This window comes from Gopherus flavomarginatus, chromosome 3 (genome assembly GCF_025201925.1).
Source record: "Gopherus flavomarginatus isolate rGopFla2 chromosome 3, rGopFla2.mat.asm, whole genome shotgun sequence".
Lineage (NCBI taxonomy): Eukaryota > Metazoa > Chordata > Testudines > Testudinidae > Gopherus > Gopherus flavomarginatus.
In genome coordinates this window covers 287,366,767-287,502,975 of record NC_066619.1, presented here as the reverse complement: position 1 = coordinate 287,502,975, position 136,209 = coordinate 287,366,767, and the positions used below count along the sequence as shown (strand labels likewise).

At 59.6% G+C, this 136,209-nt stretch overlaps 5 protein-coding genes across 29 annotated transcripts in view; 3 read left to right on the top strand and 2 right to left on the bottom strand.

Moving 5' to 3' along the window:
* The window catches only part of RTKN (rhotekin), a 41,329-nt gene extending 26,062 nt beyond the window's left edge, over nt 1-15,267 (top strand). For 3 of the 7 annotated variants that reach the window (XM_050944910.1, XM_050944913.1, XM_050944915.1), the window contains 11 exons: nt 2,895-3,094; nt 3,215-3,276; nt 5,613-5,666; nt 5,754-5,871; nt 6,743-6,967; nt 7,043-7,137; nt 7,309-7,415; nt 9,779-9,910; nt 12,859-13,021; nt 13,469-13,573; nt 14,618-15,267. In XM_050944910.1, coding sequence (XP_050800867.1) covers nt 2,895-3,094; nt 3,215-3,276; nt 5,613-5,666; nt 5,754-5,871; nt 6,743-6,967; nt 7,043-7,137; nt 7,309-7,415; nt 9,779-9,910; nt 12,859-13,021; nt 13,469-13,573; nt 14,618-15,024 — 1,668 coding nt within the window. In that variant the 3' untranslated portion in view covers nt 15,025-15,267. Of the gene's footprint in view, nt 1-2,894; nt 3,095-3,214; nt 3,277-5,612; nt 5,667-5,753; nt 5,872-6,742; nt 6,968-7,042; nt 7,138-7,308; nt 7,416-9,778; nt 9,911-12,858; nt 13,022-13,468; nt 13,574-13,900; nt 14,014-14,617 lie in introns of those variants that run through there. The other 4 variants (XM_050944911.1, XM_050944914.1, XM_050944916.1 and 1 more) reach the window with 3 other exon arrangements.
* Nucleotides 15,268-16,576: 1,309 nt separating this feature from the next.
* On the bottom strand, nt 16,577-34,369 carry LOC127047043 (basic proline-rich protein-like). 12 transcript variants are annotated; one of them, XM_050944883.1, is made up of 16 exons: nt 34,193-34,366; nt 27,277-27,329; nt 26,137-26,249; nt 24,354-24,428; nt 23,142-23,279; nt 22,754-22,831; nt 22,021-22,172; nt 21,800-21,854; nt 21,400-21,474; nt 20,544-20,664; nt 19,724-20,288; nt 19,553-19,600; nt 19,355-19,402; nt 18,630-19,303; nt 18,098-18,255; nt 16,577-16,936 (listed from the first exon to the last, which is right to left on the bottom strand). In XM_050944883.1, the coding sequence occupies exons 1-16, from the start codon at nt 34,276-34,278 to the stop codon at nt 16,856-16,858; spliced, it is 2,520 nt and encodes an 839-aa protein (XP_050800840.1). In that variant the 5' UTR covers nt 34,279-34,366; the 3' UTR covers nt 16,577-16,855. The 12 variants fall into 12 exon arrangements, with proteins under 12 accessions (XP_050800840.1, XP_050800842.1, XP_050800841.1 ...); XM_050944885.1 differs by having other exon boundaries at nt 19,379-19,402; XM_050944884.1 differs by having other exon boundaries at nt 19,577-19,600.
* Nucleotides 34,370-71,460: 37,091 nt separating this feature from the next.
* On the top strand, nt 71,461-84,399 carry LOC127047048 (rho-related BTB domain-containing protein 2-like). 3 transcript variants are annotated; one of them, XM_050944904.1, is made up of 9 exons: nt 71,462-72,155; nt 72,378-72,481; nt 76,089-76,274; nt 76,717-77,681; nt 78,935-79,053; nt 79,985-80,135; nt 80,575-80,658; nt 81,207-81,312; nt 82,978-84,399. In XM_050944904.1, exons 1-9 carry the CDS (start codon nt 71,964-71,966, stop codon nt 83,204-83,206), a joined length of 2,136 nt encoding a protein of 711 aa, XP_050800861.1. In that variant the 5' UTR covers nt 71,462-71,963; the 3' UTR covers nt 83,207-84,399. The 3 variants fall into 3 exon arrangements, with proteins under 3 accessions (XP_050800863.1, XP_050800861.1, XP_050800862.1); XM_050944905.1 differs by having other exon boundaries at nt 71,463-72,155; nt 80,570-80,658; XM_050944906.1 differs by lacking the exons at nt 81,207-81,312; nt 82,978-84,399 and adding an exon at nt 80,946-81,031 and having other exon boundaries at nt 71,461-72,155.
* A 5,341-nt stretch (nt 84,400-89,740) lies between these two features.
* C3H2orf81 (chromosome 3 C2orf81 homolog) lies at nt 89,741-134,557 on the top strand. 5 transcript variants are annotated; one of them, XM_050944918.1, is made up of 6 exons: nt 89,741-90,523; nt 105,833-106,060; nt 107,413-107,625; nt 108,715-109,742; nt 128,902-128,931; nt 133,946-134,557. In XM_050944918.1, exons 1-6 carry the CDS (start codon nt 90,485-90,487, stop codon nt 134,058-134,060), a joined length of 1,653 nt encoding a protein of 550 aa, XP_050800875.1. In that variant the 5' UTR covers nt 89,741-90,484; the 3' UTR covers nt 134,061-134,557. The 5 variants fall into 5 exon arrangements, 3 of the variants coding, with proteins under 3 accessions (XP_050800875.1, XP_050800877.1, XP_050800876.1); XM_050944920.1 differs by lacking the exon at nt 107,413-107,625; XM_050944919.1 differs by lacking the exons at nt 128,902-128,931; nt 133,946-134,557 and having other exon boundaries at nt 108,715-110,198.
* On the bottom strand, nt 92,123-101,898 carry WDR54 (WD repeat domain 54). Of its 2 annotated transcripts, none has more exons than XM_050944935.1 (9): nt 101,633-101,898; nt 99,727-99,789; nt 98,593-98,659; nt 98,073-98,129; nt 97,485-97,612; nt 94,898-94,998; nt 94,513-94,675; nt 94,011-94,085; nt 92,123-92,878 (listed from the first exon to the last, which is right to left on the bottom strand). In XM_050944935.1, the coding sequence occupies exons 1-9, from the start codon at nt 101,855-101,857 to the stop codon at nt 92,747-92,749; spliced, it is 1,011 nt and encodes a 336-aa protein (XP_050800892.1). In that variant the 5' UTR covers nt 101,858-101,898; the 3' UTR covers nt 92,123-92,746. The 2 variants fall into 2 exon arrangements, with proteins under 2 accessions (XP_050800892.1, XP_050800893.1); XM_050944936.1 differs by having other exon boundaries at nt 97,500-97,612.
* Nucleotides 134,558-136,209: the final 1,652 nt, after the last annotated feature.

Here is a 136,209-nt window from a genome sequence, read left to right as displayed (position 1 = left end):
GTAGACACTTACCAGCGCTTTTCTTGACCTCCGTGGAATAAGCAGGTATCCCAGCATACCTGAGGAAGCCTCTGGTAATCAAGCTGGTCTCCTTCCCTGGTTTGCTCTCGTGTTCCCCGAACCCCGAGCAAGCAGGTCTCCTTCCCTGCGGTCTGCACGGTGGTTCGGGGAACGCGAGAGCAAACCGCGGCGAAGCTGGTCTCCTTCCCCGGTTTGCTCTCGCGTTCCCCGAACCCCCGTGCAAGCAGGTCTCCTTCCCTGCGGTTTGCAGGGGAGTTCGGGGAACGCGAGAGCAAACCGCGGTGAAGCTGGTTTCCTTCCCCGGTTTGCTCTCGCGTTCCCCGAACCCCCGAGCAAGCAGGTCTTCCCTGCGGTTTGCAGGGGGGTTCGGGGAACGCGAGAGAAAACCGCGGGGAAGCTGGTCTCCTTCCCCGGTTTGCTCTCGCGTTCCCCGAACCCCCGTGCAAGCAGGTCTCCTTCCCTGCGGTTTGCAGGGGGGTTCGGGGAACGCGAGAGCAAACCGCGGTGAAGCTGGTCTCCTTCCCCGGTTTGCTCTCGCGTTCCCCGAACCCCCGAGCAAGCAGGTCTTCCCTGCGGTTTGCAGGGGGGTGCGGGGAACGCGAGAGCAAACTGCGGCGAAGCTGGTCTCCTTCCCCGGTTTGCTCTCATGTTCCCCGAACCCCTCTTGAAGCCGCCCAACAGCGCTGCAGTGTGGCCACATCTAACACCACTTGCAGCGCTGGTTGCTGTAAGTGTGGCCACTCTGCAGCGCTGGCCCTATACAGCTGTACTAATACAGCTGTAACAACCAGCGCTGCAAAATTGTAGATGTAGACATACCCTCAGTGATTTCAGCTGCAGTGGCCTTTTAACAGAACAAAAGACTCTATGGAGCCTAATCAGCTCTGTCTTTAAACAGTGGAGAGGGGCAGGTCAAATAGTACTTGGGACTCAGGCAGACCATCAAGCAAAACACCTGGCCCCACCCTCTCTCAATGCCCTCAGTCAGCACGAGCTAAGTACAGGTCTGCTGCCCTTTACTCATACAATAAAAATAACAACATTTAATTCCCCCGCAGATGAATGTAAATACAATCTGGTCCTGAAGCCTTTCCCCCCAGTTCCCGCTCATCACGAGCTGCCAGGGAGAGCTCATTGAGACTTTGCTTACAAATGATCATTCAAAATTATTAGGTTGGCCAACATCACTGAAATGAATGCACTGACATTGTCATAAAAACCAGCTGTTTAAGGAAGCTAGTCTATGTTCAGACTTTTCAAATCGATGATACTTTTTCAGATACACGTATTTTATGATACACTTTATATGCTTTTAACGTGTGTATTAATGTTTCAATTTCAATTCAAATTTCCAAACAATCACTATATTGGCAACACTGCATGTAACTAGTTCACAGAACTGGGATTGGGGAAATTCGGGGAGGGGGGCGGTGTAGGGAAGTCCCTGGTTTCTATGCCGCCGTCATGCTGAGAGGGGGCCCAGGCCCACCCTCTGCTCCGGGTTTGGCCCAGGCAGCCCGGGCTCAGCAGCCAAGGCGGCTCCTGGGGCTGCTTCCTGAAGCCGCTTCCCACCTCCCAACCCTTGTGCTGGTTCCCAGGAGCCTGTGGCTTCCCCCTGGGACCTGCAGCTCCGTCCTTGGATGCTGGGCCCTGCCCTTTCTCTAGGGCTGCCTTCCCTGGGATCTCCCTGCCTCTGCTCCAGTGAGAGTTTAGCTGGTACCTGGCCAGCCAGCCTGGGAGAAGGGGTGGATTCCTTCCTGATCCCAGGGCCCTGGAGCCTGGGTGTGGATTCCCCCTCGCTCTGACATGGCTGCAGCTCCAGACCCTCTGTGCCCTCCCCACACCTGCCCCTGTGACTGAGGTGCCCCAGGCTGGCTACTTGGGTGGCCAGGGACCTGTTGTGTGCCCAGGTGGCCTGGGGCTGGGCCTGTCGCTCAGCTCCTCATGGGGCAGCAGGGCCAGGGGGCCCTGTACTGCTGTCTCTGTGTGGGCAGGGTCTGTGCTCTCCTGAATCCCCCAAGGCACCCCATTGTGCCAGCCATGCCCCTGTCTCCGTGCACAGCCCCTCCCTGAGCTGCTCTGCCATGGGGCACCTCTGGCTGACGTCCCACCCCAAGCCTCCTGCACACCCCACAGCAGAGCCTGGGCTCTGTCCTGGTCCATCGACGGGGTGACCCATACCCCTTGAGGCTTGCAGCTCCCCAACCCCCAGGGCTGGGTGTCCCAGCCCTTCCCATGGGGGACACCACCCCAGCTGGGGGGTTCTGGGATTCAGCCCCAAGCACCCCCAGAATCCTCCCTATCCTTTGTGGGGCTGGCCCCCCAGGTGCTATATGGGCCAGCTCTGCGTGTTTACCCCCCTTAATGCTTCTCCCCAACCCCTTCCTCTCCCCATGGTGCCCACAGTTGCCCTACCCCGCCCTTGCCCACTCATGCCCCAACCCCCAGTGCCTACAGCCCCACTGCCCCTGCCCCCAGTGCCCACTGACCCCATTAGCCTTGGCCCTGCCTCTGGTGCCCAGAGCCCCACTGGCCCCACCCCCAGTACCCCCAGGTTCCCTGGCCCCACCCCACCTTTCCTGGTGCCCACGGCCCCATTGGCCCTGCCCCCTGGTGCCTCCAGCCCCGTTGTCTCATCCTTGTGTGCCCAGCCCCACTGACCCTGCCCCATCTCCCCCAGTGCCTATGGCCCCACTCCCCATACCTCCAGCCCCACTGACCCCGCCCCACCTCCCCCGCTGCCCATAGCCCCACTGGCCCCGCCCCCAGTGCCTCCAGCCCCACTGACCCCTCCCCATCTCCCCTGCTGCCCATAGCCCCACTGGCCCTGCCCCCAGTGCCCTCAGCCCCACTGACCCCTCCCGTCTCCCCAGGACACGGACATCCAGAAGAAGATTGACCATGAGCTCCGGATGCGCGAAGGTGCCTGCAAGCTGCTGGCAGCCTGTACACAGCGGGAGCAGGCGCTGGAGGCAACCAAGAGCCTCCTGGTCTGCAACAGCCGCATCATGGCCTACATGGCCGAGCTGCAGCGCATGAAGGAGGCGCAGGTGGCGCAGAGGACGGCCCGGCGGTGAGGACGCCGTGACCGGGCACAGGGACCTGGGGACGGAGGCTGGGGGAAGCTGGGATGCGGGAGTAGGGCAGACGTGCGGCACTGGATGTTGGTCACAGCTCTGTGCTTCCTCTGCAGCCCCTCGGACGCTGGCCCCATGGACGATCGCTTGCCCTGCAGGGGAAAGGTCTGCGTGTCAGGTACGGGGAGTGGGTGTGTGCCGGGGGCGGGGGCAGCAGGTCTGCAAGGAGAAGAGACCAAACTTCCTCAGAGTGATTAGTGCCAGAGGTGGGGAGGTGCCGGCTCCCGGAGCTCCGCTGGGGGCCCCGAGCTGGGACGTCTGCTGGGGACAACCGGGCCTGTGGGACTCTGCAGCTCAAGGCTACGGCTGAGCTCGGGGTGAGGGTGTCCTGGTCCAATCTCGCCACGGCCCAGCGGCCGCTCTCTGCCTGCCCCACGGCATGTCCCAGCCCTGCAGACCGGCGCCCACTCTCTGCCTGCCCCACGGCATGTTCCACCCCTGCAGACCGGCGCCCGCTCTCTGCCTGCCCCACGGCTGCATCCCACCCCTGCAGACCGGCGCCCGCTCTCTGCCTGCCCCACGGCTGCATCCCACCCCTGCAGACCGGCGCCCGCTCTCTGCCTTCCCACGGCGTGTCCCAGCCCTGCAGACCAGCACCCGCTCTCTGCCTGCCCCACGGTGTGTCCCAGCCCTGCAGACCGGCGCCCGCTCTCTGCCTGCCCCACGGCATGTTCCACCCCTGCAGACCGGCGCCCGCTCTCTGCCTGCCCCACGGCATGTCCCAGCCCTGCAGACCGGCGCCCGCTCTCTGCCTGCCCCACGGCTGCATCCCACCCCTGCAGACCGGCGCCCGCTCTCTGCCTTCCCACGGCGTGTCCCAGCCCTGCAGACCAGCACCTGCTCTCTGCCTGCCCCACGGCGTGTCCCAGCCCTGCAGACCGGCGCCCGCTCTCTGCCTGCCCCACGGCGTGTCCCAGCCCTGCAGACCGGCGCCCGCTCTCTGCCTGCCCCAGCCTGGCCCTGCAGACCGGCGCCCGCTCTCTGCCTGCCCCACGGCGTGTCCCAGCCCTGCAGACCGGCGCCCGCCCTCTGCCTGCCCCACGGCGTGTCCCAGCCCTGCAGACCGGCGCCCGCTCTCTGCCTGCCCCACGGCGTGTCCCAGCCCTGCAGACCGGCGCCCGCTCTCTGCCTGCCCCACGGCGTGTCCCAGCCCTGCAGACCAGCGCCCGCTCTCTGCCTGCCCCACGGCGTGTCCCAGCCCTGCAGATCGGCATTCGCTCTCTGCCTGCCTCATGGTGTGTCCCAGCCCTGCAGACCGGCGCCCGCTCTCTGCCTGCCCCACAGCTGCATCCCAGCCCTGCAGACCGGCGCCCGCTCTCTGCCTGCCCATGGCGTGTCCCAGCCCTGCAGACCGGTGCCCGCTCTCTGCCTGCCCCACGGCCGCATCCCAGCCCTGCAGACCGGCACCCGCTCTCTGCCTGCCCCACGACGTGTCCCAGCCCTGCAGACCAGCGCCCGCTTTCTGCCTGCCCATAGAGTGTCCCAGCCCTGCAGACCAGCGCCCGCTTTCTGCCTGCCCACGGTGTGTCCCAGCCCTGCAGACCGGCGCCCGCTCTCTGCCTGCCCCACAGCCGCATCCCAACCCTGCAGACCGGCACCCGCTCTCTGCCTGGCCCACGGCTGCATCCCACCCCTGAAGACCGGCACCCGCTCTCTGCCTGCCCATAGTGTGTCCCAGCCCTGCAGACCAGCACCCGCTCTCTGCCTGCCCCATGGCCGCATCCCACCCCTGAAGACTGGCACCCGCTCTCTGCCTGCCCATAGTGTGTCCCAGCCCTGCAGACCGGCACCCGCTCTCTGCCTGCCCCACGGCCGCATCCCACCCCTGAAGACCGGCACTCGCTCTCTGCCTGCCCCACTGCCATGTCCCGGCCCTGCAGACCGGCGCTCGATCTCTGCCTGCCCATAGTGTGTCCCAGCCCTGCAGACCGGCGCCCGCTCTCTGCCTGCCCATGGTGTGTCCCAACCCTTCAGACCGGCGCTCGCTCTCTGCCTGCCCATAGTGTGTCCCAGCCCTGCAGACCAGCACCCGCTCTCTGCCTGCCCCACAGCCACATCCCAGCCCTGCAGACCAGCACTCGCTCTCTGCCTGCCCATGGTGTGTCCCAACCCTGCAGACCGGCGCCCTGTCCTCATCAGTTCAAGCCCAGCTGCGAGAGCCGGGCAGGGTGACTTCTGAGTGGGCAGCATCTCGGGGGGGCGTTTAGGGTGCTCCTGGCTTTGGTCTGGAGAGCAGCAGAGGATGGAAAGAGGAGGAAGCTGCTGGGAGTGAGGGGCGGGGGGAGCTGCCCTCAGCTCAGCCTGGGGGCTGGGGGTCACTCAGAGACCCAGCAAATCTGTATTGTTATTCAGATCTGCCCTGTGCCCAGCAGCACCCACCCCATGCGTACTCGGTGCCTCTTTCCCCCATTGGTTGCCACCCCCAGCTGTCTGGCATCTCTCCTCCCTCCCCAGATCTCCGGATCCCCTTGATGTGGAAGGATACGGAGTATTTCAAAAACAAGGGAGGTGAGTGTGAGGGATGGGGCTGGGCCCTGCGGGCCCCCTGCAGGGGTTGGGGTTCTCTCTGACGCTGGCGTGTTCCCTCCTGCCCAGACCTGCATCGCTGTGCCGTGTTCTGCCTGCTGCAGCTCGGTGTGGAGATCTATGACACCGAGATGGTGCTGGTGGACCGGACGCTCACTGACATCTGCTTCGAGAACGGGGTCCTCTTGTGAGTAACCGGCCCCAGGGCTTCCCTGTGCAGCAGCTACCCCTCCCCAGGGGGGCGTGTTCCCAGAGACCCCCACAGCCAGCACCCCTCCCTGCACCTTACAGCACCCCTGCTGGGAGAGGTCGGGGTAGCCGGGAGCCTGTCCCCACAGCCAGCGATCCTGCCCCACTCCCCACAGCGCCCCCTGCTGGGAGAGGTGGGACTGGGGTAGCCAGGAGCTCCCCCCACAGCCAGGGCTCCTGCCCCACTCCCCACAGCGCCCTCTGCTGGGAGAGGTGGGACTGGGGTAGCCAGGAGCTCCCCTCACAGCCAGGGCTCCTGCCCCACTCCCCACAGCGCCCCCTGCTGGGAGAGGTGGGACTGGGGTAGCCAGGAGCTCCCCCCACAGCCAGGGCTCCTGCCCCACTCCCCACAGCGCCCTCTGCTGGGAGAGGTGGGACTGGGGTAGCCAGGAGCTCCCCTCACAGCCAGGGCTCCTGCCCCACTCCCCACAGCGCCCCCTGCTGGGAGAGGTGGGACTGGGGTAGCCGGGAGCTCCCCCCACAGCCAGGGCTCCTGCCCCACTCCCCACAGCGCCCCCTGCTGGGAGAGGTGGGACTGGGGTAGCCAGGAGCTCCCCCCACAGCCAGGGCTCCTGCCCTGCTCCCCACAGCGCCCCCTGCTGGGAGGGGTGGGACTGGGGTAGCCGGGAGCCCGTCCCCGCAGCCAGCGCTCCTGCCCTACTCCCCACAGCGCCCCCTGCTGGGAGAGGTGGGACTGGAGTAAGCGGGAGCCCCCCACCCAGGGATCGTGCCCCTGCTAGCAGAGGCCAGGGTGGCCTGGCCTGGCGCTCCCCGCGGTAGCCGGGCTCTGATTGCTCTGTCCCCGGCAGCACGGAGGCAGGCCCAGACTTCGAGCTGAAGGTGGAGCTGTACAGCGCTGGGCTGGAGGAGGACTCTGCGCTCGGTAACACCCCAAAGAAGCTGGCCAGCAAACTGAGCAGCTCGCTGGGACGTTCCTCCGGGAAGCGGCTGCGCGCGGCGTTGGACGGGGCCCCAGGGAGCCCCGTGAGTAATGGGGGGAGCAGCCCCCTCCTGCTGCCGGCCCCCAGCGTGGCGTGAGTACCCGTCACCCTTTCATTGCCATGCACCCCGAGGCCCGCTGGACCCTAACCCCCTCTCCCCCCTTTCAGGGGCCCCAAGTACCACCTGCTAGCCCATACCGTGCTCTCACTGGCCGAGGTTCAGGACAGCTTCCGCACCCATGACTTGGCCATCACCAGCAATGGTAAGGGTGCAGGGAAGGGGGGTGCAGGGATGGCGGGTGGGGGAGCAGGGAGGCAGGGCATGGGGTTGGCAGTACTGGTGATACCTGCAGGGAGTTCTGTTGGCCGCTTGGCCCCTCGCTGCACCCCACAGACCCCCGCGTAACCCCGCTGATGCCCCGTCTCCCCCGCAGAGGAGAGATCCTTCTGGCTGCCCCTCTATGGCAGCATGTGCTGCCGCCTGGCTGCCCAGCCCAACTGCATGGCCCAGCAGATGATGTGTGGCTTCTTGAAATTGCAGGTAAGTTTGGATCCCAGCTTGGAGAGGCTGTGCTGGGGAGGGCATTGGACACGGGGCCCCTCTCCGCTAGGGGGTGCCAGGCCTGATCCGGCTCCTGGACGGGGACGGGCTGGCTGGGGGGAGGGGAATGGGACACGGGGCCCCTCTCCGCTAGGGGGTGCCAGGCCTGATCCGGCTCCTGGACGGGGACGGGCTGGCTGGGGGGAGGGCATTGGACACGGGGCCCCTCTCCGCTAGAGGGTGCCAGGCCTGATCCGGCTCCTGGACGGGGACGGGCTGGCTGGGGGGAGGGGAGTGGGACACGGGGCCCCTCTCCGCTAGGGGGTGCCAGGCCTGATCCAGCTCCTGGACGGGGACGGGCTGGCTGGGGGGAGGGCACTGGACACGGGGCCCCTCTCCGCTAGGAGGTGCCAGGCCTGATCCGGCTCCTGGACGGGGACGGGCTGGCTCGGGGGAGGGGAATGGGACACGGGGCCCCTCTCCGCTAGGGGGTGCCAGGCCTGATCTGGCTCCTGGACGGGGACGGGCTGGCTCAGGGGAGGGGAATGGGACACGGGGCCCCTCTCCGCTAGGGGGTGCCAGGCCTGATCTGGCTTCTGGACGGGGACGGGCTGGCTCGGGGGAGGGCACTGGACACGGGGCCCCTCTCCGCTAGGGGGTGCCAGGCCTGATCCAGCTCCTGGACGGGGACGGGCTGGCTGGGGCGAGGGGAATGGGACATGGGGCCCCTCTCCGCTAGGAGGTGCCAGGCCTGATCCGGCTCCTGGACGGGGACGGGCTGGCTGGGGGGAGGGCATTGGACACGGGGCCCCTCTCCGCTAGAGGGTGCCAGGCCTGATCTGGCTCCTGGACGGGGATGGGCTGGCTGGGGGGAGGGCACTGGACACGGGGCCCCTCTCCGCTAGGGGGTGCCAGGCCTGATCCGGCTCCTGGACGGGGATGGGCTGGCTGGGGGGAGGGCATTGGACACGGGGCCCCTCTCCGCGAGGGGGTGCCAGGCCTGATCCGGCTCCTGGACGGGGACGGGCTGGCTGGGGGGAGGGCACTGGACACGGGGCCCCTCTCCGCTAGGGGGTGCCAGGCCTGATCCGGCTCCTGGACGGGGATGGGCTGGCTGGGGGGAGGGCACTGGACACGGGGCCCCTCTCCGCTAGGGGGTGCCAGGCCTGATCCGGCTCCTGGACGGGGACGGGCTGGCTGGGGCGAGGGGAATGGGACATGGGGCCCCTCTCCGCTAGGGGGTGCCAGGCCTGATCCGGCTCCTGGACGGGGACGGGCTGGCTCGGGGGAGGGGAATGGGACACGGGGCCCCTCCCTTCTGAGTTCCCCATTCCAGCTTCATGTTCCTTAGGGCCCTGGTGGAGTTTCCCATCACGTGCCTCTTTACACCCACCCAGGCTGTCTGTTTCTCCCACCGTCCAGCCAGCCCGGTGTCCCTGGCTGGGCACTCAGCCTGGGGCAGGCAGGGGCTCACGCTGGATCGGCTCGTGCCTTGGAAGCTCTACAATTCTGGGGTGACCAGAGGTCATTCCCAGCCCTGGGTGACTGAGGCCATGTCTACATCTACAATTTTGCAGCGCTGGTTGTTACAGCTGTATTAGTACAGCTGTATAGGGCCAGCGCTGCAGAGTGGCCACACTTACAGCAACCAGCGCTGCAAGTGGTGTTAGATGTGGCCACACTGCAGCGCTGTTGGGCGGCTTCAAGGGGGGTTCGGGGAACGCGAGAGCAAACCGGGGAAGGAGACCAGCTTCGCCGCGGTTTGCTCTCGCGTTCCCCGAACCCCCCTGCAAACCGCAGGGAAGGAGACCTGCTTGCTCGGGGTTCGGGGAACGCGAGAGCAAACCGGGGAAGGAGACCAGCTTGATTACCAGAGGCTTCCTCAGGTATGCTGGGATACCTGCTTATTCCACGGAGGTCAAGAAAAGCGCTGGTAAGTGACTATACTTGATTACCAGCACTGGATCACCAGCGCTGGATCCTCTACACCCGAGACAAAACGGGAGTACGGCCAGCGCTGCAAACAGGGAGTTGCAGCGCTGGTGATGCCCTGCAGATGTGTACACCTCCTAAGTTGCAGCGCTGTAACCCCCTCACCAGCGCTGCAACTTTGTGATGTAGACAAGCCCTGAGTTTGCCAGGTCTCAGCGCAGTCTCTAGTGTGAGGGTCTCCACGTCCCAGAGACCCTAGGCCACGTGGGCAGCGACGGTGCGGGGGGCCAGCCCAGTGTGAAGCAGGCTGGGAGTCATCAGGCGGGGCCCTGCCAACCGGGGATGGACGTGGGATGGGAATGAGCCCATTTTCCCCCTTGCGGGCACGTTCCCTACCCTGCAGTAACCCAGGCCTGGCCTGTCGGCTGCAGCAGCAGGTGGGCGAGCAGCAGAGCTGGGTGCGGCTGTTCTGCGTGCTGCGGGGCTCCAACCTCCTCTGCTACCGCCGGCCCCAAGACACCGAGGCCCTGGTGGAGCCGGCACTCACCATCGCCATCAACAAGGTGAGTGGAGGGGGCAGGGGCAGCAGGGCCACTGGGCACAGCGGGTGGATCGGGGCAGGGTGGGTCCCTGCAGCCCCTCCTCAACCTCCCACCGCATCCCTGGTCCCAGCCTCTTGTCTGCGGAGGCTCGCGCCCTCGCTGAGGGGCTGGGTACAGTGCAGCCCCTCGAGGTCCCAGCGCACAGCCTGGGCCTGGCGCCCTGCAACTGGGGGCCTCTGCCCTGGGCTGCTTCTTGGACGGCTAGGGTTGGATTCCCTGCAGGGCTGGGCTCAGCGAGGGAGCTCTCGGGGCTGGGGAGGGGGGAAAGCTGGTTGCTGGGCTCCGGGCTGCGGGTCTTTGCAGGGGGAAGTGTCAGGGCTGGGGCTGGGGGGTCTCTGCGGGGGGGAGGTGTCAGGCCTGGGCTGGGGGGGGGAAAGCTGGGGGCTGGGCTGGGGGGGTCTCTCTGGGGGGGAGGTGTGAGGGCTGGGGCTTGGCTGTGTCGGGGGTGGGAAGAGTGATGGGCTCCAGGCTCGGGGGGGAGTCTGTGTGGGGGGGGGTGTCGGGCCTGGGGCTGGGCTGTGTCGGGGGGGGGGAAGCTGGGGCCTGGGCTGGGGGGGTTTGTGCAGAGGGAGATGTCGGGCCTGGGGCTGGGCTGTGTCGGGGGGGAAGCTGGGGGCTGGGCTGGGGGGGTTTGTGCAGAGGGAGATGTCGGGCCTGGGGCTGGGCTGTGTCGGGGGGGAAGCTGGGGGCTGGGCTGGGGGGGTTTGTGCAGAGGGAGATGTCGGGCCTGGGGCTGGGCTGTGTCGGGGGGGAAGCTGGGGGCTGGGCTGGGGGGGTTTGTGCAGAGGGAGATGGGCCTGGGGCTGGGCTGTGTCGGGGGTGGGAAGCTGGGGGCTGGGCTGGGGGGTCTCTGTGGGGGGAGGTGTCGGGCCGGGGGCTGGGCTGTGTTGGGGGGAAGCTGGGGGCTGGGCTGGGGGGTCTCTGCGGGGGGAGGTGTCGGGCTGGAGGCTGGGCTGTGTTGGGGGGAGCTGGGGGCTGGGCTGGGGGGTCTCTGCGGGGGAGGTGTCGGGTCTGGGGCTGGGCTGTGTTGGGGGGGAGCTGGGGGCTGGGCTGGGGGGTCTCTGTGGGGGAGGTGTCGGGCCGGGGGCTGGGCTGTGTTGCGGGGGAGCTGGGGGCTGGGCTGGGGGGTCTCTGCGGGGGAGGTGTCGGGTCTGGGGCTGGGCTGTGTTGGGAGGGAGGCCGGGGGCTGGGCTGGGGGGTCTCTGTGGGGGGAGGTGTCAGGCTGGGGGCTGGGCTGTGTTGGGGGGAAGCTGGGGGCTGGGGGGTCTCTGTGGGGGGAGGTGTCGGGCCGGGGGCTGGGCTGTGTTGGGGGGAAGCTGGGGGCTGGGCTGGGGGGTCTCTGCGGGGGGAGATGTCGGGCTGGAGGCTGGGCTGTGTTGGGGGGAAGCTGGGGGCTGGGCTGGGGGGTCTCTGTCGGGGGAGGTGTCGGGCTGGAGGCTGGGCTGTGTTGGGGGGAAGCTGGGGGCTGGGCTGGGGGTCTGCGGGGGAGGTGTCGGGCTGGGGGCTGGGCTGTGTTGGGGGGAAGCTGGAGGCTGGGCTGGGGGGTCTCTGTGGGGGAGGTGTCGGGCTGGGGGCTGGGCTGTGTTGGAGGGAAGCTGGGGGCTGGGCTGGGGGTCTGCGGGGGAGGTGTCGGGCTGGGGGCTGGGCTGTGTTGGGGGGAAGCTGGGGGCTGGGCTGGGGGTCTGCGGGGGAGGTGTCGGGCTGGAGGCTGGGCTGTGTTGGGGGGAAGCTGGGGGCTGGGCTGGGGGGTCTCTGCGGGGGAGGTGTCGGGCCGGGGGCTGGGCTGTGTTGGGGGGAAGCTGGGGGCTGGGCTGGGGGGTCTCTGCGGGGGAGGTGTCGGGCCGGGGGCTGGGCTGTGTTGGGGGAAACTGGGGGCTGGGCTGGGGGGTCTCTGCGGGGGGAGATGTCGGGCTGGATGCTGGGCTGTGTTGGGGGGAAGCTGGGGGCTGGGCTGGGGGGTCTCTGTGGGGGAGATGTCGGGCTGGATGCTGGGCTGTGTTGGGAGGGAGGCCGGGGGCTGGGCTGGGGGGTCTCTGCGGGGGGAGGTGTCGGGCTGGAGGCTGGGCTGTGTTAGGGGGAAGCTGGGGGCTGGGCTGGGGGGTCTCTGCGGGGGAGGTGTCGGGCCGGGGGCTGGGCTGTGTTGGGGGGAAGCTGGGGGCTGGGCTGGGGGGTCTCTGCGGGGGAGGTGTCGGGCCGGGGGCTGGGCTGTGTTGTGGGGAAGCTGGGGGCTGGGCTGGGGGGTTTCTGTGGGGGAGGTGTTGGGCTGGAGGCTGGGCTGTGTTGGGGGGGGAGCTGGGGGCTGGGCTGGGGGGTTTCTGTGGGGGAGGTGTCGGGCCGGGGGCTGGGCTGTGTTGGGGGGAAGCTGGGGGCTGGGCTGGGGGTCTGCGGGGGAGGTGTCGGGCTGGGGGCTGGGCTGTGTTGGGGGGGAGCTGGGGGCTGGGCTGGGGGGGTCTCTGCGGGGGAGGTGTCGGGCTGGAGGCTGGGCTGTGTTGGGGGGAAGCTGGGGGCTGGGCTGGGGGGTCTCTGTCGGGGGAGGTGTCGGGCTGGAGGCTGGGCTGTGTTGGGGGGAAGCTGGGGGCTGGGCTGGGGGTCTGCGGGGGAGGTGTCGGGCTGGGGGCTGGGCTGTGTTGGGGGGAAGCTGGAGGCTGGGCTGGGGGGTCTCTGTGGGGGAGGTGTCGGGCTGGGGGCTGGGCTGTGTTGGAGGGAAGCTGGGGGCTGGGCTGGGGGTCTGCGGGGGAGGTGTCGGGCTGGGGGCTGGGCTGTGTTGGGGGGAAGCTGGGGGCTGGGCTGGGGGTCTGCGGGGGAGGTGTCGGGCTGGGGGCTGGGCTGTGTTGGGGGGGAAGCTGGGGGCTGGGCTGTTTTGGGGGGGGGGAGCTGGACTCCGGGCTCAGGGGTCTCTGCTGTGGCAGGAGACGCGGATCCGGGCCACGGAGGACGCCAGGAACAAGCCGCAGAGCATGTCGGTGACTAACCGCTATGGGGGGGAGGAGGTGACGCACACGCTGCTGGCGGAGAGCCGGGCCGACACGCAGCGCTGGATGGAGGCCTTCTGGCAGCACTTCTACGACTTGAGTGAGTGAGTGGGGCCGAGCTGGAGCCCGGGGGGGGTACAGCCTGAGGCCGGGCGGGGGCACCCTGGGCCAGACCCGGGAGCCAGTGGGAGCCCAGGCCCACTGGGGGGCAGAGCCAGACCGACACAGCAGAGCAGCGAGTGGGGCTGGAGCTGTGCTCTGAGCTCAAACAGCTGATGCTGTGCGGTGCGGTCAGGCCATGCCATAGCCGGGGCGGGCAGCTGTGCCAGTCGGAGTGCCCTGGTGCAGGCCCCCAGCGTCTCTGTGGGAAAAGGGCAGAGGGCGAATGAGACACCAAGTGCAGCTGGTGTCAATACACAAAGCAGCCACTTGGGGGCAGTGCAAGTCCATCCTTCCCGGCTGGCATTTCCAGGGCACAGCCTCCCCCCTCCCCCAACCCGGCTGCTTGGGGGGCTGTGGAGTGACCCTGCCCCTCCCCTGCCTGCAGGCCAGTGGAAGCAGTGCTGCGATGAGCTCATGAAGATCGAGGTGCCGTCCCCACGCAAGCCCCCAGCCCTGCTGGCCAAGCAGGGCTCCCTGTACCATGAGATGGGTAAGGGGGAAGGGGCTTCCTGGGGTCCCTGTCCTGGGGATGGGCAGGGAGGGCCCAGCGTTGGGGGGCAGGCTGTCTCTGACATGGGGCCTGGGCACAGGGTCTGTGCACTGTCTGTCTGTCCTGGCTTCCTGTCTGCAGGGCCCTTGCCCACTCTCTGCTAACCTAGCTGCTGGGGGGGTGACCCTCCACTCGCTGCCCCTGTCTGACTCACACCCCTGGGTGTATGTTTCTGTAACCACTCCCCTTTCTCTCCCCTCCTGGCGCTGCCCTCCCTTCCCTTCTTCTGCCTCTTCCCCCCCCCCCCGGGCTGCCCCCGGGCACCAGCTCTCCCTGGCCCTGCGGTGCCGCCCGCGGCCTGCGAGGGGCTCCTGCTCCAGGATAACGCTGTCTCCGCTGAGATTCGGGCGCTTCTCTCCTCCTATTACAGTGACAGGTGACGTACGGGGTGGGGGGCGCATGGAGCTGGCCTGGCACAGGCAGGCCCAGGCTCCAGCAGGGCCCTTGCTCCAAGTGGCGTTTGTCTGCAGTGCCCCCTCCACAAACCCAGGACCAAACTGGCCCCCACGTGCCTGTTGCCTCAGGGACACCCCATCTCCCCCTGGGGCAGTGACCAGACAGGGTCGTGTAGGGAGCAGGGCAGGAGTGCTGTCGGAGGGCAGGGCTTCTGGGCTACTGCAGCCCTAGCATCTCCCAGCAGGGGGCGCTGTGGGGGGGGAGGGGAGGAGTGGGCAGGAGCCCTGGCTGTAGGGGGAGCACCCAGCTACTGCAGCCCCAGCATCTCCCAGCAGGGGGTGCTCTGGGGGGTGGAGTGGGGCAGGAGCACTGGCTAGGGGGGAACTCCTGGCTACCCCAGCCCCAGCAGGGGGTGCTGTGGGGGGGGGGGGGGAGAACAGGGCAGGAGCACTGGCTGGGCAGGGGGGGGAGCTCTCCACTACTCCAGCCCAGGTCTCTCGCAGCAGGGGGTGCTGCAGGGAGTGGGGCAGGTGTGAGCTGGTGGTTCTGGGAGACGTTTATCCTGACCCCCACCTCCTTGCTCCATAGCTATTGAGCCTGTGGATGACATTGAGGCTGTGACGGACATCCTGGCGCGGCGGGTGACGGCCCTGGAGCTGCGGCCGGACCTTGGCTGCCCCCCATGGCTGTCTCTCTTTGAGGGGCCCCTGCTCAGCGCGTCCCACGCCAGCATCACTTCTGAGACGGCCAGCGCCAGCCCCTCTCGCTCACGCCCGCCGTGGGGCCGGCCCCGCACGCTCTCCCTGGACGCCAGGCTCAGCACGCTGAAGGGGCGTGCTGGGAAGGGCCCCGCCATCGCCCTGCGCCCGCTGGCTGGCCCCCCCCACTCCAGCTCCTCCAGCAGCGGCAGCACCACCCCCGAGTCAGAGCGCCAGGGCCGCTGCCCCACTCGCCCCACCCTGGATCCTCGCAGCTGTCTGCAGTCCCAGGTCTGAGCAGCAGGGGGGGCCCGGAGGCGGCACCTGCACCCTGACCAGGACTGGAGGTGATGGGGAAGATGCCCTGGGCAGGGGCCCCCTCATGGCCCAGCCAGCCCCATGGACCCCTGCTCAGGCAGCAGCCTTGGCTGAGCCGCGGTGTCAGTTCTCCATCCTGAGCAGCAGCACCTCCCCACCCTGTCCTCCCGCTGAGCCCCCACCCCTGGGGACGTCGCTCTCGCAGGGCCAAGGGACCCCACCAGGGCCATCCCTTGTGAGCTGCCTGGCATCTGCTGGGAAGGGCTGTTAGGAACAACCGTCCCTGCCCCCAGCCTAGGGCACAGGGTCTGCTTGCTCCCCCGGCTGCACTGAACCCTGAGCCAAGGGCCTGCCCCACAGGTGCTGAACTCATCCCTCCCCCGGGAGCTGCCCCTGGCCCCAGACAGACACAGCACAGGGAGCGGGGCAGCCTGTGGGCTCTTGGGCCCGTGGTGTGGGGCGAGCGGCTGAGCTGTCCTCAGCCAGGCTTCAGAGCAAAGGCTGAACCCAGGGGGGCTTCGGGACGAAAAACTGGAATTATTTTGGCACAGGTGACACTGAAGGGGAGGGGGATGGGCCTGGGGATCCCCTTATTTCAGCTCTAACGGCTTCTCCTTGCTAACCAGCCCCTGGGCCTGGAATTGGCTCCATGCCCCTGCCCATGCAGCTGCAGCCCCCCCAAAACAGCCCAGCTCCCCTGCAGACGTGTGCACAGCCCCTCCCCCATGGGGCTGGCTGGCTGGCTGGGGGAGGGAACTGAGGCTGCAGCCGCCTCATTAATATGCATTAAAATGTATTTAATGTTCCCAGTCTCTGATTTGGGGCAGGGGGGTGGAGTCGGGGGGGACTGGCCCTGCTGGGGTGACCAGATGTCCCTGGTTTTACAGGGACAGTCCCGCTACTTGGGGCTTTGTGTTCTGTGGGCTCCTCTTCCCCCCCACACCCCATCCCTGGTGGGGGCAGCTTGCTCTCTGGGCCCAGCTGGCCTCACCCCCCCCTGTGAGCTGGGGCCCTGCAGGCAGCTGTGATGTCACAAGCAGCCAGTAGCCCATGGGACCCGGAGCCACTGGGAGCCCCCCACCCCCAGCCCAACCTGCCCTCCCTGGGTCCGGCTAGCTGGGGGAGGGAGGCAGCTCAGCCCCCCTCCACGAGGGAGCCCTACCCCCTCCCCCCCAAGCAGCTCAGGGGGGTTGGGCCACTCTCTGCTGTTGGGGTGGGGCGCCCCCTGCTCAGCACCCCATAGCCTCCAGCCAACCCCCCCCTTTCCTGTGAGGCCAACCTGGGTACTGGGCCCCACGTGCCTTACCCCCGGCCCACATCCCCATCCCTGGTGAGAATGGACACGGGGGGGCTGCTTTGCCCACAGCTGGGGGCGCAGGGGCGAGTGGCATCCCCAGCAGGAGGGCTGGGCTGGGCCATGCCCCCCCGTGACTTGCTGAGGAGCCAGGCTGGCTCAGTGGCCTTGGGCCCCATGGTGAGGATGAGTCCAGGTCCCATGGGCCACGTGAGGGGCAGAGAAGCCAGACCCACGGCCAGTTCCCACAGCTCCTTTATTTGGCCGTGGAGGCCACGGCCCAGGTTGCAGGGTAACATGGTGGGTCGGGGGCTCACCCAGCGAGCAGAGACCAAGGTGCTGGGGGTTCAGAGCGCAGGCACCCCCAGAGTGGGGGGAGCGGGGAATTGCTGGTTCTTAGAAGGGCCCCGGGGGGGGTGCAATCCGAGTAGCCCCCCGGCGCGTCGCAGTCATAAAGCCGAGCCCACGTGGGCTCTGTGGGTAGGACGAGTGCGGGGGTCCGGCAGCCCCTGCTATCTACGCAGTGCGGGGGGAGGGGCCCTCAACGGTCTCCCTCCCCTCCAGCGCTGCCTTGCAGAGAGACCCAGGCTGTGTCCCCTGCGGAGAGAGAGGCAGCTCAGCCACAGGTGCCACTGCTGGGGAGTCACCCCGGCCCAGCCCTCCCTCCCTCCCCCCCCTGCTGCAGGGCATCCTGGCCAGGCCGCCCCATCCCCGCTCCCTGGGGCAGTCCCGAAGTGGGGGGGGCAGAGGGGGAGGCCAGAGCCACAGTACCTGCTGGGGGATCCCACGCCACTTGCAGCTGGAGCTTGGCACCGCCGCTCAGGGCACCCTGCAGGAAGAGAGGGGCACTGAGGGCGGGGGCAGGGCGCTCCCACTGGCCCCCCATGGGGCAGATACTCTGGCCTCCAGGGCCTGTGCAGCCTGGCACAGCTGTCGGGGTGGGGGGCTGCAATGGGGGCACCTGCCCATGGGAGCCTGCCGAGGGAGCCTGAGCTGATGCCACATGGGACCTGCTCCTGACATGGGCCTCAATTGCAGCCAGTTCGCCCCTAGAGGGAAAGGCCCCATTCTCCCCCCCCCCCCCAATCCAGCCAGCCCTCTGGCAGATTGGAGCCAGCGCCCCCTAGAAGGGAAAGGCCCCATTCTCTCCCCCTCCCCCAATCCAGCCAGCCCCCTGCCCTGGGGCAGATTGGAGCCAGCGCCCCCTAGAGGGGAAAGGCCCCATTCTCTCCCCACCCCCCTAACCAGCCAGCCCCCTGCCCTGGTGCAGAGTGGAGCCAGCGCCCCCTAGAGGGGAAAGGCCCCGTTACCCACCCCCCTAACCAGCCAGCCCTGGGGCAGATTGGAGCCAGCGCCCCCTAGAAGGGAAAGGCCCCATTCTCTCCCCCTCCCCCAATCCAGCCAGCCCTCTGGCAGATTGGAGCCAGCGCCCCCTAGAAGGGAAAGGCCCCATTCTCTCCCCCTCCCCCAATCCAGCCAGCCCCCTGCCCTGGGGCAGATTGGAGCCAGCGCCCCCTAGAGGGGAAAGGCCCCATTCTCTCCCCACCCCCCTAACCAGCCAGCCCCCTGCCCTGGGGCAGTTTGGAGCCAGCGCCCCCTAGAGGGGAAAGGCCCCGTTCTCGCCCCCCCCCCAGATCCAGCCAGCCCCCAGCCCTGGGGCAGAGTGTAGTTGGTGTCTCCTGGGGGGGGAAAAGGCCCCATGTCCTGACCTTGCCAGCCCCTGACATTAAACTTCCTTATAGGTTTTGGCTCCATTACCTTCTCTCCTGGCTCCAGCTCCTGCTCCCTGAGCTCTGGCCACCTCCCGGCCTCCTGCCCTGCTATGCCGTTGTGTCCTGACTCCGGGAGGAGCTCAGCCAGGCTGGCCTCTGGCGCCAGGCAGGGCCCGTGGGAGGGCTCCGGCGCTGCCTCCCCACCTACAGGGAGACGGATGAGGGCTGAGCGCCTGGCACTCACTCTGCCATCCTGGCTGGTGGCAATTCAGGAATCCCGCCGCCTCCCCCCAGAGCAGAACGCCCCTGAGGGACAGCCCAGCCAAGCAGCCTTGCGTGGCCCTCTCCCTGGGGGGGGGTTTGCTGTGGGGGGCCATGCTAGATGGGGGAGACAGACCCACCAAGGGGTGTCCTGCTGGGGGTTGTGCCAAGAGGGGGGACAGACCTGCCGGGAGGTTTCCTGCTGGAAGTTGTGCTGGGGGGTGGGGGCAGACCCGCCGGCCCAGGTGACCCCAGTGCTGGCTCAGCCCAGCAGTTCCCTGTGTGTGCAACGGCACCATTCTGCCCCGAACACCCACCTGCCATGGGGTCCTTGCCAGGCATGGGGGCTGCAGCCGTGGAGGGGCCAGGATGCCAGGGCCACGGGGGCACGGACTGAGGCAGAGGTTCCAGGGAGCAGGACTCTGCGCTGGAGAGAACTGGGCAGCCTTGAGCAGGCTCCCCTCCAGCCAATGATGGATTAGTGGGGTCAGCGAGGGGCCCAGTTGGCACATCTGGGAGACTGCCATGGGGCCCCTCAGTGGGCATCAGCTCTGCCAGCAGGGAGCCCTCAGTGGGGCCCTGGGGTGATATGGGAGCCAAGCAAGGGGCATCCTCCTCCATGGGCAGAAACATAGCTGGGGGCTGGCTCAGAGACACTGGGGAAGGGGGGGTGGCAGAGGGTAGAGAATGAAGAAGTGGAGACCCAGCTCTGGGAGGGGTTGGGGGGCTGGCAGGGGGTGGAGACCCAGCTCTGGGAGGGGTGGCAGTGTGTGGAGGGCTGACAGGGGGTGGAGACCCAGCTCTGGGAAGAGTTGGGGGGCTGGCAGAGGGTGGAGACCCGGCTCTGGGACAGGTAGCAGGGGGTGAGGGGCTGGCAGGGGGTGGAGACCCGGCTCTGGGAGGGGTAGCAGGGGGTGAGGGGCTGGCAGGGGGTGGAGACCCGGCTCTGGGAGGGGTAGCAGGGGGTGGGGGGCTGGCAGGGGGTGGAGACCTGGCTCTGGGCGGGGTAGCAGGGGGTGGGGGGCTGGCAGGGGGTGGAGACCTGGCTCTGGCAGGGGGTGGAGACGCGGCTCTGGGAGAGGATGGAGATCTGGCTCTGGCAAGGGGGGCAGGAGGTGGAGACCCGGCTCTGGGAGGGAGTGGGGGGCTGGCAGGGGCTGGAGACCTGGCTCTGGGAGGGGTAGCAGGGGGTGGGGGGCTGGCAGGGGGTGGAGACCTGGCTCTGGCCAGGGGTGGAGACGCAGCTCTGGGAGAGGATGGAGACCCGGCTCTGGGAGAGGATGGAGATCTGGCTCTGGCAAGGGGGGCAGGAGGTGGAGACCCGGCTCTGGGAGGGCGTGGGGGGCTGGCAGGGGCTGGAGACCTGGCTCTGGCCGGGGGTGGAGACGCAGCTCTGGGAGAGGATGGAGACCCGGCTCTGGGAGAGGATGGAGATCTGGCTCTGGCATGGGGGACAGGGGGTGGAGACCCAGGTTCAGCCAGGCTGATGGGAGGCAGAGTCATGGTTCCATCTGGGCTGATGTGGAACGAATCTTTGGTCCTGGGCTGAATAGCTGGGAGTAGGGGCCCTGTCCTGCGTGGGCTGGTGAGGGGCAGGGGTTGGGCCCCATGCAGGCTGGTGGGGGGCAGGAGCCCTGTCCCATGCAGGCTGGTGGGGGGCAGGAGCCCTGTCCCATGCAGGCTGGTGGGGGGCAGGGGTTGGGCCCTGGGCAGGCTGGTCGGGGACAGGGGCCCTGTCCCGCGTGGGCTGGTGGGGGGCAGTGGTTGGGCCCCCGGCGGGCTGGTTGGGGACACGGGTGTGGGTCTGCGTGGACTGGCAGGAGGAGCAGCCGTGCTGGAGCTGGATTCAGTGGGGCGAGGGCTGGAGGGGGCCGGGAGGAAGTCACCCGGTGAAGTGGGGGGCTCTGGCCGGCGGAAGATGTAGGCAGACTCCGTCAGGCTGCGCTGGTAGCGCAGGTAGGGCCTGTGGGGTGCTCCTGGGGGGAAAGCACAGAGGAGACTGTCAGTACCTGCTTCCACTGCCCCTCCTGCACCATCACCCACCACTGCCATGCAGCCACCTCTGGGTGCAACACGGCAGCTGCTTAACCCATAGGCCCCTAAGAGCTCCCTCATGCCCCCAGCAAATGGCAGACTCGGTTTGCAGGCGGCAGCACCGAGGGCTCCCAGCCAGGCAGCATTTCGGGACAGGAAATGAAGCCGAATCCCACGCCGGGGGCTGATACACTCACCTGGCCTGACACCCAGGGGCGAGAGGGGCGACTGGGCACCCGAAGTGGAGCTGGAGTGTTCCCGCTGCCTGAAGAAGTCCCGGGGATTCTGTGAGCGCTGGGAGACCAGCGTGGCCGCCTCCTGCAATGCACAGAGAGTGAGGGGGGCCCCGAGGGGCCGGGCAGGGGGCTCTGCATCCCAGCCTGAGGGGGGAGGATGTTAGTGTCGGCCTGGCCCAGCAGGGGGCACCCTGGCCGGGTAGGGGGGCAGGAGGCTAGGACGGGCCTGGCCCAGCAGGGGGTGTCCTGGCCGGGTGGGGGGGCAGGAGGCTAGGATGGGCCCGGGCCAGCAGGGGGCGTCCTGGCGGGGTGGGGGGCAGGAGGCTAGGATGGGCCCGGCCCAGCAGGGGGTGCCCTGGCCGGGTAGGGGGTCAGGAGGCTAGGATGGGCCCGGCCCAGCAGGGGGCACCCTGGCCGGGTAGGGGGTCAGGAGGCTAGGATGGGCCTGGCCCAGCAGGGGGCGCCCTGGCTGGGTGGGGGGGCAGGAGGCTAGATGGGCCCGGCCCAGCAGGGGCCGTCCTGGCCGGGTAGGGGGACAGGAGGCTAGGACGGGCCTGGCCCAGCAGGGGGTGTCCTGGTTGGTGGGGGCCACAAGGCTAGGATGGGCCCGGCCCAGCAGGGGGCATCCTGGTTGGGTGGGGGGGCAGGAGGCTAGGATGGGCCCGGCCCAGCAGGGGGCATCCTGGTTGGGTGGGGGGGCAGGAGGCTAGGATGGGCCTGGCCCAGCAGGGGGCACCCTGGCCGGGTTGGGGGGGGCAGGAGGCTAGGACGGGCCTGGCCCAGCAGGGGGTGCTCTCTCTAGGCTCCCACTACTTACCACGGCCTTCTCGATGGACTCGCTGCGCCGGAACCGGTCCCGCATGGCCTCCTCGTGCTCCCGCTGCTGCTGCTCCTGGGACGGGATAAAGCAGAGACCCTCAGAGAGCTGGGGCGCCAACTGTGGGGGCAGGTTGAGGGAGATGGGCCCCCATGTCCTCTGCCCGCTGCCTGCCTCGGTTCATGTTCCTTCCTGGGGCCGGATTCCCCTGCCCTGCCAGCTCCTGCGCCTCCGTACTCAGCCTGTGCCCACCCCGGCTCCGGCGCTGCCCCCAGCCCCTCTCAGTGTCTGCCTGGCAGCCCCGAGCCCTTCCCTGGAGGAGGCTCCCCCGCCGGCCCCAGCTCAGTGCTGGCTGCTGGCTCCCTGACGTAGGGGCAGGGTGGGCGCTGCTTCCACTCACCCATCGGGCTTTCTCCTTCCTCCGCTCCTCAGCCTCCAACCGTGCCTGCTCCTTCCTGCAGAGAGAGCCAGGGAGGCAGGACAGGGGCCCCGGGTCAGCCTAGGAGTGCGTGAGCCCTGGCTGGGCCCAGCTCGGCCCAGGTGCAGGGCTCCCAGGCAGGTCTGCGGATGGGGCAGGGGCGCCAGGCCTGGCAGCCCCGTGGGACAGGCTGGGGGACTCACCTCTGCTCCTCAATCAGCCTCTCTTTCTCCTTGAACTTGCGCTCTCGCTCAGCCGCCTCTCTCTTCTCCTCCTCCATGCGCTCGCGTTCCCAGCGCTTGCGCTCCTCCAGCAGCCGCCGGCGCTCCTCCTCCTTCCGCTGCTCCTCTTCCCTCTGGGTACAGCACAGGGCGCTGAGCTCCAGGGGACCCCAAACAGCCTCCAGCACCGGGGGCAGGGGCCGATCCCCGAAGCCAGGTGCAGAGCTCCCACCTGGCCTGGCCCCCCGCCCCCCCTCTGCATCTCCAACCAGCCCTGCTCCCAAAGCAGGGGCCCAAGGCGTCTCCCCAAGGGCAGTACTGCGGGGACACACCAGTGGGCCATGAAAAGCAAAGTTTGAGAACCACTGGACCACTCATTCAGCATTCCCGCCCCTCCTCATTAAACCTCCCCTAGCTGCTCCAGGGGCGCTGTGGGGAGCAGGGCAGGAGCCCTGGCTGTGTGGGGAGCTCTGGGCTAGTCCACCCCGGCCTCTCCAAGCAGGAGGCGCTGTGGGGAGCGGGGCAGGAGCCCTGGCTGTGTGGGGAGCTCCGGGCTAGTCCAGCCCCGGCCTCTCCAAGCAGGGGGCGCTGTGGGGAGTGGGGCAGGAGCCCTGGCTGTGGGGGCAGTTCCCGGCTACACAGGCGTGGGGCAGGGCCTGGCATAGGGCTCACGCCCCTGAGCAGGGGGTCTCTTGGGACTGCGCTGTCTGCTCACCTCGGCCTGTGCCCAGAACGAATCCCGTTTGGTCCTGCGGATCTCCAGGGCGGGGTTCGTTTTCCTGTAGTTGGTGCCCTGCGGGGAGAGGCAGAAATGGGTCCAAGGAGGGCTCAGAGCAGCACCCTCCCTGGGACATCTCCATCCCTGTGCTGGGTCACGGCAGCTCAGTGAGGGGGGAGGGTCCCAGGGCCCTGCAGGTGGCGTCACCCCCCCCTTGCCCCAGCCGGGCTCCTGTCTGCGCCCGGTGCAGCACATGCCAGCCTGGCCCATCTGCAGGGAAACCCCAACAGCCACTCCCCTCACGCACCCCACAGCATCAGTCCGTCTGGCCCCAATCCCTGCACTTCCCCTACCCCCTGCCAGCCCCACCTGCCCCCCTGCTCACCACCAGTTCCTCTGAGCCGCTGGCTGGTGCTCGCCTGGAGGTGCTGCCCCCGGCTGGCGCGAGCCGGGACAGCACACGGTGCAGCCCCTCCTGCGTCACCTCATCGGGGCGGCGGGCGCCCAGCACCAGGCTGGCCTCCTGCACAGGGGAGGGGAGGACAGCGTCAGCCTCTGCTCACCCCAGGCCTGGGACACGGGGAGAGCCCCCACACAGCACACAGCCTGGGAAGGGGGGATCTCCAGGGCGGGGTACCCAGCACACAGCCTGGGAAGGGGGGAGCCAGCTCTCCCGGCGCAGGCCCTGGATGCAGCCTGCTCCATGCCCAGCTCCGGCCTGGGCCCCGCCATGGAGCAGGACGCTGGCTGGCTGGTTTGCATCCTGGCTCTGGCAGATTCCTGCCCAGCCCCGGCTCCACTCCCGGTTATTGATAGGTTCTTGGGCTCCAGATGGTTGAGCCGTTTCCCCTGGGCTAGGCCATGCAGGGAGCTGGGTGCCCAGGCTGGGGGAGGACGGGACAGACAGGGCCACTCACCGGGGCCTGCTCCTGGCCTTGGGGGGAGGGAAGCACCTGTGCACCGAGCTAAGGCTCCAGCACTGGGAACAGGACAGACCCAAACAAGAGATGGGCCGCGGAGGGGTTGGAGAGGGGCCCCAGCTGCCCCCCCACCCCCTTCCTGCCTGGGGAAAGCCAGTGCAAGCCCCCCAGCTCCAGGGCCAGGAGAACCGCAGCCGAGGCTGGGAACGGCAGAGCCTGAGTTGGCAGCACCAGGAATGTGCTGACCAAAGCGTCCAAAGGCCAGGGGCTGCCCAGGGCAGGGGTCTGAGCTGGCGGGGGGGGGGTGGGAGCTGGGGGAGGGACAGGGAGTGAGTCTGAGAGAAATGAAGCCAAACACCAGGGACGTGGCAGGGGCTGGGGGCGGGGGGGGGCCAGTGAGACAGCCAAGCCCTGGAGCTGCTGGACACACCACACCCCCACAGTGCCCCCTACTGGGAGAGGCCAGAGCTGGAGTGTCCAGGAGCCCCCTCCCCACAGCCAGTGCCCCCTACTGGGAGAGGCCGGAGCTGGAGTGGCCAGCAGCCCCCCCCCCAGCCAGCGCTCCTGCCTCGCCCCCACAGCGCCCCCTTTGCGACAGTCTCTGGGACCCCTCTCTCTCATGGACCTGTCTGAGTGCCCAGCGTTCCCTGGGGTGCCCCCACCGGGCAGGAGCTCACCTTGAAGAAGGCCTTGATGGCAGGCAGATGCCCCGCACAGGTCTGTCTGTGGGACTCCGGCACCTGCTCCCCCACCTGGGCACCAAGCAGACATCAGCTCAGCCGGGCAGCCAGTGCCAGCGCAGGGCCCCACACCGAGCCAGCTCACTCCACCCCCTGCGCCTCCGCGGCTGGCTGCCGTGTGCTCCCCCTGCAGCCCCTGGAGAAGGGCCCCCCCAGGAGAGACCCGGCTCCCCCTCCTCCCTGTGGGTACAGAATGTGACTGAGCTTGGCAGGCCGTCCCTGCATTCGGCGCCAGGGCTGGGGCTCCCTCAGAGTCCACTCCCCTGTGGGGCATTGGCTGTTCCCTTCCTCAGTGTCCCTCCATTCCCCTAAGTTGACCAAGTGCCCACTTCCCCCGTCCCCCCGATCTCCCTCAGACACCCGACAGACCCGCACACCCCCTTAATCTAGCCCCCAGCTGACCCCTGCAGTGTGCAGTTGTCTTCGGGAATGCTGCCCGGAGATGGAGAGCGCAGGGTCTGTCTGGACCAAGAGGGACACGCCCTGCTCCGGATGGCGGGGCCCTGCTGCCCAGAACCACAGACCCCGGGACGGTATCGATTCGCTGAGGGGCTGCCCCAGGCAGCAGATCTGCCACCTGCTCTGCTCAGACAGCCTCAGGGCTGGGTGAGGGGGACCTGGCAGCTGGCCCCAATGATCCAGAGCTCTTGGAACCAGGGAGTCAGGTGTCGGGGGCAAGAAAGCACCCCGATGTGCTGAGAGGCCAAAGCTGGAGTGGGTGGGAGCGTCCCCCACAGCCAGGGCTCCTGCCCCGCTCCCCACAATGGCCCCTGCTGGGAGAGGCCAGGGCTGGAGCAGTGGAAGTGGGGCTGCTCAGTGCCTGTCGCCCCAGCCCCCCCCAGCTGGCCCTCCAGGGGGGCTGCGGCTGTGTGTGCAGAATGGAGACGGCCTGCACTCTGGGCGGGGGCTATGTCTGGAACTCAAGTGCAGCCTGTGCCAGGGCACGTGGGGCACACGCAGCTCCCTGCGTCTGGGGCAGCACACGCGGGAGGTGGGGCTGCACACACCCATAGACCTGCAGCGGGGGTACGCAGCCCACACAACCCCACCACCACCCTGTCAGATGCCAAGGAGCTGGGAGAGACAAGGAGCCACTTAAGGCCCCATACGTGGCCCCCCTGCCGCCCCCGAACCTCTCCTGCTACCCGCCCATCCACTGAGTCCCCCCACCCTGCGCCCCCCTCGCCCCGCCCCAGTGAGCGGGAACGAGAAGCAGTTGTGTCTGCTGGATCCTGCCAGCGAGTGAGTCAGCGGGTGGGGAGGACCCGCGGCCCTTGGTGAGGAGCCTGGGACTGGGCCGCAGCAGCCATCTGAGATCCCCAGACAGACACCAGCCCCCCAAGCAACCCCCCAAGCAGGGACCCAGCCCCCCAACTGGCTCCAGAACCCTCAACCAGGGACCCAGCCCCGCAAACAGGGATCCTGCTCCCCAACCAACCCCCCCAACCAGGGACCCAGCCCCCAACCAGCCCCAGATTCCCCAACCAGGGACCCAGTCCTATAGCCGGCCCCAGCCCCCCCAACCAGGGACCGAGTCCCCCAAGCAGCCCCAGCCCCCCCAACCAGCAACCCAGAAAAATTCAGATGGGTGCTCATTGCTGCAGGCATTAAGGGCACTATAAGCACCCCCAGTAAGTCTGGCCCCCGGCAGAGGGCAAAGGGACCCCCTCCCCAGCTGGGGCTGGGACCCGCCATGCCCCCCACCGCCCACGACTCTCACCCAGTTGATGAGGATGATGCGGGGCTGCCCGGAGCTGGGGTCCTGGACACGGCAGAGGCCGTACATGACGCTGCTACTGGAGAACTTCCCGGACAGTTCGTCTACCCCGCCGGCTGCAATAAGACCGGAGGGAGGTGGGGGTGTCAGCAGGGCCCAGCCCCCCACAGTGCTCCAGGGGGCACTGGGGCAGACCCCCACCGCTGGCTGCCCCCACTCCCTGTCTGGGGGAGGGGCATTGGGGCAGCTTCCCTATGCATCCTTATTACACCGCCCCCCCCCCCTCCCGGGGCAGCTCCCTTAGCTGGCTCCATGGAGAGAGGCCAGGGAGGTAGGAGAGATCAGGAAATGGCAGCTGGATTAGCTGCAGAGAAGTGCTGGGTGCGCTGAGCTGCAGGGAGCGGGTCATGGATCACTAGGGGGCGCTCTCCCCCCGGCAGGCAGGGCTGGCCCCAGGGGGGCACTAGGGGGCGCTGAGCTGCAGGGAGTGGGTCATGGATCACTAGGGGGCACTCTCCCCCCGGCAGGCAGGGCTGGCCCCAGGGGGGCACTAGGGGGCGCTGTGCCGCAGGGAGCGGGTCATGGATCAGCAGGGGGCGCTCTCCCCCAGCAGGCACGGCTGGCCCCAAGGGGGCACTAGGGGGCGCTGTGCTGCAGGGAGCAGGCAGGGGCAGCAGGGGGGCTCTCCCCTGGCAGTCAGGGCAGCCCCAGGGGGGCACTAGGGGGCGCTCTCCCCTGGCAGTCAGGGCTGGCCCCAGGGGGGCACTAGGCTGCAGGGAGCAGGGCAGGGGGCAGCAGGGGGGCTCTCCCTGGCAGTCGGTGCTGCACTAGGGGGTGCTGGGCCGCAGGGAGTGGGTGGGGGCTCTTCCCTGGCAGTCAGGACTGGCCCCACTTGGCCCCAGGGGGCGCTGGGCCGAGGTGAGCTGTGACAGCGAGGCCGAGTTCTGTGATTATTGACGAATCTCTCCTGTGTCTGAGTGCAGCCCTGTCAGGGCTCTCTAGCCCCTCGGCACTCTCAGCGGGACACCGGCCCATGCTGCCGGGGGGCGTTACAGAGCTGCCAGACTGCTCCCCAGCTGTGGAATCCTGCGGGGCAGTCAGCTAGGAGAGGGGCTGTGGATCCAGTGCCCAGGCACCTCTTACCTCCCGAGTCCAGGAGCTTCAGCTCATTGTGCTTGCCATATGCAAAGATGGCCCTGGAGTGGGGCAGAAGGGGAGGTCAGATGGGAGGGGTGGATATTGGGGCAACCAATATTCTCCTCCACCACCCCCAGCCCAGCAACCCCCTCCACAGGTACCAGCCCATTATACTGACAGTCCGAGCCCTGAGGTTGGAGCCAGAGTCTGGCAGGATAGACAGTCCAGACCTCCAGGGACAGTTACCCCAGGCCTGTGACAGGCTCCCTGTAGGGCAGATCTGCAGAAAAGGACCTAGGGGTTACAGTGGATGAGAAGCTGGATATGAGTCAGCAGTGTGCCCTGGCTGCCAAGAAGGCTAACGGCATTTGGGGCTGTATAAGTAGGGGCATTGCCAGCAGATCGAGGGACGTGATCATTCCCCTCTATTTGACATTGGTGAGGCCTCATCTGGAGTACTGTGTCCAGTTTTGGGCCCCACACTGCAAGAAGGATGTGGAAAAATTGGAAAGAGTCCAGTGGAGGGCAACAAAAATGATTAGGGGGTTGGAGCACATGATTTATGAGGAGAGGCTGAGGGAACTGGAGTTATTTAGTCTGCAGAAGAGAAGAGTGAGGGGGGATTTGATAGCAGCCTTCAACTACCTGAAGGGGGGTTCCAAAGAGGATGGAGCTTGGCTGTTCTCAGTGGTGGCAGATGACAGAACAAGGAGCAATGGTCTCAAGTTGCAGTGGGGATCTAGGTTGGATATTAGGAAACACTATTTCACTAGGAGGGTGGTGAAGCACTGGAATGGGTTCCCTAGGGAGGTGGTGGAATCTCCTTCCTCAGAGGTTTTTAAGGTCAGGCTTGACAATGCTCTGGCTGGGATGATTTAGTTGGGAATTGGTCCTGCCTTGAGCTGGGGGTTGGACTAGATACCTCCTGAGGTCCCTTCCAACCCTGATCTTCTATGATTCTATGATCCAAGGCCGCTCCTGTCATGCCCAAGGCCCTGGCTGTCAGCTGGTAACCCCACAGCACCCGCAGTCCAGCTCTGCCCTACAGGAGCTGCATGGGGCGCCTGCGTAACACAGCCGGAGATCTGACACAGCGGCACACGGCCAGCGCCCTGCACATCTTAGTGCAATACAGAGTCCAAAGGGGGCTCAGGCAGGGCAACATGCTCCCCTCCCATCTCCTGTCCAGGGTTCTGGGGCAGATCCATCTCCCTGCCATCCCCCTCCACCACAGCCCACCCTGCCTCGCTCCTCTGCATTCCCTCTCTGCATTCCCCGACCGCTGTAGCTGTCCTTTAGCCCAGCGGAGGCGGGGGGGGGGGTGCCTGCTGTCGGTTACCGGGCGTAGCTGCACTGCCAGAGGCAGATCCCGACGGCCAGCGCCAGCCCCTCCCCTGCACAGGCTGCTCCATCCCCAGCTGCTGGGGTCAAACTGCAAAGGTCTCCTGTCCCGCCCCGCCTCCGCCCCAGCTCCGTGCCCAGCACGCCCGGAGGAAGTGGCTTTCCTGCAGGAAGTCAGGCTGTTGAGACGCTGAGATAGGAAAGAGCTTGTGGGGTGGGGGGCCAGGACCCAGCCTGGGCCCAAACTGCTCCGGAGCCAGGGGCAGCAGGGTCCTCTCCTACCCTGGTGACTTGGGCTCCCTCATGGCACATGCCCCCTGCTCTGGGGCCAATGGGACAGGAGATCACCGGCCCCTGCCCCAAACACTTCACCTCCTAGTCCCCCAGCTCCAGCTGCTCTGCCCCTGGCCAGAGAGCCCCAGGTCACCTGCAGGCCCCGCCTCTCCTCCGGTCAGCCCCTCCCCCATCCCGGCCTCTCCTCCGGTCAGCCCCTCCCCCATCCCGGCCCCTCCTCCGGTCAGCCCCTCCCCCATCCCGGCCTCTCCTCCGGTCAGCCCCTCCCCCATCCCGGCCTCTCCTCCGGTCAGCCCCTCCCCCATCCCGGCCCCTCCTCCGGTCAGCCCCTCCCCCATCCCGGCCCCTCCTCCGGTCAGCCCCTCCCCCATCCCGGCCTCTCCTCCGGTCAGCCCCTCCCCCATCCCGGCCTCTCCTCCGGTCAGCCCCTCCCCCACCCCCCTCTCCTCCGGTCAGCCCCTCCCCCATCCCGGCCCCTCCTCCGGTCAGCCCCTCCCCCACCCCCCTCTCCTCCGGTCAGCCCCTCCCCCATCCCGGCCCCTCCTCCGGTCAGCCCCTCCCCCGTACCAGCCCCTCCTCCGGTCAGCCCCTCCCTCACCCCCCTCTCCTCCGGTCAGCCCCTCCCCCATCCCGGCCTCTCCTCCGGTCAGCCCCTCCCACTCCCACCTATCCTCCGGTCAGCCCCTCCCCCGTACGAGCCCCTCCCCCACCCCCTCTCCTCCGGTCAGCCCCTCCCCCATCCCGGCCTCTCCTCCGGTCAGCCCCTCCCCCACCCCCCTCTCCTCCGGTCAGCCCCTCCCACTCCCACCTATCCTCCGGTCAGCCCCTCCCCCGTACGAGCCCCTCCCCCACCCCCCTCTCCTCCGGTCAGCCCCTCCCCCATCCCGGCCTCTCCTCCGGTCAGCCCCTCCCCCACCCCCTCTCCTCCGGTCAGCCCCTCCCCCGTACCAGCCCCTCCCCCACCCCCCTCTCCTCTGGTCAGCCCCTCCCCCAGTCCCGGCCTCTCCTCCGGTCAGCCCCTCCCCCGTACCAGCCCCTCCCACTCCCACCTATCCTCCGGTCAGGCCCTCCCCCGTTTCCCGTCAGCCCCTCCCCCCTCCCAGCCCCTCCCCCTCCCCCCTGGTCAGCCCCTCCCCCCTCTCCTCTAGTCAGCCCCTCCCCCATCCTGGTCAGCCCCTCCCCTATCCCAACCTCTCCTCTGATTAGATGGTCAGCCCCTCCCTCATCCTGGCCTCTCCTCTGGTCAGCCCCTCGCCCGTCCGTCTGCCCCACGTACCCCAGCCCCTTCTCCAGCCAGCCCCTCTCCCCTCCCTCCGCCCCAGCCCCTTCCTGGCTCAGTGCGTGGGAGTGCAGCCAGCAGCATCCGCTCCAGGACAACAGGGCTACAGGATCCGCCACAATGGCAGGAGGACCTGTGGCAAGAGCACACACCCGCCCCCCGGGCCCCATGCCTGGCTCAGCGCAAAAGGGTGCACATGACCCATGAACAGCCCCCAGTGGGCAGCACTCCCATACTGATTCCCCACCCCATCTCCCTGCTGACAGCCAGGGATCCTGCCCTGCCCCCCCAGTGCCCCCTGCCGGGAGAGGCTGCTACTAGGGTAGCTGTGAGTGACCCCTCCCATACCCAGCACTCCTGCCCCACTCCCCCCAGCTGGGAGAGGCTGCAACTGGGGTAGCTGGGAGCGTCCCCCCTATACCCAGCACTCCTGCCCTGTCCCCACAGCACCCCCTGCTGGGAGAGAGCAGGCTGGAATAGCTGGGAGTGCCCCCTCATACCCAGCATTCCTGCCCCGTTCCCCCCAGCGCCCCCTGCTGGGAGAGAGCAGGCTGGAATAGCTGGGAGCGCCCCCTCATACCCAGCACTCCTACCCCGTTCCCCCCAGCGCCCCCTGCTGGGAGAGGCCGGGCTGGAATAGCTGGGAGCGCCCCCCCATACCCAGCATTCCTGCCCCGTTCCCCCCAGCGCCCCCTGCTGGGAGAGGCCGGGCTGGAATAGCTGGGAGCGCCCCCCCATACCCAGCATTCCTGCCCCGTTCCCCCCAGCGCCCCCTGCTGGGAGAGGCTGGGCTGGAGCAGCCAGGAGCTCCCCCCCAGCTCTCTGGCCCTGTTCCCTACAATGCTGCCATTCCAAGACCCGACATATTCAATTAATTTGCTCAGCTTCCGCTGCGGTGCATCTGAAGCGATCCTGAGGCCCAGCAAGGGGGGACTCGTGGGGGGAGTAACGTACAGAAGCTGCCCTAGAGGCCAGTCCCCCTGTGCTGGGACCCATCACGGCCCTTTCGGTGTCTCTTGGCCAAGCCAGCCAGACTGGGGCAGGAGCCTGGAGCCCGGCTGGGGAGCTAGAGCAGAGAGAAGCTGGCTTGAATCCCTCTCTCTAGGGAGGCTGTCTCCCCAAGCCTTCCCCAACCCGCCTGCGCTTCCCCCAGCTCCCTTTGTCTCTGCGCGGCTCCAATTACCCGTACATGTGACAACACGCTCCGCTCCAAGCACACACAGCTGCGGAGCTCTGGGAACACACGTGGCTCTGCATGTTCATCTGAACACAGGCAGGCCTGGCACGCCAGACCTACAGGGGTGGGATCCTGCTCTGGTGTAAATCTGGAGCTGCTCTGGCTTCCCACAGCACAGCTGGGCCACGCGCTGGGCATAGCTTTCACTGACACAGGCGCCTTGGTGCCTGGATGGGGCGCGGGATATGGGTGCCAGCCTCCGGGGGAGGGTGTTGTTGCACTGACAGTAAAAATGCCCTGGTGCCAGGGTGCAGGTGGTGTCCCGCAGACCTAGCAGCGTCCAGGCAAACAGGCCTGAGCAGGAGCTGCTCCTGCCCTCAGGCAGACACGCCAGCTTCCTGGGAGCTGGCCAGAGTCAGGGTGAGGGGCAGAGCGCTGGGGGGGGGGGGGCAGGGGCAGGGAAGATAAGGTGATGAGGGCTCAGACACTTCCCCCTCCCCCAGCCCAGGCTCCTGCCTGCCGCTTCCCCTTGCATTCCCACCTGGCTCGCACCCAGCGTCCCCACAGGGCAACGTCACCACTCAGTTGCGCCCAAAGAGAAACAGCCCAAGCCACAGAGCTGCATGTGGTTTCTGGAGGAAGCCCTGTTCCCGTCCCAGCACAGTGGGGAGGGAGGAGGGGCGCTGGGGACAGAGACTGGAGGGAGCCTGTCCTGCAGAGCCAAGCCTGGGCCCAGCGTCAAAGGGCAAACCTATGGGCTTGGGGGCTTTCCTGCTGCCTTGTGCCGGGGACAGAGAACCTGGCCTGCCAAGCATCCCATGAAGTGGGCTGGAGCCCACGAAAGCTCATGCTCAAATAAACGTGTTAGTCTCTAAGGTGCCACAAGTCCTCCCGTTCTTTCTGCGGCTACAGACTAACACGGCTGCTACCCTGAAACCTGGTGTGGGAGGGTGAGTTAATGGGGGGGCTTCCTTCCTGGAGAGCATGGGGGCGCCAGGACGGCTGCTTGCCCCTAACGTCTATTTCACTCCAATGCACTTGTTGGAGGCCAGGGCCTTAGCCCCAGAGCCGCCGGCTGCGAGGGAGCGAGATTGGGCACCATGCTCCAGGGCAGAAAACAGAGCATCACAACCCCCCCCCACGCTGGGTTGAACACCCCACACATGCCCCAGCTCCTCCTCCAGGCAAAGACCACATCTCCAAGGGGCGCGTCCCTGTGCCACTGCGGGCCCAGAGGGGGCACCCCAGGGCAGTGCGATGGCCCCAGAGTCCTGGCTCAATCCTCACCCAGAGAACTCGCTCAGTTCCCCTGAATCCCTCTGCTGGGACGCACCCACGGCCCCTGCCCTGTGGCGCTACTGTGCGCTGTGGGATCCTGCTGGGACAGGCCGGGGCTGGAGGAGCCAGGAGCCTCCCCTCGCCAGCGTTCCTGCTCCACCCCCCCACAGCACCCCCTGCTGGGAGAGGCCTGGGCTGGAGGAGCTGGGAGCTCCCCCACTCAGCCAGTGCTCCTGCCCCGCCCTCCCCAGCGCCCCCTGCTGGGAGGTGACAGAATTGTTGCTGTAGGAGGTCCATTCTCCTGCCCCTATGGCCTTCCCCAGAGCCACACCGTGGATTGGCAGAGCTCAGCAGCCCAGCTCCTGTCCTGTGAGTGCTGTGAACTCCTCTGGGTTAAGCGGCTTGGAAAACAAGTCCAAAATCCACGGTCATTTCATAACCAGGTTCTCCCTGTCTTTCCCTCCTCCCACTCACTAGCCCCCCCAAAACCCCAGTCGGCCACTCCGCAGAACTGCAGCCTCGACATTTTCCGCTTGCAGAAATCCCACTGTCCTGGGGGAGGGGAAATCGGTGCTCCCGCCATGGGGAGGGGGGGATGACTCCCTGTGGGAGGGCAGAGGCAGCTGGGAGGGGCGGGTTAAAGGCAGCCCAGCCTGGCAGCGCCTTGCTAGAGGTGCGGGTTCAAACAGGAATTGTTCGCTGGCAGTGAGAGCTACTGCTTTCCCCAAATACCCTGCGGTCCAACGAGCTTTCGAACAGTGGGGGCTGGGAGGCAGGACTCCTGGGTTCCGTTCCCAGCTCTGTGGGGAGAGTGGACTCCAGCGGTGGCGGGGATTGAGAGGCAGGACACCTGGGTTCTGGGTCTGATACTAACTTGCTGTGTGACCTTGGGGAACGCACTTGCCTGCTCAGTGCCTCAGTTTCCCCAGCTCCTGCTCCCTGTCGCGTGGGAGCAGCGCACAGAATGCAGGCCCAGCGGCTCTGTGACTTCCTGGAGAAGGGCCAGGACCTCACAGGCCTGGGCTCAGGGCAGCGCCAGTGACACCAGCTTTGCCTGGAGGTTCCTGGTCTCACCACCCCACCAAAGGAGCAGGGGGGGCACCGCGGAGTTCAGCGAGGAGCAAAGGGCTCCAGGAAAGTCTGTTTTGTCTCCGAAAACTCATCACACACCCGCCCTACTGCCCCCCCGCAGTGCCTCATCCCCCTGCGCCCCGTCCTAAGTGCCCCACCCCTTCTCTGCCACTGTACAGCCCCCCAACCCACTGTGCCCCCCGCACAGAGCCCCACCCCCCTTCTCTGCCACTATATAGCCCCCCAACTCACTGCGCCCCCCCCGCACAGCGCCCCGCCCCCCTTCTCTGCCACTGCACAGCCCCCCAACACACTGCGCCCCCCCGCACAGCGCCCCACCCCCCTTCTCTGCCACTGTACAGCCCCCTGCCCCACTGCCCCCCGCACAGCGCCCCACCCCGTCGCCACCCAACATGGCCCCCCGCTCCCCTTCTCTGCCCCAGCACAGCCCCCGCCCCCGCAGCGCCCCGGCCGGCGCTCACCAGTCGGCCGAGACGCGCCGGCTGCCGATGTCCTCCTTGGCGGCCAGCAGCGCCAGGCGGTGCGTGTCCAGGTCCAGCCGGCTCATGGCTCAGCCCCGCGCCCCTCTCCCCGCTCTGCCGGGCCGGGCAGTTCCTGCCGAGGGAGCCCCGCGCCGGCCCCGCCTTGCCCGGCCCCGGTCCCAGCCCGCCGGGAGGGAGGAACCCGGGGGCCCTGCCCAGCTCCGGGAGGGAGGGAGAGAGAGGCCAGGCCGGCGCAAGGGGCGGGCTGGGGCTGAGCGCGGAGAGGCGCCCCCGGGGGCGGGCGCCGGAACAGACCGTGGGGGCAGCCCCTAGGCCCCACAGCCTGGCCGGGGGAAGCTGGAGCCTTAGCCAGGGGCTGGGCACCAGGACTCCTGGGTTCTCTCCCGGCTCTGGGAGGGGAGTGGGGTCTACTGGTTAAAGCAGGGGGGACTGGGAGCCAGGACTCCTGGGTTCTATTCCCCAGCTCTGGGAGGGGAGTGGGGGTTAGTGGTTAGAGCAGGGGGTCGAGCCAAGACTCCTGGGTTCTACCCCCAGTACTAGGAGGGGAATGTGGGGCTAGTGATTAGAGCTCGGGAGGGCTAGGAGCCAGGACTTCTGGATTCTGTTCATGATGCAATGTGATGCCTTAGAGTGAGCCCCTCCCTCTCTTTGTGCCTCAGTTTCCCCCTCTGCCCAGTGGGGATTCTGATCCATGCGGTCCTGTGAGACTCAGTCAGTTGGGGCTTGTGCACCTGATGGAGTTAGTCCAGAATAGATGGTGCACTTTAAATTCACACTCTACTTAATCCAAATTAACTCTGAAGTATAGACAAGTCCTTAGTACCATGTAGATCTTGGAGCTGCCCAGCACAGGGGGCAGTTATCATGCACCATGTCCTTTTTGCCTATCCCACTGTGGCTAGCCCTTATTTGTCTCCAGCTGAAAATCTGGGCCACAGTTTATGTAGGGCCTGCAGTACCACTCAGGTGCTGCTGAAGTGGCCAGCAGGAGGTGCATCAGCACTCGGGGCTGTGGGGAGTGGGGGGCAGCGTGCGTGCAGGAGAACGTTGCTGGGGTTAGGGAGGATGCGTGTGACGAGGGCGACGTCCCCAGGCTGAGGGCGTGTGGTCCCTGGCGGGGCGGTGAATGGGCCCATGACACAGGGAGCCGCATGGCAGGCTCTGATGGTGCCTACTGCACTGCTTGCACCCTGCACCCTGTCCCCTGGGAGCTGTCACTGTCCAGGCAATGGGGCCGGGGGAGGCAGCTCCCTGCCGGCTCCATCCCCCATCCTGGGAGCCCCCTCATTTGGAATCTGGCATTTGCGCAGCCCTTGGCCCTGGGGCAGCTGGCAAAGGCTGCAACAGCGAGCGGCCCGTTCCCTTATTTGGTCAATGAAACCAACAAGCAAAACCCCAAAGCCCCAGGAAAATATTTGCAGAGCCAGGCCTGGCTAGCTGGAAAAATGCAGGGGCAGCGCCCTCTGCACACAGCCCCCAGCAGCTGGGATGAGACCCACCCGGGCACACAGGGGGAGTGGCTGGGGCCATACCAACAAGCCACCGGGCCATACGTCCTGTGCCATCTCCACCAAGCCTGGCCCAGCAGCCCAGCCCCTCCCACGCTAGTCTCTATAGCCTGGCATCCCCCCCAGCCCAGGACTGGCCCCATGGCCCCATCTAGCTCAGTAATCCCCACCACAACCTGGGCCAGAACCGGGGGCCATCTAGCCCGGTATCCTGCCTAGTTCGAAGGCTCCCTCCCCTGCCACTGGCTAGTTGCCCAGGGCTGATCTCAGTGGGGGGGCAGGCCGTCCCCAGCATCCGCTCTCAGGTCCCTGCTGTGCGGGTGTCACGGTGTCTCTGGCATGTTGTCCGACAGGCCTGTTCCCACACACACCCCGCTCCACTGTGCCAGGAGCCCAGGGAGGCTGCTACTCCCCACTGCCTCTTGGGGGGCTGGGCCCAGCAGGGGTGGGGGAAACAAGACGACCCAGATCCTTGGCACCCATACACTCCACCCCAAATGCCCACAGGTGATCCTATGTGGTTCCATATCCACGCCATCCCGTAACCCTGCACACAGCCCCCCATCCCCCAGACCGATCTCCCATCTCAGCACTCAGCCCTCCGTCCCAGACCGATCCCTTATCTCAGCACACAGCCCCCCTACCCCCAGCCCCAGCCCCCATTTCAACACACAGCCCCACAGTCCCAGCCCCCATCTCAGCACACAGCTCCCCAACTCCTATGCTTCTCTCTCATTCCCCCTCCTCTGAGTACCCAGCCCCCTGCACCCCCAGCTCCTCCTATCATCAGGCAGCGGGGCCCCAGTTCTGACCCAGTCCTTTAGTTTCATAAATTTCCCTTTGATGCCACCTTGTGGGCACAGCCTGCCTGCCTCCTGTGGGCCAAACTGCAGCCTGCCCTGGGAGTAGGGGGCTCCTGTGCACTGGACTGGGGTGCTAGCATGCCCGGGGCGGGGTGGGGTGGAGGACAGTTGTCTGGTTCCAGTAAGCCCCACCAAACCCCCTCAACCCCCAGGCCTCCTCCTCTGAGCACCCTGTACCCCTCAAACCCCTGCACCCCTATGCCGCCTCCTCTGAGCACCCTGCACCCCTGCACCCCCAGGCCTCCTCCTCCAAGCACCCTGCACCCCTAAACCCCCTGCACTGCTACGCCGCCTCCTCTGAGCATCCTGCACCCCCAGGCCTCCTCCTCCAAGCACCCTGAACCCCCTGAACCCCTAGGCCTCCTCTTCCAAGCACCCAGCACCCCTCAACCCCCTGCACCTCCATGCCTCCTCCTCTGAGCACCCTGCCCCCCTGCACCTCCTTTACCCTCAGGCCTCTTCCTCCAAGCACCCTGCACCCCTAAACACCCTGCACCCCCACACCTCCTCCTCCAAGCACCCATCACCCCTGAATCCCCTGCACCCCCAGGCCTTCTCCTCTGAGCGCCCAGAAGCCCTGCACCCCCAGGCCAGGGCAGTGATCCAGGGCCAGCCCCTCATGATCCCAGCGTGCAGGTGCCTCCTGGCCCAGGGGGTGGGCAGTAATCCAGATTGGGGGGGAGGTGCCCTAGTCCCTGCATACCTATGGCTTGTGGGAGCAGGGCCTCCAATGACCAAGGGCAGGTGCCTGCCCCTACTGACCCAGGGACATGCCCCAGTGATTCTAGGACAGACTTTGATAGGTCAATGAGAGCTCATGGCCAGACGGGATGGTTAGCTGCTCCAGTCTGACCTGCTGCATAGCACTGCCCAGAGAGCGGCCCCCTGTTCCCTCGGGGAGCCCGATAACTGGTGTTGGAGACGTCGGCTCAGGCCACATTGTTACGCTTGATTCGGACCCAAACCCACCCGACCTGAGCCCCTGGGACTGGTTCAGTTCCTGGCCTGACCCAAACCCAACGCTTGTAGTTGGCTCCCATCGGGTCTGGGTGGGGTTGGGTTGCAGGGCCCTACTGTGTTGGACTCAAGCGTCTTCAGAAAGGCAGCCAGCCGGATTTGGAAACATCAGGGGATGGAGACTTGCCCATTGCCCTCGGAGCTGTTGCAATGGCTGACTACTCGCGGTGTGAAAGGAGTGCGCCTTCCTTCTGATTGGAATGTGTCTGGTTTCAGCTTCCAGCACCCTTAGCCCCCGGGGATTTTCTCCCCAGGCAGGTACTTGCCCATGTGATCACGTTACCCCTCAATCTTCTTTCTGCTAAACTAACCAGGTTCCCTTCCGCCTCTCACCATCACATGTTTTCTCCAGCTCTTGAATCCTTTGGTGGCTCCTTTCTTTAAAATCTTTAAAAATTGTTGGCATCAGAACTGGACGCAGTATCCAGCATCGGTCTCCCCTCTGCCGTATGCAGAGGGAAAAGCCTCTCCCTGTCCCCGCTCACCGCGCCCATTTATACCTCCCAGCAGCGCCCTGGCGGCTCGTGTTCAGATGTGTGTCCACTACGAGCCCGAGGTCTTTGTCAGAGTCACCATGGTCCAGGGTACAGCCTGGATTCTGTAGTTCTGGCCTGCAGTCCCTGGTCCTCCACCACAGAACGGCTGGAAATCTAGCCTAGGGCCCTGGCTGTGGCAGGACCAAGGAAATCCAGAGGAGCCCTGATGGGGGTTTGTCCCACCTGTTGTTAAAAACGTCCAATGATGGGATTCCACAAGCTCCTTTGGACACCTGTTCAGGAGCTTAGCTCCCCTGAGAGTTCAGACGTTTCCTGTTCTCTAACCTGAATCTCCCTGTACTGCAAATGAACCCGATTACTTCTTGTCCGACCTCGGTGGACATGGGGAACGACTGGGCACTGTCCTCTTTATAACAACCTGTACATATCCGAGGACGGTGATCAGGTCCCCCACAGCTGTCTCTTCTCTAGGCCAAACATGCCCAATGCACCTGCACAGGTCAGGCTCTCACCTTTCCCCATTTCTCTTGCTCTCCTCTTGACTCCCTTCAGTTTGTCCACCTCTTTCCCGAAGTGCAGTGCCCACCACGGGACACAGGACTCCAGCTGAGGCCTCCCCAGTGCCGAGCAGAGTGGGACAATGACCTCTGGTTAAAACACCCCAGAAAGATCTTAGCTTCTTACACTGCTGCAGCACATTAGCAGCGCATATTCAATCTGTGATCCGCTAGAACTCCCGCAGCGCAACCACCTGGCAGGGAGTCCCCGCTTGTAGCTGTGCCTTTGATTTTTCCTTCCTAAGTGCAGTAGTTTGCACATGTTTTTATGGAATTTCATCCTATTTATTTCAGGCCAATTCTCAAATTTATCAAGACCATTTGGTGTAGAGCTTCACATTTGGATGCATTAAACCCATTAGTTGGAATGGGCCCAGCGTACTAAGTGATCCAAGTCACCGTTCCTCTGTCCTCAGCTTTATTTACCACCAATCATTATGTCATCCGCACGTTGTACCAGCTGGGATTCCAGATTTACTTCCGGAGCAATGATGAACATGGTGACTAGATCCTGGCTGGGTACTGATTCAATGGTGATCACCCACTATTTTCTGCGGTCTGTCAGTTAGCCAGTTCTTAATCCTTTCAGCTTGTGCTCTGCTGATACTGTGTAATCAGCTCATTTGGGAATCACGTTTTGCAGCATTAACTCAAATGACTTACAAAAGTCTCGGTAGGTTTCATGTATGCGGTTCTACCAGCCAGTCTTGTGATGTCATCGAAGAATTAATTCACGTTTGCTTGACAAACCCTGTTTTCCATAAAACCACGTCATCTGCCATCAGTAACATTCCCACTCTTGTGTTCTTTGTCGTTTGACTCCCATATCGGCTTTCCCATGATTTTGCCCATGAGTGACACCAGGCTAACCAGCCCTGTGCCAGCCTTCTGGAATGTCCCCAGGATTCCACGGTTGATTTCAAATAAACCTCAGCAGGCCAGAGAGCTCGTCAGCCAACGCTTTCAGGACTCATGGGTGCAAGTTATCTGGGCCTGCTTGTTTGAAAATGTTTATCCCTCCAGTAGATGTTGGTTTACATCCTCTTTGGTTAATTATGGCCTGGAATGTATTTCATCATCCTCATGTGATACAAATACTTCTTCCTGCTCATTTCCAGATATAAAAAAGAAATATTTATGAAACAGTTCTGCTTTTTCTGCATCTGTCATGGTATAATTCCCCAATCTGAACCTTAGAGTCCAAAAGATGGGGTACCAGCATGAATTCCTCTAAGCTTAATTACCAGCTTAGATCTGATAGGCTGCCACCACCCAAAAATATAGTGTTTTGGGGCACTCTGGTCCCCTCAAAAAACCCTTCCCTGGGGACCCCAAGACCCAAATTCCTTGAGTCTCACAACAAAGGGGAATAAACCATTTCCCCTCCCCCTCCTTTCTTCCTCCCAGATCTTTCCTGCCCTGGGTACACTAGGAGATCACCATGATTCAAACTCCTTGAATCACAAGACAGAGAAATCAGGTTTTTTCTCCCCCTTCTGTCCCCCTCCCACGCTTTCCCTCCCTGGGCTATCCTGGAGAGATAGACTCATAGACTCATAGACTCTAGGACTGGAAGGGACCTCAAGAGGTCATCGAGTCCAGTCCCCTGCCCTCATGGCAGGACCAAATACTGTCTAAACCATCTCTGATAGACATTTATCTAACCTACTCTTAAACATCTCCAGAGATGGAGATTCCACAACTTCCCTAGGCAATCTATTCCAGTGTTTAACTACCCCGACAGTTAGGAACTTTTTCCTAATGTCCAACCTAAATCTCCCTTGCTGCAGTTTAAGCCCATTGCTTCTTGTTCTATCATTGGAGGCTAAGGTGAACAAGTTTTCTCCCTCCTCCTGATGACACCCTTTTAGATACCTGAAAACTGCTATCATGTCCCCTCTCAGTCTTCTCTTTTCCAAACTAAACAAACCCAATTCCTTCAGCCTTCCTTCATAGGTCATGTTCTCAAGACCTTTAATCATTCTTGTTGCTCTTCTCTGGACCCTCTCCAATTTCTCCACATCTTTCTTGAAATGCGGTGCCCAGAACTGGACACAATACTCCAGTTGAGGCCTAACCAGCGCAGAGTAAAGCGGAAGAATGACTTCTCGTGTCTTGTTTACAACACACCTGTTAATGCATCCCAGAATCACGTTTGCTTTTTTTGCAACAGTATCACACTGTTGACTCATATTAAGCTTGTGGTCCACTATGACCCCTAGATCTCTTTCTGCCATACTCCTTCCTAGACAGTCTCTTCCCATTCTGTATGTGTGAAACTGATTGTTCCTTCCTAAGTGGAGCACTTTGCATTTATCTTTATTGAACTTCATCCTGTTTACCTCAGACCATTTCTCCAACTTGTCCAGATCATTTTGAATTTTGACCCTGTCCTCCAAAGCAGTTGCAATCCCTCCCAGTTTGGTATCGTCCGCAAACTTAATAAGTGTATTTTCTATGCCAACATCTAAATCGTTGATGAAGATATTGAACAGAACCGGTCCCAAAACAGAACCCTGCGGAACCCCACTTGTTATACCTTTCCAGCAGGATTGGGAGCCATTAACAACTACTCTCTGAGTACGGTTATCCAGCCAGACAGATAGACAGATTCAAGCTCCGTGAATCTAAAACACAGAGGAAATTCACCTTTCCTCCCCCACTCCTCCTTCCCTTCTCCCACCAATTCCCTGGTGAGTACAGACTCAGTTCCTTTGAGCCTTAACAAGGGGAAAAAAATATCAGGTCTTTTAAAAAAGAAAAGCTTTTAATAAAAGAAAGAAAAAAGTAAGAAATCTCTGTAAAATCAAGATGGAATATTACAGGGTCTTTCAGCTTATAAACACTAGAAAGAAGTCTCCCCCCCAGCACAAATACCAATCAAAATCCGTCCAGCAAAATCACATTTGCAAATATAGAAAACAATCAAAAGACTATAACCGCCTTTTCTACTTAATACTCACTATTCTGAATATATAAGAGACTGTAGCAGGGAGATTGGCAAGAAACCTGGCTGCACGTCTGGTCCCTTTCAGAACCCAGAGAGAACAACAGACAAAGAAAACACACAAACAAAGACTTCTCTCCACCAAGATTTGAAAGTATCTTGTCTCCTGATTGGTTCTCTGGTCAGGTGTTTCAGGTTCACTGTTTGTTAACCCTTTACAGGTAAAAGAGACATTAACCCTTAACTATCTGTTTATGACAGCAACATTGTAACAATTTTACCCTCTCCACCCATTAATCCATAGATTCATAGCTTCCAAGGCCAGCAGGGACCATTGTGACCATCCAGTCCGACCTCCTGCATGGCACATGTCAGAGCGCGTCCCCAGATCATCCCTAGAACAGAGCTTGGAGCAAAACGTCCAGTCTTGATTGAGAAATTGCCAGTGATGGAGAATCCCCCATGACCCTGGGTGATCTGTTCCAACGGTTAATTCCCCTCCCGGTTAAACGTTTACCCCTTATTTTCAGGCTGAATTTCTCTAGCTTCAACTTCCAGCCCTTGGATCGAATTCTCCTTTTCTCTGCTAGATTGAAGAGCCCATTATTAAATGTTTCTTCCCCATGGCTTAGAACAATGCTTCCTTAGCTCTCGTCCCCTAACGCCCCTACTCTACTTGCGCTACATTGATGGCATCTTCATCATCTGGACTCATGGAAAAGAAGCCCTTGAGGAATTCCACCGTGATTTTAACCATTTCCATCCCACCGTCAACCTCAGCCTAGACCAATCCACACAAGTGGTCCACTTCCTAGACATTACTGTGCTGATAAGCGACGGTCACATAAACACCACCCTATACCGGAAACCCACTGACCACTATACTTACCTACATGCCTCCAGCTTCCATCCAGGACACATCACACGATCCATTGTCTGCAGCCAAGCTCTAAGACACAACCATATTTGCTTCAATCCCTCAGACAGAGACAAACACCTACAAGATCTCTATCAAGCATTCTTAAAACTACAATACCCACCTGCTGAAGTGAAAAAACAGATTGACAGAGCCAGAAGAGTACCCAGAAGCCACCTACGGCAGGACAGGCCCAACAAAGAAAATAACAGAACGCCACTAGCCGTCACCTACAGTCCCCAACTAACACCTCTCCAGCGCATCATCAAAGATCTACAACCTATCCTGGAAAACAATTCCTCACTCTCACAGACCTTGGGAGACAGACCTGTCCTTGCTTATAGACAGCCCCACAACCTGAAGCAAATACTCACCAGCAACCACACACCATACAACAAAAACACTAACCCAGGAACCTATCCTTGCAACAAAGCCCGATGCCAGCTCTGTCCACATGTCTATTCAAGTGACACCATCATAGGACCTAATCACATCAGCCACGCCATCAGGGGTTCGTTCACCTGCACATCTACCAACGTGATATATGCCATCATTTGCCAGCAATGCCCCTCTGCCATGTACATTGGCCAGACCGGACAGTCTCTACGCAAAAGAATAAATGGACACAAATCTCTCATCAGGAATCATAACATTCAAGAACCAGTAGGAGAACACTTCAACCTCTCTAACCACTCAGTGACAGACTTGAAGTTGGCAATTTTGCAACAAAAAAACTTCAAAAACAGATTCCAAAGAGAGACTGCTGAACTCAAATTAATATGCAAATTAGATACAATTAACTTAGGTTTAAACGGAGACTGGGAATGGTTGGGTCATAATACCCGCACAAGGAAATAAGGAAACAGATCAACAGAGCCAGACGTGTACCCAGAAGCCTCCTACTGCAAGACGAACCCAAGAAAGAAACCAACAGGACTCCACTGGCCATCACATACAGCCCCCAGCTAAAACCTCTCCAACGCATCATCAAGGATCTACAACTCATCCTGGACAATGACCCCACACTTTCACAGGCCTTGGGTGGCAGGCCAGTCCTTGCCCACAGACAACCTGCCAACCTGAAACATATTCTCACCAGTAACTGCACACCACACCATAATAACTCTAGCTCAGAAACCAATCCATGCAACAAACCTCGATGCCAACTCTGCCCACATATCTACAACAGCGACACCATCACAGGACCTAACCAGATCAGCTACACCATCACCGGTTCATTCACCTGCACCTCCACCAATGTAATATACGCCATCATATGTCAGCAATGCCCCTCTGCTATGTACATCGGCCAAACTGGACAGTCTCTACGGAAAAGGATAAACGGACACAAATCAGATATTAGGAATGGCAATATACAAAAACCTGTAAGAGAACACTTCAACCTCCCTGGCCACACTATAGCAGACCTTAAGGAGGCCATCCTGCAGCAAAAAAACTTCAGGACCAGACTTCAAAGAGAAACTGCTGAGCTCCAGTTCATCAGCAAATTTGACACCATCAGCTCAGGATTAAACAAAGACTGTGAATGGCTTGCCAACTACAAAACCAGTTTCTCCTCCCTTGGTTTTTACAGCTCAACTGCTAGAACAGGGCCTCATCCTCCCTGATTGAACTATCTCATTATCTCTAGCTTGCCTGCATATATATGCCTGCCCCTGGAAATTTCCACTAGATGCATCTGATGAAGTGGGTGTTCACCCACGAAAGCTCATGCTCCAAAACGTCTGTTAGTCTATAAGGTGCCACAGGATTCTTTGCTGCTTTTACACTAATTGAATCTATTTCCCTATGTTAAGTTCTCCTCACACCTTCTATGGGTCATCTCAATTATCACTTCAAAAGTTTTTTTTCCCCTGCTGACGATAGCTCATCTCAATTGATTGGACTCTTCCAGTTGGTATGGCTACTTCCACCTTCTCATGTTCTCAGTATGTATAAATATCTCCTGTCTGTGTGTTCCATTCTGTGCATCTGAAGAAGTGAGCTGTAGCCCAAGAAAGCTCATGCTGAAATAAATGTGTTAGTCTCTAAGGTGCCACAAGTACTCCTGTTCTTCTTCCCCATGTAGGTACTTACACACTGGGATGAGTTCAGGTGATAACCTTTGTTCAGCTAAAGAGATTGAGCTTCTTGAGTCTATGACTTATAAGGCAAGTTTTCTAATCCTACCCTGCCAGCCAGTCCCCCACCCTACCAGCCAGCCCCATGCCCCACCAGCCAGCCCGCCAGCCCTGTTACCCACACACATTCTCGGCTATGCACCCACTAGGGCATCCACCCTTCCCCAATTCCTAGCGCTCAGAGCATACTCTCTTTGCAGGACCTTTCACCAAGGAAAGAGCCTTACCCAGTAATATCCGTATCCTCTAGTTATCAACAATTACCAAGCAGAATACACGCGCTGAGCACACAGTGCCATGCTCCCCAATCCTCATCACGCAGGCGGCCTTTCCCTGGTGGCCAGGCAAGGTCGGCCTCGTCTGGGTCCTGATTGCTGTGCATCAGTTGTGCAGAGGATTCTTAGCAGCTCTGATCCTAGGCTGAGTCTTGGGGGTGAGTTCTTCCTCCAGGTCTTTCCTTCCTCTTCTTCTTCTCTTCCCAGCTGGTCTCCTTGTTGGCCCCGGTTTCTATAGTGAAACTTGAGTCCTGCTTAGCTCGACCTTAACCAGTCATTGTACTGAAATGTATCTAACCAATCCTGACATATTGTAAAACGGGCCTGACTTACACCCAGCAAAATGAATTATGCAACAGACAGAAACAATCACAGAACCAGACAGACAAACAATAGAGAGCTGGGGGCCATAAGGACAAAACAATAACGAAATTAGGGTTTCACACCCGCAGCTGTTGGTAAGCGATTCCTTGCCCAACAGGTGCTGCTAGGGGCGGCTCCAGGCCCCAGCACACCAAGCATGTGCTAGGGGCTGCAAAATGCCTAGGGCCGCCCCTGGGTGCTGCCAAATGAAGTTTTCTTTAAATTCCTAAGCTCTGTTTCTGTGTCTGGTGATGATGGGGGCTATTTGGACAGGAGCAGAGGTGAAAGTAAGCCGGTACGGTCCAGTATGGTGTACCGGCAAGAGCCAGTATGCCGTGCCAGACCGCACGGGCTTCCGCAGCAGGGATTTAAAGGGCTCTGGGCTGCCTGCAACAGCAGGCAGCCCAGAGCCCCTTAAATCCCACCTGTGACTCCGGCGGCCGGGCCGGGGCCGGATTTAAAGGGCTCTGGGCTGCTGTGGCTGCGATCAGCCCAGAGCCCTTTAAACCCCCCACTTGAGGCTCCGGCAGCCGGGCTGGGGCCAGATTTAAGGGGCTCTGGGCTGCCGCGGCTGCGGTCAGCCCAGAGCCCTTTAAACTCCCCACCTGCAGCTCTGGCGGCTGGTCCGGGGCTGGATTTCAGGGGTTCTGGGCTGCCGTGGATGGACTCTGGGCTGCCTTGGCTGCGGTCAACTCAGAGCTCTCTAAATCCCGCCCGCGGCTCCGGCAGCTGGAGCTGCGGTGGGGATTTAAAGGGTCCGGGGCTCCCAGCCACCTCTGCAGCTGGGAGCCCCCAAGTTTGATTTAAAGGCCCTGGGGCTCCCAGCCACAGCCGGTGCCCCAGGATCTTTACATCTTGAGACGCCCCGCCTCTTCTGGTTGAGACCACGCCCCCCCCCCCGGACTCCGGCAGTACTGGTAAGTCCTGCAAGTTACTTCCACCCCTGGACAGGAGCCTCCTGAACAGCCGGAGATGACATCGTTTTGGTGTAATTTAGATGGAATGTGAGGAGGTGACTTCCTGCTTCTTGGCTCATGGCTGCTGCTCTTCTAATCTGGCTGCAGACAAAGGCCTCAGACCTTACAATGTGGCTACAGGAAATGGCCTTAGCCTTACCCATACACTGCCACCCAGCCCCATACCCTGCCACCCAGCCCCATACCCCGCCAGCCAGCCACCCAGCCCCATACCCTGCCACCCAGTCCTATACCCAGCCAGCCAGCCAACCCCATACCTGGCCACCCAGCCCCATACCCAGCCAGCCAGCCCCATACACTGCCACCCAGCCGCATACCCAGCCAGCCTGCCTCATACCCTGCCACCCAGCCCCATATCCCACCAGCCAGCCAGCCAACCACATACCCCACCATCCAGCCCCACATTCCACCAGCCAGCCAGCCACCCCCCTACCCTGCCACCCAGCCTCACCAGCCAGCCAGCCAACCTCATACCCTGCCACCTAGCCCGCCAGCCAACCCCATTGCCTGCCACCCAGCCCCATACCCAGCCAGCCAGCCAACCCCATACCCTGCCACCGAGCCCCATACCCCGCCAGCCAGCCAGCCAACCTCATACCCTGCCACCCAGCACCATACCCCGCCAGCCAATCAGCCAACCACATACCCTGCCACCCAGCCCCATACCCAGCCAGCCAGACAACCCCATACCCTGCCACCCAGCCCCATACCTCGCCAGCCAATCAGCCAACCCCATACCCTGCCACCCAGCCCCATACCCAGCCAGCCAGACAACCCCATACCCTGCCACCCGGCCCCATACCCAGCCAGCCAGCCAACCCCATACCCTGCCACCCAGCCTCATACTCAGCCCACCAGCCAATGCCATTGCCTGCCACCCAGCCCATACCCCGCCAGCCAGCCAGCCAACCCCATACCCTGCCACCCAGCCCCATACCCAGCTAGCCAGCCAACCACATACCCTGCCACCCAGCCCCATACCCAGCCAGCCAGACAACCCCATACCCTGCCACCCAGCCCCATACCTCGCCAGCCAATCAGCCAACCCCATACCCTGCCACCCAGCCCCATACCCAGCCAGCCAGACAACCCCATACCCTGCCACCCGACCCCATACCCAGCCAGCCAGCCAACCCCATACCCTGCCACCCAGCCTCATACTCAGCCCACCAGCCAACGCCATTGCCTGCCACCCAGCCCATACCCCGCCAGCCAGCCAGCCAACCCCATACCCTGCCACCCAGCCCCATACCCAGCTAGCCAGCCAACCACATACCCTGCCACCCCAGCCCCATACCCAGCCAGCCAGCCTGCCTCATACCCTGCCATCCAGCACCATACCCAGCCAGCCAGCCAGCCAGCCCCATACCCCACCAGCCAGCCAGCCAATCCCATACCCCACCAGCCAGCCCTGTACCCCATACCCCATCAGCCAGCTAGCCTGCCCCATACCCCACCAGCCATCCCCACATTCCACCAGCCAGCCACCCACCCTCTACCCTGCCACCCAGCCCCACCAGCCAGCCAGCCAGCCAACCCACCCCATACCCCACCAGCCAGCCAGTCCCATACCCCACCAGTCAGCCCTGTACCCCATACCCCACCAGCCAGCCAGCCTGCCCCATACCCCACCAGCCAGCCCCATACCCCACCAGTCAGTCACCCAGCCCCATATCCTATCAACCAGCCAGCCAGCCCCATACCCCACCAGCAATCCGGCTGGATATCCCACCAGCCAGCCCCACATTCCACCAGCCACCCACCCCCTACCCTGCCACCCAGCCCCATACCCCGCCAGCCAGCCAGCCCCATACGTCGCCACCCAGCCCCATACCCAGCCAGCCAGCCCCATACCCCACCAGCCAGCCAGCCACATACCCCACCAGCCAGCCATACATTGCACCAACCAGCCACCCACCCCCTATCCTGCCAACCAGCCCCATACCCAGCCAGCCAGCCAGCCAGCCCCATACCCCACCAGCCAACCAGCCAGCCCTGTACCCCACCAGCCTGCCAGCCTGCCTCATACCCTGTCACCCAGCCCCATACACTGCCACCCACCCAGCCAGCCAACCCCATGCCCCACCAGCCAGCCAACCCCATACCCCACCAACTAGCCCCACTTTCCACCAGCCACCCACCCAGCCCCATACCCATACCCCACCAGCCAGCCAGCCCTGTACCCTACCAACCAGCCAGCCTGCTCCATATGCTGTCACCCAGCCGCACACTCAGCCAGCCAGCCAGCCACATATGCTGCCTGTCCACCAGCCAGCCAGTCCCATAGCCCGCTGGCTAGCTAGAATGCAGTCCAACAGGGACTGCCCCAGACTAGGGCTCACAGCATCGACCCATCCATGTTCCCATTTCACATCCTGCAGGAACAGGTGGGCCAAGTGGGCCTGGAGTAACCAGCCCACCAGGCTCAGGCTGTGGCCCAGGGCAGTTCTGAGCAGGGCATGGACTAATTCCCCCACTCCTGAACCCAGCGAGGAGAGACGGCCCCCGGCACAGAGCGTGCCTGCCCATCCCCCCCATCTGGCCTCACCTCTGCAGCGCTGCCAAGTGGCACACCCTGCGGGGTTAGCGCCTGGCACGCGATCCCCTCCTGCTCCATCAGCACCCACCACAAAGGTGGGATTAGCCACTTAGTCCGCTCCAGCGCCCTGGCCTCCTGCATGCTCCAGCGCTCCCCAGCTCTGGCCTGGCCCCTAGCCAACAGCCTCAGAACAGACTACAGTGCCCCCTTCCCCAGTCTCTAGCCATCACCTCAGTAAACAGCCCCCCCCACGACCCTCTCTGCACCCTGCCACAGAGACAGCGGCAGGAGCACAGGCCACAGCCAGCACTACGGCAGAGGGACAAGATGGATTTCCAAGGGCCAGCAGCTACCGCTGTCAAAATGCTGTCAGCCTGTTAGAAGCAGGAAGGCCATGAAAGAACGGCTGGGGCAAAGGGAGCAGTTAAGGAAGAGAAGGACATTGCAGAGGGTGTTGTGTGGTTTCCTACCCCAGCCTGGGTCATCCCTGGTAACAATACTGAGGGGATCTCGGAGATGGAGAGTCACAAGAAGAGGTGCTGGAGCAAACTGAGGGTGTGAAAGGCAGTGAGCCCCTGGACCCAGCTGGTCCAGCCCATGGTTCTGAAAGAGCTTGAGTATAATAATAGGAGATATACCAGTCTCCTAGAACTATAAGGGACCTTGAAAGGTCATTGAGTCCAGTCCCCTGCCTTCACTAGCAGGACCAATTTTTGCCCCAGATCCCTAAACAGCCCTCTCAAGGATTGAACTCACAACCTGGGTTTAGCAGGCCAATGCTCAAACCACTGAGCTAGCCCTTCCCCCAAACTGTCTGAAAGAGTTGAGCTGCTAACAGAAACAGTCCAGTCGCTCATTAAACACAGTTGCCGCTCCAGAGGCGCAGCGGCAGAACATGCTGCACTAGGTGCTAGGGTTGGCCAAGGAATGACAGATCCATCAGCCTCCCAGCTGCCACTGGGGCACTGGCTGTGTTGATAATTTAATATCAAATAACAGATAACCTGGAAATCATGATCTGAGGGGGTCGAACCTGCAGGGATCTGCCAAGGGAAATCGAGCCGCTTGGAACGCGGTGAATGTGTCGGCAAAGGAGCGGCTGGAGGTGACCAGCTGACCGAGTTTAGTCAGACTGGCTCCTGGGTCACCAGGGGGTGAAGGGCGAAGTATTGTCCGGGATCAGACCCTGCAGAGGAGACAGAGACCAAAGCGCAGGATTCAATGGACAGTTTCCATCCCAGGGGAAGGGTCATGGGGGGGCCATGAGACTCTGTATAGAGCCCAAGTTGTTTAATACATGTATTAATGATCCACCAAGGGGGGGGTGATAAGGGAGGTGGAAAAATGTGCAACTGAGACAGTTATTTAAGTTAGTCAGGACCAGAGACGATTGTGAGGAACTTCCAGAGACCTGCCTGAGCCAGGGGTGGGCACCAGGCTGGCAGATGAAATTCAAGGTGGACAAATGCAAAGTAACGCACACGGGAGGAAAGAAGTTGAACTCCCCAGGCACCTGGCAAAGGCCTGGAAAAACTGGATCAAGCCAAGAAACTCATCACCGTGGGCAGTTAGATGAGACCTCGAGCCAACGTGCTGCTGTGGGCAAAGAAGCAGACGAAGCGTTCGGCTGCATGAGGAGGATGCTACGGCAAATATTCAAACACTGCTCTATAAATGAGCTGGGTGGCCCATTTGGATGCTGTGCGCAGTGCTGGGAGCCCCTCCCTTGCCCCCCAGGACAGTCCCATCCATGGATCCCAAGGCCGGAAGGGACCATTGTGATCACCTAGTCTGACCTGTACAGCACAGGCCAGTGACCGGCCCTGAACTAGTTCCTGTGAATTAGAGCAGAGCTTTTAGGAAAACAGCCAATCCGGATTTCAGAATGATCCATGATGGCAAATCCACCATGACCCTGGGTAAATTGTTCCAACAGTTACGGATCTTGTTATGCCTTTCTCTGGTCAGCTGAAGAGCCCTCACCTATCGAATGTCTGTTCCACATGTTCAGACAAGGTGGGGGAGGTAAGATCTTCTATTGCACCAACTTCTGTTGAAGCAGCAAAGAGTCCTGTGGCACCTTATAGACTAACAGACATTTTGGAGCATGAGCTTTCATGGGTGAATACCCACTTTGTCAGATGCATGTAGTGGAAATTTCCAGGGGCAGGTATATATATGCAAGCAAAAAGCAAGCTAGAGATAACGAGGTTATTTCAGTATCAGAGGGGTAGCCGTGTTAGTCTGGATCTATAAAAGCAGCAAAGAGTCCTGTGGCACCTTATAGACTAACAGACATTTTGGAGCATGAGCTTTCGTGGGTGAATACCCACTTCCTCAGATGCATGTGGTGGAAATTTCCAGGGGCAGGCATATATATGCAGGCAAGCTAGAGATAATGAGATAGTTCAATCAGGGAGGATGAGGCCCTGTTCTAGCAGTTGAGCTGTGAAAACCAAGGGAGGAGAAACTGGTTTTGTAGCTGGCAAGCCATTCACAGTCTTTGTTTAATCCTGAGCTGATGGTGTCAAATTTGCAGATGAACTGAAGCTCAGCAGTTTCTCTTTGAAATCTGGTCCTGAAGTTTTTTTGCTGCAGGATGGCCACCTTAAGGTCTGCTATAGTGGGGCCAGGGAGGTTGAAGTGCTCTCCTACAGGTTTTTGTATATTGCCATTCCTAATATCTGATTTGTGTTCATTTATCCTTTTCCGTAGAGACTGTCCAGTTTGGCCGATGTACATAGCAGAGGGGCATTGCTGGCATATGATGACCTCTGTTGGTGAGAGAGACGAGCTGTGAAGCCCCACCGAGCGCTTCTCCACATGTAGGTACTTACAGACGGGGATCAAGTCACCCGTAATCTGCTCTTTGTTCAGCTGCCAAACAGACTGGGCTCCTTGAGTCTCTCACTAGAAGGCGGGTTTTTGGAATAGAAACATTTAAACATTGAATCATTCCTGTGGCTCTTCTCTGACCCCTCTCCAATTTATCAACATCCTTCCTGAATTGTGAACACCAGAACTGGGTGCAGCATTCCAGCCACAACCACCCCAGTGCCAGATAAAGAGGGAAAATCACCTCTCCACTGCTCCTCGAGATTCCCACACCTCCCAGGATCACATTCGCCCTTTTGGCCACAGAGTCACATGGGGAGCTCATACTCACCTGATTATCCACCCCCAGTCCCATATCTCATTCAGAGTCACTGCTGCCCAGGATAGAGTCTCCCATCCTGGATGAACGGCCTGCAGTCTCTGTTCCTAGGTGTAGACCTTTACATTTAATTGTATTCAAACATATTGTTTGCTTGCACTCAGTTTCTCAAGGAATCCAGATAGCTCTGCATCACTGATCTGTCTGCTTCATTATTTATCCCTCCCCCAATCAATGTCACCTGCAAACTCTGGCAGTGAGGAGTTTAGGTTTTCTGCTAGGTCATTGATAAAACATGTAAACAGCACAGGGCTGAGGACCAATCACTGGGGTCCCCCACTGGAAACAGCCTCGCTTGGTGAAGACTCCCCATTTACACCGAGAGGGGGTCAGAGATGGTTGATTTGAGGGGGGATTTGATAGCTGTTTTCAGCTACCTGAAGGCGGGTTCCAAAGAGGATGGAGCTCGGCTGTTCTCAGTGGTGGCAAATGACAGAACAAGGAGCAATGGTCTCAAGTTGCAGTGGGGATCTAGGTTGGATATTAGGAAACACTATTTCACTAGGAGGGTGGTGAAGCACTGGAATGGGTTACCTAGGGAGGAGGTGGAATCTCCTTCCTTAGAGGTTTTTAAGGTCAGGCTTGACAAAGCCCTGGCTGGGATGATTTATTTGGGGTTGGTCCTGCTTTGAGCAGGGGGTTGGACTAGATGCCTCCTGAGGTCCCTTCCTACCCAGATATTCTGTCATTCTATGATATGGATGAATTGGGGCCTGGAGAAACTCTTCCATGAGCAAGCACTGACCAGCCAGGGATTGCTGCTGGGCAGAGAAGACCAATGAGATGGGCCAGGCAGAAGCTACAAAAGAAAATGGGCTAGAGAAGGGGGAGTGGAGCTCCTGTTCTCCCCACCTCACAGAACCCTGGAACTGGTCAGGGGAAATTCAAAACTGATCACAGGAAATACTTCCCCAGGCACCGTGTGATTAGCCTGTGGAACTCACTGCCACAGGAAGATGTTGGCACCAGCAAGGTTCCACAAGGGGTGGGACAAGTCTACGGACAGCATGAATAGCTAGTTAGAGCTGTTGGCACTGACAAATTCTGGCAGGAATACAGCCCCTTCTGCTTCAGGGCTTGTCCATCTCTCACGCTCAGAGGCCGGGATGGACCTAATGTGAATGCAGCTTGTCTTACACCTGCTGCTGCATGGTTCTTACATCTGCCTCTGCAGCACCTGGTGCTGGCCCCTGCCAGAGACAGAGCACTGGGCTAGATGGGCATTGGGGCTGAGCCCGTCTGGCAATGCTGTGCCTGCCCTGCCATTCTGTGACACTCTGTACCTTGGGGGAACATCCTGCACCCCCATGGTCATCCTTATAATATGATTGTGTGATATCCAGTGCAAAGATTGTCATGTTGGGTGTCTTCGGAAGACTCACGATGCACTGAGCATTGTTGTTATAGTGATGTTATAGGCGGTAATTTCATGTATGTAGTTATGAGGCTGAAAATGTGTCCTCATGGCTTAAAACAAGCCCAGGCAAAAACTGTGCAAGAGCAGAGGGCAGTTCACACCTCATCAAGGCAGGTATGGGACAAACCCAACCCAGGCTCCCAGGAACACTGGCCTAGGCAGCAACAAAGGATCTGTTGGACTCTCGAGTGAGTCACCCCGCTTCCCTTGGTCAGTGTGGGACTGCGATGAGGTAATGTTCACTGTTGTGCATTTGGTTGTCATGGTTTTTGTTCCCATGGTAACTGAGTTAGATTATTAGGGGATAGCCCAGCCAGCTTCGGCGGGTTAGGCGAGGTCTGTGTCTGTAAATAAATGGTAGTTTTGTTAGCTGTCTGCTGTCTGGCCTCAAGTGATTTCTTCCTAAACCAGCTGCCCCCAAGGATGTAACACTCATCTGACCCTGAATGTGGGAGGGCAAAGCCAAGAGGGAAGAAAGGACATGATAAAAGGGACAGATGCTTGCTCTGCTCTTTCTCTCTTCCACCTAGAATGCGTTTTGCTTTTATTTCATTTGACCAAATCCGACTTGTTGTGCTTTGATTTATAATCTCTTAAAATCTGTCTTTGTAGTTAATAAATCTGTTGGTTTGTTCTACCTGAAGCAGTGCGTTTGGTTTGAAGCATGTCAGAGACTCCCCTTGGGATACAAGCCTGGTACATATCAATTTCTTTGTTAAATTGACAAAGTCATATAAGTTTGCAACATCGAATGGGCACAACTGGACACTGCAAGACGGAGGTTCCTAGGTATGTGTCTGGGACCGGGGATATTGGCTAGTGTCATTCGGTTGCACAATCCAAGGAGCAGCTTACATGCCAGAGGGTGTGTAAACACCCAGGAGTGGGGTTCTTGCAGCAGAGCGGAGTCAGGCTGGCTCCCAGAGTCAGGGATTGGAGTGACCTAGCAGATCACAAATCCAGACAACACCAGAGGGGAACATCACACATTCCTGCAGCCCAGCCTGTCCTGGGAGAGCCTGGTCCCAATGGGAAGCTGAGGGGAGGGGGGCTACACGGGATAAACCTAGGGTGACCAGAGGTCCCAACTGTACAGGGACAGTCCTGATATTTGGGTTTTATTCTTAACTAGGTACCTGTTACCCTCCATCCCCATCCTGATTTTTCACACTTGCTGTCTGGTCACCCTAGGTAAACCAGGCACCACAGCTTCTTTATTTATTTTTATAGGGAATATTTGATATGGGACCCCCAGCTTGGCACGGCCACCAGCCACTCAACCTGAGGGAGGCATTCCCTTGCCCAGCCTGCCGCCGCCCCGAGTTCAACCTGGGGCAAGCGTTCCCTGATCCAATCCACCCTGCCCAGCTCAGCCTGGGGGAGATGTTCGCTAGCCCAGCTGCCCCCCTCTCCCCCCAGCTCAGCCTGGGGAAGACGTTCCCTGGCCCAGCCTGGCCCCCACAATTCAGCCTGGGGGAGGTGTTCCCTGGATCAGACCGCCCCCCCCCTCCCATTTCATGGCCCAGCTCAGCCTCAGGGTGGTTCCTGTCAGCTTGGCTCACCCTTGTCTTTGGACACCCCCCAGAAATCACGACTTCCCTGGCTAGAGCTCCCTGTGTTCCAGCCCGTGTCTCCATAGAGACGTGTAAGCTGGTGGCTGCACAGAACATGCCTAGGCCACCACATCCCCCTCCCTCCGGTGCCCTCCACTGCCTTCCCTCCTGCCCCACCGCCAGCTCCCCTCGCTCGCCCGGAAGCCCCCAGGGAGCCCACCACCAGCTTGGCCTTGGGGAGCAGGGGCCCAGGACCAGGGTGGGGGGCCCTTCCCGGGCCTGGGCAGACTGGAAGCTGGAGTGGCTGAATGATTTATGCATGGGAGGGGCAGGCAGCTGAGCTCGGCGCTGGGACGGGGCCTGACTGGCATGTTAATGGGGAGACAAAGGAACGATCCAGGGGAGGGGGGCTCCGAAGTAACCCCCTCCTTTCCCTGAGCCTGCCAGGAGCAGATGCAAAAAAGGCGTCCATGCTGGGCAGAGGCAGGAAACGGCGCAGACGGGGCGGGGGCCAGCAGTCAAAGAACTCCAGCTCCGCCAGCAAGCACTCAGCCCTGAGCTGGGCGCGACAGGGACCCAGTCCCCACAGGATGCGAGACACTGACTCTCCCTGGCTCCCCCTGGGCTGTGTGGGGGGGGGCTGCCAGGCATTTCTGCTGCAACACAGCGTGGGGGGGAGCAGAGGGAGGACATAGGGCAATGGGATCCAGCCACCTACAGTGTCCCAGCTGGCGCTTCACCCTGGCAACCCGGCCAGACCCTGCACCGCCTCCTCCAGGGGCCCACAGCCCTGCCCAGGGCTACAGGGAATCACCATGCACTGCCAGCAGGATAGGGCCTATGTCACACAGCTGGGCAGCCAGCAGAGGGCAGCGGTGGCATGACCACCCCCAGGCAGGCGGCAGGGGGCACAGAGCTGTCTGAGAGACTGGCAGCCCTCGTCTCACTGTGCTGCCTTTGCTAGCACCCCACTTTTCACATGAGGCGCAAAGCTCCCCTGGGATGCAGGGACACCTCAGGGTCCCCATTTCCCAGAGGGGAAACAGCCCAGAGCCTGGCCGAGCTCACACTAGACAGGAGCACAGCGGGGTCGGGGAATGAGAGCCCAGGAGTCCTGACTCCCAGTCCCCCCTCCCCAGCCCAGGAGTGGGGACTCTCAGACCTGCTCTACCCAGAGCCCAGGTTGTCACAGGGCTCAATGCTGCGCCCAGTGCTCGGGGACATCCAGTGACAGCTGGGAGGGACGAGCGTAGGGCCACTGGGCCAGCAAGGGGCTGGGACAAGGCCCCCCCCCCCCGTCTGGGGCTCAAGCCGCCTGTCCTGGGGGAGGGCAGGCCATGCAGCGTGGTGCTGGGAACACGAGGGGCAGCTGGGAAGGAGAGAGGGATGGGACGAGAGCTGAAATTTGCTGAATAAAGAATCCCGCTTAACTGTCCTCTGCTGCTAAGTTCAGCCCAGCCTGGAAGCGAGGGGCTGGGCCCTGGGCCGGGCCCCGGGTGTGGATGCTGGGTAGGGTTCCCAACCCTCCCAGTTTCACCGGGAGTCCCCCAGAATCAGGTCCTATCTCCCGGAAGCTACTGAAGCCAAACTGGGAGATTTTTGGTGCTAGAAGTCTGGTGGTGCAGCGGGGCTAAGACAGGCTCCTTCCCTGCCCTGGCCCCGGGCTGCTCCAGAAGGCAGCCAGTGACCCTGTGGCCCCTGGGGGTGCGAGGGGCAGAGGGTCTCCACACGCTGTCCCTGCCCTGAGCACCTACTCCGCAGCTCCCATTGGCTGGGAATTGTGGCCAATGGGAGCTGTAGAGTTGGTGCTCAGGGCATGGGCAGCGTGCAGAAACCACCTCCCCCCTCGCCCTGCAGGGACGTGCTGGCCACTTCTGGGAGTGGCACGGGGCCAGGGCAGGCAGAGAGCCTTCCTTAACCCCGGTGTGCTGCCGACTGAGAGCCACCCCAGGTAAGCACCTCCCAGCCTGAGTCCACAGCCCCTCCTGAACCCCAAACCCCTGGCCCAGCCCTGAGCCCCCTCTAGTACCCAAACTCCCTCCCAGAGCTTGCGCCCTGCATCCCAACCCCTTGCCCCAGGTTCAGCCTGGAGACCCTCGCACACTCCAAACCCCTTGGCTCCAGCCCGGTGAAAGTGAGTGAGCATGGGGGTGAGTGAACAACAGAGGGAGGGGCCTTGGGGCAGGGTCGGGGCCTCAGAGAAAGGGCAGGGCAGGGGGTGGGGCAAGGGCGTTTGGGTTTGTGTGATTAGACAGTTGGCAACCCTAATGCTTGGGCGGGCCCTGGGTGTGTACGCTGGGCTTGGGCCTAATTCACATATCCCAAGGCTAGAAGGGAGTAGGGTTGCCAGTGTGATGAAATGGGAGTGTTCAAAATCTTTTCTCTGAATACTGTGTGGGTGCCTCAGTTTCCCCTATGCAGTTCTTAAGTATCGAAGTGGTGAGATCAGAGGGTGTGATTGTTGCAGAGCCCTGGAGGGCAGGTGTGATGCTGGCTGCACAGAAAATGGCTGACACTCTGTCTCCTGCAAAGGTGCCAGCTGAAGGTGTGGGAGAACAAACAGATTAGGTGACCTCCTGGCCTGGAAAAGGGGAAAGCCCAGAGGAGGAGGGGCTGAAGAGTTTCAGTTTGAGGTTGGCTGGGGACAAGGAGTGAAGTGCAGACGTGGGAGTCTGGCTCACTGGCCCCCAAAATGGACCCGGCTGAGGGGTCCCATTCTCTGTACCTACAAGCTCTGTTTTAGACCGTGTTCCTGTCATCTAATAAACCTCTGTTTTACTGGCTGGCTGAGAGTCACGTCTGACTGCGAAGTGGGGGTGCAGGACCCTGTGGCTTCCCCAGGACCCCACCTGGGCGGGCTCGCTGTGGGAAGCGCACGGAGGGGCAGAGGATGCTGAATGCTCCAAGGAGAGACCCAGGAGGTGAAGACGTGTGAGCTTCTTGCCCTGGAGACAGTCTGCTCACAGAGAGGAGGCTCCCCAGAGTCCTGCCTGGCTTTGCAGGGAGCAGTTCCAGAGCATCGCCCAGGGACTCCGTGACAGCCAGGCATCTGGTTTGCCACTGGAACGCCTGGTCAAAAAGGGACCCTGGCAGCTTGGGTCGGCAACACTTTCTATCCACTTTATAGTCCATTCATCCAATCCAGTGGTTCTCAAACTTTTGTACTGGTGACCCCTTTCACACAGCAAGCCTCTGAGTGCAACCCCCCCCCCCACATAAATTAAAAACACATTTTTATATATTTAACACCATTACAAATGCTGGAGACAAAGCAGGGTTTGGGGTGGAGGATGACAGTTTGCAACCCCCCATGTAATAACCTCATGACCCCCTGAGGGGTCCCAACCACCACTTTGAGAACCCCGATCCAATCCATACTTTTTTAACTTGCTGGCAAGAATACTCTGGGAGACGGTATCAAAAGCTTTGCTGAAATGAAGGTATATCACGTCCACTGCTTTCCCTATATCCACAGAGCCAGTTATCTCATCATAGAAGGCAATCAGGTAGGTCAGGGATGACTTGCCCTGGGTGAATCCATGTTGACTGTGTCATGGGATATGCCATCAGAGAGCTAATAACTCACTGCTCAATAATATGCTTGTGTGATGATGTACAGTCAACCCATAAAGGACCATGCAAATGTGTTTAAACCAGGCAGGTCAGGGGCTGCTGACAAACAGGTTGTCTCCAGACAACAGAAAAAGGCCTGGCCAGCCCCTCAAACCAGGTGTGGCCAAAATCCCTGTGACATTCATTTGTAAGGGAGGTTGCAGGAAGAAATCGTTTGCATTTTAAAAATCACCAGCAGAGAGAAAACTGCTACCTGACCCAGCCAACCGGGAAAAGGAGCTGTACCTGAGGATTCATGTCAGAGATCCGTTTCAAAGGTTTACTGGACTATCAAGAGGGGGAGTGAACTGCTAAGTTAGCCTTCCTTCACCCGAGGAGACAAGGAAAAGCAGACCCTTGGCTTTGATCTCTGGGGGCTAGTCAGCCATTGCTGGGAAAGGAAGGAATGGAGCCGGGACACTGGATGGGGAGGGCTCGCAGTTACTGAAGGATCCTTGCCCAGGTGTCTGCCTGGTGGGTCTCGCCCACATGCTCAGGGTCTAACTGGTCACCATAGTTGGGGTCGGGATGGAATTTCCCCCAGGTCAGATTGGCAGAGACGCTGGTTTTTTTTCACCTTCCTCCTGCAGCCTGGGGCACGGGTCACTTGCAGGTTTAAACTAAGGAAAATGGAGGATTCTCTGTAACTCGAAGTCTTTAACTCATGATCTGAGGACTCCAGTGACTCAGCCAGAGGTCAGGGGTCTGTTACAGGAGTGGGTGGGTGAGGCCAGGTTTGGGCTGGCAGAGCCCCGAGGAGTTTGCTGTTGCACCAGGGAGTCCTCCCCTCCCACGGCAGAAGTGCAGCAAAGCTCCCTTTTGCTGAGGCTGAGGCACAGCGGGGGATCTCCCAGCTCTGGGTTTCCCCAGCAGCAGTCACACATCTAACCTCCCTGCTCCTACGGGAGATCCCTGTTTAAACAGTCCTTTTGGCCACAGCATCACACTGTGAGCTCATGTTCAGCTGATTATCCACAAGGCCACGAGTCTGTCACCGAAGTCACAGATTCCAGGACTTTCCAGGACTTCTGCAGCAGCCACTGTGGCTGGCCCAGGAGCTGCCCGAGCTGCTCGGGCAACCGCTGGGCCAGCTGCACCAGCCACTGCTGGGGCAGTCTTGGGCTGCCATGTCTCCCGCTCCCCAGCAGCAGCGGGTTTCTCTGGCCACCATGCTCCCTGCCCCCCCACAGCACCAGCAGAGGTCCTGGGGTGTGTGCTGCCTCCCCACCCCCAAGCACTCACGGCATCTCTGGGCTGCCCATATCCCCGTCCAGAGCACCTGTAGCATCCACGAGCTGCCCCCACTCTCCCAGAGCACCCGCAGCATCCCCAGGCTGCCCATACCCCCTCAGAGCACCTGGAGCATCCCTGGGCTGCCCCCACCCACCCAAGCACCTGCAGCATCCCCGGGCTGCCCCCACCCCCACAAAGCACCCACAGCATCCCTGGCGCCCCCCCCCCCACCCGAGAGCACCCAGGAGTATATCATACAAGTCATAGACAGGTCACGGGCCGTGAATATTTGTTTACTGCCCATGACCTGTGCATGATTTTTACTAAAAATACTCACAACTAAAACGTAGACTTAATTATCTACCACGACCCCCAAGTCTTTTTCAGTCATTGCTTCCCAGGCTAGAACCCCTGTAGTGGCTCCAGTCTCTGTTCCTACGTTTAGCTGTATTAAAACACATATTAGACGTTATTGATGCTTGTGTCCAGTTCACCAAGCGATCCAGATCGCTGATTAGCAGTGACCTGCCCTCTTCATTAGTTCCCATTCCCCCAGTTTTTGTGTTCTATGCAAATTTTACCAGTGATGATTTTATGGTTTCTTCCAGGTCGTTAAGAAAAATGTTGAAAAGCATTGGGCCAAGAATCGATTCCTGTGGGAGCTCCCTGGAAACACCCGTTAGATGATCATTCCCCATTTACAGTCACACTTGGCACTTCTCTGCTAGCCAGTTTTTAATCCAGCTCATGTGTGCCATGTGAACTCAGGAGTTTGCTAGTGTTTTAATAAGAATGTTGTGTGAAACCCCTAACAGAACTCTACATAGTACATCACTCTTCAGCAACCTAACCTATAATCTCATCCAAGAGAGAGATCAGATTAGTTTGACAGGATCTATTTTCCATAAACCCACGTGGATTGGCATTACTTATATTACTCTCCTTTCGTTCTTTATTAATCGAATCCCATATCAGCCGCTCCATTATCTGCCCAGGATAGATGTCAGACTGACATTAGCCAGATCTTTCCATTGACCCTTTTTAAATATTGGTACATTACCTTTCTTCCAGTGCTTCCCCAGTGTTCCACGACATATTGAAAACTAGTATGAATATTTGGACAATATTTGGTCCTGCCAGGAGGGTAGGGGACTGGACTCGATGACCTCTCGAGGTCCCTTCCAGTCCTAGAGTCTATGAGTCTATGAATGGGCCGGCCAGCTCCACAGCCAGCTCTTTTAAAACTCTTGGATGCCAGTTATCCAGACCTGCTGATTTAAAAATATCCAACTTTAGCAGTGGCGATTTAGCATCCTCCTGAGAGACTAGTAGAATGGAAAGCAAACTAGGCAGGACCCCCCAAGTGTGTACGCTGGGTGGTGGCTTGAGTGAGTTCACATGGCAGTGTGAATGTGTCCACACGTGTGAGCACATTTAACTCTGGTGCAGGCTCCTCTGCGCTGCACCCTGACCTGAAGCCCTGCTCCCCATGCTCTGCTGGCTGGCTGCCCCACAACAAACGTCACGGTGTGAGGGGGCCCTGGTCTTGGCTCCCAGCTCACTGCTTGCCTGTGGCAGAGTGCGCTGGAGGAGCAGCACGTTCCAGCTCCCCTGTTCTATGCCTTTGCTGGGTCACTGCCCTTCAGCACAGAGCTGGCTCATTGATCTGCATTGATCCCAGCCTCCAGAGCGCACCCAGCTCAGCCTGTGCTATCCCGCCTGGCCACCACCCAGAGGGGAGAGCCAGGGGCTCCCGCAGGACATGGTCACCTTCACCCCACAGCTTCCTCAGCCAAGAGTAAGGTACCAGGATGGGGCACAGGACCATATACCAGCTCTCCCAGCCAGAGTGGGACTCTGGATCAACTCCCTGCTCAGCTGGGCCAGGCCAGGTGGGTACCCAGAGGGCGGCCTTCAGGGAAAAGCCAAGTGGTGCAGGGCGGCGGGCAGACATGCTGCGGCGATCGGGGTCACTGTGGCCACCTGTCCTCAGGTGCACTGCAGGGCGCCCGGAGCAGGAGGAAGAGGTTGCACGTATCCTGCTGCCCGTCCACACACACAGGGGTCAGACCCTGCCCTGAGCTGACCATGGTACATTAGGGGTGTGTGTGGGGATTCAGCCTGGGGTGTCTCTGCCAGGCCTCAGCACCACCCACTGAGACAGGGGAGGGGACAGAGCTGGAGACAGCTTGTCCCAGGGCAGGGATGGCAGCTTCCCTTAGACAGAGGGAACCCTATGCCCTGGGGGGAACGGGCGGGCTGGACTCTGCTTCCTCCAGGCCTCTGCTTCCCATCTCCTTTCTCCCCTCTGCAGCCAGCCAGGGGGAAGCACCTGCCCAGGCCCAGCCTAGGTATCTGATTCTGCCAAAGGCTGCATGGCTCATGGCATGGGGACACTGCAGAGCATGCAGCTGGCTCGGGGAGCCGGCCCCAGCATCAGCTTCCTATGAGCCACATTCTAAACCTGCCCAGCAGGTTCCCCCATCACACCCCCTGCAGAGATGGAGGATCCCAATCCCATCGTTCCTTGCCTGGCAGGTCCCACAGTATCCTGCCACCTGGCCATTATTAAGGGGCTGCCCCTTACCGTGAAGGACAAGCATCAGTGGGGATCTCAGGACAGCTCTGCCACTTCCCCTCCACTGAGGGGCAGCCAGGGCCCGGGACCCACTGGGAGAGCAGAGGCTGGCTAGCCAGGACAGCCAGGTGCAGCAGCCAGCAGCGCTGGGGTGGGCAAACTTTTTGGCCTGATGGCCACATCAGAGTATGGAAATTGTATGGCAGGCCATGAATGCTCATGAAATTGGGGGTAGGGGTGTGGGAGGGGGTGAGAGCTCTGGCTGGGGGTGCGGGCTCTGGGGTCAGACCAGAAATGAGTTCAGGGTGTGGGAGGGGGCTCTGGGCTGGGGTAGGGGGTTGGGGCATGGGGGTGTGTGTGACGGCTCTGGCTGGAGGTGCAGGCTCTGGAGTGGGGCCGAGATGAGGGGTTTGGGGTACAAGAGGGGGCTCCAGGCTGGGATCAAGGGGTTCACAGGGCAGGTGGGGGATAAGGGCTGTGGCAGGGGATTGGCAGGGAGCCGTGGGGGCAGTGCCTGCGGACGGGGCAGTGTGCAGACCCGCCTGCCCACACCTCTGCTTACTACATAGGAGCCGGAGGAGGGGTCATGCCGACTGCTTCCCGGGAGCTGTGTGGAGCAGGGCAAGCCCCTGCCCCCGCTCCCCGGCTGGAGCTCGAGGGCTGGATTAAAAGGTCTGATGGGCCGGTTGTGGCCCACGGGCCATAGTGTACGCACCCCTGCATCAGTGTTAATAGCCAGCAACTAGCAACCTGAGCCAGCCAGCCAGGGAGGCCCTGCTGGGAGCCACAAACCCCTTTGTCTGCTCTGCAAACCAGCCTCAGAGCAACCCCCTGCTCCTGGCTCCACATACAGCCCCCAGGTCCAGCTGGCCCCTCGCCTGATCTCAGGGGCAGGGCCGGCTCCAGGGGTTTTGCCACCCCAAGCAGCAGAAAAAAAAAAAAAAAGCCGCGATCGCGATCTGCGGCAATTCAGCGGGAGGTCCTTCGCTCCTAGTGGGAGTGAGGACCCGCCGCCGAATACCAGCTCCAGAGTTGCCACCCCAAGCACCTGCTTGATAAGCTGGTGCCGGGAGCTGGCCCTGCTCAAGGGAGCCAGAACCTGCTACGGTGGGGCTAGGGTCCCACGGCACAGACAGGCCAGGCCCCAGCCCGCAGGTGGGGTAGGACAGAGGCCTGAGCTGCTCTCCCCCTAGTACTCTGCCCCCCAGAAAGCCCCCCAGAGAGGAGCCCTGAGAGAAAGGTCCCCGGCTCAGTGGAGAGATGCAGAGAAATGGCTGCAGGCTCCCAGGCCGCCACAGGGAAGATTAAAGTCTAAGCCAAACCCTGCAGCATCCTCCTCTTCTCCCCCCTGCCTAGGAACTGGCCTGTTGTCCCCCTCCCCCCACAGCCCCACTGAGTGCGGCATCTCTTGGGTGGACTTCACCTTCCTTCTCCACCCCACATCTCCCTATGCAATTTCTACAGGCCTTGGACCATCTAACAGAGAATGGGGCTACCCAGAATGTCTCTCCTTCACCTAGGGGGACCAGACAGCAAATGTGAAAAACTGGGACGGGGGTGGGGGTAATAGGAGCCCAGATAAGAAAAAGACCCAAAAATTGGGATTGTCCCTATAAAATCGGGACATCTGGTCACCCTCCTCCCTCAGCTTGCTGCAGAGATCCTGCCCCCCTCTCCGTCTCGGGCGTGGGGGGACTTGGTGCACTGGGTCCCTGAGGTCCCAGTGGTCTAGTGCAGAGCTGCCCCTCCTTTGCTGGGGGCCCTCCCCCCCCCCCGCCCCGGCGGTTTGGCTCAGTGGGGCAGCCTGTGTGACCAGGGGAGCAGCACTAGGGCAGGGCCCCACGGCAGCAGCACAGTGAGGGACCATGCCCAGGCCCTGCAGGCAGTTCATGGCTCGGTTCGGCTGCAGCCAGGTTCCCTTTGGGCCCGTTGTGCTGGATTGTGGGCAGAGGGGGGGCCCGTGTGCTGAGCTGGCAGCTGCAGCCTTTGTCCCAGACCTGCCGCGTTTCTGCCAACACAGTGAGATCCACAAGGTTCTTTTGCTTCATCAGCAGCAGCCGCTCCCTGCCCCCAGGGTGCCAGGGGGGCAAGGGGGGTTATTGTCCTGGGTGGAAAGGGGGAGCTGGGCACAGGGCCGTCCAGCTCTGAAATGGGTTCAGTGATCCTTGTCTCTCAGGGGCTCCCGAGTAAACGCGCTCTGTGTCCTGCGCCCCATGATCTGCCAGCCAAGCCTCTCCCAACTGGGGCTCTGAGGGTGGGGCGGAGGACGGAGAGGCTGCATGACTGGTGCAAAATGGAGGCTGGGGAAGGCTAAGCCTCCCCAGCCCTTGCACCACCGGGGTGGGGGCAGTGGCGGATTATCGCACAGGGGCAGGGCCGCGGGGGAAGGGGCAGAATGGGGCAGGGCTTTGTGTGGAATGGGTGGGGCCAGGGGAAGGGGCAAAGTGGTGTGGGGGTCATGGGTGGAAGGGGTGGAATGGGGGAGGGCCTCCAGGCTCAGGCTAGGGCTGGTGCTGAGAGCTGGACCTGGGCAGGAGCCATGTGGGGGGCTGAGAGCAGGGAAGGGCCTCAGCCTGAAGAGGCAGGGTTGGGGTCTAGCCTCCCTAAGGGGAAGCTTCACCCGCCACCCATGGGGGACTGATGCCTTTCCCAGGGCTGCCTTGGCTTCTGCAGGGCCCACGTGACAAAAATGTTAAGGTCGCCACAGGCAGGGCCTGGGCCCCTGCAGACCAGGAAGGGCCATTTCCAGAAACACTCACCAGGAAAATGTCCTGTGACTGCCCAAGGTCAGTAGCAGAAGCACAGCCCTGACTCCCAGCCCCCTACTCTAACCACTCTACCTCACTCCTCCCACACAGCTGGCAAAAGCACCATGGAGCCCCGACTCCCCTGCTGTAACCCCCTGGCTACGCCCCCTTCCTATGTAAATAAAGGAAGCTGCAGAGAAACCCCAGGGCTTGACCCTAAATAACTCACTTGTCTCCCTAAGGTGTCAGTCAGACCAGCTGTGCTCAGCACAATGTGGGGGGGTGGGCTTTACAGCAGGTCTTACATTTGGGGCTTCTCATTCGCCTGTTCTTGTGGCCAGATTCCCAGGCAAGCTGACATGGGGGGGGGGTCAATCACACCTGCTGGTCAGTGAATCTGCCTGGGCCCCAGTGGGCCTAGAGCCTGGGGGTGGGTAGAGGGAGGTCTCAGCAGTGTCCCCACTGGGGCAGGGTCAATTTCCAGTCACAGCGACATGGCCATTAACATCTGCAGCGTTGTCACGTCCTGCAGATCCTCTTTGCGGACTGCGTGTGCCAGGCAGCCCTTCTGAGCCAGGCGCTGGACGAACTCTGTCCCAAAGCGCTGCTCAGGAAAGGGTCAGCCTGGGGCGCTACCAGGTGGGGCCAGCGCTCTGCCCTGGGGCGAGGTGGTGGGGGCAGATCACACAGGGACAGGGACAGGGACACCACAAGGCAGGCCTGGATCCGAGGACTGCCCAGGAGAACGCAGCCCATGCTGCTCTCTGGGAGGGTACGCTGGGCTCCCACACCAGGGACGGCCCTTGCCTCCCCCTAGCATCCAGGAGACCTGCGGCTGCAGGCCTGGGAACACCTCCTCCTGTCCCGGCCTTTGTCCTGCTGATCCACAGGCAAAAAAGGATGCTTGGCTTGGCTTGGCTTCCAATGCTGCCTCTACCAAAGCAGCACACGCCCTGCAAAGCAGCCCTGGATGGGAGAGGAGCCCCCAGGAAAGCCCCATCTGCTCCCCCCATGGTCTGCAACACCAGCTGCTTGGCTGGGGCAAACTGGGCACCTTGTACCTGCCCCACCAGAGGCCCAAGTGGTGTCAGTAACAAGGACTCCAGGAATGGTGCTGGCACTAGGAGTAACAACAGTGTGTGCCCCAGACAATACTACCCCATAGTGGTGGGGGGCATCAGGCACTGGGGGTACTGTGGCGGGGTGGTGGTGCTGGAGGGTATTGGGGTGACAGTAATGGTTCCAGGTGCTGGACAATGGGGGTGCACTGGGGTGGGAGTATTGGGGACAAACATGAGGGGGAGCAGCAGTGGTGCTGGGCAAAGGGGGGGTCCTGACATTGGGGGGCTGGGGAGGGTGTCCTGGGGCCACAGCAGTGAGTCTGGGCACCAGGGAGGGGAGTGGCAGTAGTAGTGCTGGGCAAAGGGGGGGATCCTGGGGTGGGAACAGAGGATCAAGACTCCAGGGGGAGCACTGGGCTGGGAGCAGGGGGGCCAGGATCTGGACTGGGAGCGGGGGGGGGGCCAGGCTCACTCTGGGGGGAGCACTGGGCTGAGAGCAGGGGGGCCAGGCTCTGGGCTGGGAGCGGGGGGGGCCAGGCTCTGGAGGGACAATGGGCTGGGAACAGGGGGCCAGGCTCTGGGGGGCACTGGGCTGGGAGCAGGGGGCCGGGCTCTGGGGGGCACTGGGCTGGGAGCAGGGGGCCGGGCTCTGCGGGGCACTGGGCTGGGAGCAGGGGGGGGTGGGCTCTAGGCTGGGAGCAGGGGGGCCGGGCTCTGGGGGGGGGCACTGGGCTGGGAGCGGGGGGGGCCGGGCTCTGGGGGGGGCACTGGGCTGGGAGCGGGGGGCCAGGCTCTGGGGGTCACTGGGCTGGGAGCGGGGGGGGGCCGGGCTCTGGGGGTCACTGGGCTGGGAGCGGGGGGGGGCCGGGCTCTGGGGGGGGCACTGGGCTGGGAGCGGGGGGCTGGGCTCTGGGGGTCACTGGGCTGGGAGCGGGGGGGGGCCGGGCTCTGGGGGGGGCACTGGGCTGGGAGCGGGGGGGGCCGGGCTCTGGGGGGGGCACTGGGCTGGGAGCGGGGGGCCAGGCTCTGGGGGGGGGCACTGGGCTGGGAGCGGGGGGGGGCCGGGCTCTGGGGGGGGCACTGGGCTGGGAGCGGGAGGGGCCGGGCTCTGGGGGGGGCACTGGGCTGGGAGCGGGGGGCCGGGCTCTGGGGGGGGCACTGGGCTGGGAGCGGGGGGCCAGGCTCTGGGGGGCTCTAGGCTGGGAGCGGGGGGCTGGGCTCTGGGGGGGGCACTGGGCTGGGAGCGGGGGGCCAGGCTCTGGGGGGGGCACTGGGCTGGGAGCGGGGGGCCAGGCTCTAGGGGGCTCTAGGCTGGGAGCGGGGGGGGCCGGGCTCTGGGGGGGGGCACTGGGCTGGGAGCGGGGGGCCGGGCTCTGGGGGGGGGCACTGGGCTGGGAGCGGGGAGCCAGGCTCTGGGGGGCTCTAGGCTGGGAGCTGGGGGCCGGGCTCTGGGGGGCACTGGGCTGGGAGCGGGGGGGGCCGGGCTCTGGGGGGGGCACTGGGCTGGGAGCGGGGGGGCCGGGCTCTGGGGGGGGCACTGGGCTGGGAGCGGGGGGGCCGGGCTCTGGGGGGGCACTGGGCTGGGAGCGGGGAGGCCGGGCACTGGGGGGGCACTGTGCTGAGAGCGGGGGGCCAGGCGCTGGGGGGCACTGGGCTGGGAGCGGGGGGGCCGGGCTCTGGGGGGGGGCACTGGGCTGGGAGCGGGGGGCCGGGCTCTGGGGGGGGGGCTCTGGGCTGGGAGCGGGGGGGGCCGGGCACTGGGGGGGCACTGGGCTGGGAGCGGGGGGGCCGGGCTCTGGGGGGGGCACTGGGCTGGGAGCGGGGGGCCAGGCGCTGGGGGGCACTGGGCTGGGAGCGGGGGGGCCGGGCTCTGGGGGGGCACTGGGCTGGGAGCGGGGGGGCCGGGCTCTGGGGGGGCACTGGGCTGGGAGCGGGGGGGGCCGGGCTCTGGGGGGGGCACTGGGCTGGGAGCGGGGGGCCAGGCTCTGGGGGGCACTGGGCTGGGAGCGGGGGGGCCGGGCTCTGGGGGGGCACTGGGCTGGGAGCGGGGGGGGCCGGGCTCTGGGGGGGGCACTGGGCTGGGAGCGGGGGGGCCGGGCTCTGGGGGGCACTGGGCTGGGAGCGGGGGGGCCGGGCACTGGGGGGGCACTGGGGTGGGAGCGGGGGGCCAGGCTCTGGGGGGGCACTGGGCTGGGAGCGGGGGGCCAGGCTCTGGGGGGGCACTGGGCTGGGAGCGGGGGGCCGGGCTCTGGGGGGGCACTGGGCTGGGAGCGGGGGGCCGGGCTCTGGGGGGGGTTCTGGGGGGGGCACTGGGCTGGGAGCGGGGGGCCGGGCTCTGGGGGGGGCACTGGGCTGGGAGCGGGGGGGGCCGGGCTCTGGGGGGGCACTGGGCTGGGAGCGGGGGGGCCGGGCTCTGGGGGGGGCACTGGGCTGGGAGCGGGGGGGCCGGGCTCTGGGGGGGGCACTGGGCTGGGAGCGGGGGGGCCGGGCTCTGGGGGGGGCACTGGGCTGGGAGCGGGGGGCCGGGCTCTGGGGGGCACTGGGCTGGGAGCGGGGGGGCCGGGCTCTGGGGGGGCACTGGGCTGGGAGCGGGGGGCCGGGCTCTGGGGGGGCACTGGGCTGGGAGCGGGGGGCCGGGCTCTGGGGGGGGGTTCTGGGGGGGGCACTGGGCTGGGAGCGGGGGGCCGGGCTCTGGGGGGGGGTTCTGGGGGGGGCTCTAGGCTGGGAGCGGGGGGCCGGGCTCTGGGGGGGGCACTGGGCTGGGAGCGGGGGGGCCGGGCTCTGGGGGGGCACTGGGCTGGGAGCGGGGGGCCGGGCTCTGGGGGGGCTCTAGGCTGGGAGCGGGGGGGCCGGGCTCTGGGGGGGGGCACTGGGCTGGGAGCGGGGGGCCGGGCTCTGGGGGGGCACTGGGCTGGGAGCGGGGGGGCCGGGCTCTGGGGGGGGCACTGGGCTGGGAGCGGGGGGCCAGGCTCTGGGGGGGGCACTGGGCTGGGAGCGGGGGGGCCGGGCTCTGGGGGGCACTGGGCTGGGAGCGGGGGGGCCGGGCACTGGGGGGGCACTGGGGTGGGAGCGGGGGGCCAGGCTCTGGGGGGGCACTGGGCTGGGAGCGGGGGGCCAGGCTCTGGGGGGGCACTGGGCTGGGAGCGGGGGGCCGGGCTCTGGGGGGGGTTCTGGGGGGGGCACTGGGCTGGGAGCGGGGGGCCGGGCTCTGGGGGGGGCACTGGGCTGGGAGCGGGGGGGCCGGGCTCTGGGGGGGCACTGGGCTGGGAGCGGGGGGGGCCGGGCTCTGGGGGGGGCACTGGGCTGGGAGCGGGGGGGCCGGGCTCTGGGGGGGGCACTGGGCTGGGAGCGGGGGGGCCGGGCTCTGGGGGGGGCACTGGGCTGGGAGCGGGGGGCCGGGCTCTGGGGGGCACTGGGCTGGGAGCGGGGGGGCCGGGCTCTGGGGGGGCACTGGGCTGGGAGCGGGGGGCCGGGCTCTGGGGGGGGGTTCTGGGGGGGGCACTGGGCTGGGAGCGGGGGGCCGGGCTCTGGGGGGGGGTTCTGGGGGGGCTCTAGGCTGGGAGCGGGGGGCCGGGCTCTGGGGGGGGCACTGGGCTGGGAGCGGGGGGCCGGGCTCTGGGGGGGCACTGGGCTGGGAGCGGGGGGCCGGGCTCTGGGGGGGCTCTAGGCTGGGAGCGGGGGGGCCGGGCTCTGGGGGGGGGCACTGGGCTGGGAGCGGGGGGCCGGGCTCTGGGGGGGGCACTGGGCTGGGAGCGGGGGGGCCGGGCTCTGGGGGGGGCACTGGGCTGGGAGCGGGGGGGCCGGGCTCTGGGGGGGGCACTGGGCTGGGAGCGGGGGGGCCGGGCTCTGGGGGGCACTGGGGTGCGATCCTTATGGGGGAGGTGGGGCTGGATCTGCAGGCAGGTGCTGGGGCCGGGGGCAGCGCTGAGGGCCGCGGGAGGGGGCGGCAGAGGGAGAAGGGCCGAGGGGTGGGGCCAGGCTGTTGCCCCTTTAAGAGGCGGACCGGCGCCCCGGGCGGGGCGGAGCTCTGTGTGTCACGTGGGCGGCTCCCGCGGGTCTCCTTTGTTCGCGGCGGGGGCGGGGCCTGGCCGCTGATTGGCGGCGGGCGGGGGGATAACGGGCCGCGCGGGGCGGGGCGGGGAGCGGCCCGGCCGGGGCCCGATGGGCCGGAGCCGCCGCGTGGGACAGGGGCGCGCCCGGAGGCCGAGCCGGCGCCGTGAGCGGCCCGAGCTGCCCCGAGACCCCCAGGCAAGTGAGGGGCGCGGCGCGGTGCCCCGGGGGGGCTGTCGGGAGCCCCGGGCCGGAGCCCGCCCCCGGCCGAACCTAGAACCTGCTCCCGTCCCCCCCCCCGGTCCGGAGCCCGCCCGGCCCCGGTCCGGGAGCTCCGGCCATGGACCCCCGGAGCCCGCCGCGCCCCCCGGAGCCCCGTCCCGTTCCCCCGGAGCTCCGGGCATGGACCCCCCCGGAGCCCCGTCCCGTTCCCCCGGAGCTCCGGGCATGGACCCCCCCGGAGCTCCGGGCATGGACCCCCCCGGACCCCGCCGCGCCCCCCGAGCCCGTCCCGTTCCCCCGGAGCCCGCCCCTCCACCGGTCCAGGAACTCCGGCCATGGACCCCCGGAGCCCGGCCCCGGCCGAACCTGGAGCCTCCTCCCGTCCCCCCGGTCCGGGAGCTCCGGGCATGGAGCCCCCCGGAGCTCCGGGCATGGACCCCCCCGGAGCCCCCCGGAGCCCCGTCCCGTTCCCCCGGAGCTCCGGGCATGGAGCCCCCCGGAGCCCCGTCCCGTTCCCCCGGAGCTCCGGGCATGGAGCCCCCCGGAGCTCCGGGCATGGAGCCCCCCGGAGCTCCGGGCATGGAGCCCCCCGGAGCTCCGGGCATGGAGCCCCCCGGAGCTCCGGGCATGGAGCCCCCCGGAGCTCCGGGCATGGAGCCCCCCGGAGCTCCGGGCATGGAGCCCCCCGGAGCTCCGGGCATGGAGCCCCCCGGAGCCCCGTCCCCTTCCCCCGGAGCTCCCGCCATGGACCCTCCCGCCCCTGCCCCCGGGCCGAGAGTTCCAGGCATGGGCCCCTCCGGAGCCCTCTCCCCGGGCTGGGCCCCCCGGCCGAAACCCGATTCCCCTCCCGTCCTCTCCCCGGAGCCTGCCCCTCCCCTTGGGCTGTGCCCCTTCCCTGGAGCCGCCTCCTTCTGGGCTTGGAACTCGGGCTGTGCCCCCTGGCCGGAGCCTGCGCCCCTCGGCTGCTCCCCCCGGAGCCTAGTTCCCGTCAGAACCCCCTCCCCTACCCCTGGGCCGGGAGCTCTGGGCATGGACCCCCCCCAGAGCCTGCCCCCTTTTCCTGGGCCGAACCCCAGCCGGTCCGGGAGCTCCTGCTGGCTCCTTGCCGCCGCTTTGGGGGACCAGCGAGCAATTGTGACAGATCCGAGCAATTTTTTTCTTGGGGGGGATATGGCTCCCCTTCTCGGACAAAGCCCCTAGTACCAGGGTGTCGGGTCACCCTGCTGGGTGGTGCCCCTGAGCGCCTTGGTCCCAGCGGGCTCCCCAGGGAGCTCTGGGGCTGCGAGCTCCTTTCCAGCAGCTGCCCAGTCTATTAGTGGCAGCCCCCGGCTGAGGCGCTGGCCTGGGAGCAGGGTCTTGGCTGGGGGCTTGTGTGTCTCCCCTGCTGGGGCCATGCCCCTCCCTGTGCCCCATACGCTGTGCAATGACTCCCTTGCCCGCTGTTCCCGCCCAGCTGTGCCCTGATGGATATTGATCTGGACTATGAGAGACCCAATGTCGAGACCATTAAATGTGTGGTTGTCGGGGATAACGCCGTGGGCAAGACACGCCTCATCTGTGCCAGGGCCTGCAATGCCACCCTCACCCAGTACCAGCTGCTGGCCACCCATGTGCCGACCGTCTGGGCCATCGACCAGTACCGCGTGTGCCAGGAGGTGAGAGCAGAGCGGGGATGGGCCCATGCCATGGGTGACACCCCCCAAAGGCCCCTGGGTGGTACCATGGGTAGCACAAGGCCCCCCTGAGATGTGAAAGCCTGAGTGAAGGAGAGGGGGAGCTGAGGTGCTGTGTGGGGGTTCAGGGGCTGTGGTAGAGCGGGAAGCTGGCTAGGGGAGGGAGACCCACCTGAGCTGTCCTGCTGTGCTTTCCCTGGGCAGGTGCTGGAGCGCTCCCGGGACGTGGTGGACGAAGTCAGTGTGTCTCTGCGGCTCTGGGACACCTTTGGGGACCACCACAAGGACAGGCGCTTTGCCTACGGCAGGTGAGAGCCTGGCGGCTTTGGGGGTCCCTGCTCCTGGCTGTCCCCCCTCAGCCTGGTTCCTGGAGGCATTGTGTGTGGTGCTGCGGAGTCCCCACTGGCCTCCAGCCCAGGGCCATGCTGCCTGCACCCCCAGCTGGCCTCACTCCCATTCTGTTCAGCCTCCCATATCTCCCCTGGGCCTGGAAGGTGGAGGGGCCCTGAGCTTCCACCCCTCTGCTCCCTGGTGGGGAGAGCATTGCTGGAAGGGGGCATGACTCTTCCATTGCTAACAAGTTCAGGGCCTGAGGCTCCCATGTCCCAGCTGCTGGGGGGGGCACTGACCTGCTGCTTGACTCTGCCTGGAGCTGGGCACGTGATTCTTCTCTTCTCTTCTCCCTTCCCCCTTCTCTCTGGTGGGGGCTCCCCTCAGAAGCTGCTCAGACAGCTGACACCCTCAGGGGAGGGGACTGGCCCCCCAACGGGGGGTGGGGAGTGTCTGGTTTCAGCCCCCCAGGGAGGTGGCAGTCTCAGGTAACAGCAGCAGGGAAGGGGAGGGCTTCCCATCCAGCAAAGGGGGTGGCTGGTCAAGGGGGTCTCCTGGGGACACTGGCTGGAAAAGCCCCTTGGCCGCTTTGGGGAACACACCTGGCCCCACGTGCATGAGCCCAATGTGTGCAGTGGGGGGCCTGGCTGCTGAAAGCTGGGGGGGCTGCCAGCTCACCGGCCATGCTGATCCTCCCCTCCCTTGTGCCTAGGGGTCTGAGTCAGGGCCGTTCTGCTGGGTGCTGTACGACACAACGGGCAGGCCCTGCCCCAGGGGCTAGCAGTCCCTTGCGGGCCGGGGGGAGGGATATCTTGTGTTCAGCCCCAAGTGGCTGGGCCCTTGAGCCTGAATCCCCAGGCCGAGCTGAGGAGCCTGGCACAGCCCATGCCCACCTATTCCTGTCCCAAGGGAGGCTGGCTAGAGCTGTCCTGGCTAGCGTGAAGTGCATAGGGGATGAGGCAATTCCCTGGCCAGTTCTGCCATCCTGCCAGGCACCGACGGGCCACCCGGCCCCTCTCTGGGGATGTTTCCTGTCTCGCTCTAGCCTGGCTCCACACCCTCCTGGGCTGAGCCAGACAGGCCTGGTCCCTTGCCTCCTCCCAGGTCCCCCTGCGTTCCTACAGCTGCTTGGAGCGCTCTCCCCTCTGGTGGCAAGGGGCTGGGGCTGGGCCCAGGGCCACCCGGGGGGCAAGTGGGGCAATTTGCCCTGGGCCTCGCAGGGGCCCCCACAAGAGTTTTTCAGGGCCCCTGGAGTGGGGTCCTTCACTCGCTCCAGGGGCCCTGGAAAACTTTCACGGGGCCAGGGCCCCCGGAGCTGCTTCTGCTCTGGGGCAGAAGGACCCCCTGCTGCTGAATTACTGCCAAAGCAGGGGGACCCCCCACCACCGAAGACCCAAGGCCCCCTGAATCCTCTGCGCATCCCTGGCTGGGCCCAGGCCCCACCACGGCGCAGGCCCTGTCTCAGGAGAGGCTGCGCTCACTGCAGGGGTTTCCTGTGTGTGCTTCACCCTGCGGAGGCTCAGCATGGGCCTGGCCAGGCTGGGTCACAGCTCTGCAGCCAGCTCGCTGACTTGGCCCCTCGCTGTGTCATGGGGCAGGGGTGGGGTCTGCCCTCTCCCTGCTGGGCACCGCTCCTGCCTTGGCTGGGTTCCTGAGGCGGCGGGCAGGCGGGAGCCACTCAGTCTGTGATGTGGGCCTTAGTCCAAGTGTGCGTCCAGGTCACGTCTCAGGGAGGCACCGCTAAAACAAACAGGGCCCAGGAGTGGCTCAGGCTGCTCCCTGCCTCCTAACAAGGGCCCTGGGACAGCAGGGCTCCCAATGGCGTCCTGCACTGCATTCCAGTTGTGCCACCTGTCCCACCCAGGTGGGAGCCTGTCTCTGCCCACAGCCAGGGCACCCCTAGCTGAACCCCAGCGACACTTGGGAGACAGGGCTGCTACTGGCTGGGGAGCATGGCAAGGATCCCGTATGTAGTGTCTGCTCGTGGGCAGGAAAGGTGGTCCCGCAGGAAGAGACCCCTCCCATTCCAGTCCAAGCACTTCCAGTGCCAGGCAACCCTTCCTGTGAATGCAGCCACCTCTGGCATGGAGCGTGGCAGCTGTCTAACAGCTGCGCAGGAAGGAGTTAGCTGAAGCGGCAGGGGAAATTCAGGGGAGTAAATGGCTAAACTGAAAAGAGGCACTAGCAGTGAGCAGAGGGGCTGGGACCCTGGACTCCTGGGTTCTTGTCCGAGTTTTGACTCGCTGTGATCCTGGGTGAGCTGGTGTCAGAGTACTGGGCACCTTACGACCTCTGCACGGGACGGCACCTCCAGCCACGCAGTGCCCCTTGCACTTGAGGGGTGAGCCCCCCATGAGCCCCCACCTGCCACAGCTGGGTTTTCTTCCCTCCCATGTGCTGGCCTGGCCTGGCTCTGCTTAGCCTCTCACATGGGCTGGCGGGGGGCAGTCTAGGGATGGCCCCAGGCCCCATCCCCTTGCTCAGAAGGCGGCTGTAGGGGTGCCTGTGTTGTGGGACTGCTCCCCTTCACCCTTCCTGCCCTGTGGCACTCTGCTCCTGGGGTGTCTGCTAGCAGTGCCTGGCCCTGGTGCTGAACATCTTTCCCCAGGCACAGCCTAGGGCGGGCAGCATGTGCCGCAGGCCTCACTGAGAAGGGGCCATGGGCTCTGGGCTGGTTCAGGGCCAGAGCACCCCCTTGGGGAGAGGCCCAGTCACATGCTGAACCGGTGGAGCCCAGCCAGAGGCAGCTGCCTGCCCCAGTGCTAATGATGGGGAATCCCCTGCCCTTCCGCTGCTGCCCAGGGGCTGGCAGTGTGAGCTGTGTCGCTGGGGCTGCTCTTGTCCCCAGCCGGGTTCAGGCTCTGTGGCCCGTGAGGGCTTTGCCCCGGCTCGGCCAGCATCTGCTCTCCTGGCTTGCACAGGATCCTCCCCACCATTCCCAGCAGCTGTCCCCCTGGCTTGGGGAGGGCTGGGCTCTAGTTCGGGGTTTGCATGGGCTCTGCTGGCTTTCACATGTGCTGCTAGTGAGGGGGCGCCCTGCACTCCTGAAATAGCTGCCGCCTGAGTGCCCCACGCTGGGCTGCTGCAGTAACCTTTGTACCTAGAGATTTGGGGCTGTGTGGGGCCAGGAGCCAGACCCCCCCCCCCAATCCCATGGCTTCTTGGCAGGCATGACTGTGGTGCCCAGCTGTCAGGAGACTGGGGACCTCGTGAAGTGCTCGTGCCATAGCACTGGGGGCTCCAGAAGTCTGATGGGGCAGGATAGGGCCCTTCAGTCTGTCCCCTCAAGGATCTTCCCCCTCCTTGGCTGGGTGCCTCCTTGGGGGCTGGTGGGCATGGGGGGCCCCCTGGGCTCTAGGGCTCTGTTAGTGCCTGGGCAGCTCTGCTGGGGGAGCCTGGCTGCTAGATCCCTTGGGTGCAGTGCAGAGGGTGAAGTAGGGCCCGTGTAGGCAAGAGGCCGGGCGGGGGTGTGTGGCGTCAGTCTGAGCTGGGAGCTTGCTGTGCTGCTCTGTGCCCGAAGGCAGCAGTCTCCTTTGGTGGGACTAACAGGTCTGGAGCTTCCCCATCTTCCCCTCCCGCCTGCAGGTCAGATGTCGTGGTTCTCTGCTTCTCCCTGGCGAACCCCAACTCCCTGCGCCATGTGAAGACCATGTGGTACCCGGAAATCAAACACTTCTGCCCACGGACACCCATCGTGCTGGTAGGGTGCCAGCTGGACCTACGCTATGCTGACCTGGAGGCAGTTAACCGTGCTCGGCGCCCGCTGGCCAAGTAAGGGTGCCCCCTGCCCTGACCAGGGCACAAAGGACATAAGGGTGCTCCCCCGCCCGGGGCCTCCAGAACTGAATGCCAGGTACAGGCAGCTGTAGGGGTGAGGCTGCTTGCAGCCCCATTGCATCCCTGAGTGCCAGCTGCCTGCCCCTTGTGCTCAGCCCTGGGTCTGGTACAGACACCGCATGGGGCTGTGGGCGGGGAGGAGGGCACTGCTGCCTGTAGGCTCTGAGTGGGAGCAGGGTGTCCGAGACCCATGCCTTGCTCAGCAGATCGTTGGCATCCCCTGTCTCGCTCGGGGCTCTTGCGGGCAGAAAGTGCTGGCTCCTTGGTGTGTACCCAGCCTAGGTGGGCAGAGTGGCTCCCTCCAGCCCTGACACTGGGCTTTCTGTCCCCTAGCCGAGGGCTCCCTGCTGACCTGCCGGCTCCTCTCCCTTGCCAGGCCCATCAGACCCACGGACATCCTGCCACCCGAGCGGGGCCACGAGGTGGCCAAGGACCTGGGAGTGCCGTACTACGAGACCAGCGTGGTGGCGCAGTTTGGCGTCAAGGATGTCTTCGACAATGCCATCCGTGCCGCCCTCATCTCCCGCCGCCACCTGCAGTTCTGGAAGTCCCACCTGAAGAAGATGCAGAGGCCCTTGCTGCAGGCACCCTTCCTGCCCCCCAAGCCACCCCCGCCTGTCATCCACATCCCAGACCCCACCACCAGCGGTGGCCAGGGCCCTGCTGCCCTCTTCTGCACCCCCCTCTGTGCTGATGTGGTCTTCCAGCTGCAGGGGGGACACAGTGTCTTCGCCCATCGTGTCTACCTGGCCACGTCCTGCTCCAAGTTCTACGACCTCTTCACTCTGGCAGGCTTGGCGAGCCAGGCCCGGGAGCCCTGTGGTGTGGAGCGACGGGCGGCGAAGGAGCCGGCTGCCAGGACTAAGAGCCTGGAGATGGAGAAGACCCTCCTGGGTGATGGGGCCCAGGCCCCTCTCAGGACTTCGCAGAGTGACGGTTCCCTGCGGCTGGTGCAGGGCGAGGGCCAGCAGCTCTCAGGGGCCGGGGGCCAGGAGCTGTCGGGCTGGGGACGGGGCTTTGTCAGCATGCAGCTGGGGTTGGTTCAGGACCCCGTGACCCAGCAGGAGAGGCAGATGATGGTGGTGTACATGGACTGCCTGATCCAGCCGGGGCCCTTCCGCGCGGTGCTGGAATATCTGTACACGGGCCACCTGGACCAGGGCCGCGCAGACCTCATGCAGGTGGCCACCATCGCCGAGCTGCTGGAGGTCTTCGACCTGCGCATGATGGTGGCCAATGTGCTGAACAAGGAGAGTTTCATGAACCAAGAAATCACCAAAGCCTTCCATGTGCGCCGTGCCAACCGCATCAAGGAGTGCCTGGGCAAGGGCGTCTTTGCGGGTATGGGCGGGGCCTGGGGCCTCTTCTAGCCTCCAGGGGCTGTGGAAAGCGGGGCTGGGGAGCAATAGGGGGTGCTCACCCCCGTGCTGCAGGGAGCAGGGCAGGGGGTTCGGTAGGGGGCGCGCTCTCCCCAGTGCTGCAGGGGGTTCGGTAGGGGCGCGCTCTCCCCAGTGCTGCAGGGAGCAGGGCAGGGGGTTCGGTAGGGGGCGCGCTGTCCCCAGTGCTGCAGGGAGCAGGGCAGGGGGGTCGGTAGGGGGGCACGCTCTCCCCAGTGCTGCAGGGGGTTCGGTAGGGGGCGCGCTGTCCCCAGTGCTGCAGGGGGTTCGGTAGGGGGCGCGCTGTCCCCAGTGCTGCAGGGAGCAGGGCAGGGGGTTCGGTAGGGGGCGCGCTGTCCCCAGTGCTGCAGGGAGCAGGGCAGGGGGTTCGGTAGGGGGCGCGCTGTCCCCAGTGCTGCAGTGAGCAGGGCAGGGGGGTCGGTAGGGGGGCACGCTCTCCCCAGTGCTGCAGGGAGTTCGGTAGGGGGCGCGCTCTCCCCAGTGCTGCAGGGAGCAGAGCAGGGGGTTCGGTAGGGGGCGCGCTGTCCCCAGTGCTGCAGGGAGCAGGGCAGAGGGGTCGGTAGGGGGCGCGCTGTCCCCAGTGCTGCAGGGAGCAGGGCAGAGGGGTCGGTAGGGGGGCGCGCTCTCCCCAGTGCTGCAGGGGGTTCGGTAGGGGGCGCGCTCTCCCCAGTGCTGCAGGGGGTTCGGTAGGGGGCGCGCTCTCCCCAGTGCTGCAGGGAGCAGAGCAGGGGGTTCGGTAGGGGGCGCGCTCTCCCCAGTGCTGCAGGGAGCAGGGCAGGGGGTTCGGTAGGGGGCGCGCTCTCCCCAGTGCTGCAGGGGGTTCGGTAGGGGGCGCGCTCTCCCCAGTGCTGCAGGGAGCAGGGCAGGGGGTTCGGTAGGGGCCGCGCTGTCCCCAGTGCTGCTGGCCCCTGTGCAGTGCTCTTGGATACAGTTTAAAATTGGGCCCTTTCCCTGCATGTCCATGTCCTGGGGGGGCCTGATCGGCCCCAGCTGGGTGATTCCGGTCTGCTGGCCCCTGCAGTTTCTGGTGGATGTGGCATTCCCCTTCCCGTGCCAGGCTGCCTGGTTGTGTGGCGCTGCTCAGCACTGGCGTGTCGTTCCCCAGAGTGGCTGTAGTCACGTGGCACCCTCTGCCCAGCACGAGGAGCAGGGCTGGGGCCAGGCCATACTGACTCCCTGCCCGCTCTGCCCTCCTAGACGTTGTGTTCCTGGTGGACGATGGGTCGGTGCCGGCCCACAAGCCGCTGCTCATCGCAGGCTGTGACTGGATGGTGGCCATGTTCTGTGGCAACTTTCGGGAGAGCTACGCCTCTGAGGTAAGGGGGGTGGGGGGCTGCGCTGGGTGGGCTTGGGGAATGTGGAGGGAGGGTAAGGGGGGGATGAGGGATCCCTGGGAGTGGGGGATCATGGGAGCAAAGGGCAGGGCTGGAGGAGGGAGCTCCCCAGGATCCAAGTGGGGAGCAGGGTGGGAAAGAGGTGGTTCCTCCCCCAGCAGGTGAGGGGCTTGGGACTGGTGGGAAGAACTGAGGGGCAAGGAAGGGAGCTGGGCAGAGCTCTGGAGAGGGGCTGCTCCCAACTCAGCCTGGTGGTGAAGCTGCTGCTGCCTGCTCCTTCCTCCGACCTGGCCCAGGGTGCTCCCCCCACGCCTCCTGGGGGCCAGAGCCCTTGGGCAGCTGTCCCTTAGCGTGACTAGCAGCTGGAGGGGGGCGGGGGGCATGTGATCTGAAGGTTCCCTTCGCCTGCCAACGGAGCAGGGCGGCTGCAGCGTGTTGTCGGAGATAAATTGGGAATCTCAAAAGTAAAAAGGTCATGGGGGGGCGGGGAGAGGCAGGGGATCATGTGGCAGGGTGTGGGTGCCAAGGCCAGACCCCTGCACAGGGCCACCACCTCCTCTCACTGCTCCCTCCTGATCCAGCCTGCTCCTAGCCCCACTCAGGAGAGGCCCAGCGCACACTTGGGGGTGATCCCTGGCTCTGACCCCATCCCCTGGCCCGGCCCAGGTTTGGCCACCCCACGAGCTGCGATTTCCTGGTAGATTGGCTGGCTCCGCTGGTTTTACCGTTGGGATTGGGGGATTACAACCAACTTGTTCCCAGCAGATGGGCCTGTGAATGGGGGGATAGCTGCGAGCATCAGCAGAGTTGCGGGAGTGGGCTGGGCTGGCTGGGGGAGTGCAGGGGGACGCCTGTTCCTGAAGGGGGGAGGTTGTTGGGGGTGAGTTCCTTAGGTTCCCCTTGTCACCCCCAGGTCTCCCTGCCTGGCACCAAGTGCGCCTGCCTGCACGCTGTCCTGGAGTTCCTCTACACCGGGCATTTCGTCCCCACTCCCGACCTGGACGCCATGGAACTCCTGGTCTTAACCAACCGCCTGTGTCTGCCCCGGCTGCAGGCGCTCACAGGTGAGGCTGGGTGCGGTGCCTGGCTTGAGGCCTCCTCCGAGGTAACAAGGCTGGCGAGCGCGGCAGGTCGACGTGTCTCTGGAGCGTCACTAACACGTAACTGTTCTGTAAGGGCCCCGGGAGCAGTGCTCGCCCCTTCATGCAGCCTGAGCCGTGGGGCAGCTGCTCCCCCCCACCCTGCCCAGCGAGGCCATTGGTCCCGCTACAAACAGGACAGTTCTTGTGAGAGGCTCGTCCCCACTGGTGCCAAGACAGAACCGCACGTGGCTTTGTCTTGCATTGGACGGGACAAAGAACACCCTGGTCCACCCGTGCAGGTGGGGTTCTGGGGGGTGGGGTCAGCTGGTATTGTGGGAGTGCACGAGGGGCCCCCCCGCCCCATGCATGCAGGGCTCAGCCTGGGACCCTCACCGTCCCCGTCTCTGCTGTCCCAGAGCAGTATGCTGTGGACGAGCTGCTCCGAGCCTACGTGCAGCAGGTGGAGATCGACGAGCAGGTGATCATCTACCTGGAGATGACTCAGGTACGGGGAGGATGGGGCGGGCCAGGCCTCAGGGTGTCTGAGCTGTGGCTTTTCCTGCTCAGATTAGGGTGGTTCCAGTGAAAACGTGAGCGGCTGTCCAGGGTCATAGCAATGGTCCAGCTGGCCAGTAGCCCATCTCCAATGGTGGCCAGTGCCAGATGCTTCTGCCAGCTGGTGGTTTTGGGGCATCTGGAGCATGGGGCTGCATCCCTGCCCGTTGTCTGTCTCTGTGCTCCGAGGGGGGGCTGGTGGAGCCTACAGCCCTCAGCGTGCCATTCTCCATCCAGGTCTGCTGTGACTGCTGCCCAGTGCCCTCTGTCCCCTGCCAGGCTCCCGCTGCCTGGCTGCGCTGCATGCAGGGACATGGGGCCCCTGGCGTGTTACCAGCCTGCCCCTTGGCTTGGTGCCAGGAGGCTGCTGCAGGATGCCGCGAGGGCCTGGCTGCACAGATCCTTTGGGGGTCACTGGGGCCCAAGCCCAGAGCCTGCAGGACACTGGGGGGGTCTGGGGCCCCCCTGCCCTGCTGTCAGGCTGCTGCTCTCTTGCAGTTCCACAATGCCCAGCAGCTGGCAGCATGGTGCCTGCACTACATCTGCACCAACTACAACAGCGTCTGCCGCCGCTTCCCCAGGGAGATGAAGTACATGGCGCCAGGTAGGGGCTGCGGGGGGGGGGGGTGCCGTGGGGAATAGGCCAGGGGCTCGGGCTCCCTCTCGCTGCCTGCAGGGGGCAGGCTGGCATGGCAGGAGTGCCTGGTCCCCTGCTCCTGAGCTGAGCCCCACCTCGATTCCCAGCCTGGCACTGTGCTCTGAGGGGAGAGGGTGGGGCCCTGCCCCCAGCCTGGCTGTTCCTCCTTCCCCAAGTGGCCTGCATGAAAGTCATGAGGGAACTGGGATTGTTTAGTCTGCAGAAGAGAGGAGTGAGGGGGGATTTGATAGCTGCTTTCAACTACCTGAAGGCGGGTTCCAAAGAGATGGAGCTCGGCTGTTCTCAGTGGTGGCAGATGGCAGTACAAGGAGTAATGGTCTCAAGTTGCAGTGGGGGAGGTTTAGGTTGGATATTAGGAAACACTTTCACTAGGAGGGTGGTAAAGCACTGGAATGGGTTACCTAGGGAGGTGGTGGGATCTCCTTCCTTAGAGGTTTTTAAGGTCAGGCTTGACAAAGCCCTGGCTGGGATGATTTAATTGGGGTTGGTCTTGCTTTAAGCAGGGGGTTGGACTAGATACCTCCTGAGGTCCCTTCCCACCGTAATAATCTGTGATGCCACTGTCAGGGAGTGTGTGGGAACACAAGGCCCTGCACCCCCGGCTTCCTACCAGCCTGAGCCCCAGCTCCAAGCAGCCCCTCATTCTCCCTGGTTCTTGGGGAGATCCAGTCTTCAAGATCCTGCTCCCTGTGCCACATTTTGACCCCCCCAGTTCCCCATGCTCCCCAGCTCTCAGGGGCTCCCCCTCATTCTTGCTCATCCCAAAAGGAGGTGTCAATGCAGGGGGTTGGGGATATTTCGGGAGCAAACCTTCCACCATCACCACCCACCCTAGCTATCTCCAGTGCACTGGAGTGTGCATTTTAACCCCACCCCACCCCCTGCCAAACAACCCCCCTTCCCTGGCACTGGGGAGAGGCACTTGAATATTGCAGATGCTCCGTGCTGGGGTGTGGGAGATCGGCCCTTCTGGAGCCCCCATGTCACTGCTCCCCACCTGCAGGGAGACTCTGTCTGTATTTCTCCAGGTCCCTCCCCCTTTCTGGGGCTCCCCAGTCACCAGGCTCCCTTCCTGTCTCTGTCCCTGGGCTGCTGACCCGGTATGGGAGGCAGCGGGGACTGTACCCAGGGTGCTGTTCTCCCCCAGGCTGGCCCTGGGTCAGCGTGTCCCGGCCCAGGGCGGGAGCTCAGGGGCTGCAGAGCAGCTCCCCTGGCAGGAGGCAGCGCTTGGCCCATGGCTTCGGGTTTGCTGGCTGGGGCTGTCTCGTGGGCTGCCAGTGGGGACTGATGCAGTTGTGGGGATGGGACCCTCTGGTACGGCCACGGGGTCCTGTGGGTGGTTCTGTGGTGTTGGGGGAGGGGGACAGAGATGGGACCCTTCCCTCCCCCCGGTACAGCCACGGGGTGTTGGGGGAGGGGGAGAGAGATGGGACCCTTCCCTCCCCCCGGTACAGCCACGGGGTGTTGGGGGAGGGGGAGAGAGATGGGACCCTCCCTTCCCCCCGGTACAGCCACGGGGTGCTGTGGTGTTGGCTGCTCTGCAGTGAGGCGGGGGGTCCCGGCCCCCTGCCCAGCCAGGTGGGTCAATGCTGACACCCTCCTGCCCCGCAGAGAACAAGGCGCACTTCGAGCGGCACCGCTGGCCGCCCGTCTGGTACCTGAAGGAGGAGGATCTGTACCTGCGCTCGAAGAAGGAGCGGGACTTGGAGGAGCAGCTGCTGCGGAAGCAGCACACCCGCAGCAAGTGGTGCTTCTGGCGCCCCTCGCCCCACGTCTCCTGAGCCCTGCTTGTGCCTTGCTGAGGGCAGGAGGGGCTGCCAGGCAGGCCGGGCCAGGGTAGGGCTGGTAGCTGGGTGCCTGTGTCTGTCATTCCCACTTCCATGGGCACGGCAGCTGTTTCTGCTCCAAGGCAGGGCTCCTGGCCAGCTGCTCTCATGGGGCCGGGCCCCGTTTACTGGCCCTGTGGCCCACTGACCCCTAGCTCTGGCACGTTTACAGGCTCTCCTGGCCACTGCTGCCCTTAGCTTCCATCTGTGCCTCTGCTGCAGCTTGGCAGTGCATTGGTCCCTATGCTCGGCCGGGGGGTGACCAGGCCCCCAAACCCAGCAGAGCTGTGGGGATTCCTCTCGTCTAGCAGTGTGGAGGAGTGGGGGCTGCACTCAGGCTGTGAGCATGACTCTGCTGGGCTTGGGCAGGGAGGGCACCCCTGGGTGGGGGTTGGGTCACAGCTGTCCTTGCCCTTCTCACCTGATGGTGGGGATGCTGACAGGGTCTGAGCCCTGAGCCCACAGGGGGGCCTCAGAGCAGCACTTTGCTCCCCGCAGGGTTGGGCCTGCACCTCCTCTCCCTGTTCCAGGCTTCCCCTAGGCCTGAGGGCAGCAGAGCTGTGCAGGGGGTTGGATCAGGGAGCTGAGTGGAGGGGGGGGGCTGGGGGCAAGGGCTTCTCCCTGTCCTTAGGACACTAACAGAGCAGTGAGGAGGTGGCTGAGCTGGGGGCAGGTGTGGGGTGGAGCTCTGTGTGGGGGGTGGGGTCTGAGCTTGGGGGGTGCATATGGGAGCTGGGTTTGGGCAGGAGATTTCTGTTTTTGGTAGTTGTAGGAGCTGCTCCCTTTGTGCTTTGCCTGCTCTTGGGATGGGGGCAGCCTGGAGCCCCCAACCGGCCCCTTTGCTCCTCTGTGCCTTTGACACTACAAGCCTCTTCCCCAGCTCGCCTGCCTCGTGAGAGGGGCTGGGTCCCTGGGCAATGGCCCCCTTCCCCCTTTTGATACACCTTGGTGCATTAAGGGAACTGCCCCGGGGTGGCAGGGCCGTGCATACCATGTGCACAATGGGGTTTACACTTTTCTAGGGAGCCCGGCTCTTGCCAGGCCTCGCGGAGCAGGGTTCCCACGCTGAGCCGTCCCCTCACTCCGATCGAAGGGCTGTTTGTATCCGCGTTTCTAACCACTGTGAGCCAGCCTCGCGCTGCCTGGCCTTTTTACACCTCGCAGTATTGGACTGTTTTAACCTTTTATTAAAACCTTTTGTAATGTGCCTGGGGCTGCCTCTCTGGGGGCCAGGGAGAGCGCAGGCTGTGCTGCTCGGGGAAATCCCCTCGGCTTCGCTGCGCCGCCCCGGGGAGGGCCCGCGAGCAGGCTGGCGGCCCCCTGCAGCCAGGGCCAGGGGAGAACTTGGTGTAGGGCTGCAGGTGGCTGAGAGCCCCTCCCTGGTGTGAGAGCTCAGGGCTGGGTGGGCGCTTGGCTCAGGTAAGGGGCAGGCTGGCTGTGCCCCCCAGCGGCGCTCACGAGCACTCAAGACAGAGATTGCTGCTAGCAGGGGAGACCTCTCAGAGGAACCCACTGGAGTGTCTGAGCCGGGGCTGAGCCAGGGGAGGGCATTGACCCCACGGCTGAAATGAGCAGCTGGAGCAGGGCCGGCTCCAGGCAGCAGCTAAAGAAGCAGGCGCTTGGGGTGGCACGTCAGGGTCTTCGACGGCGGGTCAGTGGGTCCCTCTCAGAGCGAAGGGCCTGCCGCTGAAGAGTGGAGCGGCACGATCTGCCTCTTGGGGTGGCAGAAAACCTGGAGCCGGCCCTGGGCCTCACTGTATTATTTGTTCTACCCTAGCTCTGGGCAGGGGCCGGGACCCTCCAGCTCAGTGCTGGTCTCTTCCCCAACTGCTGCGGGGCTGAGTGCCGGAAATGAGCCTGACCCAAGTGCCAGCATGGCCACGCTGTACGGGCGAGAGCTCTCCTGCCCCCCGCCCCCCCCCGGTCTGCAGTGGGGTTTTACCTGCCGAGGGGAGAGCACTTCTGCCCCCCACCCCCGCCGGATCTGTGCTGGGGTTTTACCTGCCGAGGGGAGAGCACTCCTGCCCCCCCCCCCCCGGTTTGCACTGGGGTTTTACCTGCCGAGGGGAGAGCACTCCTGCCCCCCCCCCCCGGTTTGCACTGGGGTTTTACCTGCCGAGGGGAGAGCACTTCTGCCCCCCACCCCCGCCGGATCTGTGCTGGGGTTTTACCTGCTGAGGGAGAGCACTCCTGCCCCCCCCCCCCCGGTCTGCAGTGGGGTTTTACCTGCCGAGGGGAGAGCACTCCTGCCCCCCTCCCCGGTTTGCACTGGGGTTTTACCTGCCGAGGGGAGAGCACTCCTGCCCCCTCCCCGGGTCTGCACTGGGGTTTTACCTGCCGAGGGGAGAGCTCTCCTGTCCCCCCATTCCGGGGTCTGCGCTGGGGTTTTACCTGCTGAGGGGAGAGCACTCCTGCCCCACGCCCCCCCCCCGATCTGTGCTGGGGTTTTACCTGCCGAGGGGAGAGCACTCCTGCCCCTCCCCCCGGTCTGCGCTGGGGTTTTACCTGCCGAGGGGAGAGCACTCCTGCCCCCACCCCGCTGTGCCAGGGTTTTACCGGCGGAGAGGAGAGCTCTCCTGCCCCCCTGGTCTCGAGGGGAGAGCTCTCCTGCCGGCACAGTGTCCACTAGCCGTGCTGCACTGATGTGTAAGACAGACAGAGGTGTGCAAGGAAATGTTCACAGAGTCTGTGGCCACAAGGGCCCCCTCTGCTCAGCTAGCCTGACTGTAATGCAGGGCACAGACCTGGCTCCCCATCGCTCCCGGCGCAGCTCTCACACCGGCCAGTCTTGCTGTGAGAGGTGCTGGGGCTGGAGAATGCACCAGGACCTGGGGTAAGTTCTATTAGTTAATTACACTTGTTAAATTTATGCCTGATTTCCAGTCTGAATTTGTCTTCAACTTCTAGCCAGTGGAGCGTGTTCGACTCGCCTCTGCTAGACAGCCGGGCCTGTTCACAGAGCTCTGTGCTGGCCAACAGTGCATTGTCCCTGCAGCTCCCAGGTCATGTCCACACTGCAGCAGAGCCTCCCTGAAGCCCACCGGCGTGCAGCTACTGGAACGTGCTGTGCTCCTTTCTCTGAAGGGGGGGCGCCTACCCCAGCAGTGGCTGCAGTCTGGCTGAGGGGGGGCCAGCCCTGTGTGACTGACTGAAGTTCTGCACGGAGCTGGGCCAGGGACCTGTTTCAGTGCTGGCTGGGTGTGGGCAGCTGAGTAATTGGAGGTGCTCATACCGCAGCCTCCAGCGGTGCCTCCTCCATGCTGCCCTCCAGCTCCAATGCGGGAAGGCGGCTCAGCCTGGGGTGGGTGCTATAGGTTGCAGCTTCTGCATGGGCCTGAAACCAGCGGGCCTGAACCTGCCCTGCCATGGGGAGGGGGAGCAGGAGCCAGGGCCAAGCTGTGGCCTGAGTCTGGGCCTGGGCCTGATTCCCCAGCCCCGAGAGCAGGGCGGGCTCTGATGAATGCTCTCGGGGCTGGCCCCTTGCAAAGGGGATTTGAACCCTCTGCCTCCCTGTGCCCTGGCTGTGCTTACAGGCCCACGGCAGGAGCCTGCAGCTGTTGCTCACCCTGTGCCAGGCTCCCACCCACTGGCACCTGTGGGGTGGGTGCAAGCCTATGCAGGGGGCTGGGCAGCACGATGCTCCCTGGGACCCAGAGCAGAGCCAGCCAGGCCATGGATCTGAGCAGCTGAGCACTGGCAGCTTCCCCTGCAGGGCCAGAGCTGAGCAGCTGGTCAGCCCCTCGCTGCCAGGCCAGGCCAGGCCCGGCCTCTCTGGCCCCGGGCCCCTAGGGGGTGGTGCCTGCATAGGGCAGTGAGTTGCAGCCAGGCGCTGATGGCAGATGGGGGCGGGAGATGGGTGCAGCTTCTGGCTTGGGCCTGGCTCAGTGAGGGGGCACCGGGGGGCTTCAGCCCCTGGTCCCCAGAGCCTCGCTGCCGGGAGCTCAGGGCCTGTCCCCCAGTGGTGCTGTAGCCACGGGCCGTGGCTCAGGAGGGGCCCCCCTGTTGACACGTAGCACGGAACCGGACTCTCACCTTGTCCACCTGGGGCCAGGTGCTGGGACTGGGCAGAGCCAGCGATGCCCCCCTGCAGGCTGGACGGGGTCAAGTGGACCGGGCATGGGACAAAGTGTGCTGGGCCCGTGGGGAGCAGCGATTGGCTCAAAGGCCTGTCAGTCACTGTGGTTAACCCCTTTGCTCCCCAGGAAGTGTGGGTACTGCTGGGAGAAGCTGGAGGGCCCTGCTGCAGGACAGTGCATGTGAGGGCTGCAGGGAAGGGCCATGGCACGGGATTGCAATAGCCCTCCCCCACCCCGAGTCCACCGCACAGACCCCCGCTGAACAGAACAGCCCAATGCTCCTGCCTGCCCAGGCTGCTGGCTTCTGCCAGGGAAGAGCTGGGTAATTATCCTGTGAGCCGGCCTCCCAGTCCCAGCCTCTGGCCGCCAGAGGGTTCGTGACAGCCAGAGCAGGGGGGTTTGGCTAGATACATTCATGGAGGACGAGTCCATCAATGGGTATTGGCCAGGATGGCAGAGATGGTGTCCCTGGCCTCTGTTTGCCAGAAGCTGCGACTGAGTGACAGGGGATGGATCACTGGATGATTCCCTGTTCTGTTCATTCCCTCTGGGGCACCTGGCGCTGGCCACTGTCAGCAAACAGGACACTGGGCTAGATGGACCTTTGGTCTCACCCAGGCTGGCCATTATGATGATCAAGTGATTGTTCATGTCCATTCCAAGCAGGTGTGTGCACGCCCCATGCACGTTCTTCAGAAACTTTCCCCCTTGGTGGCTCCCATCGGGTCGGCCAGGGAGCCCCCTGGAGCAGTGCCCTCATGGTGCTCAGTGTATGGCTCTGCCGACCGAATTCAACACCCACCCACTTCAGTTCTTTCTTACCGTCCAAGGCAGCATTGGAACTGCGTTTCGCTTGCTTGTCAGTGTTCCCTTGGCTATTACTTTGTTGTTCTGTTTTGTTCTGTAGTTAAGACAGACTTGGTGAGTGGGTCCTTCGCCCCTCGGGCTTCGGGACATGCCTCAAGCCCAAGGATTTAAATCCTGCGGTGTAGGCAAAAAGCCTCTGCCCAATAGCGACCCTCACGACTTGTGCCTGAAGTGTCTAGGGGAGGCGCAGCAGTCTGAGCGCTGTAAGATTTGTAAGGCTTTCAAGGCCGGGACTAGGAAGGTACATGACTTCCATTTGAAGCAGCTGTTAGTGGAAGCCGCTCTCCATCCAATGGCACCTCCCCAGGCCTGAGCTCGGTGTGGAGTGCCCCAGCATCGGTCCATGAATCGGTACCGAGGAAGGACTCTGCACTGGAGACCCTGGCATGGCAGCGCGGAGCGGCCCCCCGGCATGGCATCCCACAAGCACCGTAAGAAGGCGGACAGAAGGCACTCTCCTCAGAGAGCGAGACCATCCAGGGAGACTTTGCTGCCTCAGAGGAAGGACTCAATTTCCAAGCAGCAAAGCTCAGGCCGTGGACTCTGGCGCTCCAGTTGGCACCATTGAGCCCAGCCCTTAGTGACTCTCTGGTGGGGCAGTGCCTGGTGGAGGAGTTGGAGCCCCCCTCCACCCCAGGCACTGTTGAGGCTGCAAAGGAGCTTCTAGAAAGTACCACACAGCCCCTTGCTGTCAGAGAGAAGCCTCCGGCACTACCCAGACAGGTGCCATCTAGAGGCAACCCCACAAGGACGATCTTTTTTGTAACCAGACCAGCACCGTTCCTGGCCCCATTCCCTGTCTACATCACTGCAACTGCCCCCGGCATCGGCCTCAGTACAAGACTGCCTGGGGTAGGCAGCGTGATGATCCGTGTCTTCGGCACCCATCACAGTCGCCCTCTCTTGGCCAGGACCAAGACAGCACTGAAACACGAGTCGTTCTCCAGCACCTAACCCATAACCTGGGCCTACAGGCGGAGGAAGTCATCAAGTCAGAGGACCTGGTGGTGGACATTCTTGCACCAGAAGGCCCTTCCAGAGTGGCGTTACCGGTCATTAAAACTATTTACAATTCTAATGCCCTGTGGCAGACTCCAGCCTCCATTCTACCCATTGCCAGGGTGTGGAGAGAAATACTTTGTTCCCTCCAAGGGATATGAGTTCTTATTCTCCCACCCTTGCTCGCACTTATGTACCCCCACTTCAGGCATCTAGACCATTCATCCTGGACTATCTACTGCATCTGAAGCACCAAGGCCTGGCCAGATCATCAGGGTACAGCTCATGGCCATCCTAGCATTCCACCCGGGAGAGTTGGGGCGCTTGCCAATCCTATGGTAGGCCATTTCCTTAAAGGCATGGAACGGCTACACCTTCAGTCTCGCCCACTGGGACCTCAGTCTGGTCCTAGCTTGGCTTATGGGAGCCCCATTCGAGCTGCTCGTTACATGTTCCCTTCTGTATCTCTTGTGGAAGGTAGCCTTTCTGGTTGCCATCACGTTGTCCAGGAGGGTGTTGGAGTTAAAAGCATTAACCTCCGACACCCCCCTACCCAGCCCTCCACAAGGACAAGGATCGCTCATGTCCTTCCACCTCAGCCAGGACATTTTTCTCTGTTTTCTATCCCAAGCCATATGCTAACACAGAAGCAGAGGCTTCCCTCACTCGATGTGCAGAGCGTTCACGTTCTACATTGACTGCACAAAGCCTTTCAGGAAGTTGAACCAGCTGTTTGTGGTGGTGGCGGCAGACCGGATGAAGGGGCTTCCGGTCTCACAACACATCTCTTCCTGGATTACAGACTGCAGCCGTACCTGTTATGGCCTCACCGAGGTCACAACCCCAGCTAGAATGGCCCACTTGACACGAGCTCAAGCCTCGTCCACTGCTTTCCTGGTCCAGGGGCCTATCCAGGAGATCGGCAGAGCGGTGACCTGGTCCTTGGTGCCTACCTTTGCTACCCACTCTGCCATGACCCAGCATGCTGGAGATGCTGCAGCTCCTGCTAGAGCACTGCTCCAGTCAGAGTCCTTAACTCTGCCCCCACCCCCTGCTAGAACTTGGGAGTCACCTGATTGGAATCAACATCAGCAATCACTCAAAGAAAAGACGGTTACTCACCTTCTCGTAACTGTTGTTCACGTCCATTCCCAGACCCACCCTCCATCCCCTCAGTCGGAGTAACCAGCAAGAAGGAACTGAAGGGGGGTCGGGTCGGGTCGGCAGGGTCATATATTGAGCGCCATGAAGGCGCCACTCCGGGCGGCTCCAAGGCCAACCCGCTGGGAGCTGCCGAGGGAAAAAAGTTTCCGAGAACCGTGCCGGTGGCGTGTGCACACCTGATTTGGAATGGAGGTGACCACCACCTCGCAGAACAACAGTTCCAAGGTGAGTAACCGTCTTTTCTTGTGTCACTGAGCGTCTTGGCTAACAGCCAGCGCTGGACCCAGCCTCCAGTAACTTATCGAGTTCTTTTTTGAGCCCTGTTAGTTTTGGCCTTCTCAGCATCCCCTGGCAAGGAGATCCCCAGGTTCCACTGCTGCAGGGGGTAAGACCCCTCTGCTCCCCAGAACCCCCAACCCTATCCTGCAGCCTCCCCCACCGTCCTCCCAGAGGCCCTCCCCCTCCATAAATGAGCTCAGGCACACGAGGAGGTTCAAGCTGATTTATGGCGGCAGCAGCAGCATGCCCTGGGCGCCCGAGCGAAGCTATGGAGAGGCTGCTGCAGTGGTACTGCCAGTAGCAGGGAGCCTGCCCAGCTGTGTCAAGGCCTGGGCCAAGGGCACTGCTCCTCCGCATGTGCTGCAGGGCCAGGTGCAGCAGAGGTGATGACAGAGCCCAGGGCCAAGGCAAAGACAATACATGGGCCTAGGGGCAGTTTGGGGTGGGGCAGGGGTTTCAAAGCCTCGTGCCAGCAGGGCTGGGTTAGAGGAGAGACCCTTCACCTCCACCATTCTACATGCAGCCCCTGGTGAAATGCAGCTACCTCTAGGGTGAGCACTGGCAGCTGTTTAACAGCACACACAAACGCTACACGGCAGGGTCAAAGCGTGCTGCGTTTAACACGCTACAGGGACTATGGGGCATTGAACAGGCCTTAGCCCAGCCAGCGGGGTTAACCCCCTACTTCAGCACTGTGTCTATTAGGTCTATTGGGAAAGGACCCCAACGGCTAGCGGCAGGCTCAGGCCACCAGCCAACAGCAGAGGAAGGGAAATGTCATGCACTTTTCCTGACAGCAGGAGAACGCTGGCCCCTTGGGCCACCCCGGGGTGTCTGTGCCGCTTGCCGGGTTCCCTGCTTATCTAAGACAAGCGTTTCCAAGGGACCAGGCCCCCCACACAGCCTCAAACACTCCATCACCTGAGAACCTTCCCGGCAGGCTGGGGCAGCAGCCTGTGCCCAAAGGGGTATGTCACCCCCTCCTGGAGAGGGGCTACACCCAGCCCCTGCCTCCCCTCAGCCAGGCCATGCCAGTTCCAAGTCTCCTCCCTGCAGCCCTTCAGGGGGCTGTATCTGGGGCTGAGAGCCAGAGGGCACACAGGGACAATCCAGCCCCCCAGAGGCTCCAGGGGGGAGCCTTCATCCTGCAGCTTCCTTGCCCTGGGGGAGCTGAGCACAGCAGCTGTTCCCATGTCAGTCCAGGGCACCCTGCCTGTCCCTAGCTGAGTGGTTACTGAGAGGGCCCCCTCGTCTAGGCAGCTGAGGGGAGAATGGTATTAGCTCTTCTCTAGCACTTTCCAGCTGTTGGGCTCACCGTGCTTTACAGGGGAGCACAGTGAGCCTGTCCCCATTTTACAGATGGGGAAGCTGAGGCACAGAGCAAGGTCTTCCCCAATGTCATGCAGCAGGCCCATGGCAGAGCCACGTCTCCTGAGTCCCAGTCAAGTGCTCTGTGTTCTCGGACACACTGCCTCTCACACCGCCAGCCCAATTGAGAGCCGACTGCTCTCTGCACAGCTTCTGAGCAGGCCCCAAGCTCAATGACCCAAGTAGCAACAGGGGCTTTGGCGAGAGCTCTTTGCAGCTTGTGTTCAGAGGTGGAAAGGAGCTGGGTGGGCCCCCCAGGAGCAGGGATTCATTTGCTCCTCAGTTACTCTACCCCATCCCACAACTCAGGGCCGGCCCAGCTCTGCACCTCTCCAGGCTCTGGTCTCCATACAGGAGCAGAGGGGAATCACAGCCTGCAGGGGCCTTGGGCAAGGGGCTCAGCACAACAGAGCTGCCCCAGGCAGGACATGTCAGCTGCCTGCCCTGCCCACAGGGAAGAAAGATCATGGGAGGCAGGAGAGGGGGGAGATGAGCAGCCAGGGGGTGTGGGCAGGTGTCTGGCCAAAGGGACCCTGAAGTTTGAAGAGATCTGGGCTCTATTTAGCTAAAGCAGCACCACCCCCACACCTTTGTGCATGTCCCCCCACCTCAGCTCCCCTGTGTCTGTTCACCCAGGTGGGGGGCATCCTCAGCTGCATGCAGCGGCCCCAGCTCCTGTGCAACGGGAGCCAGGGGTCTGCACAGAGTCCCTGAGTCACAGTGGCCCATTTGCAGGGGGGCTGGAACATGCTGCAGCAGCACGGTGCCTGCAGGTACCTCCCCGCCCCGCAGTGGGGCAGCCTAGACCTGGCCATAGCGGACGATCTCGCTGAGGTCATAGCCGGTCGCAGCGAAGGAGTTTCCCTCGGGGTCACAGAAGCGGGCGCCGCAGAGCTGGGTGTCAGTCACGCACTCCGAATGGCAGTGCTCGATCTGCAGGGGGCAGGAGAGAGCGCCCTTGGACTACGCAGCCCAGCCAGGCCTCCCCTGGAGTCCCACCGGGGCATGGGCGCGAGGCCCCGGCTTGAGTGCAGGTGCCCCCTGAAGGCTGCAGCAAGGGGACACAGTGTTTCATCTGAACTTTGGGGGCTAGAATGTCACAGGGATACGAGAACCACGCTCGGGGGCTCTCTCCCCTCCCCAACATCCAGCCCCAGGCTTGGGGCAGCGCTGAGGGAAATGGAGGCACAGCATGCCCTCCCCAGGCTGCCCGGGATTTCAGTGGGGCCGAGGATGTGCTCAGTGGAAGATGGGGAGAGTGGGGCAGACAGAGAAGCTCAGGGGAGCTGACAGAGGTGCAGGCTGGGGGGCGGGGGTAGCAGGGCCGGGCCTGTGGAGGGAAGAGGAAGTCTGAGTCTATGAGCACCTCAGGGGAGTAGCTGGAATAGTGCAAAGGGCGTGGTCACGCCAGGGCCTGACTGAGGGGCTGCCAGGAGAGCAGGACAAGCTGGCCCCCTGGGGCAGGAGGATGGCTGGGATATGGGGGCCACACTGGCACCAGCAACTGGCAAAAACATGCAGAGGTGTGGAGAACTGCAGTGGTGGGGGACATGCAGGGGAGTGGGGGAGTCTAGAGGGTTGGATCAGAGCCGGGAGGGGGTTGGTGCAGCGCTGGAGACCGAGCGGGGAGCTCTGAACCAGGGCTAGGGGGGTGGATCAGGGCATTGGGAGGCAGGAGGGGAGCCAAAAGGCCCATGGATTGAGGGCAATAGGCAGGGGCAGCGGAGAGCTGGACTGGGGCTGTGGGTGAGAGGCGTGGTTTTAGAATCAGGAAGGGGGTCCAGGCCCCTCACCTATTCTTGCCCCAAGGCCCCCTGGGGCCTTGTTGCACCACTAGGCCACCTTGTCTTCAGCTCATCCTCACAGCCCCTTGTGGCAGTGGTTGAATGTCATGGGGGGAAACTGAGGCACAAAGGAGCAGTGACTGACTGAAGGTTGCACTGAGAGTCAGTGGCAGAGCCAGGACTGGAACTGAGGAGCTCCTGGCTCCCAGCCCCATGCTCAGACCATTAGCCCCCAGGGTTCTCTGCAGGGGCATGGGGGCATCACAGCACTGGCCCCTCACCTCAATGTCCCCGGTGTCTGGGCTCCGGCTGAGTTTCCAGATCTGAACATAGGAATCCTCGGCACCTGACAGCAGCTGCAGTGGGAGGCAGAACAGAGGCGGTGAGGGGGCTGCAGGTGGTGAGAGGGCTCTGCCAGCCTCTGAGCTTGGGCCCAGTGCTCACTGCAGCGAGCAGAGCCTCTCAGCACCGCTGCCACCAGATGCTGCTGAAGCCGCCTGCTGCACGCAGCGACTGAGGCAGTTCTACTCCTTGGCACACTGGCTCCGGGGCTCGGGCCTCTCTCCCTCGGGCAGGCCAGCAAGCACCACCTGGGGCAGAGGGCGGCAGAATGCAATGGTAGGTGTGTGCCCCCTCCTGGCTAGTGTGGGAGCTGCAGCTCTTCCCAGCCCCAGTGGAAGATTCAGGCAGGCAGGCTGAGGAGCTGAGCCAAGCGGTGTTCAGAAGACAGGCAGGCGGTGCCGTGCAGCCGGGGGATTGCCAGGAGGCCTCGCACAGGTTTACCTTCCCTGTCAGGGGTGCCAGGTCCAGGGCGTAGATCCAGCGAGCGTGGGCGCTGACCGTGGCACGCAGGGCCCCGCTCGTGGCCTCGTACAGCCGGATCTGCCCATTCCCATAGCCAGCAGCAATGACCCCGTTCCACAGCTTCACCGAGGAGCAGGTCCACCTGGGCACAAAGCAGACATGTCAGCCCCACTGGCTCCATTGGGGTGGGGGAGTTATGGGCTTCCCCCTTCCCCCAACACTGTCCACACTGTACGAGAGTGACCTCTCCGCCTGCAGGTACCACCCCCCTCGCCTGGGGCCCACCTCTAGCAAGGCCCGGTGGGGAGTCTCTGGGCTCAGCTCACTGCCCCAAGGAGCTGTGGCAGCCCCCGCCCGGCCTTACCCAAAGGCAGAGATTTTGGTGAGCAGGGAGAACTCCTCCTTGGCTCTCCAGACACACAGGGCCCCGGAGTCATCCGCAGTCACCAGGTCAGCAGCCCCATTCTGCAATGAGAGGAGCAGCGGTCAGTGCCATGCCATGGGACCCCTCCCAGCCAGTCAGAGCACGGGAAGTCAGCAATTAGTCAGGGTACTCCAAAATAACCAGTCACCAAATAGCTCTTTGGCAGAAGTGCAGGAAAGTTGCTTTATAACCTAATGAGCTCCCAGGACACTGACACTGAACCATCCTTCTCCAAATAACTAATAAGCTGGTGCACGTCACTGGCCTCTAATGGGCAGCCTGAGAACTGTTCAGCTGTGCGGCACCTCCCCTGTCCTGGGAACGATGGAGACTCTCCTTCGGTTCCAGTGGGCAGGCCCTGGGCTCCAGGAGCTTGAGAATCTGAGGGCTGCCCCGCGTTATGCAGCATAGGGACACCCACATGCCAAGTGACCAGATCTGACCTGTCTCTTGCGCTTTCATCCCAAAAGGTTTTACTGGCCGCCGCTGCCTCTGGAATGAACAACGGCCCACGTGGGAGGCGGGGCAAGGATGCGGGGAGCTTTGGTTAAGGGTGGTGAGACACTAAGGGAGTGCATCTGTAACTCTCACTCCAGACCTCTGAAGAAGTGGGGTATTTTTACCCACGAAAGCTTATGCCCAAATAAATCTGTTAGTCTCTAAGGTGCCCCCAGACTCCTCATTGTTTTTCTGGATACAGACTAACACGGCTACCCCGATACTAAGGGAGTGGAAACAGTCTGACCCTGCTAATAAATGGCCTTGAGTCCAGGGAGGCTTTCATAGCCCCCAGCTGGCTGAGAGACTGGTGCTGGCACTGGGCTTAGGCAAAGTAGCTGACTAAAAGTGCTGCCTCCATCGATTTAATTGTTCCAAGGTCTTCATTGTTAAGATGTCCTCATTGTCTTGAGCTGGTCAGTTGCTATTCTCAGAGTGGTAGCTGTGCTAGTCTGTATCAGCAAAAAGAACGAGGAGCCCTTGTGGGGACAGAGCCAGAAGAGTACCACTTCATATGAATTGTGGGGATTGCCAAAAAGTCTTTGGTACAGTGGATAAGACAGGTTTATGGAAGCTGCTACACCACTATGGAAAGCCTCCGAAATTTGTGAACATCATTCAGAGGTTCTATGAAAACACCACCAGCAAGGCAGTACAAGACAGTGAACTGACAAAACCATTCAAGGTTACTACGGGCATCAGACAAGGATGCTTTGTGCCACCTATGATCTTTTTACTGGTAGTGGATTGGGTAATGAGAGACCACAGAACAACCAAGGGAGAGACAATGGACTTTCACACAGCAGTTAGAGAACCTTGATCTTGCAGATGAAATCACCTTGCTATCCCGCACCCATAGAGACGTGCAAGCTAAAATCAATAATCTCTAGGCCTATGCACAATTAGGAGAGTTGAAAATCAACACTGAGAAAACTCAAACCATGAGAATCAACACACAACGAGAACCACCAATACAGTACCACTTTCTGGAACCAACATGGAAGAGGTCTGATATTTCATGTATCTTGGCAGCACTGTAAGTAAAACAGGTGGAGCAGACGAAGACATTACAGCCAGAATAGCAACAGCCAGATGGGCCTTTGTATCTCTAAGGCCGATCTGGAGAAATAGAAATCTTGCCTCCAAACTAAACTTTGAATATGTAACATCATTGTAAATATGGCACTGAAACCTGGAGACCATTAAGACCTTACTATCTAAAAATACAAGTTGTCAGTTGCCTTAGACAAACCTTCTATATCAGATAGCCAGAAAAAATCATGAATGAAGAACTCTGGAGGAGGATGAAACAAAAACAGGACAGGAAATTATGGAAGAAAAATGGAGTTGGCTCGGACATCCATGGAGCAAAGACCTGCACAATGTAACAAGAGAGGCACTGAACTGGAGCCCCTAGGGCAAAAGGCAACGAGGTAGCCCAAGGATAACAGAAGCAGAATTGGCAACTATCCAAGCGATATGAAAAAAAGCTAAGGCTGTGGCAGGAGAGTGGCACAGAAGGACAGCTGTGGTGAAGGCCACATGGACTAGAGAGATCCAGGAGAAGAGAGAGTAGGGTTTGAGCCACCTACTGTCCCCATCCTGCAGGGACTGTACCAGCCCTTGGAGGGGTCAATGAGCCCTGCCTTTCTGCTGGCTGGCTCTGGGTGGGAGTGAGGCGTCTTCACTGACCTCTGGGGCATAGTAAGGACCACCCTGGCTGCTGGAAAGCCTCGGCACGAAAGTTTTGGTCTAGGCTCTCCCAGGAAGGACTTTGGCATCATTAGTGTCCAGGCAGAGCAGGTGGGGCCTCAGCTCTGCGTCTCCCGCACTGGGAAGCACATGGGAAAGGGGAAGGGCTGACAGGCTGGTTTTCAGTTGCCTGTAGGCAACTCCCAAGGAAGGAGGGGCCTAACTGGCTGCTCTAGCATTTGGCAACCTGACTGCAAGCCATGTGGCCTGGCCTGGCAGCCAGCTGTTCGTGCTGAGCCTGGGATAGGAGCTGTGCGCGGTGCTGGGGGCTCCATACCGGGTTCTCACCGACCTCCGAGGTGATGTCAGTGATGGAGTCGTGATGCTCCTCCAGAACCTCGCTCAGCGTGATGTTTGTTCCCTTGCTGGGGACATCAAACACCAGCACCAGTCCCGACGAAGTCCCTGCGGATAAGCGAGGGAGATGCCACTGGCAGCCAGTCACCGGACCCCACCCCACTCTGCACTAGGAATCAGCCTCCTGGTCTTCCCACCTCCGAGAACCAGTCTCACACCCCACACCCCAAACCAGTCCTCACACTCTCCCCAGCCCTAACCTCAGTAACTCCTCCAGCTTCAGAAGCCTAAACAAACCCTTCTTCCTGTTCTCCACACACTCCACTCCCATCCTCCTGGGCCCAAGTGTCCCTAGTGCAGCACATCCACAGCCCAGCCCCCTCACCCAGCTGCTGTATGCAGGCCCACTGCTTCCCCACTCTCCCAGCCCTCTCCTCCCCTGCCCACCTGGCCTCAGCCCTATCATGCAGAAGATTAGGTGCCCAGTTGCTGCACCTGTAGATACCAGAGATCCTACTCCTTGCCCCTCATTCCGTTCGCCAGCCTCCCGTTTCCCTACCCCGCTCACCCACACAGATGAAGCGCCCACTGGCGGCAGCGATCCCTCGAGCAAACACTGCCTGGGCTGGAAGGAAATGGAAGCCCCATTACACCCCTGCAGCAGCTCCTACCCCAGAGCTCAATGGAGACTCCAGGCCACAAGGGGATACTTTGAAAGTGAGGGCCACAAGGTGTGAGGGACCCAGACACCCTGATTTAAGGCCAGATCACAGAGAAACTAGATTGTCTAGCCAGAAAGGAACATTGGGGTCACCTTGTCTGACCTCCTGCACGACATGGGCAATAGACATCCTGGAATTAATTCCTAAATAAAACCAACATCCTCCCTTCTGATGGCTCCCTGGGCCAGAGCCCCCTACAGCCTATTGGCTCCTGGGGTGGAGGAAGCCAAACTGTGCCACACAAAATCCATGCCAATGGTTCATCTTGCCCTTCCAGGGCAGTTGGTGGCAGGGGAGAGAGCTCTGCAGAGCCCTCCTCCCTAGGCTCCTGCTGCAGCAATGCCCCCAGCTAGGATCTATATTTACCTGGCGGTGGTTCCAAGACGTCGAGGGCATGCCAATAAACCATGATGGAGCCGTCTGACTCGTACATCTAGGGAGTGAAAACACCTGGTCAGTTCGTTGCAGAGTCACTTCTGGGTGGGGTCGATGAGCCTGAAGCCATCAGGAGGAACCCCGAGTGCTGCCCCCACAAAGATTTCCAGAGAGGGGGGAGTCACCCTCCAGAAGGCACCTTGTAACAGGTAGCTGCCAAGATGGGCCAAGAGACCTGGGGCTAGCCAGCCCTGTTCAACCAGCCGCATCTGTGCAGGGGACGGGAACAGGGGGAGTGCTGAAAGCCAACGAATAACACAATCAATCCATACATGATGGGAGCTAGGCGTTTGGTTGCTATTATTGCTTCAAGCCGGGGGCCACACCCATAGCTCCAGCACACCGGGCCTGTGCCGTAATTACTTGTCTCCCAGCCTAGGATGGCCGGAGAGAACACAGTTTAATCGAGGCTTGACAGGCAAGCGCAGGCTGTGTTCCTGAGGAAGGAGCGCAGGGAAGCAATGCTCTATCTCAGAACAGAGAGATTAGAGAAACTCCGAAGAGACAGGAAACTGAGCCTGGAGATTGGGCTGAAGAGGGGCCCAAATGGGTGGGAAAAAATCTTGTTTGTTTGGGACTTTTATTACCCTGGAAGGGGACTGCACTGTGAGAATGACCCAGCTGGAGGCCTGAGCCACGTGAAACCCTGGGAGAGACAGGATATCCTGGGCGAAGGGAAACTGAGGCAGGAAGTGCCTGCATAGCCAGAATTCCCCAGCAGAGGGTACTATGGGGCAGTCATGTCCTATAACATGCCTCCATTGACCTTCCTGCAGCTCAGGAGACTGTTCACATAGAAAAAAGAACAGGACTACTTGTGGGACCTTAGAGACTAACACATTTATTTGAGCATAAACTTCAGTCAGTCCACTTCATCGGCTGTAGCCCACGAAAGCTTATGCTCAAATAAATGTGTTAGTCTCTAAGGTGCCACAAGTACCCCTGTTCTTTTTGTGGATACAGACTAACAGGGCTGCTACTCTGGAACCTGTTCACACAAAGCCCTCCACCACAGGCCCCATCCCCTCCTTTCCCAGAGCCTAGAAAAGGAAGCAGCACTCTTACCTGGATGCCTTTTTGAGAGGTCAGGACCAGGAGAACTCGAGAAGGCAGGACACACCAGGAGGCCTGAAAGGGAAAGGAGCTGTTGCAGCCAACACCGGGTAATTCTACATGATATCTTATCCTAACAGCTAAAGGGGAACTGATCGCAGAACTAAAAGTTAATGGTACAAATGATCATGACTTGATCCCATTTATAATGTACAAACAGAATAGGAAACTGGATAAATTCATGGTGGTTAAGTCCATAAACGGCTATTAGCCAGGCTGGGTAAGGAATGGTGTCCCCAGCCTCTGTTCACCAGAGGATGAAGATGGATGGCAGGAAAGAGATCACTTGATCATTGCCTGTTCGCTTCACTCCCTCTGGGGCACGTGGCATTGGCCACTGTCGGTAGACAGACGCTGGGCTAGATGGATCTTTGGTCTGACTCGGTACGGCTGTTCTTATGTTCTTATGTTCTTAATAAAGTCCAGACCAGTAATAGATATAGTTGGTGTTTTACAAGGCCATTTTCACAAAGCTGAAAATGATTATGGGCCAAATCAGCTGTGAGGAAGAATTTAACTCAAAAAGTATGAATGACGATTGAGAATCATTTAAGAACACCTTACTAGATGCCCCAAAAGCCACACTTGAGGCAGAAGGCTGTGCTGGTTTAAAAAAAACCAACCAGGTTTAGAGGGGAAGTGAAGGCAGCTGTAACATATAACAAAGGGAAGAATGGGGAATTTGATAGTAATAAATATAAATCAGAAGTGAGAAATTATAGAAAATTGATACAGGAAGTCAAAGGACATAAGGAAAAATATACAGCCAGTAGAGTTAAGAACAATAAGAAGTTTTAAAAATATATTAAGAACAAAAAGAATCCTGACAATGGTATTGGTCTATTACAGGGGTTGGCAACCTTTCAGAAGTGCCGTGCCAAGTCTTCATTTATTCACTCTAATTTAAGGTTTTGCGTGCCAGTAATACATTTTAATGTTTTTAGCAGGTCTCTTTCTATAAGCCTATAATACACCTCTACTCCTATATAACGCTGTCCTCAGGAGCCAAAAAATCTTACAGCATTATATGTGAAACCGCGTTATATCTAACTTCCTTTGAACTTTGATCTGCTGGAGTGCGCAGCCCCGCCCCACCGGAACGCTGCTTTATCGCGTGGTATCCAAATTTGTGTTACATCAGGGTAGAGGTGTATATAACTAAACTATTGTTGTATGTAAAGTAAATAAGGTTTTTTAAATGTTTAAGAAGCTTCATTTAAAATTAAATTAAAATGCAGAGCCCCCCCGGACCGGTGGCCAGGACCCAGCCAGCGTGAGTGCCACTGCAAATCAGCTCGCGTGCCGCAGGTTGCCTACTCCTGGTCTAGGTAGTGTTTTGGGGCAATGCTGGCTGGATTAGAGCCATTTTGGGGTGGCCCTGGCTTGACACCAAACTGCCCCCAGATTTCTACCGAGGCTGTTGTGGCCTCCACTGGGAGGAAGGAGGGAGCTGTTCTCCCCAAGTATGGTGACCAGACAGGAAGTGTGAAAAAGCGGGATGGGGGTGGGGGGTAATAGGTGCCTACAGAAGAAAATACCCCGGAATGGGACTGTCCCTATAAAATCAGGACATCTGGTCACCCTACCCCCCAGGAAGGGCAGGGGACGTGAGGCTGGGTCATGCGCCCACAGCGAGTTGGTGCAGACTCGGGAGAGAACCCACTCGCCGGTGCGCTAACCACCCGCTACACTGGGTCTGTGCCCAGGGCTGGTTCTCCCCTCCGCTCGGGCTGACTCTCCTGGCGCGTCCCACGCCCCCGGGCAGGCGAGCCGGAGTGAGCTGCGGCCCTGCCCCGAGGCGCTCGCTGTGCGAGGGCACCAGCCCTGCGCGGAGCCGGGGCTCCCGGGCCGCCCCTACCTGGGTGACGATGGAGGCGCTGACCGCCGGGCCGCCCTCCTTGGCCTGCAGCTGGCGGTGGGAGACGCTGAGCCCGTCGGCCGCGGCGCTGGCCAGGCTGACGGTGCTGCCGTGCACGGCGGCGAAGTAGGTGAGCGGCTTGTCGCGCAGGGGCAGCACGCTCAGGTTGTTGTACAGCGCCGAGCTGCTGCTCTTCAGCGGGACGCTCCGCGCCTTGCGGTACATCCTGGGGCGGGCGGGGGCCGAGCCGGGGTCACGCGCACTCGGGGGGGCGGGCACTCGGGGTGCCGGGATGGGCGGGGTCACGCGCACTCGGGGTGCGGGGATGGGCCGGGTCACGCGCACTCGGGGGGGGCGGGCACTCGGGGTGCGGGGGCCGGGGCGGGGTCACGCGCACTCGGGGGGGCGGGCACTCGGGGTGCGGGGGCCGAGCGGGGTCACGCGCACTCGGGGGGGCGGGCACTCGGGGTGCGGGGGCCGGGGCGGGGTCACGCGCACTCGGGGGGGCCGGGGCAGAGCCCGAGCCGGGGGGTCGAAAGGGGCCCGCTCCCTCCCGCTCACCCCGAGTCCCCCGCAGCCATGGAGACGGCGCAGCGCGTTCTCAGGGCGCCGGCGTCGCAGCGCGATGACATCACGGCCCGGGACGGGGCTGGCGTTGCCTTGGTGACGGGGACGCAGCCGGCTCGGTGAGGGGGCACCGCTGGAGTGGGGGTGCGATGGTTGCAGGGAGGGGGGCGGGGCTGGGGGTGGTGGGTGCAGTGGGGGCGGGGCGAAGCTGGGAGTGCTGGATGGGGGGTACAGTGGGGGTGGGGAGGGGCATGGTTGGGGGTCCTGGATGCGGGGGGTGCCGTGGGGGTGGGGAGAGGCGTGGCTGGGGGTGCTGGATGTGGGGGGTGCGGTGGGGGTAGGGAGAGGCGTGGCTGGAGGTGCTGGATGGGGGGGTACAGTGGGGGTGGGGAGAGGCGTGGCTGGGGGTGCTGGATGGGGGGGTACAGTGGGGGTGGGGAGAGGCGTGGCTGGGGGTGCTGGATGGGGGGGTACAGTGGGGGTGGGGAGCGGCATGGTTGGGGGTGATGGATGTGGGGGTGCAGTGGGGGTGGGGCATGGCATGGCTGGGGGTCCTGGATGTGGGGGTGCAGTGGGAGTGGGGAGAGGCGTGGCTGGGGGTCCTGGATGTGGGGGGTACAGTGGGGGTGGGGAGAGGCGTGGCTGGGGGTGCTGGATGGGGGGGTACAGTGGGGGTGGGGCGTGGCATGGTTGGGGGTCCTGGATGTGGGGGGTACAGTGGGGGTGGGGAGAGGCGTGGCTGGGGGTGCTGGATGGGGGGGTACAGTGGGGGTGGGGAGAGGCGTGGCTGGGGGTGCTGGATGGGGGGGTACAGTGGGGGTGGGGAGAGGCGTGGCTGGGGGTGCTGGATGGGGGGTACAGTGGGGGTGGGGAGAGGCGTGGCTGGGGGTGCTGGATGGGGGGGTGCGGTGGGGGTAGGGAGGGGCATGGTTGGGGGTGATGGATGTGGGGGTGCAGTGGGGGTGGGGCATGGCATGGCTGGGGGTGCTGGATGTGTTGGTGCAGTGGGAGTGGGGAGAGGCGTGGCTGGGGGTGCTGGATGTGGGAAGTGCAGTGGGGGTGGGGAGCGGCATGGTTGGGGGTGACGGATGTGGGGGGTGCCGTGGGGGTGGGGAGGGGCGTGGCTGGAGGGCGGTGCAGGGGGCGGGAGCTGCAATGGCTGGGAGGGGGCACAGGTGCGGGTGCAATGGGGGGGTGGGGAGGGGCATGGCTGGGGATGACTGAGGAGGTGCTGGAGGGTGCTGTTAGGACACAGTGACTCAAAGGTCACAAATAAAAAGTGTCAGGAGAGGCAGTGAGACACACACACACACCATGCTCTGTCATGGAGAGCCAGGCCTCCTGGGTTCTATTTCTGGCTCTGACATTGATTTGCTGTGTGGCCCCTCCTTGCCTCAGTCCCCCCCCCCCCCTCAGTAGGGACATCTTAAGCTTTTGTCTATCTGGCGCTCAGATACTGAGAGATGCAGCACTGCCGAATTTGCCCTCTCTGCTCGATGCCTCCCTTCTCACCTGCAGAGCCAGCACCACCCAGCAGCAGGCACAGCAGCACAGAGGTGCTGGAGGGGAGGACAATGCCACAGGCCCCCACTGAACTGCCTGCTTGCTTGTCCTCATTGTCCCAGCGTCACTCACCAGAACTCCCCTGCGTTCTGTGACCAGCGAAGGTCCCCAGTGCTAAAGGCAGGGAATACCATGAGAGCCCAGTCCCTCCTGGGGAATGTTCCAGCACCCAGGAGTCCTGACGTCCAGACCCCCGCTCTAACCATTAGACATCACTGTCTCCCAGGACTGGGGGATACCAGAACAACACTCACATGAAGCCCTGCACAGATTCTTGTCACCAGTCCCTGGTGTCCCTGTGAGGAGTGGATGGGAGATGCACCAGGGCACTGCCTCCAGTCCCCATGCCCCTTGCATCCATTTTAAAGCTGAGGGTGACTGTGGGCCAGTGTACAGTGCTAGGAACTGCCTGTGGCCAGCAGGCCATACTGGGGCACCCTGACTTGGTCCTTCACTCAGCGTTATCCCCAGCTGGTGGCCCTGTTGCCCATGTTGCTTGTTGCCCTGGGTAGACCCCATATAAAATGATGGGGTCTAAATGAGCTGTTGTCACGGAGTGTGGGGGAGTCAAGGCCCTGCACCCCCAGCTTCCTGTGATTCACCGTGACTCGGAGCCAGCCAGTAACACAGAAGGTTTATTTAGACGACAGAAACAGAGTCCAAGACAGGCCTTGCAGGTACAGAGAACAGGACCCCTCAGTTAGGTCCATCTGGGGGGCCAGGGAGGCCAGAGCCCATCTGTGCTTCCCTCCATTTCCCCATCCAGCTCCAAACTGAAACTCTCCAGCCTCTCACACAGCCTCCCCCTGGCTCCTCCCCCAGCCTTTGTCCAGAATGGGAAGAGACTGTCTAGGAAGGAGTATGGCAGAAAGAGATCTAGGGGTCATAGTAGACCACAAGCTTAATATGAGTCAACAGTGTGATACTGTTGCAAAAAAAGCAAACATGATTCTGGGATGCATTAACAGGTGTGTTGTAAACAAGACACGAGAAGTCATTCTTCCGCTTTACTCTGCGCTGGTCAGGCCTCAACTGGAGTATTGTGTCCAGTTCTGGGCACCGCATTTCAAGAAAGATGGAGAAATTGGAGAGGGTCCAGAGAAGAGCAACAAGAATGATTAAAGGTCTTGAGAACATGACCTATGAAGGAAGGCTGAAGGAATTGGGTTTGTTTAGTTTGGAAAAGAGAAGACTGAGAGGGGACATGATAGCAGTTTTCAGGTATCTAAAAGGGTGTCATCAGGAGGAGGGAGAAAACTTGTTCACCTTAGCCTCCAATGATAGAACAAGAAGCAATGGGCTTAAACTGCAGCAAGGGAGATTTAGGTTGGACATTAGGAAAAAGTTCCTAACTGTCAGGGTAGTTAAACACTGGAATAGATTGCCTAGGGAAGTTGTGGAATCTCCATCTCTGGAGATATTTAAGAGTAGGTTAGATAAATGTCTCTCTGGGATGGTCTAGACAGTATTTGGTCCTGCCATGAGGGCAGGGGACTGGACTCGATGACCTCTCGAGGTCCCTTCCAGTCCTAGAGTCTATGAGTCTATGAGTTTCCCCGGCAGAGGTGTCACCTGGCCTCCAACCCCCTTCCTGGGTTCACATGTTACATGCTCAGGTATCCTCCCTCAAGGAAAGTCTCCCATTCCCAATGCAGCAAGTCCCAGCAAAACTGCCCTGCAACCTTCCCAGGCCAACACTCCCCACTCAGCATTCACAGAACACGTTAAGAACATTCCCAGTTCGTCACAGCTGTTACCACTCAAGACGGAGATCTTGGAGTCACTGTGGATAGTTCTCTGAAAACAGCCACTCAATGTGCAGTGATGGGCAGGGATGGTGTCCCTGGCCTCTGTTTGCCAGAAGCTGGGAATGAGCGACAGGGGATGGATCACTGGATGATTACCTGTTCTGTTCACTCCCTCTGGGGCACCAGGGCATTGGACACTGTCAGCAGACAGGATACTGGGCTAGATGGACCTTTGGTCTGACCCAGCATGGCTTTTCTTATGTTCTTATGGGTACAGTGCTAATGGCATGGTACTGATGGGCACTGTCATATTTCCCTGCAGAAAATGACGTCCCGGGACCGTGTGCCTCTCTCCAAGTCGCGGGCGGAGAAGTCACGCCCCCCAACAGTACCCATCCCTCAAGTGGATATCGTCCCAGGGCGCCTTTCTGAGTCAGAATGGATCTCCCTGGTCACCATGGAGGAAGGAGAGGATGGAGTGGGAGATATCCTGGAAGGGATGATAAACCAAGTGATGGATGAGTGCTATAAAGTGTACTTGGCTCGGCAGGTGAGCATGCCAGGCTGCGGTTTTCCATGGAATCCAAGCGGTAGAGATGGTCCCAGCTTCTGGCTCAGGGCAGGACTGTTCCCTACAGGACTTTGTTCCCATTACATCTGAATGGCCCCAGCCGCAGGGTTTGGCTTCTGCCTGCATTCCAGAGGGAGCCACTGAGGACACTGGCTGTGTGAAACCAAGCTCTGTGGTAACAGATGGAAGGGCTTCAGGGAAAGGTGTTGGTCCAGAGGGACCGGGCCATCTGGCTCGGAGCAGCTCTATGCTGCTGCTTGCTTCATGGAGAGGAAGGAAAGCGGAGCAGGGATCCAGGACAGACCCTTTCTGTGGCCACTAGAAATGGAGCTTCTGGAGAGGATGGGGCAAGAGCAGGGGCAGCTCTAGGTATTTTGCTGCCCCAAGCACGACAGGCAGGCTGCCTTCGGCGGCTTGCCTGTGGGAGGTCCCTGGTCCCGCGGATTTGGCAGCATGCCTGCGGGAGGTCTGCTGAAGCCGTGGGACCAGCGGACCCTCCGCAGGCATGCCGCCGAAGGCAACCTGCCTGCCACCCTCCCGGCGACCGGCAGAGTGGCCCCCGTCGCTTGCCGCCCCAGGCACGCGCTTGGCGTGCTGGTACCTGGAGCTGCCCCTGGGCGAAAGGTTCCTATTGCAGTGGTCTTTGTGTGGTCCTGACTTGGCTGCCCAGCTCCTTGCTCGATGCTGGGTATGTATCCCCCTCCCTCAGGCTGAGAGCTCCTGGAACCCCAGGGGAAATCTCTCTGCTTCCACAGAAGTCTTCATGCTCCCATCGACCCAGGCAATGGTTCCCAGGCTGAGTACACCCTGAGTCACACTCATCCCACTGGTGGCGCTGTCATCTCCTGCCCTCAGCCCTTAGGCACTCAGATACTGTGGTGATGGGCGTGGTATGAGATCCTGACTAGAATGGGCGTCTCCCTCCTGACCTTCGAGTCTCCTCTCAGCTCTGTTATGGAGATAATAGCCTCTGCTCTCCAGGAGTGGGACTGCATCAGTGCTCTGGAGCGCTGAGCTTCATGCAACATGGATTATTTTACTATATGCAGATTACTTAGTTGGAAAGGGTACCTGAGCCTGCAACGTCCTGACAGTCACCTCCCTGGCCACACGCCTCTCTTCTAACTCAGCACATGAGCTGCACCAGCTTGGACTCCCTTAGATTCAGTGGGGCAAAGTCAGAGTTGGCCTGGACAGCAAGGGCAGACTGATGGGTGGGGTGTGTCGATGGGAGCTGAGATGGAGTCTTGCTCTCCTGTCTCACTTCTAGCCAAAGTCAGGAAGCAAGTGGGTGGTGCTGGGCTCATTCTGTCTCTGCTCTGCTTTCCCAGTGCATCCCGTTCACCATCAGCCAGGCACGGGATGCTATCCTGCAGATTGCCGAATGGCGCTTCCTGGTGCGAGATGAGGGGGAGGCCACCGTGGAAGAAGATACCACCTGGCAGGAGGAGGAAGAGCCAGTGGCCTGTGTCACAGACTCGTGGGCACAGGGCTCAGTCCCCGTCATGCGAACCAGTCTGACCCTGTTCCCGCAGGAGAGAGAGGTACTCTAGCACCAGGGCTTACCTTGGGCGCACTGGCCCTGAAGCAGTGCAGGGTGGGGAGAGGGAAGCAGGCTGGTCCTGAGTGCTTGTCCTGACAGAGGCATTCTGGGCCTGGCAGGACACGGGAGATGAGACCTGAAACTGCCTTCAGTCTGGTTCGTACTCTAGGGCCAGAGAATTACAGAAGCACCAGCATCATGTGGCCTGCTCACATGTCCTTGTAGAGTCACAGCAGCCATCACTCACAGGCTGTCTGCAGCATTCTCAAGAAGGCTCCCTAGATGGGGAATAACCTTCTCCTAAGGCCTCGTGTTTTTCCTAACGGCCCATTACTCTGAGTAGGCCCTTCCCCACCTGCTGTCTAGACTGAAAGCATCTTGTCTAGTGGGCATTACCCAGGTGTAACTTCATCTGAAGTACAGATACAGAGTCAGTATTTATAACTTCAGGTACAAAAATGATACATGCAGAAAAATAGGATAATCCTATTCAGCCAATCTTAACCTTTTCAACGACATCCTACGTGACCCATCTTGCATAATATGTATCGTAATTGTGCCATAATCCTATCAGAATAATACCACTGTGAAGAATATGGGGTGTGGGTGTCACAGGATGCTGATGTGTTGGAAAGGAACCGGATGATCAGGGGCCCAGCTTATTTCCATTTGTCGCTACATGCACTGAAAGGGATTTGTTTGCTGTAGGACCTTGCAGCAGTTGCAGGATGTCCCATGGTGGAGCATCTCTTGCAGCAGCTTGGGCAGGAGAGATAGAGGGCAGACGCAGGGTGAAGAGCAGAGTTAGCTCAGCCCTTCATCCAGGCAAGGCTGTCCACTGGGAGGGGCATGGGAGGAGTGATGTGCCAGCATGACCTCACCAACCAGCTCCCTCTCTGACCCTGAAGATCTTGATCCCAAATGCCCCCTGCACTGTGGCCTGGCTCTTGCCCTCCACCCTTTGCTGGGGTATGAAGAAATGGCCCTCAGGCCCTGCTGCTAAGTGGGCAACAGCTTGTCCTGGGTGTGGTGGCCACTCTGGCCTGTGACGCTGAGGCTTCCTCTTTACTTTAATGGCTATTTCCAACAGGTGTCTTTGGACAAACTCCCTGAGGAAACAGTTTTCCATGAGGAGACGTGGCCCTCCACAGGATCCCCCGAGGTGCCAGCAACCCCCCCCTCAGAACTGCCTTCTCAAGAGAGGGGGGTCAAGTCTTCAAAGTCATCCAAGCCCCAGAATCTGCTTCCCCAGCCAGCCCCGCCCCCCCCGCCCAAGACCAGAAAAGTATACAGGGCCCATCGAGGGCTGCTGCGTTCAGCCAGCCTGAAGAGCATGGCCAGGCCCCTACAGGAGACCGAGAAGGAGCTGCTCTGGCAGCCGCTCTCACAGACCCTGCCTGAGGAATCACCGCAGGAGGATCTTGGCAGCCTTCACCAGCTCCTGCCCATGTCATGCAGCAACCTGCTGAAGATCCAGATGGGCAGGCCCCCCAACATCAAGGGTGTGACGTACGATGAATTTGGTACAGTCATCGCCATGCCCAAGCTGGACCCAGCCCGTCTACCCAAGTGCTGGATCAAGCCTCAGGTGGAGGTGCTGGATCCAGATGTTGAGGCCAAGCGGCAGGAAGTTCTCAGAACCGTCTCAGGGCGTGGCCAGAGGAGTACGAAGTCCCACAGCCGTGCAGCCCAAGGGCCAGGGCTAGGAGAGCTCATTAGTGCTAAGCTGCTCCAGGACACGGGGCCCATGCTGAGTGGTGGGCTAGCCCAGGCTTTCTGTCCAAGCCATGCAGACAAGAGAGCACAGCATTTGCCTTCCACAGGGAAAAGCCTTGAACCCAGCAGCCATGTCTCCTGGAAACCCAGCAACCTGCTGGACTCCATTGAGCTGGCCCCAGGAGTGGCAGTCAGGGACAGCAGCAGTGTGAAGTGTGGGCCCCACCATGGGGCACTCTATGAAGAGGGAGAGGAAGGGGTCTTCCAAGGAAAGCTCAGGCCCATCCGCCCCAGAGTGCCACTGCCCACGGTTGCTGTGGAGCAGCTCATCCGTGATCACATGCCCCATGTCCGGCCAATAGCTCTGCTCAGATCGCTCCTGTCATCGGGGCCAGAGCACTTGTAAGTGGAACATACTCCCTGTCCTCCCCTCTGGGACTGGGCTGAAGTGCCATACCATTGCATGGCCTGATACCAAACCCCAGCCTCTCCAGCCAGCGTAGTGTGCAGGGGCAGCTCACTGCTTGGCTGTGGTAACCAGCTGGTGCATGTGACGAGGGACCTGCCTGCGCTGACCTCTCATCTTCCCCAGCTCTTGGTAACAATAAATCCCGAGCACCCACAGCACGACTCCCTTGCCTGCTTTGGTTCCATCTCCCTGCACACCAGCCTCTCTGACCCAGGAGACCCTGTGGTGTCAGGGGGACAGCCTGGGCCCCAAGGCTACATGCCCCCTGGATGCTGTTAACTTACCTGCTGTAACCTCGCCCAGCTGCAGCAGGGATGGTTGCTTAATGAACTGTTCCTCCCCTCTCTTTTCTCAGAGGGTCTCCCTAGACCAGTTAACATCAGGCCCAACCCGTGGTCACCATGATCCCTGAGCACCTCGCTGTGTGGGTGTGAGTGGAGGTTGCAGGGAGGAATTCAGTTCCCTTCATTGGTTACCGTTCAAACCCTAAGCTACATGTCTACACTGGCAGTGTAACTCTGCCCAGACTGGACTAACAGTGTAACTCTGCCAGTGTAGACATGCCCTGAGCTTAATCCTGGCAGCAACTCACCAGCATTCAGTAAAGTCTAAACATTAGACACATTCTTATAATCCTAGGACCTGTCTTAACAACCCTAACACTCAGGGGAGCCAGGCTGATTCCAGCCATGGATTTGTCGGTGTTCACTTCAGACCTGGGGATTTTGGCATGAGCTGGCACCTGGTCTGCCAGCATCACAGACTAGACTCGTAATCTCATTAAAAAACAATAGCAAGTTTGTCTGACAAAATCTGTTTCCCATAAAGCCACATTGACTGGCATCACGGTGCTTCAATCCTCGAATTCTTGCATCCCATGACAGCCTTTCTAGGACTTTCCATGAGACATGATGATCATATGCAACAACTCCCAGGAGCCCTCTCTGTCATGCAGCAGGACTTCAGCTGTATTTATCCCCTTGTCACAAGTCTCAGACTTTGGACTGTGCAGTGTAGCTGGTCTGCAGAGCTGCTTCTGTCATGACAATGTGGCCATTCCTAGCCGTGATTTCCCCCTGCTAATTTCTACAGACGAGTTATACAATACTGGCATAGTTACTCCAGTACAACCCTACTAGTGTCAGCCCAGTTATCCCAGAGCAAAGGCTCCCAGAGCCGCATAGCTAGTCCTGTATGGGAAGGGAAATAACCCTTTACTGGTATAACGTACCTCCAGGCCAGTAGAACCGCATTCACATCTGGAGTTGTACTGGTATAACTAGCTTGGTACAAAAATCAATCCCACCCCAAACCTAAATAGTTCAGCCAGTACAAAAGCTGTCCCTAGGCCAGGCGTTCCCAGAGACTTTTTTGGCCAGCTGGACTAACCACAGAAGGTTGCCCCTGCCCCGGCACTGGGGAGCTGCTTGATGTTTTTCTTTGCTCTTCCTTTGATTCTCAATTCCTTGATTTAGCTCTGATCAAACTTGAGGCTGATGTGCAAAGTGAAGGGAAAGGAAACATACAAAGCTCCAAAACCAGCTGACGTAGAGGAGTGAGAGTGGAGTAGCTACTAAGGGAAATTCAGTCCTAAACCTGGAGTCCAACAGCCAGAGAGAGGAAAGGAACAGCACTTCTAATGCTGGAGGGCAGACCAGAGAGCCACTGCACTGTTGCACTAAATCATTTCTTTCTTCCCAGGGCCGAGCGTGCAGTGGGGAGGTTGTGGAATGCGGACTGGGAGTCTGGAAGAGGTGGTGCCCACAGGTTGCACTTGACCTCAAGGAATGGCCAGAACAAGGTCTTGTGCACAATGCTGAAATTTACAAAAATATTCTCAGCAGTTCAGCTGAACCGCTCCCTAGCTGGGGTAAGAGCTCTGTGGGACTCCCTGCACAGCAACTCTTTGGGGCAGGTAGCAGGGCAAGGTTCCCAATCCCTGTGTGATCCTCCTAAGGGTGCAATGGCTGCTCCTGACTGTTCAGCTTGGAATAACCATTACTGGAGAGGCTCTGCCTCTCTTCTTTGGGCTAAGGAGGGAGTTCAGCCTACCAGGGCTGTGAGAGGTGGCAGCCACAAGGTTGCACAAGAGTGGGAGCAGGATTTTAGTCCCCGGTGCTGGCAGCGCAGAGGTCAAGGGTGCAGCCAGCGATGTGACATTCGTGTTTACAGTGACCCAAGACCGGCCCTCCAACACCATCCTATTGCAGAGATCGTGGGCATGACGGTCCCATCCAGTGGCGGGTTAACCAGAGATCAGTTGCCCACGAAACTGTCTCCCCAGAAAACTGTTCTGCTCTGCACCAGCTTTACCTTCCAAAGCGTTGGAGGAACCCATGGAGTGCATTTCAGTGAGCCACTCTCTGAGAGAGAGGGCCTGGATCCCAATGGTGGACCAGGCCAGGACGGTGTGATGGGCGGCACAGTCCCCATGCTGGCTGGACAGGGGTTAATGAGAGCCTGTGGGCTCAGTCCGCTCGGCCCCATTACACCTGCGGAGGCTGTCAGGCCAGCGGGACCAGGGCCAGCTCTAGCCATTTTGCCGCCACAAGCCCGGTGGCATGCTGCGGGGAGCGCTCTGCTGCTCGCCGGTCCCGCGGCTCCGGTGGATCTCCCACAGGCGTGCCTGTGGATTCTCCACCGGAGCCGCCTGCCGCCCCCCGCGGCATGCTGCCCCAAGCACGCACTTGGCGCGCTGGGGCCTGGAGCCGGCCCTGAGCGGGACCAGTTCAAAGAAGAAAAGCCCAGTTCAGCTGGGCTGACCGGGCGAGGGAGTGGCCCTGTAGCGCTAGCCCTGTGAAGGAAGGCTGGGCTGGGTTAGGGGCAGGGTCTATCCTGAGACTACTAGACCCCAGGGTAAGGTTGCTAACTCTCCCAGATTGGCCAGGAATCTCCTGGAATCGGCCTCAATCTCCCGATGACTATTCTAGGCAATCTGGGAGATTTTAATAGGCCAAAGTCCGGTTGTCGGCGCAGCGGGGCTAAGGCAGGCTCCCTACCTGCCTTGGCTCTGTGTGGCTCCTGGAAGTGGCCGGCATGTCTCACTCCTACGTGCAGGGGCGGCCAGGGCGTCTCCACGCGCTGTCCCCACGCCCCACCCCAAACGCCGACTCTGGGAATTGCAGCCAATGGGAGCTGTGGGAGCAAGCAGGGGCAGCACACAGAGCCACTTGGCCACCCCGAGCCAAGGAGCCGGACTGCTGGATGCTTCCAGGAGCCAAAGCCCCCACCCCTGCCACACGCCAACCCACTGCCCCAGCCCTGGGCATCGTCCCGCACCCAAACTCCCTCCCAGGACACACACCTCTCACCCCCTCCCACACCCCCTGCCACACGCCAACCCACTGCCCCAGCCCTGGGCATCGTCCCGCACCCAAACTCCCTCCCAGAACACACACCTCTCACCCCCTCCCACCCCCTGCCACACGCCAACCCACGGCCCCAGCCCTGGGCATCGTCCCGCACCCAAACTCCCTCCCAGAACACACACCTCTCACCCCCTCCCACACCCCTGCCACACGCCAACCCACGGCCCCAGCCCTGGGCATCGTCCCGCACCCAAACTCCCTCCCAGAACACACACCTCTCACCCCCTCCCACACCCCAATCCCCTGCCTCAGCCATGAGCCCCCTCCTGCACCCCAAACCCCTCATCCCCAGCCCCACCTGAGATCCCACACCCCAGCCAGAGCCCTCACCCCTCCCATATCCCAACTTCCTGCCCCAGCCTGAAGCCCCCTTCCCACCCTGAACCCCTCATTTCTGGCCTCACTCTGGAACCCACACCCCCAGCTGGAGTTTTCACCCCCTCCCATCCCCCACCTAGGGCGACCAGACAGCAAGTGTGAAAAATCAGGATGGGTTGGGGGGTAATAGGAGCCTATATAAGAAAAACACCTAAAAATTGGGACTGTTCCTATAAAATCAGGACATCTGGTCACACTATCCCCCACCCCCACCCCCCCACCCCAGCCTGGTGAAAGTGAGTGAGGTTGGGGGAAAGTGAGTGACGGAGTGGGGGATGGACTGCATTGGGGCAGGGTCTTAGAGGAGGGGAGGGGTGGGGCGGGGCAGGGGGCGGGTGTTTGGGTTTGTGCAATTAGAAAGTTGGCAACCCTACGCCAGAGCCCCCTGGGGCTGGTAGGCCTGGCCTAGGCCCTTCACAGTGTGCTCACTGTAGCTCATCTCCTTTCCTTGTGGGCCTGCAGAGGAGGGTGTTACCACAGCCACAGAATCTCTGTCTGTCTGTCTCTCTCTCTCTCTCTCTCTCTCACACACACACACACACACGTTCAAGCTGCCACCCTCATATGTTCCAGGTTCAGCACATCCCTATCCCCACTTTCACATTGCAATTAGGGTGACCAGACGTCCCGATAAAATTGAGACCGTCCCCATATTTAGGTGTTTGTCCTGCGGCCCGACCAATCTTTGGTCGGGACGCAATTTGTCCCGATATTTCTTTCCGCCGACAGCACTCGCCTTTTATTTATTTATTTAGCTGCTCCGCCGGCAGCACTCGGGTCTGCTGGCAGACACCCCCCACCCCCATTTGTCCCGATATTTTCTCCCTCTCATCTGGTCACCCTAATTGCAATTGCCCTGGTAGTAACCCACTTGATGAGCAAACCCCACAGGATTTTGGGCGCTGCAGGAATCTTTAGCATAGGTACGAGAAGCTTTGCTGCAGAGAAAATGAGGAAGCCAAAAAACACCCACAAAGGGGAGAGAGAGACAGAGAGAGAGAGAAGCAACCAGCTTAACCATGAAAGTTATTTATTGCCGGGAATAAATGTAGGGGAGCCAAACAAGCAAAACAAGGATAATATTAAATCTAACTTCAATTTGATGATGTGATGAACTAGGAATGTTCTTAATGTTTTCTCTGAATATTGTGTTTGTGCCTCAGTGTCCCCATGGCAGTTCTTAAGTATCTGGCAGAGCAAAGGGCCAATGCACCTAAATGCCTGAGCCTCTGTCTCCTAGCAACTGATGGTCTGGGCCCCTCCTCTGCAAAGGTGCCAGCTGAAGGTGTTGGAGACAAAGGGATCAGGTGACCTCCTGGCCCGGGAAAGGAGCTGAGCAGAGAGGAGGGGCTGGAGGGGGTTGTTAGTCTGGAGCTGGCTGAGGGCAGACATGGGGGGTCTGGCTCACTGCCCCCCAGAATGGACCCGGCCGAGGGGTCCTGTTCTCTGTACCTACAAGCTCTGTTTTAGCCCCTGTTCCTGTCATCTAATAAACCTCTGTTTTACTGGCTGGCTGAGAGTCACGTCTGACTGCAAAGTGGGGTGCAGGACCCCGTGGCCCCCCCAGGACCCCACTGGGGCGGGCTCGCTGTGGGAAGCGCCCGGAGGGGCAGAGGATGCTGAATGCTCCAAGGAGAGACCCAGGAGGTGAAGACGTGTGAGCTTCTTGCCCTGAACAAGTGTGCTCCAAGGGAGAGGAGGCTCCCCAAAGTCCTGCCTGGCTTGGTGGGGAGCAGTTCCAGAGCATCGCCTGGGGACTCCGTGACAAATGATAAAAGTCAGGTTTAGAAAACTCTCACTGATCCCACAAGTCAGGGTCAGAAGGCTACACCGAGAGAGAAAGCTGGGTTCTCATCACTCCTTGAAGCTTTAATCAATCGGGGGTCCCAGATGGTGGTGGTAGCTGAGGGTAGGGTGACCAGACAGCAAGTGTGAAAAATTGAGATAGGAGGTGGGGGTAATAGGAGCCTATATAAGAAAAAGACCCAAAAATTGGGACTGTCCCTATAAAATTGGGACATCTGGTCACCCTAACTGAGGGTCCGCTGGAGTGCTGGAGGCAGGCAGAGCCCCCAGCACAATCAGTCAGGAGAAGATGAAGGGAGAACACTTGATCTGTTTATGGGTAAACTGCTGGCTCAAGGGAGAATAACAAGGTTGTTTTCTTCAGGCTAGACATGGGAACTGCTCATTCCTGGCTATGGGCAGTGTTCCTCGGAGGGAGCTCACAATGCAATTAGGGAGCTTCACTATTTTGGATCCCAAGAAGGGATTTATTACTAGAATTGGTCTGGTAACTACTGAGCTGGGTGTGTGCAGGTGGGTTCATTAGTTGGGGATTGGTCCTGCTTTGAGCAGGGGGTTGGACTAGATACCTCCTGAGGTCCCTTCCAGCCCTGATATTTTGTGATTCTATTAACATCTGGAGCAGAGATAAAAATAAATAAATAATTGGAGATATATCTATCTCCAAGACCTGAAAATGACCTTGAAAGGTCATTGAATCCAGCCCCCTGCCTTCATTAGCAGGACCAAGTACTGATTTTGCCCTAGATCCCTAAGTGGCCCCCTTAAGGGCTGAACTCACAACGCTGGTTTTAGTAGGCTGAGGCTCAAACCACTGAGCTATCCTCTCCTCCCACCCCATCATGCCCTGCTCTCCTGGTCCCAGAGTTCTGTGCAGCTCTTGCCTTGGAGTCTCTGTTCTCCATTCTGCATGCTAATTGAGATGCCTCCCTGTCCCATCTTCAATGCAAATGAGGCTAAGGGAGTTGCTTTAATCCTGTCACCCTTGTCCAGAAGGGTTTAGTGTGTCTCCCACTGCATTCTCATTGCTTTTTGTAAGTCTTTCTTCTGATTCATTTTCATTCAAGCACAGGCGGGGGGCGGGGGGTCTTTCGTGAGTCAGACAGGCTGGGTCCCTGGTTCTCCGAGAACACAGAGCTGACAGGTAACAAGTGAGACCAGGAAGGGGCTGTAAGACAGGCCCAGAGACAGGCGAAGGTGGGAAGTAACCCAGGACGGACACGGGAGCTGAATAGACGGACCTTAGCTCCTTGCTCCAGGGTCCTTGGGCTGGAACGCAGAGCAGAGGGTAGGCCTGGCTTCCACTCTCGTCCACTGAGGACCCCCTGGAGATGTGGGCTGGAAGGCCAGTAGAGCTGAGGTCAGGCTGCAGACTTAGGATGGAGCCTCCAGAATGTGATTGCACTGGACTTGATTTGCCCGGCAACCCATGACCCGGACAGAGGGCGAGTCCCAAGAAGACGTGGGCTGCCTCTTGGCTAGAGGGGCTGTCAGCATGGGCGCCAACCCAAAGGAGAAGACCCTGCTACTGCCCACCCAGCCACCAATGGGCGTGCTGGTGGTGTAACCTTTCTCCAGAGCCCTTGGCTAGTGTCACCACCTGAGAATCTGGGGGCGGCTGAGGGTCCAAACCCACCTCACATGGTGAAGGTCTTAGCCTGTCATAACCTATTCCCAGATTTGGACCTTAGCGTCCAAAATATGGGGGTTAGCATGAAAACCTCCAAGCTTAGTTACCAGCTTGGACCTGGTAAAGCTGCCACCACCCAAAAAATTAGAGTGTTTTGGGGCACTCTGGTCCCCCCAAAAACCTTCTCTGGGGACCTCAAGACCCAAATCCCTTGAGTCTCACAACAAAGGGGAATAAACCATTTCCCTTCCCCCCTCCACGTGTTCCCTCCCTGGGTTCCTGGAGAGATATACAGAAGCAAGCTCCGTGAATCTAAACAGAGAAACTCCACCCTCCCTATTTCCAGTCCTGGAAACAGAAGTACTTCCCTCTTCACCCAGAGGGCATGCAAAGTCAGGCTAGTAAATCTAACACACACAGATTTCCTCCTGACTTCTTCCTCCCACCAATTCCCTGGTGAGCTACAGACTCAATTCCCTGGAGTCCCCCACTAAAGAAAAACTCCAACAGGTCTTAAAAAGAAAGCTTTATGTAAAAAGAAAGAAAAAGTACATAAAAATGGTCTCTCTGTATAAGGTGACAAATACAGGGTCAATTGCTTAAAAGAAATATGTATAAACAGCCTTATTCAAAAAGAATACAATTCAGAATACTCCAGCAACTACACACATGTAAATACAATATATATATATATATATATATATAAAAACCACTGTCTTATCTTTTTGTACTCACAACTTGGAAACAGAAGATTAGAAAGCCAGGAGATAGAAAATCCTTCCCATAGCCGAGAGGGACAGACACAAGACAAAGAACTCAGACACAAACTTCCCTCCACCCAGATTTTAAAAAGTCTTGTTTCCTGATTGGTCCTCTGGTCAGGTGTTTCAGGTTACTTCTTTTCAGGTGAAAGAGACATTAACCCTTAGCTATCTGTTTATGACACGCCCCCCAAATTGCAGACAGTGAGGAAGCTCACCGGTGGCGATTTCCTCCTAGACTTTAAAAGAAACAGATTAATACAACACATGCACCTTTACATATACCACTAAGTATATAACTAACAGACTTCTACATTTTAAGAACACTTTTTAACTACTGTTTTTGCGGCTGCCATTTTTCCCGGTGTCCACCAGAAATAATTTCCTTGTATAAAAGTCCTTGGTCTATAACAAACTGGGATTGATTAGAAAAACTGAGAGGCGGTGGGGTGCTTCGTGCCGCCGCCCAACCTTTCTGAAGACTGTTATTTGCTTCTTGCTCAGTCTGGAACTGTTCCCTTGAGGCTGGGGTCACCAGTTTTTCCTCAGACTGTGGACTTGGGCTTGGTCCCTCTGGAAGCGATGTAGGTGATGGGGTTGTTTCCGTTGCTGGTGAACCGCTCCCCGCTGGTGCACCTGAGGGTATTTTAGGCTCTGGCTGAGTCTTTTGGGTATGGCTGTCTGTTGCTTCTGCCAGTTTTGGCTTGCTGGCGCCCTTTGGCGTTGAGTTTGAAGATGTGGTTGCAATTGCTGGTGCTGGTTGCTGTTCCAGTTCTGGGCCTGGGACTGGAGGTGCTGTGGCTGTTTCAGTGGTTGGCATGGAATTCGGGTTTACTATTTCTGTCTGGGTCTCTGGTAACACAGACAGGGCGTCTATGGACGGCTTAGGAACAGGAATGGGTCTGGAAGCTTGCCTGGTTTGGCTACGTGTAACCATTTTCACTTTTTTGGCCCGCTTCACCTGATTGGCCAAGTTTTCCCCCAGTAGCATGGGGATGGGATAGTTGTCATAGACTGCAAAAGTCCACATTCCTGACCAGCCTTTGTACTGGACAGGCAGTTCAGCTGTAGGCAAGTCTACCGCTTGTGACATGAAGGGGTAAATTGTCACTTGGGCCTTTGGGTTGATGAATTTGGGGTTTACGAAGGATTGGTGGATAGCTGACACTTGTGCCCCCGTGTCTCTCCATGCAGTAACCTTCTTTCCGCCCACTCTCAAATTTTCCCTTTGCTCCAAGGGTATTTGAGAGGCATCTGGGCCTGGGGATCTTTTGGGTGATGGTGGTGTAATGAACTGCACTCGGATGGCGTTCTTTGGACAGTTGGCCTTGATATGTCCCAGTTCATTACACTTAAAGCATCTTCCATCTGATGGGTCACTGGGTCGAGGTGAGTTACTGGAGACTGGTGAGGTGGAAGAATAGGGCGTCTGTGGCTTTACTTGGGTTGTATGTGGGGTCTTTGGCTGTTCCCGGCTGTAGGGTTTATGGTTGGTGTGCCCCCTGGGGTATTTGTTTTTCTTGACAGTAGCTTTTTTGCTTTTTGCTACTTCCATCCATCTGGCTTTAATCTCCCCCGCCTCGGTGAGATTTTTGGGTTTTTTATCTTGTATGTACCGTGTTATGTCCTCAGGAACACCATCCAAGAACCACTCCATTTGTATGAGGAGGTGCAGTTCTTCCAAGGATTTAACATTGTTTTCTGATATTCAGGCCTCATAGTTTTTTCCAACATAGTAGGCGTGTTTGGGAAATGACACATTTGGTTTCCACTTTTGGGTTCTGAAATGCCGACGGGCATGATCCGAGGTTATCCTCATTCTGTATTTGGCCTTGGTTTGAAAAAGATTATAATCGTTTAAGTTTTCCTTAGGCATTTCAGCCGCCACCTCTGCTAAAGGTTCACTGAGCTGTGGCCTCAATTCTACCATGTACTGGTCTTCAGGGATGCTGTACCCAAGACAGGATCTTTTAAAATTTTCCAAGAAGGCCTCGGTGTCATCACCTGCCTTGTAGGTGGGAAATTTCCTGTGATGTGGAACAAGTACTGGCGAAGGGTTGTTAGAATTGGCTGGAGCAGGTTGCTTAGCCTTTTCTAATTCCATGGCCTGTTGGTGGGTCATCCTCTGTTTTTCCAACTCTTGTTGGTGGGCTGCATTGTTGGCTTCTTTTTGTTTTTGTAGCCTTTTCATTTTTTGTTTGTGAGTTGCCTCATCTTTGGCCATTTGTGTTTTTAGCAGTTCTATTTGTTTTTTAATTGCTTTCAGCTGTACTGCTTTTGGTTTTTGTGACATTTTGTTTTTTTGTGTTGGGGTGCCCTCCGGTGTTTATTTTCTGAACTGCAGGTTTTCTGTTGCTTCCTGGGGTCTGCCTAGCAACAGTGCCTTTTTTCCTTTCTTCTTCTAGCTAATCTTTTCAATGTAAAGTAAACCAGAAAAACCACTTTATTTGCATGTGTATAGTGCTGGTAATGACTCTCAATGGGAGTGCTATTGTCTGACAAAAGACCTGTTTGTCACAGCTTAATGGTTCCTTGCTTAAAATGCAAGCCAAAAACTGCAAGAGAGAGCAGAGAAAAAAAAAGTTTTCTGTGGTTTCTTTTGAAACCAAACTTTTTTTTTTTGCTTAAAATCCCCTAGCAGAGAAAAGAAAAATATAATATTCCTACTGGCTTTTGGATTTTATCTATCCCACCGCTACCACCATGTCATAACCTATTCCCAGATTTGGACCTTAGCGTCCAAAATATGGGGGTTAGCATGAAAACCTCCAAGCTTAGTTACCAGCTTGGACCTGGTACTTGCTGCCACCACCCAAAAAATTAGAGTGTTTTGGGGCACTCTGGTCCCTCTGAAAAACCTTCCCTGGGGACCTCAAGACCCAAATCCCTTGAGTCTCACAACAAAGGGAAATAAACCTTTTCCCTTCCCCCCTCCAGGTGCTCCTGGAGAGATACACAGACACAAGCTCTGTGAATCCAAACAGAGTGACTCCCCCTCTCTGTTCCCAGTCCTGGAAACAAAAGCACTTTCCTCTTCACCCGGAGGGAATGCAAAGTCAGGCTAGTAAATCTAACACACAGAGATTTTCTTTTCCCCCTGACTTCTTCCTCCCACCAATTCCCTGGTGAGCTACAGACTCAATTCCCTGGAGTCCCCCACTAAAGAAAAACTCCAACAGGTCTTAAAAAGAAAGCTTTATATAAAAAGAAAGAAAAAGTACATAAAAATGGTCTGTCTGTATAAGGTGACAAATACAGGGTCAATTGCTTAAAAGAAATATGAATAAACAGCCTTATTCAAAAAGAATACAATTCAGAACACTCCAGCAACTACACACATGTAAATACAAATATATATATATATATATATATATATATATATATATATACACCACTGTCTTATCTTTTTGTACTCACAACTTGGAAACAGAAGATTAGAAAGCCAGGTGATAGAAAATCCTTCCCATAGCCGAGAGGGACAGACACAAGACAAAGAACTCAGACACAAACTTCCCTCCACCCAGATTTTAAAAAGTCTTGTTTCCTGATTGGTCCTTTGGTCAGGTGTTTCAGGTTACTTCTTTTCAGGTGAAAGAGACATTAACCCTTAGCTATCTGTTTATGACATAGCCACAGACCTGCCCCATGGCTCTGGCTCCCCCAGACCATCACCTTACAGTCAGCTGTGGGGACGCTGGCCCATGTGATCTCTGGGGCGGGTGGGCGCTGGCTTCTCCACAGTGGGATACGTGTGCATGAGCACGTGACAGCGACAGAACAGGGCAGAAATCCACAAGCCAGCATGACAATGAGGTTGCAAAAGTTGTTTAAAGCCAGGAAGGGCAAGAGGTGCCTTCTTGTCAACTGTTGGAAATGGGCCATCCTGATTATCACTACAAACGTTTATTTTTCTCCTGCTGATAATAGCCTACCTTAACTGATCACTCTCGTCAGAGTTGGTATGGCAACACCCATTTTTTCATGTCCTTGGTGTGTATATATATTCCTGCTGTGTTTTCCACTGTATGCATCCGATGAAGTGGGTTTTAACCCATGAAAGCTTATGCTCAAATAAATTTGTTAGTCTCTAAGGTGCCACAAGTATTCCTGTTCTTTATACATGTTGATCACTGATTACTCTCGCCCCTCGCTCCACCGATATGGTCACAAGGTGCCCGTTATCTACCGGGTAATGAGCGTTGGGATAGGGGGGATGCTCGATCACTGGATGTCCTCGGGAGGGTTGACAAGTGCCCCGAAGGTAGCAATGGGGATAACGCAAACAATGAATCGTGGGGTTAAAATTGAGGGTTTATTGAATGGGTCACAAGTGAGGATGAGGAACAACTTAATACTAGTTACAACTTGGGCCTACAATATAATACTAGAACAAATAATAAAAATACTGCAATTACAAACAGAAGCTGACCCTGGTACCGCTCTAAGTCCCAGTAGTTATTCAGGTCCTTCCAAGGGTTAGTAAAGGTGCTATTGGTGCTATTATTAAGCATAAATGCAATTACTCGTCTAAGTAAAAAAAATGCAATAAGACAGTTAAAGATTGCCGTGAGACTCCAGCCAATCCCCCTTGCATTCAAGGTTTCCTGGTTAGCGGGTTTCCCCTAGCAGGAGCCTTGGGGCGGCTGGAATCGGCTTTCGTCTCCGGCTTACAACACTATTACAGGCTCAGTTAGTTAGCAGAATTAGCAGAATTAGCAGCTAGGCATACTTACACACACAAACCACAAACGTTTCATTACCACCGGCAGACGGGTTGGCTTCTGAGAACACGGAGCCGAGGGAGACCTCGAGTTGATCAGGCTCGGTTACGGATACAGGTTTCTGCGTTTTCTCCCTGCCCACTGCTTGCACGGTGGGCAATTGATAAGGGTAATGACGTGTTCAGTTTTTTGGCCAGGTTTCTCCTAATTAGGAGATTTGCAGGTGCCTCGTTACCACCCTCGGGGGAGAGGGGTGTTTCCTGGAAATGGCTGACCACAAAATTTGCCTAGCCCCAACAGTAACTTTCGGGTAAAGCTTCTCGCTTGAGAGTACGTGCATGCTCGTTTCCTGAACATGGAGGCCAGGGCAAAAGCTGCCTAGGGCTGTGACACTAACAATACAACTTTATACAATTCTTCGCCTGTGACGGTGCTGCCCGTGGGAGCCAGCTGAGGTCACTCAGTCAGGGTGAAACTGCAAACAAAATTGGGCAGACAAATCCCAAATGCTGGTGGTTATTCCAATACTTAGATTTACCAACCAGCACAGAACAGCTTCTATGCTGTTGAGAGTCTCTGGGTTAGGCTAAAACGGGTAAAAAACACGGGTGATGTCGTGCTGGGAGTCTACTACAGGCCACCTAATCAAGTGGAAGAGGTGGATGAGGCTTTTTTCAAACAACTAACAAAATCATCCAAAGCCCAAGATTTGGTGGTGATGGGGGACTTCAACTATCCACATATATGTTGGGAAAATAACACCGCGGGGCACAGACTATCCAATAAGTTCCTCGACTGCATTGCAGACAACTTTTTGTTTCAGAAAGTTGAAAAAGCTACTAGGGGGGAAGCTGTTCTAGACTTGATTTTAACAAATAGGGAGGAACTCGTTGAGAATTTGAAAGTAGAAGGAAGCTTGGGTGAAAGTGATCATGAAATCATAGAGTTTGCAATTCTAAGGAAGGGTAGAAAGGAGTACAGCAGAATAGAGAAAATGGATTTCAGGAAGGCGGATTTTGGTAAGCTCAGAGAGCTGATAGGTAAGGTCCCATGGGAATCAAGACTGAGGGGAAAAACAACTGAGGAGAGTTGGCAGTTTTTCAAAGGGACGCTATTAAGGGCCCAAAAGCAAGCTATTCCGATGGTTAGGAAAGATAGAAAATGTGGCAAAAGACCACCTTGGCTTAACCACGAGATCTTGCGTGACCTACAAAATAAAAAGGCGTCATATAAAAATGGAAACTAGGTCAGATTACAAAGGACGAATATAGGCAAATAACACAGGAATGCAGAGGCAAGATTAGAAAGGCAAAGGCACAAAATGAGCTCAAACTAGCTATGGGAATAAAGGGAAACAAGAAGACTTTTTATCGATACATTAGAAGCAAGAGGAAGACCAAGGACAGAGTAGGTCCACTGCTCAGTGAGGAGGGGGAAACAGTAACGGGAGACTTGGAAATGGCAGAGGTGCTTAATGACTTCTTTGTTTCAGTCTTCACTGAGAAGTCTGAAGGAATGTCTAATATAGTGAATGCTTACGGGAAGAGGGTAGGTTTAGAAGATAAAATAAAAAAAAGAGCAAGTAAAAAATCACTTACAAAAGTTAGATGCCTGCAAGTCACCAGGGCCTGATGAAATGCATCCTAGAATACTGAAGGAGTTAATAGAGGAGGTATCTGAGCCTCTAGCTATTATCTTTGGGAAATCATGGGAGACGGGGGAGATTCCAGAAGACTGGAAGGGGGCAAATATAGTGCCCATCTATAAAAAGGGAAATAAAAACAACCCAGGAAACTACAGACCAGTTAGTTTAACTTCTGTGCCAGGGAAGATAATGGAGCAGGTAATTAAAGAAATCATCTGCAAACACTTGGAAGGTGGTAAGGTGATAGGGAATAGCCAGCATGGATTTGTAAAGAACAAATCATGTCAAACTAATCTGATAGCATTCTTTGATAGGATAACGAGCCTTGTGGATAAGGGAGAAGCGGTGGATGTGATATACCTAGACTTTAGTAAGGCATTTGATACGGTCTCGCATGATATTCTTATAGATAAACTAGGAAAGTACAATTTAGATGGGGCTACTATAAGGTGGGTGCATAACTGGCTGGATAACCGTACTCAGAGAGTAGTTATTAATGGCTCCCAATCCTGCTGGAAAGGTATAACAAGTGGGGTTCCGCAGGGGTCTGTTTTGGGACCGGCTGTGTTCAATATCTTCATCAACGACTTAGATGTTGGCATAGAAAGTACGCTTATTAAGTTTGCGGACGATACCAAACTGGGAGGGATTGCAACTGCTTTGGAGGACAGGGTCAAAATTCAAAATGATCTGGACAAATTGGAGAAATGGTCTGAGGTAAACAGGATGAAGTTCAATAAAGATAAATGCAAAGTGCTCCACTTAGGAAGGAGCAACCAGTTTCACACATACAGAATGGAAGAGACTGTCTAGGAAGGAGTATGGCAGAAAGAGATCTAGGGGTCATAGCAGACCACAAGCTTAATATGAGTCAACAGTGTGATACTGTTGCAAAAAAAGCAAATGTGATTCTGGGATGCATTAACAGGTGTGTTGTAAACAAGACACGAGAAGTCATTCTTCCGCTTTACTCTGCGCTGGTTAGGCCTCAACTGGAGTATTGTGTCCAGTTCTGGGCACCACATTTCAAGAAAGATGTGGAGAAATTGGAGAGGGTCCAGAGAAGAGCAACGAGAATGATTAAAGGTCTTGAGAACATGACCTATGAAGGAAGGCTGAAGGAATTGGGTTTGTTTAGTTTGGAAAAGAGAAGACTGAGAGGGGACATGATAGCAGTTTTCAGGTATCTAAAAGGGTGTCATCAGGAGGAGGGAGAGAACTTGTTCACCTTAGCCTCCAATGATAGAACAAGAAGCAATGGGCGTAAACTGCAGCAAGGGAGATTTAGGTTGGACATTAGGAAAAAGTTCCTAACTGTCAGGGTAGTTAAACACTGGAATAGATTGCCTAGGGAAGTTGTGGAATCTCCATCTCTGGAGGTATTTAAGAGTAGGTTAGATAAATGTCTATTAGAGATGGTCTAGACAGTATTTGGTCCTGCCATGAGGGCAGGGGACTGGACTCGATGACCTCTCGAGGTCCCTTCCAGTCCTAGAGTCTATGAGTCTATAATACCTCACTGTTACTTACAAGTTCAAACAACGCAGTTCCCTTAAAGTACCCAGCCTCAGGCCTCTGTCCAGACACACACGTCAGATATGATGATGATTCCTGAAAATCTTATCATATAACAGAAAAGGTTCTTCCAATCCCAAAGGATCAGCCACATACCCACGTTTAATTATAATTTAGATATTACCCAAAATACACGCTATCGTCAATTCTTATTAACTAAGCTAAAATGTATTAAAAAAGAAAAGAGAGAGAGAGTGTTGGTTAAAAGATCAATATACAGACAGATTTGACTTCAGTTCTTGAGACCAAGTGGTCAAAGAAACTTAGACCGGACGAGTATAAGTCGGAAGACACGTCCACGGTCTTGTTCAGCGCACTAAACAAAGCGCTGGACCTCTGTGCGGTCCTTCATGGAAGCACTATGTTTGCCGCTAAACAGGCCGCCGCGAACGGCACCGATAGCGCAGAAAGCGAGATGAGTGACAAGGAGGAGGAGGATGGGAGTCAGGCTGGTGGAAACCCACCCCCCTATGAAGCCCCCCCTCCCCCTTCGATCTATTCTGCTCTCCCCTCAGCCCCACCTGCGCCTGAGAAGGAGATGCAGATGGAGGCAATGCCTGTTGCTATTACAAAAAGCAAGGTGGACTCTAATACAGGCCAAATTACTACTACCACCGAATATCGTACCCGGACTAAGGCAGAATTGAAGGAGTTTATGGTAGACACCAGGCGTGGGGAGAGCGAGCCCGCCCTCGTTTGGCTGGGCCGTCTGGCCCTGGATCATGGGGCAGAGATAGTGAACAGGGAGGAGGCTAGTCTCTTGGCCAAAACGTCCACCTGGTCGGGAGGATTTTCAGGCCATAACCTCTTAAGAAACGGGGTCTGGCCACTTACTACACCAGCCGCAGCCTCTTTAGCCATGAAGGGCAGTTTTAAGGGCATGTATATACCTCCCGGCAGCATAAATACACCCCATGAAATCATATGGGCTATTGCCGGGGCATCCATCGTAATGTGGGACCCACAGACGGTGCCCTTGAGCTTGAATCCGCAGCAAGCCCAATCCAACACGCCGCTCATTTATGTCGGGGACCCCACCCAGATCCCGGTCAACAGGGATGCAGTGGACTTAGCCATAGATGGTGCCCCACCAATTGACACAGGGGGAACCCTTTTGCTGCATGGTTGGGTTGGGCGACCTCTTATTACTTTATATGAGGCTATGTCCCGTCTTCGGATGCCACAAGCCCCCAAGAGCCCCATCTCAGCCCTTCCAGCTGAGAACCCTGTTAATAAGGGTCAGCCTAAGCACCCTGAATGTACCAAGGCCGAAAGGGCGCTTTTTGGGTTCCTGTTACATAAGGGGATGCCCAAGGAAGCACTGCGGAAGATGTCTAACTCTCAACAACAAAACCTGGGGAAACAGTTAGGATGGAAGGACTGGGACGATTATTTAAGAACAAAAAACGAGTAGAGGCCGGGTGCGCCCCGGCCTCCACGGAGCCTTGGAATGAGCAACCATATTACACCCTATTGGTAGCCGGTCCCAAACCCCTTCACACCCCTGTATCTTTCCTGTTGGACACCGGAGCTCAAATCTCCGTTATTAAACCCAATGTACCGCATGTACCCACAAGTTCTACTATGTTTATTCAGGGTCTTAACAGCACTGAAGAAAAACCCGTAGTCCGCTTTACTCTAATTCATAAAGGATACAAGCGGAAAGTTAAGGCTTTGTTGGGAGGAACAAATTTGCTGGGGGTTGGGGATATAAAACTACTATGATTACAAAAACAGGACTTTTGGCAACTACAAGCTCATCTCTGCTGTGTATCTGAACCTCAAGGTACTCAGGGTGACTCCAGTCAATGACTGGGGATCTCAATCCTTGTGGCTTAAGGTTTCCCCTTCTTGAAACCCAAAGGAGATCTGAGATGATGAAGGATCGTGTCCCATGGTTCTTATACATTTACATGAGAAAACAATAGGCTTAACTCCTTCTCCCAAACATCCTGGCAATTAGCACAGGGTAATTTATCCGTTAAACAGTTCAGATACAGGTTACCACAACCTTCAAAGAAACACATAGACAAAAATACTATTTCACTTCAGTATCATCATAAATGCTAATATTCCTTTTTTGATCTTTGAATTAAAATTATAGCAATAGACAAGACTTGTTTGCTTACATCACAAGACCTGAGCAAACATCTACCCTTGAGATCTCTACCAAGGCAGACTAGCATTTCAAAGCTCTGTTCATTTACAGATCTTCGTAACCAGTCCTTAAGGTTCACCCATGGGTCAGGTCAGTCGGTGAGGTGAGTTAATTAACTCTTTCTGGCCCTGTCACCTTTCAATGAGATATTCTATCACACTCATAAGGTCACAGCCTGCCAGAGAGTTTTTAGAGTTTGTCAGACACCTGGCCACACTTCAGTTCTGTCAGTTTGCTGAGGTTTGGCCTCAGTGACTGAGCAGTTGAAACCTTCAGGACTGCAGCAAGGTCTGCACCAGACAGTTGTGTTCAGTATTTTGACTTGTTTGTATTCATTGTGGAAAAAAGTGACGCTGCCTCCATGACTGACTCTGCGCGGTGACTGGTGATGGTGTCTCTGTCCCTCTCCCCCAGCCAATGGGAGCTGCGGGGGGCGGTGCCTGCAGCAGACATTGGGCAGCGTGTCTGCATGCGTCTCTCCTCCGCAGGCCGCCCGCAGCGGGGGGTTCTCGGGCCGCAGATGCCTGCGGGCTGGGGCTTTGAGACCCCTGCGGTCAAGGGTTAATAAGCCCATAGGTAAAAGGAAGAGAATGGGCACCTGACTAACAGAGCCAATGGGAAGGCTAGAACTTTTTAAAATGGGCGGCGGGGGGACTTCTCCTTTCTCTGTCTGTGTTGCTCTCCCGGAGAGCAGGGGCAGGGCTGAAACTGTGTGTGAAAAACTTTGGGCCAGGTATGAAAAATCACCAGATCGTACCTAGAAACTACTTATTTGAAACCCCAGATGTGTAAGTAGCCCAGGAAATGTCTAGGAAGATGCGATTAGGTTTATCTCTTTTATTTCTTTATGGCTTGTGGACTTCTCTGTGCTAACCCCAGGTACTTTTGCTTTGCTTGTAACCTTTAAGCTGGAGCTAAAGAGAGCTAGCTTGATGCTTAATCCTTGTAACTGGGTGGTTTTTTCTAAATCTAGCAAAAAGCCCAAGTTCCAAATGTAATGTCTTTCGGTTTTTAATTAAATTTACCTTTTTTTTTTTTTTTTTTTTTTAGGAACAGGATTGGATCTTTGTGTCCTAGGAGGTTTGTGCATGTTGTTTAATTAGCTGGTGGTATCAACTGATTTTCTTTTGTTTTCTTTCTCAGCTCTTCCCTGGAGGCGGGGGGAGGAAGGGCTTGAGGGTGCCCCACAGGAAGGAATTCCCAAGTGTGCTATCCTGGGTTCTCAAAGGGGTTTTTGCACTTGGGTGGTTGTCACAGACTCACAGATTGTGCCCACTCTTGGCCCCATGCGGTCTGTGGGCGGTGCCCCTTTCAGTGCGACAGCCCTTCTCGGGGGTCCACTCTCTCTCGGGGTCAGGCCCCTCCACCTCCTGGAGCCGCACCTCTCTGAGCCTTAGCACACCCGTCTCTGCTGTGGTCCCCCTTAGGGAGTCCACGTGCTCTGGACCTCCTGGGCCTCCTCACCCCCAAAGGGGCTGAGGCAACCCTGTTCTCTAGCCCGGAGCGACTCCCAGCCAGCGTAACACAGGAGGGTTTATTGAGAGTTGAACCCAGCACAGGAAACTCTCAGGGCCTTAGGCCTGGCCTTTCACAATAACAGCACATCCCAGTTCCCCTGCAGCCAGGTGGGCTCTGCCTGCTCCCCCTCTCCAGCCCAGAGCCCCCCTGCTTCCCAGCTGGGCCTCCAATATCCCTGGCCCCAAGCCCCCCCTCTGTCCATTGTCTTCTCTCCAGGTAAACAGGGTCGTAAAACAGGAAGGCCTGGGTCTCCTCTCCTCTCAGCCCTTGTCATGGTATCTTTCCCCAATCTGAACCTTAGAGTCCAAAAGTTGGGGTACCAGCATGAATTCCTCTAAGCTTAATTACCAGCTTAGATCTGATAAACTGCCACCAACCAGGAATTCCAGTGCCTGATACACTCTGGTCCCCCCAAAACCTTCCCTGGGGACCCCCAAGACCCAGACCCCCTGGATGTTAACACAAGGAAAGTAAACCCCTTTCCTCACTGTTGCCTCTCCCAGGCTTCCCCTCCCTGGGTTACCCTGGAAGATCACTGTCATTCAAACTCCTTGAATCACAACACAGAGAAATTAGGTCTCCTGGAGAGAGAGACAGATTCACGCTCCGTGAATCTAAAACAAAAGGATTCCACCCTTCCCCTCCCTTCTCCTTCCCTGGTAAGTGCAGACTCAATTCCCTTGAGCCTCAACAAGGGGGAAAATCAGACAAGTCTTAAAAGCAAAACTTTTAATAAAAGAAAAAAAGAATAAAGAAAATCACTGTAAATTGAAGATAGAATATTACAGTGTCTGTCAGCTTCTAGAAACTGGAGAAAAAGCCTCCTCCAGCAGAAATACAATTTAAAACTCTACCAGCCAGATACACATTAAAACTCTACCAGCCAGATACACATTTGCAAATAAAGGAAAACCAATTAAAAAGAATATAACCGCCTGATCCTTACTAGATACTCACTATTCTGAATATATAAGAGACTGTAGCAGGGAGATTGGCAAGAAACCTGGTTGCACGTCTAGCCCCTTCCAGGACCAAGAGAGAACAAAGCAAAACCCAAAAAACACAAACAAAGGCTTCCCTCCACTGAGATTTGAAAGTATCTTGTCTCCTGATTGGTCCCTTGGTCAGGTGTTTGGTTCCCTGTTTGTTAACCCTTTACAGGTAAAAGAGACATTCACCCTTAACTATCTGTTTATGACAGCCCTCCTCTGGCTCCAACCGGCTGGTCAGGTCACCGGGGTCCTCTCCCCGCAGCCCATTGTCCCCCACTGGCCAGAACCGGCTGTGTCTCCTGAGCTGGGTCTCCGGGTTGTCAGGTCATCAGTCGCTGGGGTCTCCATTCTCTAGGCCATTGGCTGGGGTCCCAAGTTCCCTCTCCGGTCCTCTGTAACAACAAACTCCCTCTCCCCTCCCCTCGTTAAACCAGTAACACCTGGGGACACTGAGTCCCCCTCCTTCTGCATGTAACCACTGGAAAACACAGAAAACCCAAGAAAACCCCCCGCTTCGTCACAGTGGTGGCAGCATCTACCCATCCAAGGTCAGAGAGAAGCTGTGACCTTGGGAGTTTAATACCAGCCTGGAGAGGCCAGTATAAATTTTTAGAGTCCTTGCGGGTCCCACCTTCTGCACTTGGAGTGCCAGAGTGGGGAATCAGCCTTGACAGAGACGTAGGACTAGAATGGCCAGCTGGATCACTGAGTCCAGTGTTCTGCTGTCGCAGGTAGTCCTGGAGCGTCAGCTGCCTCCCTCTGTATTGTGTGTCTGAGCGAGGGGCATGGGGCACAGGCTGGCAAAGGGAAAAGCAGTTCCTGGAAATTCTGTCTGAGATCCAGTCACTGTCAAGCTGGCAAAGTCCTTGGGATGCCATGGCTGCGTCTCATCCTTTGCTGCTGCTACAGCCTCCAGCTGGTTTGAGATTGGGCTTGGACTTTTCTGCATCCCCTCAGATGGGCCTAAGAGCCCCGATTCCCACATGCCCTTCACTTACCCTAATAAATGTATGTTGTGGAGTCAAAATTCCCCACAGTACATCAGAGAGGCTTGCCTGGCATCTGGTGCTGGCAGACGTTGTTTGAAAGCCCTAATCCTGCAGTCACTTGTGTACGTGTGTAAACATGAGGAAAACAGAAATTAATGGACCACAGTTGGTGTGTTGGACATTAGACCTAATTGGTGGACAAAATAATGAGGGGATGAACTATTGTTAATTTTAACCATGCTAATGGTAAGTCCTACCTAGCAGTAGTGAAGTGTTACCCAGGGTGGGGAGGGAGCACTGACAGGACACCATCAAATTAGGCCTGAATAAAGACTAGGAGTGGATGAGTCATTACAAAACCTCATTTTACCATCCTAATTTCCTCCTACTGTTACTGTTACTCCAACTGTTTGAAATGGGCCACCCTCATTACCACTACAAAAGTGATTTTTCCTCCTTGGTATTCTACTGTTAATTGAGTTGTCTTGTTAGACTGACCCCTGCACCTGGTAAGGCAACTCCCATCTTTTCATGTACTATACCTGCTACTGTGTTTTCCACTCTATGCATCTGATGAAGTAGGTTCTAGCCCATGAAAGCTTATGTCCAAATAAATTTGTTGATCTCTAAGGCCTGGTCTACACTATGCGTTTATACCTATTTTAGCAGCGTTAAACCGATTTAACCCTGCACCCGTCCACACAACGAGGCCCTTTATATTGATATAAAGGGCTTTTTAAACTGGTTTCTGTACTCCTCCCTGACGAGAGAAGTAGCACTGAAATTGGTATCACCATATCGGATTAGGCTTAGTGTGGCTGCAAATCGATGGTATTGGCCTCCGGGCGGTATCCCACAGTGCACTACTGTGACTGCTCTGGACAGCAATCTGAACTCGGATGCACTGGCCAGGTAGACAGGAAAAGCCCCGCAAACTTTTGAATTTCATTTCCTGTTTGGCCAGCGTGGAGCTCTCACCAGCACAGGTGACCATGCAGAGCTCATCAGCACAGGTAGCAATGCAGTCTCCTGAGAATCGAAAAAGAGCTCCAGCATGGACCGCACGGGAGGTACTGGATCTGATCGCTGTATGGGGAGAGGATCCGTGCTAACAGAACTCCGTTCCAAAAGACGAAATGAAAAAACATTTGAAAAAATCTCCAAGGCCATGATGGAGAGAGGCCACACCAGGGACTCAGTGCAGTGCAGAGTGAAAGTTAAGGAGCTCAGACAAGCCTACCAGAAAACCAAAGAAGCAAACGGAAGGTCCGGGGCAGGGCCGAAAACATGCCGCTTCTACGCTGAGCTGCATGCAATTCTACGGGGGTCCACCACCAGTACCCCACCCCTGTCCGTGGATTCCGAGGTGGGGGTGGTAATCTCAGCCATGTCTGAGGATTCTGCGGATGGGGAAGATGAGGAGGAGGAAGAGGAGGACGAGCTTGCAGAGAGCACACAGCACACCGTTCTCCCCAACAGCCAGGAGCTTTTTCTCACCGAGACGGAATTACCCTCCCAGCCCTCCCAAGCCAGTAGCCCAGACAATGAAGCCATGAAGCGACCTCTGGTGAGTGTACCTTTGTAAATATAAAACATGGTTAAAAGCAAGCGTTTTTTAATGATTGATTTGCCCTAAGGACTTGGGATGCATTCGCGGCCAGTACAGTTATTGGAAAAGTTTGTTAACATGTCTGGGGATGGAGCGGAAATCCTCCAGGGACATCTCCATGAAGCTCTCCTGGAGGTACTCCAAAAGCCTTTGCAGAAGGTTTCTGGGCAGGGCAGCCTTATTCCATCCACCATGGTAGGACACTTGACCACACCATGCGTGTAGCAAGTAATCTGGTATCATTGCATGACAAAGCCTAGCTGCGTATGGTCCCGGTGATTGCTGGCATTCAAGCAACATCCGTTCTTTATCTAGCTGTGTTATCCTCAGGAGAGTGATATCGTTCATGGTAACCTGGTTGAAATTCAGAAATTTAATTAAGGGGACAGACATGACCATTCCTACTGGCCTGTTTGCCTGTTGCTTAAAAGAAATCCTTTCTTGCAGGTAGCCAAGCATGGGGAGGGGAGGAGGGGTAACGGCCCTGAGCTTTTTCGCATTTGGCTAGCAGGGATCTTCCCTGCTGCCAGCCACTCGGTGGGGGGGGAAAGGGGGATGTTTAGCAGTGATCTTCCATGATACTAGCCACGCGGTGGAGGGAGGGGTAAAGCGATCATCCCAGAGAATTGGATGGGGGGGGTGGTTTCTGCTGCTGCATGTTAACAGGAAAGAAGCAGCACTGAACGGGCTTTGCTTGGTATTTGGGAAAGGAGGGCACTGTGTATATGAAGGCTGCAGAAGACGAAAGACAGTGGCTTACCATGGCTGCATGCAAGCTGAATTCTGCTGTCCGGACCTGCATCTGTGAGATCTGTAACACCAGAGCCGCAGGCACTCAATATTAAGATGCAAAATGCGACCTTGTAGTGAAATCACATGTGCTATGTAAGGTGAATAGTGTTGTTCACTGTGAAAGAGTATAACCATTGTTCTGTAAAATGTATCTTTTTAAATACTTCTCTCCCTTTTTTCCCTCCTTCATGCAGCTGCAAATTTATCAAGCCTCCCTACTCCATCCCTAAGGCTAGCTCAGATAAGGCGGAGGAAAAAAAAGACGTGAGACGAAATGTTCTCAGACATCATGGAAGTGACCCGCAATGAAAGAGCTCATCTGAATGAGTGGAAGGATGTGGTATCCAATTACAGGAAAGATGCCAGTGAATGTGAGGACAGGAGGGACCAATGTGAGGAGAGGAGGGACGCTCGAGATGAGAGGTGGCGGCAGGAAGATCAGTGGTGGCGGGATGCAACGCTGGGGCTACTGCGTGATCAAACTGACATCCTCCGACGTCTGGTGGACCTTCAGGAACAGCAGCAGGGTCACAGAGTGCCGCTGCAGCCCCTGTGTAACCACCCTCACCACTCACCGTGTTCCATATCTTCCTCACCCAGCCGTGTAAGAACGCGTGGGGGAAGGCTTCATGCACCCGCCCACTCCACTCCCGTGGACAGCCCAACCAAAAGGCTGTCATTACTTTGAAATATTTGTAGTAGCCTTTTCCTTCCCTTCTATCCTCCTCCCAAACCACACCCGAGATACCTTGTCATTTCTCTCCCTCTTTTTATAATGACTTTTTAATAAAGAATACATGATTTTTAAACAATAGTGACTTTATTTCCTTAAGCAAACTGTAATTGAAGGGGGAGGGTGGGTTGCTTACAGGGAACGAGTCAATCAACGGGGGGGTTCATCAAGGGGAAACAAACACAACAGTCACACCGTACCCTGGACCGTGATGAAACTCTTTTTCAAAGCTTCTCTGATGCGCACCGCTTCCTGGTGTGCTCTTCTAATCGCCCTGGTGTCTGGCTGCGCGTAATCAGCAGCCAGGTGATTTGCCTCAGCTTCCCACCCCACCGTAAAGGTCTCCCCCTTACTCTCACAGAGATTGTGGAGCACACAGCAAGCAGCAATAACAATGGGGACATTGGTTTGGCTGAGGTCTGAGCGAGTAAGTAATGTGCGCCAGCGCGCCTTTAAATGGCCAAATGCACATTCTACCACCATCCTGCACTTGCTCAGCCTGTAGTTGAACAACTCCTGACCACTGTCCAGGCTGCCTGCGTATGGCTTCATGAGCCATGGCATCAAGGGGGAGACTGGGTCACCCAGGATAACTACGGGCATTTCAACATCCCCAACTGTTATTTTCTGGTCTGGGAAGTAATTCCCTTGCTGGAGCCATTTAAACAGAGCAGTGTTCCTGAAGACGCGAGTGTCATGAACCCTTCCCGGCCATCCCACGAGGATGTTGGTGAAACATCCCTTGTGATCCACCAGTGCTTGCAGCACCATGGAAAAGTACCCCTTGCGGTTTATGTAGTGGGTGCCCTGGTGCTCCGGTGCCAAGATAGGGATATGGGTTCCATCTATCGCCCACCCCCCCCCCCCACAGTTAGGGAATCCCATTGCAGCAAAGCCATCCACTATGACCTGCACGTTTCTCAGGTCTGGTCCACACTACGCTGTTAAACTGATTTTAACAGCATTAAATCGATTTAACGCTGCACCCGTCCACACTACACTGCTCTTTATATCAATTTAAAGTGCTCTTTAAATCGATTTCTGTACTCCTACAAAACGAGAGGAGTAACGCTAAAATCGATATTACTATATCGATTTAGGGTTAGTGTGGACGCAAATCGACGTTATTGGCCTCATTCTTTTACAGTAGCTACCCACAATGCACCGCTCCAGAAATCGACGCTGGCCTCGGACCACGGACGCACACCACCGAATTAATGTGCCTAGTGTGGACGCACACAATCGACTTTATAATATCTGTTTTATAGAATCGGTTTTAGCTAATTCGAATTTATCCTGTAGTGTAGACGTACCCTCAGAGTCACAATCTTAAGTAGCAGCAGCTTAATGATAGCTTTGGCTACTTGCATCACAGCAGCCCCCACAGTAGATTTTCCCACTCCAAACTGATTCCCGACTGACTGGTATCTGTCTGGCGTTGCAAGCTTCCAGAGGGCTATTGCCACTCGCTTCTCAACTGTGAAGGCTGCTCTCATCTTGGCATTATGGTGTTTCAGGGCAGGGGAAAGCAAGTCACAAAGTTCCATGAAAATGCCCTTACACATGCGAAAGTTTCTCAGCTGCTGCGAATCGTCCCACACCTGCAAAACTATGCGGTCCCACCAGTCTGTGCTTGTTTCCCGGGCCCCAAATCAGCGTTCAATGGCTAGAACCTGCCCTATTACCAGCAGGATCCCCAAAGCGCAGGGGCCCGTGGTTTGAGAG

What these genes read in the sequence shown, in the direction of transcription:
- LOC127047043 (XM_050944881.1), bottom strand. Translation starts at nt 34,278, where the DNA reads ATGAGCCGGCTGGACCTGGACACGCACCGCCTGGCGCTGCTGGCCGCC. An exon ending in CCATCCTCTCCCAGAGCTGC is followed by an intron (nt 19,529 to 19,699) that starts GTCTCCACCCCC and finishes GGCCAGAGCCAG; the next exon opens with GTCTCCACCCCCTGCCAGCC. An exon ending in AGCTGGAGCCAGGAGAGAAG is followed by an intron (nt 16,937 to 18,097) that starts GTAATGGAGCCA and finishes CTCTCTCCGCAG; the next exon opens with GGGACACAGCCTGGGTCTCT.
- LOC127047048 (XM_050944904.1), top strand. Translation starts at nt 71,964, where the DNA reads ATGGATATTGATCTGGACTATGAGAGACCCAATGTCGAGACCATTAAA. An exon ending in GGGCAAGGGCGTCTTTGCGG is followed by an intron (nt 77,682 to 78,934) that starts GTATGGGCGGGG and finishes CTGCCCTCCTAG; the next exon opens with ACGTTGTGTTCCTGGTGGAC. An exon ending in GGGAGAGCTACGCCTCTGAG is followed by an intron (nt 79,054 to 79,984) that starts GTAAGGGGGGTG and finishes TGTCACCCCCAG; the next exon opens with GTCTCCCTGCCTGGCACCAA.
- C3H2orf81 (XM_050944918.1), top strand. Translation starts at nt 90,485, where the DNA reads ATGGAGGTGACCACCACCTCGCAGAACAACAGTTCCAAG. An exon ending in AAGTGTACTTGGCTCGGCAG is followed by an intron (nt 106,061 to 107,412) that starts GTGAGCATGCCA and finishes CTGCTTTCCCAG; the next exon opens with TGCATCCCGTTCACCATCAG. An exon ending in TCATCGGGGCCAGAGCACTT is followed by an intron (nt 109,743 to 128,901) that starts GTAAGTGGAACA and finishes TTTTTTTTTTAG; the next exon opens with GAACAGGATTGGATCTTTGT.
- WDR54 (XM_050944935.1), bottom strand. Translation starts at nt 101,857, where the DNA reads ATGTACCGCAAGGCGCGGAGCGTCCCGCTGAAGAGCAGCAGCTCGGCG. An exon ending in TGGGCGCTTCATCTGTGTGG is followed by an intron (nt 97,613 to 98,072) that starts GTGAGCGGGGTA and finishes GCTTATCCGCAG; the next exon opens with GGACTTCGTCGGGACTGGTG. An exon ending in ACCAAAATCTCTGCCTTTGG is followed by an intron (nt 94,676 to 94,897) that starts GTAAGGCCGGGC and finishes CTTTGTGCCCAG; the next exon opens with GTGGACCTGCTCCTCGGTGA.